Source organism: Pholis gunnellus, assembly GCF_910591455.1.
Source record: "Pholis gunnellus genome assembly, chromosome: 17".
Lineage (NCBI taxonomy): Eukaryota > Metazoa > Chordata > Actinopteri > Perciformes > Pholidae > Pholis > Pholis gunnellus.
In genome coordinates, this window is record NC_136544.1 from 17,267,162 (window position 1) to 17,411,340 (window position 144,179).

Sequence of the window (144,179 nt, forward strand, 5' to 3'; positions counted from 1 at the left end):
CGTGACCGGTGGGATAAACACACCACCTACACTAAAAGCCTTACAAAAGAGACACAGCTATTCCAACAGCTGTGACATGCTGCCTGTGCCCTGTGACTCTGGAATGAACAAGCTTTATTTATGGTCTAGATGGAAGAAAGGCTGAAAATACCTGATGCTGGTACTTTCAGCTCTCCCAGCTGAGCTACTCTGGTTTAGGTTTAAGAACCTCCCTTCAACCAAGGGAACGGAGCTCTATGTCTGTAAATAGTGTCCAGCTCATATTGATACACTTACAAGGAATGCACAGTGGGATTATTTTGCCGGGGATGCAAGACATATATAATTAAAAATGGCTAAGTGCCTGTGTGGCTGCTTTGGTCATTTATTTTAACCTCCTTCTCTATCCATTAGCTTGGAGGCAAGAGGGGAAACATACCTATATTTTACGCACAGCACCGAGGGAAAATGGCACTACATGCATGATTTAGAGGCTTGTTCAGCCCTGTGGGCTCAGTTCATCCACAGCCAACAAGTACAATGACATGACTCGGATTTGAAGTTCTGTGACAGATTTATGCAATTTGAATATTGTAACAATTCGACATTGTAGTCAAAGGAAAGTGCTTTCTTTGCATGATCTTTTCCATCAAGCTGATGACAATAACTTTGCCTGAGCTACTGACTGCTTCATTAAGAGCCCTACAATGGGGAACATTTCCTTAGATTCCTCCCTCGTAATGATTTTATATACAAGATTAGTGACTCATGATGTAGCATAAATGTTACAATACCTCTGTATTTGAATTATTCAAATTTGAGAGTGCTCTGAATGCAGAGCATTCCCTTACTAAGGCCTTTTATTAACAAGCTTGGCTGCACGCCTGTGAAACCATGAGATAGTCTGACTCAATGCCATCGTTGATACAGTCGGCAATCCTCTCACCTGTCTGCACACATACTGGCAGCTGCTTCGTGCCCCAAAGGGGGTAAAATAACTAGTTCATTATTCATCTTGTGGAACTGATGCTGTCTTTCATCATCTAACATGTCTTGAGAAACATCTCAACCAGACAGTACAGATATACGGTGTACCAACAGAGATGCAGGAGAGGGGAAATCCTCGCAGCAGTGAAGGATGGGCTGCCCGTTCAGGAGGCTGAATGCTTGGCTTGTGGTGTTGCTGCTTCCAGCTTTCTTGAGAAGCACTCATACAAACAACTGCGCTTCCTTGGGACCTGCCATGACATTGCCCCCACACACCAGGGGCAACTGTCTGGGGCACCCAACTGAAAGGGCCCCAAACAGCTATAGATTTACTATGATGTTTAGCTATGAAAAATATTGAATTAAGTTACTATTCTAACTCATTGTACCCCCAAAAAACCTTAACAAAAGGTCCTCACAGCACTTAAAAACACGCAACTCGACTGTGTACTACTTACTGTGTACTCATCTACTTCAGATGAAAACATGTAGTACTACATTTACCTGACAGAGCAATGTCACTTACGTTTCAGATTCAGTTTTGACTCACAAAGTGTAACAATTAAAATATAAATTATTATTCAGTAAACTATTCAGCATCATATTGGAATTAAAGGCTCTACCTTGAAGAGTACATTTAAGTACATTGGGCTGATAACGCTTCTCTTTCATGCTTCTCTTAAATAGAAATTCGAATGCAGGACTTTAACTATGCGGTATAGTTTTACTATTAAAAGTTAATAGTTTTACTTCAGAAAAAAAAAGTTTTGAATAGCCTTCCTCTTAATGAGAAACATCTGTGTCCCCATAATGCTTGCGCAGTGGTATGTCTGAACTTTACTTTGATTAGGATGGTGACAAGTGGAGATAATCAAACATCACTTTCTGAAAGAGCTGCTCTCAGAGGAAAACACTTTGAATCAAGTGACTCCATTGCTGAGGGGTCCCTTAAAGAAGACTCTAAAGAAGCCAAAGAAAAAATACACTGCCAACACCAACATTAGTTAGGGAAAGAGTGAAAGGTAAAGCAAGACATTGCTTGCCTGGGGCCTCCAAATCATTAAATCTGCCCCTGAAAAACACACCCAAGACGCGGTTACTCACGATCAGAAACATTGGGGAAATACACTTAGCGGAGGTAATTTCCAAATATGCATATTACTCTAGCTTTAACATAACCACCATCGTCATAAACTAGAGCGTGGATTTAATTAGCTGCTGGTCATTATTTTAAGTGTTATAAGTTAGTATCAAGTCTTACACCGGGGAAATACAGTCTAACTCATGGAGGAAAAACACACCCAAGTCTACGCTTACTCACAGTCACACCGGTGAAATACACTGATTCGATTCTGCTTCCAGTTGGATATCCGCTCCTGTTGACTTCATAGAACTGAAGAAGAGTTCGGATGTAAAATGAACTGCTGGTTCGTTTATTAATATTGAAGATGAAATATGACTTAATTTCACCAACCTCGACAAATCTCTCCTTTGGGTCACCAACAATACTCCAGCCAAGCGTGAAATAGATGAATGTTTCTCAAGATGTGTGAAGGACGGACAGAAAGACGGAGGTTCTTTGATTTATAGTTACATTGTGTGCAATATAAAAAACACCCTGCTATTATTAGATGATACGTTATCAGAGTCATGCCAGCTTTTTTCCCGTCTCCAGTCTTTATGCTAAGCTAGGCTAACCAGCTGCTGTTGGTGGATGCGCAAGTGGAATCAATCCTCTCATCTAACTTTTGGCAAGCAAGCAAATATGCGTATTTCCCAAAATGACTACTACCATTCATTCTTCTACACGTAACTTAATGAAACTTAATCAGTACAGACAAGAAATAAAACCATTATGGCAATAATATATGCAGAAATACAGATGAAACATTCCTCATCCTACACAGTCTTGTTTTTGTTTTTTTCATTCACAATATCTGACTCATGATACAGCATGTAAACAGACTGACGGGTCGGAGGCCAGGGAAGTCGACTCAGGCACATGTGCTGTATATTCACATCACTCTCGCAGTCATTTCAAAGCGAGTGCTGGTACACCGTGGCCGCTGCTTGTGTGTCTGTCTGCAGGCAGTTAGCGATGAGGCGCCCACCAGTCTGCATCTGTCTGACTGCAGTCAGGGAGCCTGGGTCTTCCAGTGCCCTATCCATAAGAGAGCTGAGCCCAGCAGGCAGCCCACACAGATGCTGTACATACCGACAAAAGGACATCCGCCTACACTGTGTTGTCTAAATGATTCCCTAGCTCACGTAACGGTGAAAAACGCAGAGCAGATTGCGAAGTGTATGATCAGTGGAGGTTGGAAAGTGTTTAGAGAAATACTTACCTCAGTTCCTGTAAAACTTTTCATTACTTTACTGCAGAGTTTCTTGAATAAAGAGAGGAGGGTCAAAGGTTGTGAGCTGGCCTTTGATTTCTGGCAGATGGTACATGGAAAGGGATTGTTTTGATAAACTCTGGCTAAAAGTGCTTCTTTCTTTTGAACACCATTGCATCTGTGAAGGTGAGAAGAGGCCAAATGAAGTGCACTCATACGCAGCAGGCACATGTTCAGCTGTTATTGCAGGTGGTGTTGAAGCCACAAAGCAATAAAAGTATGACACTGACACACACAAATAAATAGACATTTTCATTCAGGTTTTGATGCAGCACAAAATCCCTCATAAGCTTATTAGCTTGACATGTTAATTACTGCTCATTAACACAGGAATTTATTCATGGACTCTTACTAGATTGGATATTATTTGTAAATATCTCTCTACAGCAGAACACCGCTTATTAATAGTATTCAAACCCGCATGGTTTCATGAGCGGTAAACCATCGTCATCCATGGCAGTGGTTTTGATTGAATATGCAAAAAGTAAAGAGTAGTTTGCAACACAGCAGCAAGCTTAAGTCATCTGCAGTCAGCCTTATGCCATGCGGATGCGTACCTTTTATATTGGCCAAGTCATCCAAAATATTGGAAACAACCATTTGCTGTGCCTTCTAACTGGATTGCCAAATTTAACACCAGAGGGTTTTAAAAAAAAGGGTTTTCAATAATCTGTGTAGCCCTTTTAAAAAGCTCTTTGCTTTAATTTGAAGGGATCAGATGGCTTCAGGCCAGCAGGGTTGCTTAATTAAACTAGAATATGGAATTCAAGAAACTTGTTTTATAAATCAATGTGTGATATAATGATTGTAGTGAATGTTAACTTTTGCCGCACCCAAACTCCAACTAACTTATCCTCCTTGCCCTTTCAGCGAATATCATACCGTTTACAATCAAGTACAGATATGGATTGAATTGAATTCATGCGCCTTGTGCAGCACAAACTGCTAATTGTCATTTGGCCACTCTGGACTTAGTCAACACAATGTTATACAAATATTGATTTGGCACAGAAATCTCTGCAGGGTTTTTATATAGTTCCAGTTACTGATAGCACTAGTTCCAGTAGCACGAAGGCTGTTTCAGTCACAAAGAATAGTGAATTTATGCATAAGAGGTTTGAGCTGCTGTCACATAATACAAACAGACCACTTTGCCTGTTTGGGTCATGCACTTATGTGAACCTGGTTGAATCTATAAATGTTGGCTGCTCTGTAAGGTTTTCCGAGACATCTTTCCGTGCTGTAGTCATGTATTGACACACAAGATAGTGTGTGCATGTTTGACTGTACAGTAGCTCCACAGTGTTTACATTTTACTGACGGTAACATGAATTATTGATCACTCCTCAGGTCCCTCTTGTTTAACTGAATTATTTTATGAGGTATTTACTGCCTGACAACCGCTGTCGGTAATACTCTGTTGCTATTCCAGAAAGCCTGCATGGAGACACTGAGCCGTGTTAAAACACAGCAGTAGTTGGACCGATACTCCTATGTTGCTACTAAAATTTTAAATAAAATCCCAGAGAAGCACTCTCAGGCCTTGCACTCCACATAAAATCTTAAATGCTCCCTTCACTTCTTGCACATCACGTCGTTTGTTTGTGGCCGAATCGGAGTAACACCTGAATCTTGCCATTAGAAACATCTGTGCGTCCCCCATGATGCTGAACTTAGCTTTAATTAGAATTGTGACAAGGGGAGATAATCAGACACCACTTTCTGAAAGAGCTGCTCTCAGAGGAAAACACTTTGAATCAAGTGACTACATTGCGGGGGGGCTCTCCCTTATAGGAGACTGTAAAGAAGCCAAAGGAAAAAAAAACATCAGAAAGTCTCTTCTGGCTTCTTGAAAGGCTTAATGTCAAGGAATCAAAGAGCAGCTACTGTAAGATTGCAAAAGCAGCGTATTTAATAATTACTGTACATTTTTGAAAATTGCTGTAACTCCGTGGTACTATTGAGTGTGCCAGGAAGAGTTATGAATACTTCCACATGAAGTATTTACAAAGGTGTCGAATACGCTAATCAGCAGCTATAAGGGCAGCAGCTGGTATTGATACAATGATCTAATGAATAATCTGCTGCAGGCAAAAGCTAGTTGCTTGTTACATCACAGGGATATTTTCCCTACACTCTTCTGAAAATGAGAGGTTTTTACTTAAAGTTACAGAAGATAATTAAGACAAATTCATTCACGGTAAAGGCTTTGTTTAGTAGAAAGTAGAGTAAATGTGGGGAGTTTATATGAAACAGAGGAAGGGTTTTAATGCTGAATGAGTTTGGTCTCACACATGCAAACCAAAGAGCCCCAGAGACGGAAGCAGCATGTAGGGAGGACCGCTGAGAACAGCTCCTGCCTCGTTTCCGGCCTCCAGCTCTCATGTGTGAGGCATGCAGCATATGGAGGCGTTCAGCTGTAAAAGCCAATCGACTCCTGCAGCAAATAAAACATAAAGCGCTGTTTTTCTCAGCATGTATGTATGTATTTGTCTACTCTAATCCTGATATTGAGTGAATTAAAAGAAAAGTTTGACATTTTGAGAAATATGCATATTAGCTAAAGTTAGATGAGCAGATTGATACCACCCAGGAGCTGGTTATCAGAGCTTAGCATAAACACTGGAAACAGAGTTGGAGCTGTTCCGATACAGGTATTGGAATGGTCTCTGATAAAGCCCAAAATGTTGAATCGGGTATCAATAACTGGGTGAGTCTAAGCACCAATCCAATATCAAGAGATCATATCATTAATCAGCTGACCTACGCTACACAGGAACAACAACACTGACATGTCACTTGCTACCCGATCCGTACATACTGCCTGATCGCTACTGCGCACGTGTAACTCTCAGAGATCAGAAAGAAGCGAGATGGCTCACTTGTCAGCTACGAAAAAATGTCATGCATCAGAAATAAGTGATGGAGGAAGCTAACGAGTGAGCCATCTCACTTCTGTCTCATCTCTGTTGAGAGTTGTACATGCACAGTTCCAATCGGGCAGGTGCTAGCTGAGAGTGTTGAAAGTCAGCAATTTGACAATATTTTACACTGAAAAATGATTTTCCATGTAGGTTTATTATGCAGGTGTAAAAAAAAAAGAAAACTTAATTAATTAATTAATTATATATATTGTTTGAACACAATGGTATCAGATATGTACTCGGTATTGGCTGATATGCCAGTTCCGGTATCGGAATCAGTATCAGTACAAAAAACTAAATGTAAAAACATAACTTTGTGGTTTTAAGTGTCATGTTAAGTGTCATGTTAAGTGTCCTGTTTTGCCCCTGTTTCCCGTTCTTGTGCTAAGCTATACTTGACGTCTGGATGTAGCTTTATATTTACCGTGCAGATATGAGAGTGGTATCAATCTTATCATCTAAATGACAGCAAGGAAGTAAATAGGGTTATTTCCCAAAATGTCTTACTATTCCTTTCACTTTCATCCGAAAAGTACAGTCTTTTTAGATTCTTTTTTGAAGTACTGCCATTCTGAACTCTTATAAAACCCAATTTTCGATGTTTTAGATCTTTTTTTCCTACATCATCTGTGACCTAAATATGATTAAAGTGAGATATTATCTCAAACCCTCAACAAGAAATTGCTTTTCAACTTGGATTATCAGGGGAGACAAAAAAATCTGTAATTACTTTTCTCTCTCCGGACTACGGTTTTGTTTTGTAGCTTCGTTAAAATCTACGGTGGTTCCTTCAATCACAGACTTACGTGAGCCTGTGATGCCGCCACACAGACAAATATCACTGGAGCGGGACAGATGCAATCACAGTAATCCTTCCTCGTGCATCTGAGGCTCCATGCGATGAAACCATTAAAATGATTCAGGTGTCTCTGCCGCTTGGAGTGGGTTAGAGCAGAACAATGGCGACCCCGACGACTCTGACCGCTGGAGATGAAGATGTCTGCTTGTTGCCCACCTAAAGCTTACTCGTGCTGCATGTGTTCCACCAGATCAGTGTGTGTGTGTGTGTGTGTAGGGGGGCTGCTATTTACTGAATGTTTCATTCAGGTCAAGGGCAAAAATTGCTTGTTCGCCTCAGTGAATATCAGATCTGCTAATGGCTGCCATATGGGCAGGCAAAACATGTTTTTTAATTGATAAATTAGACAATTGGTTTTTAGTCAGCTATTCAACATTTAGGTACATTTTCAATTTATTGTTTCCACTGCTAGGATATCATTTCAGTTGTCCCCTGTGCAGAGAAAACCAACTGAGTATACAAATAAGCCCACTTCATTTCTAAATAAGTGGTGGCTGATGGGTAATGTTAGCCATTGGTGCTCTTTTGCAATAACGACTCGCTCCCACATATTTTACAGCTGCATCACTTGATAACACTCCAGGGGAACAGATGTGTTCACATGAATTTGCAGAGAACTCTGATGTGAGAGAGATGGTCTTTCATTAATTCCCTGTCATTCTGCTCAGTGCAAAGTCATCAGCTGTACAGCGAGAGGTTCAAAGCCCAGGAACAATCCATTTCAAAGTGTAGTCAAACAGCACGTACCGGACTACACAATAACACATGCGTATTCATTATTATGCAAATTAGTGCGGTCTCTTTAGGGGCTCCATGATTCCATTTTCAATTATATAATTTTCTCTGTCACCTTGCAAATTTTCTTTCCTTTTTCATTGTTGTTTTTTTCAACATCAAATCCATAACAGCCTGGGCATTCAATTAAAGTCCAAATAGAAGTTTCAGAGAATGCCTTAGAGTATTTGGTGATGCTATGTCACACCAGATGAAAAAAAATCTCATTAAAGGGATTTATAAAACCTGAGTGCGAATGAACATGCTGCTGGTTGCCTCATATGGGTCTCTGTCCCTTGGATTTTATTTACAGTCTTAAATGTTCTTTAATAACTTAGAGGCACGACCCTTTTCAGATGTCTAGAAGAAAACTTTAGACTATATCACACATTCACACATATATTAAATAGCCACTTCCATCACCAAATATACATAGAACAGCTAACATGCAGCATAAACATTATTATACCCTCACGGCAGTAGATTGGCCCCATGCCTTCAGGGAGGAATTAAGCTGCTGTCATACAACTCAAACCTGTCAGTCACTACTATTGACAGTATCTGTGAATACGGCCTGATATGAGGTGAACACAACTATTTAGTTAGCTGACTATACAAAAAGTGCCAAGATAATTATTCTAAACAGATTGTTGGCTACGTCTCCTGGCAAATGTGTTTGCAGCTTGCATTAATATTTATTGTGTTACTGTTTGTCGAATCACTGAGGCATGTGGGACGGCTTCATTTTAACACAAAAAAAGAAAGAATTGTTAAGTTAAAATAAAAAATAAAAAAGTTAACTTTACTGCTGATTGTGTGAATTATGTGGTTGTAGAAGTTGAGTTATTCTTCATATTCTTCAAGGTTTAAAAGGCAGTTCAGAAATAACAACTGCAGACATCACTCTCATTTCTTGTAATGGACTCTTCAGTCTTGAGGATGTGTGAAATCTTCCATCGCGATGCACGGACAAGGAAGACAAGAATCAGTGCATAAGTGTGCACTGCAAATGCATAACTACTTCAAATTATCACAACAATGAAAGGGCAACTAGAATGAATGAATCACATTCTTGTTCTTCTAGAAAATAACAGAAAAGAAACATTACTGTTTCCATGAGTCAACTCAATTGTATTTGTATTAGTGAAAATAAAGTAATGCTGTGAGGCTGCTTTGGCTCCTACAGCAGAAGAGTAGCTTGTAATATTGTGCGGTCCAGATACAAATACCCCACTTTATCATATAAAAATTAATTAATTTCTATGCATCACAACAATTTTTGGAGATTTATTTTGGAAAACTGATTGTCAGGAACATTTATGTCGAATGTGCTCGGGTGCAGCAATCAATAACAGTATGCAAGGAACAATAATTACAGGTGCCAGTAGGACAATCTTTGATTAATTGAGCAACAATTTATTTAAGTGTTATGCATGGCATGTTCACTGGGTGATTCGTTTTATTAACCTATTGAGTAACTAATGTTAATGATTGGAAATATGAATGTAATTGGAGGAGAAGCGAGGCAGTGACTACATGCAAGGGTATCGTATGTCCATGCAAACAAATAAGGGATGTGTAAAGTACTAAAAATAGGCAACATATGCTGTGACAATTAATCACATGGCTGTGAACCTTACGCGTCAAGTCTCTCCACCTACATCATTGCATGCAAAAACTAGCAATACTTCTGGTGCTGTGGAGGAAAATAACACATGAGTGCTCTAAATTCATTACTAAAATATATCTAATCTTACATGAAAACTCACTGGGGATGACCATAAGGTTTATATGCTGGCGCACAACACCGCAGTTGTCAGAAGTGTTTCACATGTGTTACATTTGAATTTGTATTTTTAGCCACAAGAGAACAAAGCAATGGCGGCCCATTTGGTGCGGCCCACGAAAGTGCATTTAATGCATGCATTATATTTTAATCATCTGCACTCTGTTTCAATACTTTCACTTTCAATGGTCAACAGTTAAGACACTACTCAGCTACTGCGTCAAACTGTGCTGTCTGTCTGCTTAGGAATCAGAACTTGTAGAAACCAGCTGGTTGCACGGCATCTAGCAGCACCTCGGGAGTGTCACGCCACATTGAGACAAATCCCATGACTTCCTGTGTGGCCATGGATTATTTGCTAGCTCCCTAAATTGGCACTCAGTCATCATAACTTTGAGAACCCCTGCACTAGAGACATAACTTTATGGATGTGCCATGTTCTGTCAGCCGGTTGGTCGGTCAGTCTACCGCTTTGGTCCAGACTGTAATTTCTACTATTGGATGGATTGCCAATCAATTTTGGACAGGCAATCATCGTCCAAAGAGGATGAAAGCTACTTACTTTGGTAATCTCCTAGTTTCGAGTGAAACATCTTATGGATTGCCATGAAATGTGGGACACACATTCTTGTACCTCAAAGAATTGTTATAACTTAAATATATTTACAATACTTTTTTTTTATGAGCAACTTCCATTGCCATAGCCTCAGCTGAACTTTTTCTTCAGTGCTCATCAGCATGCTAAACAAAGATGGTGAACATTATGTCTGCTAAAAAATCAGCATGTTAGTTATTGTGAGCGTATTAGTATGCTGACATTAGCATTTGAATCCAATCACCGAGGTGTCTAAGTGCATTCATAGAGCCGTTGAAGACTTTAAGTTGTTTTTCTCATTTCTTAGAAGATGTATAGTGCTCTGTTTCTGTTTGTCAAGTTCTTGACATTTTCATGTAAAACCTGAAGACAATATCAATGTCGTACCAATGACCAGCAAGCTGATATTGATCCGTGATACTTTAAAAATGTTTTTCTCATTAAAATAAAACGAGGACTTAATTGGAACCTGGCTATCTTTACTTTCAAATACAGCACAAGTTGAAGCCATCTCATTTAATCAGCCATGAGCAATTCATTAATGCCACTGAGTGGCTATCATTCAATCTCAAAAGCACAATGCCAGAAGCCTCTTTTATTTAATACCAACAAGAATTGCAAGCTGACCACGTCTGCCTTCTTTGAGACTGAGAAAATAAAATACATTTGAACCGTTTTATATTGCTCAGTGCACGTGTAAGAGTTGGAGTCCCAGAAATCATTAATACGAAGCAGTCAAGTGGCAGATCTAAGATCCTGCGGTTATGCATGTGCACAAAAACAGACTTCTTCAGGTTCCCTCATCTGCATACAATCAAAATGAAGACGAGGTGGAAGTGGTCTATATTGTTTTGACCAACAAAGGCAATCAGTCTTGAGCTTGTCAGGGAGCCGCCTGTTGGTGGTAAAAGCCTCCCTGTGTCTTTTCTGGCGGCTGTCAACGTGAGGCAGGTTCAGACTGGATCTCTATCTGGGAACCTCAGGCTGTAGCAGTGTAATCAGGACACACTGCTTCAATGGACGGCACGAAATACTGAAGCTGAGCTTAAAGAAGATAGATAATATTCTCATAAAAGAAAAACAGACTCATTATTTTGATGAGAAACAGCTGGTGTGCTGCCAATTAGGCGCTGAATTTACATTATTAGTGAAATTTGCTGCTGGCAGTGATTTTCTTTTTCTTTTTTTGTGTGCATGAGCTCAGAAAGAAAACTGTCTCTCGACAGACAGGCTTCCACTCTGTACACAGAAAGGTATTACCTTGGCAAAAGTTTGGAAAATGCAAAACAACATGTATGCAGAAAAAACAAGTCAGTGTATAAAAGCTGGCATATCATGATGGCAGATGGAGTGAAAAATATGGGATGTGATCAAGCTCTTCAAAGGCTCAGGTCTTTTATTCAGTTTTTTTAAATCAATAAATCATGAAAATGTTGTTGCACAGATGGCATTTTCATTCCATTCAAATTAGATCATACATTTCAATGAATACTTTAAGTGACACCCGGAAGTCTGAATGTCATCAAATGCATGCTGAGGCTTCTGCACTGATCTGCTGCTAAACCTTGAAAGTTAGTTTGTGAATAATAACGCGGCAGTCAGTCACAGTCTCAAAGGCTAAAGGAAAAATGAGGCCTTGCGACCTTTCCACAATACGGATCGTCATATTGCTGATTTAAAATTCAGAGGACATTTTCACTCTTCGGGGGAGGTCATGAAGGTGAGAGAAGCACTGAATAGGAAGGCATTTGAAATTATCATTTTATCTGCCGTAACATATTGTTGTCATTTAAATGAATCATCGTGATAAACTTTGCTAAATTAACATTCACCCTTTGTTACAGAGAGATTAGCATGTGTTTGGTGTGTTAAAATGTGCTTTTCATTGCGCATTGAGTTCTAATCAGGTGTTCAGTCACAAACAAACAAACAGTGGAACCGCAGTGGAATACTTTTGTTTGTCTTCAACCTGTTTGAGAAGTCTGTGACCTTTGAGAAGCTGAGCTGGGATACGGCAAGTAAAATGTCAGTTAAAAAGAGTTTAAAGAAATAGATACTGCATCAATTTAACTTTTGCAAACAATGTTTTTTATATTCATGATGGTAAGAAAACCTCCTGTGGTCCTGTGGAATTTGAGTGTATTTTATTATTTAAGTGTTATTCTGCATCTGGTTCATAATTTGCTTTGGCTTCAGGGTATCTTTGTTTGAGATTTCTCTCTCCTGTTCAGCAGAAAAACAATTGATTTTAATTTTTTGTGACTTAAATTTCTATCTCAGCCACTTGTAACTTTGTTTGTCTTCTATTATTATGTTGAGGAGTAGTGTACATTTGGCTTGTCCAAGGTTGTGGGATTTATTTATTTAAGGTTTAACAGAGAGTCCTGATTCTTAATTATACAGTCAGTGTGTGGCTGGAAACCTATATCAATAAGCTACAAAAGTTAGATGTCAAAGGAAATACGAGTTATTGACATTGTTACAGAGAGTTAGAAGAGAAGATTGATACCACTTTAGTTATAGTAAGTATGAAGCTACAGCCAGCAGCTAGTTAGCTTAGCTTAGCACAAATACTGGAAATGGAGAGAAAGCTGTAAAGTGTAAAGTGTAAAAACGATTTCACAGGATTATGTGCCAGACTACTTCTTAGACGGACGCAGTCACTTTCTGGAGTCCAGTCTTTGCTCTGAGGTTGCCAGGCAACCCGTGAATAAAGCGCATTTACTGAAATATCAAACTATTCCTTGAATTCTCTTGGCCAGTTATAATACCAGTCTGTGAAAATAATGAGGTGAAAACCAAAACCATTTTAATTTTTGATGTTGACTAAATGTTGGTACATCAAAACTAAGAATGTTCCTGGTAACAATACATTTTTACTGCGTCATAATATCATATTGTAAAATCATTTCTCCTGCATGTTACCCAGCACACTGTTGTTCCCTCTGCAATAGGACACAATGATTTTAAAATGTGTGCTTCTTTTTTCGTTTTCCTCTCCTCATCTCTATTGGTTGTTAATCACATTACATGTGTCCCTGGCCGCTGCAGTTGTTGAAACTTCATTTAAATTAGATTGCCTTGTGGCCAGCAGTGCCTGCAAAGCACACACTTGCCCAAATATTTGTCCGTTTAACGTCTAATTAGTGACATTAACGATGTCTAATTGTGGGAGAAAAATACCACACGTTTTGCAGCTGGTAAAAGCAGCAAAGTCAACAAAATGAATTAAGGGACATGCCACGGAAATACCTCCATCATCAAAGGTTTGATGCTTTTAAACAATGGGATCCTTTTCTGAGTTGCAATAGAAAGAACGCATTTAATTCTTCTCTTGTGGTTTTAAATTTGTGAATCATAGCTAGCATAATATTAAAGGACTCTCTGCTAGCAATTGTTCAGAATTGGCTCATAGTTGCTTGATTGATTGGGTTTCAATTGATCTGTTGATCAACCGGGGCTGTTAAGCTCCCTCATACCTCTAAAGACCGATTGTTATATATAACTGGCCTCTGGGCTGTCCCTTCTGTAATAATGGTTCCCCTAGTAAGGACAGATGATGTAGTGGACTGTGGAGCTACAGCTTAATTCATAACCTGCAGCCAAATCCGGATCTGAAGTGAAGCGCTTTTCGCGTAGAGATTCCTCCTTTTGCATCACACATTGCCAGCTTACACTTAAAGGAATATAACCCCCTTATCTCAAGATGTCGAACAACATCGATTCTTTTTTGTGAATTAAGGCCACTCCTTTCTTTTTTCTGTAGCTGAGACCCAAGGCATTGCTTTGTAACCTCCAGGCTCTCAGTACATAAATGCAACCATGCTGTTCTCTTTGAAGTATCTGTACACTCTGACACTGTGAACACCTTGCCAACACTCTGTAGCACTAACACTGACTCCTTGTCCAATATGACATAAAGAACAAGATTTTACAGGTCTTCAAATACCTCCCAAGTATTGGACTTCCCAGATTCACTGACCCCATCACATCACTCTTGCCCCACTCTTCTCCCTGTCCTCTGGTAAACTCTGCTCCAGTTTGGTCACAAGGCTTTTAAGGTTGTAGACTCCAAGCTTTTGAATCCTGCTCCAAGACATGCAGGGTCACAACCTTACTTACATTATTGAAAACCCCATTTTAAAGCTCACATTCCACCATTTGCTTTGAGCTGAGACAGCAACTAATGCTCTTTTTTCGGGGACATGTCCATGTCAAGTTTGCATCCTAATTCTGTCTCCAGTATTTGATTTAAGTCTACAGAGTTTGCAGCTTAGTGGGATTTTACACAAATGCATTTTATGACATTACACAAGTTGATCCTAAACTAAATATTTCACAACATTTTTGGTTTTCCTGAATCGATAATTAACTAAATCCTAAATTAAGGGTTTGCTTAACTAAATATTTATTTAAAGCTTAATGTGGAATTTGCCACACTCCATTTTCTCACAAACCGTTGAAAATCTCTCTCTCTCTCTCTCTCTCTCTCTCTCTCTCTCTCTCTCTCCCTTCCAGAGGACAGGTTTCAGATCTCAGCTGAAGCCAGTTAAGTTTTTCCTCACCTAGAAAAGGTTGGTAGAAACAGGTTGTATTAGAAAGGCGTTCTGTAAGGGAAGCCGGTCTGAAAAAGCGCTTAGATAACCGTTAACACGAAAAGAGTTCCTCCACCCAGTACTTGAGACATCAGGCAACTTCTAAGAAATCTGAGAAAAAAAACCCAAATTGAAAACATGAAGAAGCGACACCGTTTCGCAGGTCTTTGATTCTGATGGGAACCAGAGAATTCAATTTTGACCTGAAAATAATATATCCCTATTCTCAACAACATGCTGCTTTGAGATTAGAGGCGGCCTCAGGCATTTCTTAGCAAGAGACTTTAATTAAAAAACACTTATGTTCAGTTTTTCTACTGATGATTATATTCAGTTGCAGTCAAAAGAATTAAGCTTTTGTAACCGCACAAGACCACATTAGAAATATTCAATAAAGAATACGATACATGTACAAATACCCTTTGCATATTCACAACATAGAAGGGCAGAGATGAAACATTGTTTAAAGTTAAAACAGGAAGGAAATTACATTTTAGCGGACATTATGTAACATTAGATAATGTTCATTTGTTGATCCGTGATCATTTGTAGAATAAGACTTGACTCTTGCAAATCTCTGCTCTACATTTCTGCATCATGTAAAACACCTTTTTTTCTTCCTTGTGTTGAATAACGGTGCATTTTTAGAAACGTCATTATGTTGTTGAAGCACAAAAAACATTATGATTCGATAACAAGTAGGTGTGGCATGAAAGCTTTGGTTTTGTGGAATGATAATGGTGTTTCTAATTTGGCAGCACAGATGGAGCCACAGAGCTTGAATATTTATGCTCAGTCAGTGTCCATCAACTCTGGCCAGACTTTCAGAAAGCGGACGAGGTTAGTCTGGGCTCTCCCAGTAAAGAACAAAGACAATACGAACGCCAGCAAATGTAGCACTCCCACATATCGCTTTTAACTGAATCCAAAAATTCTACATGTTACAATGGACCTGAAGGAGAGAGTGAGGACTGGCTCAGCTGTTTTGTCCAATCTGACGGCATTACCTTTTGTAGCAGTTACATAATCTTGAACACAGCAGAGGTGGGGTACATTGACTTGAGAAGAGTGAGGCCATCTCTTCCTAGGCTTTCTGTATAGCTGTAAACTGGCTTGTGTGTCGATCTTTGGCAGGAAATGAGAAACATTTTAGTGGAAGGTTTTAAGCAAGCAAACAGAAGAAGACAGCAACCCACAAGCTTTGAAGAAAACATTTTACACAGTTTTGGGATATTTATTTTGATATTTTTATGTTGAGATAGAAATGATATTAAAATGTAAAGTAATAATTAAGATACAAAATACAAAAAAGGCTATTTAAAAGATGTCTACACTTAAAAGAGTAGGCTACTCCACTGATTTAGCACTCCTAACAGTGTCGAACTCACAATGAACAGTTAAAAAATTGATTGCAGTAGAACGAAAGATATCATCTATTTTATTCCACACCTTCCTCTTCTTTGCAAAAACCTAGTGCCTACATTAGCCACAATGCAAGTTGGCGGCCAAAGTTTGATTGCAGATTGAGTTTTTTTATACTTTTAGCGGCTAAAGTAGCCTCGAGCTGCTAGCCTGAAGCAGTGTTTATTTAGCAGATTTCTCCCTCAGGAGTTTATACAACTTTATATCAGTACAGCCCAAGATCTGTTGTTCCCCATTGAGTATAGGTCATTATGCTAACACCATTCAAATTCAACACGTAAACTACAATACATTTATTTTTCTGCATATTCTTGGGATTTTATACTGAAATGCTACACATTGAACTATATATAGGGTTCGGGTTAGAGGCTAAAGACAGCTAATCACTCGCAGAGGGCTGTATGTATCCTCTGGAAGGGTCCGATCCAACTGTAACTTCAAATTAGTACATGTTCATCAGCTGCCAGAAAAACTCCATATGGATATCGGATGTGTCTCTTTACATGACCTCTGCCTTGGTACGCTGCCAAGAACTGCAATCTAAATATGGAGTTAGAAGCTTTGATGGTGTTAAACCAGTACTACGGCTATCAGTAAAAGTTTGGCACAAATCAAGTCCTGACAACGCCTACAATCTCATGTTGTGTGTATTTTTGGAAGTCTTAACAACATCCAAGTCAGTTTATTGAATTTATTTGAAGTTCTAATATTTGAGGTCTAGTTATTTACACTGACAAGGACTGAAGTGACATAGGTGAAATAGTGATATTTATATTTATCTATTTTCTGCTTTATCGTAACACATTATAAAGCATTTTATAATGACTTATAAGATCAATTACTACTTCATAATAGCTGCTCACTCCCTGACATTGTTTTTTACAAGGTTCATACTTTTTGTAATGCTTTATAATCACTGTTGTAGTGCATTATAATGTGACTATAGGGGACTCAAAGTAGTCATTGTTTGCTTGAAGAAAAGTTTTAAAAATATAATAAAATCCATGCAAGAACAACACACAAAAGTGTCACCAGGTGGGTATATTAGATTGTGTTACACAGTGGGAACTGTAAATACAGACAGAGACTCTGTGTACATTAAAGTTATTGGTGTGTTTTCTGCTCAATACCTGGATACGCAAAAAATACAATTCTACGTATTCTACCTTCTAACTGTTGAAGATTATTGGACTTGAAAGCAGAGAGTATAAAATCAACCAGCCAAACCATAAACCGTTTAAATCACTTAATTCCAATTATAGACATGCTGTACTTAGTAATGTATATTGTGAGCACTTAAGCTATTTCTTTGAACATGTACCCGCCAAAAATATTTCTGAATATAAATGATGGCACATAGTAACCGGCGGAGCCTTGAACTCTAATCTGTTGTGTCATTAGGATGTGTAGTTTTGCTCTAAAAAAGTGATGATGACTGAGAGGCATTTAATTGTCTTAAGTGGATGATTTGTTAAAGGATTTCTTCCAAAGCGAACATCACTTCAAATCATTAATACACTATTTCTTTATAAGATGCTGATGTACCCATATGCCAAAAGGTCTTTGAGTGCTCGCATTGTTGTTTTTTTAGCTTTTCCATGTGATATTACAGATAATGATGATGGCAGTGATGCTGATAAGCCGATGTGCTCTAATATAAATATAATAACCCGAATGAAAATAACACATTCTTCTCACCTCTTCCAAACAAAAATAATTGTGCCCTTTATAAATGTAATCACATCAGAAAGCCGCTGTTAGTATGTCACAGAGAATTTCTGTGCATCTGCCCACACAGTGTATTGTTCACAGTTCACTGTTCAGCTTAAAAGAATGTACACTGTGTCATTTAGCTGCCCTGTTTTAGCCAAAGAGAGGTAATTTAGTATATGCATGCAGCAAATGAACAAAGCCATGCAGAAGAGAAATGCATCCCACACATGTGGGATGCATTTCTCTTCTGCGACACAATATTTCTTTCGGGTTTCATTGATGGAATGGGTATCTTGACAACTTAATGTGCCTTCAGTAATTCTCTTAAGTTGTGCTTTTGGAATACAGCCCAATTCTGAAGCCCAGTAATGCCTAAACTACATTAAAACTGGGCTTTAACCCTTTGGCGCCATTTCAGGTTAGGTAATAGCTAATCATTCTGAGTGCTTAAGAGTTTATTAGGATGCTTCCATACCTCCATACTACGCTGATGTGCACAGCTGGTTTACCAGCAATTCCTGCCTTCTACACTGTTGTTAAAGTTACTACAAGGAATATACATTTTGTGTTGATGTTGGCAGTCCCTGTGGATACAAGTAGTAGTGCTTCAGATTCCCATTCAAAAACAAACACATTTTACTGCAGCAGTTGTCTGACAGTCTGCTAGTCAGTCCTGGTTACCTCCTTTCCCTCCAGCAGGCCAAACAATATGGCCTGGGTCTCAAGAAGCATGGTGTCTGTGTTTGCTACCAGTGGGTACTGGTGGAGCAGCGAGGTGAAGCTCTGCAAGTCGAAAAGCTGCAGCGAAGCCGGGTCTGGGTCTCTCCACGATGGGCTGGTTGCTGCTGGAGTCCCCACTGAAGTCTGAGCTGAAGCAGTCTCTGGTGAACATGCATGATTTTATCTGATTTTGCACAAAGTGAGTGAGGAGATTGACAATCTCAGTGAGGAGATTGACAATCTCCTCACTGATGGTCTAGTTCACTTATGAAGGTTATATAGAGGCATCAGTATTAAATTAAATTAAATTCAAATTCAATTTCATAACCATTTCAGAGTTCCTCACAGTAACTTTAATATTTGATATCTTTTTTTGCATGTGAACTCTTAACATGAAGTCTGGTTAAAAACAGTCATCATGTCAGAACATCTGTACAACAGCTAAATAGTACTTCTATAAATGAAATCCTTGTTACAGGGGTAATATACAGGTAATATGTCACATTCCTTGAAAGCTATATTCAGTTAAGTCAGACTATGTAGTAAGTGAACATTTCACAATGACAGCAGTCTGGTCAATTATCATTTCATACTGACAAGGACTATGAGTAAAATAATGAATCTGGATAGTGGCAGGAGTTCAAAGACAGGTGAATTTTAGTTTTAATTTAAACCATGTCAAGATCAGACTTTGAGGGACAGCAGCAGTGAGAGAGAGAGAGAGAGAGAGAGAGAGAGAGAGAGAGAGAGCATCAGGAACAAGTCCTATCACATCGATATAATGTAGGCAGCAGCAAATCAATTAAAGTGAGAGCATTGTGCTGCACCAGCCACCTTTTATGCAATGCACTTTTGTAATTGCATACATATCCACATGTTCCCTCTTACCAACTGAAGCATTTCTTTCTTTCCTTCTTTCCTTCCTTCCTTCCTTCCTTCCTGCCTTCCTTCTCTTGGTTGAGTCCAGATATCTGGTGGGTCCATCCTCAGGTATATTGGCTCTTAAACGTATTATTTGCAAGCACACCAAGTTTCGAGGCAAACAATTTGTGAACTGAGTTGGTTCACATTTTGCTTTGAAAGTTGTTTGGATGGGACTTTTTTGTACACATGCTGTATACCAGCGAGTATGTTCAACCCACTGGGTTGAACTGCTCATGTGTTTAGGCTGTGTGTGTGTGTGCGTGTGTGCGTGTGTGTGTGTGTGTGTGCGTGCGTGTGTGTGTGTTGTAGCCTTTACTTTTGTTTCTCAGAGCTGAGCTATGGGGGTTGTGTTGTTCTCTTCAGGTGTCTGCAGGAGTCAGAAAGTAATCTGATAACATATTTACTTCAGCAATGATATGCTTCCTGAATTTATAATTTATAATTTTATAATCTGTGCAAAATTATCATCCTGTTTTTGCTAATTGAGATTTTGTTGTTGTTTGTGTTAATTTCCCCCACTCTGATTTGGCTGCTCTTCAGTCTTAAAAAACACGGGTATTTTTATTAGAGGTTGCAACTTTGACAAGAGCTTTGAATTCAAATGTCAGTTTTGCTCATATAAACACAAAGATTTCTGCAAGGGATACATTATGTGGTAAAGTTTGGATTTCATTTGTTTACTTGCAGCTGAGATCTACATAATACGTTAATAATAATGTTCAAAAATATTAGTTCTATTTTACAGTAAAACTGACATTAAGTTTAATAAGACTATTGTTAAAATAGGAGTTATAACAGTAGTAATGTACAAGAAAGTAAATTATAGCTCAAATATTTCTGTAGTGCTATATGTTTTTTAAATTTGCATCAGGAGGAATGCAAACAGCAGCAACAAAAACGATTCTCTGGGCAGATAACCGGCATGTTACGATTACACATTCAACATCAGTAAAACATTGTCCATCAACTATGACTATATTTGAGCACAAATCATCATTGATGTAAACACAGAGTCCACCTCCTCTTGTCCCACCGGAGTCCTGCCCTCAAATGGATGACAACCGCACAGACTTTGCCTACGCAAGTCTGATGTCTTGAAACATAAAGAGTACTTTCAAGTCCAACACCATAGCAACACTTCTGCTTCTGCTTACCTGCTCTACCCACACATGACTCAGCCCCTCTAATCCACGACAGTAATCCTTCCTGTGATGTTAATGTGAAAAAACTCTGTGATGCTATAAAATTGTCAAAGAGCTAATGTAAAAAAGTTACAGTTCAAGGTAGTGATTGTTCTGATTTAATATTTATCTTAAATTACATTGGCAACCATTAATTTGAAAGGCTAGAACCATTGACTTCAGTGTTCTCGTGATTGTTAAGAAATGTGTTTCAGTGTAAACACAGGATAATAGATCACCTATGATGAAAACCATACCTCAGTGATTAACGATTTATTTATGCGTGGCTTGAGACTTGAAATCAGCCTAATGCAAACAGATTTTATCAGAGGGTACATTAGATAGCAAAGGTTAATATGCATGACATGCAAAATAAATAAATAAAATACGAATGATAATAATTACAATAAGCCTGCTTGTTGATCTCCCTCAAGGCTATGCTAACTCCTGCGGTTTGAGACATGGATTATTCATAAATGTGGGTCCATCATTAGAAATCTCGAATTAATTGTTGAAGAGCTCCGTGGCCTGAACTCACTTTTAGCTGGAACAAAGTTAAACATTTTCTACAGTTTCCTGGGGATGAAGTGTTGTAAGTATGAGTTACAGAAATTGTTAGCATCTGCCTTTTGTGATTCTAAAGCCATTTTGTTGGAGGTATTCAGAGACCTTTAGTCGGAAATAGTCATGCTGAGCAATAGCTGTATTATGATGGGAGTTGTCAACCCTCCAGTCAAACAGAACATTGATGATGACAACTAAGCGAAATCTTGATTAATATTCAGTGACAACATTTTTATATTTATCAGTCCTTCAGTATCTGCATGTTTCAACAACATTTTAGTTCAGGTGTGTTTAAGGTGGGCAACTGGCATCTGTCCAGCAAAGTAAAAGTAAAAAAAGGCCAACATGAATGGCTGAAACAGGAAGCAGATCTTGGTCTTCAGTCTCAATCTTGAAGGTGTTACTCAACCATCTGTCTCTGAACCCATCAGCTATCAGTCTGTGGAGGCAAGGGGCTATATTTCTCTGGTTCCGATGTAGCCAGAGGAGATTCAGGCCAAGACTTCCTTTTGCATGCTTGTTGTTTTCAGTCTGAATAACATCTTGAGATGTGAAACTGGGGTTGAGGGAAGATTACTACAACTGGATTGTTCATAAGTAGCTAGTTTAAAAGCTAATTGTATACCAATAAAAAGATTAATTATCGTCAGACAATAGCCGGTGGGTTTTTGAAATTCCAATTTGTCCAAAATGTTCTGCCTCTTTTGTTCTCCACACGGACTGTTTACCTGCATTCAACCAAAGACAGCTTGATCGTGATTGGTCTATACTGCTCGGACTACCAACAGAAATCAGAAAGCTCCCGATGCCAAATCTTGTCCCGTTGCCTACAGATTCCGTTTATAGAGAATACCCAACCATCCATCTTTCACACTCTACGTCATCCAAGCCCCCAGGAGACTGGGGTTAAGTCATTTATTTTTTCACAATTGAATAACTTCAACATGATTGTGTCATTAGTCTGACTGGCTAAAAAAAAAGCTATTTTTGCTCAGCACAGATGCTGCAGTAACCTGTCAAATTGTCTGCTTTGTTGTTGCACTTCTATGTTTTTGGCTCACTGCACAAGCGAACTTCACAGATCCAAATGACAGCAACAGGTAACTGTTCAAACACCTGAGGAGAGGTACCTATGATGTGATCGTCTTTCATGTCATTTTCTACAAAAGGAATGAAATTCACTCAGTCAGCCCAACCGACCTGTTGGTGTCAGGCAACCCAAATGTTCGTCCCGCTAAGGAATGAATGTGTTGGCCTCCAAATAGACATCATATGAGATTCCATTCGAAATGTATTGTTTTGGTATCAAAAACTGACCTCATGTAGGCTTGAAAGATTGCTTCTCAAAGTTCAGTTTGAATTTGTGTCAGTAACAATCTGTATGAAACACATTGGCGTTAAAGAAGAAAAATGTCTTAAAACTGCCATAGAAACTTAAAATCCACTTGTCCGCTGTCCGTTCATATGACCCTGCTGGTTCGTCTGGCAAAAATGTTGCCCCATGGCTCAACTTTTAATGCGACACGACATGGAGTCATCCAACAAAATACTTTGTAAATGTGCATTGTTATGGCATCTGAGAAGCTGGATCACATTCCTTGTTTCACCGGTACCTTAAACAATATACTGTGGCAGTCTGCATTTGAATAATTTAATAACAAAATGCCTTTCAGTGGAAAGCAAATTAGAATGTGAGAAGGATACTACCAAGGGGCAGATAAGAACAGCCAAAGTCAAACACAATGTTCCTGTTCAGTGAGCACATTAAAATGGCATATTTTTGCTCTGTGTACCTGACGAGCCCTGGACACTGGGTACACTCACAGAAAACACAGCTTTGAACATTTGAGGCTTTGCTGGGAGAGATTGAAAACCAAAGCAAACACCACAGAGACTCAGAGAGGTACACACCTCTCTAACCTCATCAGGCACCATCAGGCACCACCCTCCTCACACAAACACACACAGTGCTCCATTGATGCTCTGATGCCTTTCTAAATGATGACAGGTATCGTACTCCCACTCCGAATTGCTCCTGCCATGTTGTTGATTTAGTGGAGCCTTAAAGGAGAATTAGAAATCAGTCTCATGGTAAGCTTGATTTGTTGAGTAAAACGAAATCACAGTATCCTAATGGATACTTTGAATGTAGGTTAGTGCTTATTCAAGGTCATGGATGGAAATGTGCCGTAGTCTTCCTGTGGAAACATGTAACCGCTGCATATAAAACATTGAGCATTTTAAATGAATGTAGCCTACTCGTTGACCTTGGAGCGTTGAAGAGAAGTGTGAAGTATCTTGAGGGATAACTGGCTGAAAAGTGCTTTGTTGAAGCGGAAAATCTCTTTATCTTGTGAAAAAAAATGACTGCGTCATCAGTTATTCAACTAACTCATGAACTTGCCAGTCTGATCTTCATAGAATGTGTTGCCATACAACAAATCTGCATCGTATTTGTTGTATCACAAATACGTTTCTTGTCAAAGCCTGCGGAGGTCCGCGTATGGGAGGAGGTCGGGGGGGTCAAACAATCCAAAAAAACAACATTGACTTATTTTATTGGTGCTTTAAAAGTTTAACGTACATACTTATTTCAAGCCAAACCATGTTCTTTGTCCTAAACATAATTAAGTAGTTTTGTTACCTAAACATAACCAAATGTTTTTTTACCTAAACGTAACAAAGCAGTTTTGTTGCATTTTGTTTCAATTCACAACATTAATTACATGTTCAAAACACTGACCGTAATCGGGGAGAAAATATTGTACATTTCCACTGAGAAGCTCCACTGGAGGAAGAATTTCAAAACAGTCATATTTATTATGTAAGTATTGTTTTGCTTTATAAAGAACGGCATCTTTAATCTGCAGCACAGTTTGTCAGTGTCTTAAATATTAATGAATATAAATGTTAATGTGGGGAGGGCCATGCCAATGTGCCATTCACAGACAAACCTCAGGAATAAATGAGACGACATACTTATCTTTGCAATCTTCTTATCTGCAGGCACAAAACAGATTGAAGGTTTCTTCACTCATATGTGCCACTTTAAATATTAAGAGCGCACAATCATCAATATAGTCAAACCTTAATGTTAGGTAACCACAAAATGAAGAAATAAACAAGTGATAATAAATAATCTCCTTCGATTATTCCTAACTCCCCCAAGGATGCTAAACAAAGAATTGTGTTGACGAATGGAAAACACCCAGACTAGATTAATGTATCACAGTCAAAGTTCTCGTACTAAATCACAGCCCATAGTTCACAGCAGCCCTCCAGTGTGGCAGGCTGGGAAACATATTGTGGTAACAAAGACCAGTAATGGGATGGAGAGGCAATTTGCCGCTGTTCTCCATTTTTCTCTGTGACCTTTTCTCAGGTGTGTGGAATGTATCTGTGTGCCTCCTGCTGCTCTAAATAATGCCAAGGCCGAATCACAGACATGCCACCATGCCTGCGCTCAGTCTTCCCAAAATGCCACCCAGTCATCAAACAGAGAGACCCAGATTGATGAATGAATTTCGGGTGGTCCGCCCACAAAGACATTGCCATGTCACTGCAAAACATTGTGCCCATTACATCTCATGAAAAACAATACCCAAATGGTTTCATGTGTTCATCAAACAACAAACTGAATACCAGCCAAAGATGAGATGAATACTGCTCCTGAAATCTAAGATGGTGAAGGCGTTACAAAGGCTGGTATTTAAAAATGAGTATCTTCATTCCAAATTAGCATAAATGTCACATATTGAAGAAGTAAGCCCATTTCGGTTCATTTTTCTTTGGCATTTTTTCAGTCAAGTCCTGACACCATTCTCAGTGTGTGTGAGCATTCTCCTCGCTGGTGATAAATCATGCAAAATGACACACAACAGCAGCACTGGCACACCCACCACAACTACAAAAATGGAAACTGGCTCTCAAAAGAAAGTCTGTGCTAAAATGAAGAATGCTTGTTGACACTGCTTGTAGATTACAGATTTAATTTCCCTTGCTCAGCCCAAAATCTATTCACAATGTCTTCCACCTTTAGGAATATTAGATGAGGACCTGCAGTGACCCAAATGTTATGAACCCGCTGCCAAGGCTCTCTATTGAGACCACATCTGTGATTAAAAGGTTTCTTTGTCTGTTGACAACCTTCCTCAGTTGCTCTCCCGTCATACACAAAGACAGGCAACAGACAACACAACTGAGGCTGTTCTAGGCAGGACAAATTAAAAGCCCTCGTTCTCACAGTGGCCACAGTGTTGTTTTATTCATTGATTGTTTTGAGGTTCAACTTATGCTGAATGAACCTTCAGGCTGCATCGAGCCAAAAAAGCGAACTCACAAAAGGGAACACTTCGTCACATGAAGTATTCAGATGTGAATTGCCTCTCAACTGTACTGCACGACTGAGAACTTTCAGCTCTCTAAAATATGCATATGTGTGTTTTGATCCAACATAAAATACCCCTCCTTCCCCCGCCTGAATGTGAGAGATCCTGCAAACTACAATATCTTGTATTATGTACTTAATTAACCTGCATAAAGCAGTTTTTTTATTGTTTGTTTGCAGGGTGTTAAGTGAATTAATCACAGTGAATTATTCTTTGTGTCAGAGGAGAAAGTAGAGAGTTTCACACCTCTCCACATTTTAAAGCTCCTTATTACCTCTTTGGAGAGTTGAAAATGTCTCAGCTACCAAGCCATTAAATATGTAGTCACCTTCGTACAGCTCCGTAGTCAGCTGCTTTGGATCTCTTGGTGTTTCTGTACATGAATCAAAGCACATAGCTCTTTAATTGTCCAGATTCTAAAAATAGTTTTTACAAAAACTATGTATGTATAAACTACACATCTGAGTCTAACGTTGAACTCTTAATCCGTCTACACAGCTTCACCATTTTCATTCAAGAAATGTACTGAGGTTTAAAATATGTTTCAGTGTACATTTAATAATTGAATTGGGAATTATATTCCGGTACATCATGCTGCTGAATATCAATATTAGTTTGGAATATGTAATTTCTCAGCTCGACTGCTATGAATGCCTTCTGGTCACACTGATCTAATGAGGTGCTGCATCACAGACCAGGCAGATAATCAGTGGCTCAAATTAACAAAGTTATTTGAATTAATCAGGTGATACATTTTAGTGAAAATTGAAACAACACTAAAGGGCACGCTATATGTTTCATTTACATGCACATGTCAAAAGGCAGTTGAGACTGATTACCGTTAATGAACCCATCAACCAAATATGCTCAACTATTTAGACGGTGTTGGTGAAACCCATCAATATCCCCACACTCTGATGACATTAGTTCCATCTTGTATAACTATTATATTTTCGTAATTGACCAAGTCTGGCTCTCGGTCTGCACAGCATACATGCATAGATAAACTTTAGCACCTAAAGTTAGCACCTAATGAAGGTCGTTAGTAATGATTAATGATTACAAATACAAGATTGAGAACCAAATACGGGCGCTTAATGTGTGAAAACAACGAAAATGTGAAGCACTTAATATCTCAAGTACCGCTGAGGTGAGAACAGTTTGTTTAAAGCAAGTCTTCTCTGCTGCCAATTATTCAAATATTCTTGCTGAAAATACAAACATGAGCAAAATGTTGCAGAGGAAACAACCAAGGATGTAATCTACAAACAAGGACAAGCAAAGTATATCCACTGCTGACCTGAATACTGAGGAATCTGAAGTCGCTGAAGGGTTATCACTTATATAACACCTTGCAACTTTCAACCAAAGGACAAGGTTTCACTTTCAACATGACGCAAATATTAATAGTGTACATTGTTCCCACCTCTACTCTGGTCTCTGGATATATTCTTTCCCCCCCATCAGTGTGGATATTTATATATTATACTGCAGTGAAATGGAAATCTAGTGTTAACATTGATATGATTGAGTATTTGTTGTGTATACATTCTTCTTTAGTATTTTTATATCATTAAGATAAGATACAAATCTTTTCCACACAAAACAATTTACTAAACACAAAAGACAAATAAAAACTAAATTACTATGAATTTCGTCATTTTAAGCTTCAAGCAGTTGTTTTAAACTGCTTCTATAAAGTACACAAGGATATAATTTAATTTTCTGATTCTTTCCTAAAAACTCAAGTTACTGTATCAGAAGTTGAAGTGTTACCAAAATCTGCATGAAATGGGGTCAGTAAGACAAGTTGTCTGTTTATGCAAAATATGAATTTAACAAACATCATTGTACAGTATTTTGGTCACAAGCTGTTGAACGTGTTTGTTAACAGATATTGCTTGTGGGTTAGACATTTTCAGCTGGATGTTATGTTATTATAGCCTTATTGGCTCATAGTTGGATACAAAAATGACCTCGGCATGACCTATGTTTGTTACTTCCAAAGCATTAACTTTATTACACCTTAAGTTATTAATTGCTGCCTCTGCATCAGTTTTTGGCAGAAACTTTTACATACTGGCTACTGGTTTGTGTATTCGTGCAGGGCCACTGTTCACTGCCATAGAACAAGTAGAGCAGAGGACCTTCTTTTTCACTGCAGACATGGAAAGAAAAGTAAAGAAATAAATGTCTGACTCTTGTATGCCACAGATCAACATTGCAAAGACACTTAAATCAGTCACGATACATTTTCTGATGCAGCTGTTTGAACTCTGTTTTTCTATAGTTATATGGAATTCATGTCTTATGTTCTCATGTCTCTGCTTTTGTGTGTTATGATTTGAGGAGCACGGAGCTGCTTAACAAAGCATTCAAATGTTAAACCTTTGAAAGGTGTTGCAGTCATGATTTCATGTGCGCATTTCTGGAGCGCTGTGAAGCGCTGAGATGAGACAGAGTGAGATGTGTCTTTGCTGCTTCTCTGATTTCTGTTTTCGTCTCCAAAATATTTCAATATCCCTTCTGTCAGTCACAACCCAAACCAGCACACAAACAATAGAAACATGATTTGTGAAACATAAGAAATGATTAGCCTCTTTTATGGTGCAATATACTGAAATAAAAGGGCTTTTTGTGCTTGAGAATGTCTTGCTTTTCCCAACACTGGCTTGTTTTAATGTCTGCCACTGTTGAAAAGTTGAAAAAAAATGGAAAGTAGATCAGAGACTGCTCAAGCATGTAATTTCAACAGGCAGATATTTTTTTTGTACGGTTCAAAAGTGCTATTTCAAAATCCGAAACCTCTGTTGTTGAAGTAATCTTTGTTGGTTATTAATTCCTGTCTCCCTAGATTATGGTAATCTTCTGCTATTGGACAATACAAAGTTTACAAATTGTTGCTTAACTTTGTGTTGTTCATACTGATTTAGGTGTTTTTTTTGTCTCAAGCTAAAAAAAAGACCAAACTCAAATAAATCATATTGTCATACTAAAACCACTATTACAATACACTATAGAATAACACTTCTGTAGGTCTGGAGGAAGAAAAGGTAAATCAGTTTGCTTCGTCTTTCTAACAAATGCCCTGAACATGTTGTTTTCTCCCCTTTGGTTTTTTCCTTGCTTGTTTTTCAAAAAACACTTAATGGAAACTAACCCCAGGGGTTAACCTCACGAGGCATGAGCACAACTTGAGCACAACTTTCAAATGTCATGGTTAAGTCGCCATTGAGCTCTATCTGTAATACAGCACAGCACTCTAGTGGCCACAAGGGTAATAATTGTCTATGTGTGTGTATGTATTCGTGAGTGAGTGAGAATTTGTGACTGTGGAATGTACTGAGGCATGAAATGCCTTTTTGTCTCCATCCACCATATGAGCTTGTCTGATTTTACAAAGGTGTGAGGAAAATGTTTCACCGATGACCTAATATTGAGTTAGTTATTATTCAAAAGGGGCAAAGAGACAAAAATGAGTCTGCATGATACGTATTCAGTGCGTACCAAAGAGAGACTTGATGAGATAAACAAGGAGGAGCTGCCTCATCTAGCAAATATTCTCATCTGGGATGACATTTTACTACAGAGTGTCTGTGTGTGAGACAGATAGCGAAAGAGAAAACACTTGACTAGTCACAGATAAGATGTTTGTCAAATTGAGAACCCGTAAGCACCATCAACTCTTTTTCTTCCAAGACAGTTTAAAGGGGCATCTGGTTCCTAAATTTGACTTGGCGAACTGTCATCCACATCCACAGTACATGTTGATGAGTTCACACCATTTTACATAACGACAACTACAATGTAAATCCTGCCCTTCTTTGACGTGTAATTCAAAGATTCGGATTTCAAGGCCCTCCAATGCATTCCCTCTAGCTTCAAGGCTATGATTGCTAACATGGCAGATGAGTTGGAAACGGTTGGAGTAGCAAGCAGAGGAGTGGAAAGAAGGAAGAATAAAAAGCCTTTGTTTTGAAAATCACTCACTAATAATTCACAACCTGTATATCTATGAATCAAATTAAAAGGGATTAGACTACTCCTTTTTCCTGGAAACAGCTCAAGGACCCTCGATACCCTGAAACAGCCACTGTAACCATTAGTCTACTATTCATTATGCAAAACAAGTCCTTACTTATTCACAAAGAAACATTACATGGAATGAGTAATTAGAAACTCATTACACATGTCCTATCATACAAATCTTCTCATGACCCACTGGATAAACCTGCTATGAGTATTTTCTCTAAGTTCCTGAACAGAAACTGACATTTGTGAATTTGGCAACGTTCAACCAAAAGCAATGATATGGAAAACGGTATATCTGTGTTTTCATTCCATAGCTGAGAGTAATAAATAGCAAGGGCCTCGTAGACATTTCATTCAAACTGATTTGAACATAATTCATGAATATGTCATGAAGCTTTTATGACACTGTTATGTGTTTTATATTATGATGTATGACAAGCGTCAAGGGGAACATGTTGCTGTTTGTCTGTTTGTAGCAGGCGGCAACATGATTTTATGGTCTCAATCGCTAGTTTCAAGTCTTCTTCAATACAGCATGATGTTCATTTCGTAAATTATTGTTCCATTTAGAGTAAAATAGACGATAAAGCAGGGTATGCTTTAGGGCGGGGCTACCTTGTAATTGACAGGTTACCATGGCGTTGTCTGGTCTGAGAGTTGTCCGTGTTTTCGTCTTGCAACTTTACCCTTTCACACCCTTTTCAGTTGTTGCGCTAGCTACACCCTCTCAGGTCACTTCTGGTTAAAAAAAAAGACAAAAAGATGGCGACGGCCATAATGACAAACTCAAGGCTTGAAAACAGCAGTCCACAAACCAAGCGGTGATGTCACTGTCACTACCTCTACTTCTTATATACAGTCTATGATTTGTATTTGGAGTTTTCTACTCTCAAGAATAAGTAACTTGCCTTTTGGCATAGTTATGCATATTCATTGCAAGTAATGCATATTCATTCCAAAATGTTTTATTAATGTCATAATTTATTAAACATCTTCATTACCTCACTGTGGTTTTTCATGAACATGTTTGTGCATTGCTAGTACACGTGAATATACTATGACAGATTCGGTGACAGTACATTACACAAATAATGCTAAAATGTTGCGCATTGATCTTTGCATTACAATTTTTTTTTTGTATCAAAATGATCACTGAAGGACACAGATGGTCGGCCAGGGAGTATAGGGAGCGGTCCAACCAATTTCATACCTACTGCTGCCTACTCAGGGTGCATAACAATTCCGCTGAGCCGGCGCTATTTGACATTGTGAGTGTGTCATGTTCATGGGGATGGCTCCTTTTGGATCAGTCAGCCTGATGCAGCACTTGCAGACTTCAGTGGAGCCTCACATCCACCTGAAAAAAAAGGTCATGCAAGCACTTTTTCGAACAGTGAAAATTCCTGCACTGCTTGCCTCTCCTGTAGCTGTAAATGCAGATGTGACTGCTGTAGTTGGCAAATGCAGCCGAAATGTAAAGGTCCTACTAAATTGTCCTTGCAGAGTCTACGTATAACATTTGAATGCAGTTAAAATGTCAGGTCAATACCAAGCTAAAAACACTTTTTCAGTTGGTTTTCATAACGGATGCGCTAAAAATTAAAACAATTCATGGACTATTTATAATTCCATTTCATCTGTATCATAAACGTATTAACCAGATTCAAGCGATCAAAAAACGTCCTCCAGTCCTCTCTATCTACTGCCACTATTTAATTAAAAAATAAGTTAAAAATAAAAAATAATTTAAATGTCTTTATCTGCTCTTAAAAGTAAAGCTCCATTGACAGTTAATTAGAAAACATCTTGCCTCTGTGGTTTCTTGCTTTGGAAGATTTGTTTCTATTACTTAATATTGATTGAAATGTACCAGGGCAGAGGATCGGCTTAATTTTAAACTCTAAGACATTCACTCTTGATAATACTTAATTAAGTTCAGTTGAATCGTCCTTACTTCATCACAGTCATTTCTAGAAAAATTACTATGCAGATTAAGGGAATACTTCACCCACAAAATAACCATTTGTGTATCAATGACTTGCCCTGTATTACCTTGAATTCTTGAAGAAAACTTTGTTTTGCCTGCATGCCTCCACTTTGAACGGAGAATAAAAGTCTTGATGAGTTGAACTACATTTAGTCACATGCAGCCTCGCTAAAGCTATATTACTACTTAAAACACTTCGCACTTGTCCGGACTCACACAGACTAGTTATGCGCCTGCACAACAGTGAGATGGTTTGAAGTATTCCTTTATGTATAGTTGTGAACGATGCTGGAACCTTGAATATGCTTTGTGAGAAAAACAAAGAGAAACACTAATTTATTATTTTTGTACTGTAGTTATGGTTAACCTGTAAGGAAGGTTCATTATGAGGGCAATACCAATGACAGAAAATAATTATGAAAAATACACTGTTTTTTTTAACCCAAACTCAACATGATATCTTTTGTTCTGAGACACTAGTTACCCGCTCGGCTGCAGGTTCCTTGTGGATTTAAACATTTATGGTAACAGTTGTTCTTATGATTATGTATTTGCTTTATTAAAATATACAGACTTCTCTATTCTTAGTTTTTCAGTTGATTTAATTCAATTTAATATTACCTGGGATGTTCTTACAAAATGTACTGTTAGTGGGATTTAATTACAATCACAAAGGTCTTTATTTGAATCGAGAAATTATTGCAAAATCGTTTTCCAAATCTGTAAAATTAATCAAATTCAAAACGAGGCATCTAATCGGAGGCAAATAGTTAATCAGACATGATTTTATTCAGTCTTAACAACTGAAAAGCCTCATGGAAGCTGTAGTTGTTGGATACTAATAATCTGAATCTGAAAGTTATTTGACCAATCATGCCCACACATAAAATATCAAATTTTGTTTCAGTTTGACATGATGAAGGACCTCAGAATTCCTCTAATTTGTTTTAAATTGAACAGAAACTATCCCGGAAGTAAGACGTGACTTCAGGTACGTCATCACGCATAGATATCTCACGCTCAACCCGACGGCGCACGTTTGTTGTTAGTGAACGATAGAGCACCACAGATCGCTGCAGAAGTTGCAGAAAGTGAAGTGTTTAAGTGCAGACGGAGCTTTCCGCTTTCCACAGACGAAGTAACAGAGTGAGCATTTGTATTTTATTTCACACACGCTGAACTGTTCATTGTAATGTCAAGTATGAAGATTACAACCGGAGCTAGCTAACAGTAAGGTTAGCTGTTTGGCTAACGTTAGCCTCTGCATGTCAGTACTTCCTCAAAGCTGAGCATCACCTCTGCGGAGCTTTTCTTTCACTTAGTTGACGTTACTCCGCTGGAAAATATGAATATGGTCTCTGCAAGTGATTGGATGTAGATTTTAGTGAGGACACAACTCTCAAATACCTCTGTACATAGTACTTAGCTGCTGCTTCTGTACTTGGCTGCTCACAATGTCTGGAACCATTTATTTGAATCTCATCGTTGACGATTATTTCCCCGTATTTTGCAAATAAGTGAAAGGTTTTATGCGCAAAAGTAATGTAGAATACAGTAATGCACAATAGCCTAATATGGATGATGTAAGTCCCTTAAATGTTAGAAAAATACATTTCTCACTGGAGAGGTAACTGTATTACCGTTGCACTCATGCAGTAAAGTTATTTGCAGAAGTGACTAAGTCGTTCAACTTTACTTTTGTTCCCTAGGGTAATTGGTTTTTCTGCAATCACATGACAATACATGATAGAAAATAGATGTACAGTACGGTTAGGGGAAGGAGCGACGTCCTGAATACAAGTGAGCCAGCAGACAACTGGTGTCAGACTCACATTTCATGACTGTCATTACTTCCACAGTTCCACAGAAAACAAATGTGTGCGTGTTGTTAACCTAGTACTGAAAGGATTTGTCGATTTTTGATAAGTCGTTTGACATTTATTATTTTGCAACTGCCATTTTACAGGCAAAAATACCAAACATTTGCTGCACCACCTCATCAAATGTGTGATGCTTTTCTTTGTGATATATGGTAGTAAACTGATATGATTGTATATTTCTGGATTTTGGTTGTCACCCTGGGCTCTAGGAACTTGTGATGACCATTTTTCACTATTTTCTGACATCTTATCACTAAAATTGATAAGTTATGAAACAAGCAAATGACTGGCAGAATAATCAGTAGTGAAGATACTCTTTAGCTGCAGCCTTTCAAATAAGTTCCTGTTTCTTTTTCTTCCCCAGGATCGACAAAATGTCTTCTACTGAGCCCGTCATCCGATCGAGACAGACGGAGAAAGAAGTCAATGGAATTTCAACACAGGTCGTCTGTACAGAGTTCAGCAATTACATATTGATAGTTCTCACTCAGTACGGAAAAATGGGGACATTGATATCTGTCACACCTGACTCCAGATCTAATGATATCAGCACCCCAGCGTTCTCCACCAAAGTACTGCTGGGCAAAGACGAGGTACGCTGGATGAAATTGTTCTGATAAATATTGTATCGGTGTGTTATAGACTTGTTCACAGGGCATCAGACAGACTTGTTGCAACACGGGGTAACTCATTTCATGCTGTCAAAGGGCAGATAAGATTGGCTCTCAATTGTTGTGGTGGATGGGAAGGAGGCATGGAGTTTAGTGGGCCGTTAAAGTTTGCACAAGGCAACTTATTTCAGCTCTGCATTAGCATGTCATTTCTAACTGGCGTTCAGTCCTAGACATGGATCATCAAAAGATAAATGGAGTATAATGTTGTTTGCTTGTGGAATTGACAGTGCAGGTTCTTTTTAAAGACAATACTTGCACTCTCGTGGAAGGTGTGGGGGTTTGACTCAGGGGGGAAAGCACAGTGTTGAAGCCCAGTCACACAGACTGTAAGAATGATCATGATTGAATGTTGTTATGTAATGTAATTAAGCTTTAAGTCAACAGCCGAGGCTTCATCTCTGTTATTGGAAAGTTTACTGGATTTCACAGCAGCCAGACAACCTGCGACAGCCACATCAGGGGTTTTATTAAAATGTAATCATATTGTAAGTCATATTTAGAGTCGTGCTAACGCTGCTTATTTTGAGGGAACTTCACAGAAAGAAATTACTTTTCTCATGGTGTGTGTGGAATATAGCCCAATCAATAATGCTGCATGACAGTAAAGGCGAGTTCTAACTATTTACCACGTAGGCGATGGCAGCAGCACAGAATGTAATTGGAAAAGTTTTTATTATTTTTTCATGTCAAACTTGGTACAGTGGGAATGATTTGGGAAAGTGAGCTGATGCCTCTAAAACCTCAGTGTTTGAAGATATGTTCAATAGATGAGAAGATTATTGATGCACATGATATCAAACATAGAGTAAATAGATAAGGTGTCCATGCCAGTGTAGTGCTCCAGGTGTCATTTCCTCATTTTATCAGTAAGTTTCACAGGCCAGGCTTTTGCACGTACAAAGATTGTAGAAGTCATTCATGTTAATCAGTTCATTTTCTTCTGACGTAAACATGTTACATCAAAACATTTATCCGTGTGATAATCTAACCCCTGATTTGTGTTTCACTTTTCAGCCACTGACACATGTTTGTGCCAAAAACCTGGCAACTTTTGTGTGCCAAGAAGCTGGCAACAAGTCTGTCTTAATGGGTCTGGCACTCAAGGATTCCTCCATAGATGCAATAAAACAAATGAAAGAGATCATCAAAAGTTGTCAAGTCTGGTAGGGAGTCAACACAATGGACACAAAGCCTGAAGGCTGGCTGAAATACAAGCCTCTGGATGCACCAAATGTCACATTTTGCTGTGCTTTTCTTTTCATCTGAAAGACTTTACTATTTACTAAATGCCAGTCTGTGATTTGACGAAAGAAGAAAACGGATGCTTGTGCTGCAAGACAGAAATGTAGGATACCAATTTCATTGACTCTGACCTTTTTGATTTGTTGAGCCAGTGAAGTTTTCTTGAATATATATTTGACAGTTTATCTGGTTGTAAAGAATGGTTTTCTGAAAGCCACTGTGCTCTCAGAAAACGGAAGAATGTCCATTGACTGAGTTATAGTTTGCAAAATGATGGCAAATCGCTCCAGTTCATCCCTGTGTGAAATATGTATTGACCTTATTCCTTTTGTTTGTTTGTAATACTTCATACTGTTTGCTTTTTTTTTTAAGGATTCAAATATTCGAAATTGTTTCATTAAGAGAATGTAGAAATAAAGCTAAATAGACCACTTTTAAAACGTGTCGTTTTTCTGTCTTCTCAGCTCCAGTGAAGGATGTTTTAGGCTTTGCACTGGATAAATATTAAATATTTTAAGCATCACAAATGTTCACATCAAACTGGAAGATTGGACCACGCCTTGTCTAGTCTTTGTAATTTTCTTTATTTATCAATCACATCTGTGTTAAGCTGCGTTAAATGCAGTTAAACATCCATTTGGAATGATTTTCAACACATTTCAAATGAATGCATTCTGTAGTTGCAGTGTTTTGATGCAGATCATGCCCAAAAGCACAGACTAATGAGAACTATACTGAGGATCCATCTGCTGGGATGACTATTGATTTAGCATCATTAGGCATGTGTACAATGTAATAGATGAAAGGAATCTGTAATCTGTGAGTGTACAGTATAACCTGCATACATATGCCAATTGTCAATCTTATTTTCTATGTTTAATTGAATCAGAGAGGTGTTTGTTCAACTTTGTGCCTGATTTTCTATTATTTCTAAATTGGTGGTTGATTGTATTGAATTGCAATAGCCCATATATGTAAATGAATGGTAATACAAATATTAGATATGAAATATTAGATATCGAATATTTTAGTCACACTTTACCTTTGGCTACAACATAATCTTTTTTTGTTATTAACACAAATATAACAAAACAACAGTCAAGTTAACAATAGCAACGCATACAGAACAGATTTAAGTACATATTCCATCATTTTCCAAAAGCGTCATACCTTTTCGTTGCGAGGGCTGGCTGATACGTAATGTGTCCCACGTAAAGGCAACGTGATGACGACACACGTGGAGCTGCGGACACGTGACCCATTTACCTGTGCTCAACCTGTTGATCTCTGCTGCGCCTCCGGCTCGCCGCTTAACGAAACAATTAAAATCCTCGTCGTTTACCTTGAAAGTCAGTCTTTTCCACGGGTTTCTCAAGCTACGACACAATTGTCAAGTTTTTTTTGTTGAGAGATTTTATTCGCCGAGTTTGTGGACTTCGTTCTTGGTCAGGCACCTGTTTCAAACAAGGAAGTCCAGTCAGGTTGAACCCGTCGTTGATAAAGTCGGTGGGGCGTCTGTAAATGGATGTGAATTAGGTCGGTTGTCTATTCTGAAAGGCGAGTTTATTCCCCATGTTGATCCTATAATTGCGTTTTGGACGGTAGCCGCCATCTAAACGGGATAAAGCTGCTTCCACCCTCCCCGGGACAAGGTGAGCCTTTTGTTGACTGTAAAGAAGGTGCATATCAAGACAGTGATCATTTATACAGTATTGCAGTCTTTCACCTCCATCTACAGTAGTTTATTTTACTAATTAATTCATTTTTTGAATAACAACAGTACATCTAGGTTTCGTTGTGTTCACAGCAGGCGGTATGACAAAATGCAGCAATATTAAGTCAAACCCACACGGGAGGTATTTCTACATGTTACCTGTAAGTCTTACACTGACTTTCTGCGTGCGTGTTTTCCCCTTCTCTGTTTCAGATGAACATTTCTTTGGATTCCATGGATTCATTAGCCGAAAATAGTTCTATTGTGCACCTGGCTGCGCCAATCCTGCCAGATAAGTCGGACGTCTCCAATATGACCATCATTCAAACAAGCAACGGGACAATCATAGAAGACCACATGTTTTTGAACACAGTGGCCGCTCAGGCCCTCTCGGGGATATTTGTCTGGTCCGCCTTGCTCATGACATGCCACCAGGTGAGTTTATGTAGTTTCACAAAAACCATAGACAAGAATATTTCTAAAGCTTGGAAGAAAATCCCTGCACTACTTAACACTGGTGATTAAATAGCCTACAGCTTCAAAGCATTGCACTCGAAGTGGTGTAAATGTAATCACAGATGGTAACAGACTGACACATTGCACCTCCCCTGCCAGAGGACAAAAACACATTCTTATATCCACAAAGGATTCTTACTTTACAGCATAGCGTTGTGAGTTCCGTGTCTCAGCTCACACCGCTTATTTTCATACTCGCCCTGGCGCTGTGTCTTATCTAGTCATAAAGTATTCCAGGCAGGTTCTTTCTACTTTGTGCTTGCACTCCCTCGCTGCATTGTGTGAATGTTTTTCTTAGTTTATAGTTGACTGAGATTAAAAATGGATGAAAATCCTTGAGCTGATTAAAGGACAATAAATACACAGTGAGCTCTCTGTATGTTGGGGGTGAAATCAGGAAGAATAAATGTCTCTTGTGTGGGTGAGTTACCCGCTGTGCGTGGATGATAGCTTATCATTATGGTTTTATTATTGGTAGAGAGCGGCAGGGTGCACTGTATTATCAGCAGGGAAATCAATTGATATTGAGATAACATTTACAGCGTATAAAGGATGAGGGTCTTGTTTTCTTGTTAGCTGTGGTTTTAATGGTGTGCAGCTGTTATATTTCTCAGTTTTAGTCGATGATTTTATAACCCTTGAATTGAGTATGCATCTATCCAAGTCATACGCCTGCGTCGTATTTATCTTAACACACATACAGTCACAACTGTCTGTGTTTTAGTGTGATTAATAAAAGAGTTGTTCTTTTGGTACTTTTCTAAGCTTTGTAACAGCCTCACAAAGCATCAACATGTTGCTTCCTGTTAGTATGAAAACAATCCGTGTTTAGGGATTTGTGACTCAATATCCAGCAAATTGGTTTCTATCGTTTTTAATATAGTACTTGTTTGGACAAACACTTGCTACAAGACATTTTAATTGAACAAATAAATAACGAGTGCACCGCAGGGAGAATGAAGCTGTTTTACAACAGGCATCTCTTCGGACACTCTCGGAGAATAAAATGATCTGCAGGACTAGTGTTGCAATGCTGGTGGTGTTTCATCTGTCTTGGCTCTAGAGGATTGCTATAGACTCCTAAACTCCCATTCTGAATACTAAACAAGGAAAGACAATGACCTTAGTTCCTCTTAGCTGTAAAGTCGCCAATGCTGTTCGGGCCAGTAATCGCTGGAGTGTGGCTCATTCGTCTTGCTGGCCTTATTGGTCCCCTTGAAACTTGAAGCATTCGGGATTGAGAGCAGCAGACTACTCTTATGGTGTGCTGTATGACTGCGTCATGTCCCTCACATTAAGTTACAATATGTACAATCACTTTAAGCTATATGTGTGTTAAACAACGTGGCTCCTCTAGCTCTACTGTCAGGGCAGCCGATGCAGAAATAAATCTGAGCTTGACTTGAAGCCATTATTCAGCACACAACTGTGCATTACTGTCAGGTCAGCTGTATAAAGTCAGGAAGGACGTAGTTGGCTTTTCTAGCTTTTCAGGCAAATGGAGGACATCAGTCTACAGTCGGCTTCACTTCACACCCCCACCCTCACAGTAATCAGGCTTTAATGTGCTGCCTCTAATGGGCATTTAATCAAGCTGAATGCGCCGAGCAGAGTGAGACTCTGGATGTTGTTTAGTTTGTTTCTACAAATGGAGGTTTTCAGAATTAGAAATCTTCACACCCATCGATGGTAGATTTTAAATCAAAACGGCACAGAATATGTTCAATAAAATATTATTCAGTTAGTGAGTTTAGGTGTGAGCGAAACTACTGTAGAGCTGCAACGGTTAGTCAATTTAATCTATTAATCAATAAGGTCACTATTTTGATAAACTAATATTTGTAGTCATTTTTCAAGCACAAATGCTTTTCATAGGCGATAATTTTCTGCTTTTCTTTGTGATTGTAATCTGAATATTTTGGGTTTTTTGACTGTTGGTCGTATAATTCACATTTAAGCCCACGCTGATGTCTTCATGTTTCTTGTTTTACCCAACAAACAGTCCAAAAGCTAGAAATATTCAGTGTATAATCCTAAAAGAGAGAGAAAAGCAGGAAATCATCAGATTTGAGAAATCGGAGAATGTTGGACATTTTTGTTTAAAAAATAATTTGTATGATCAATCTATTATTAGAATAGCAATTTTTCTGTCAATATACTAAACATTTAAGTGACTAATTGTTTCAGCAATCTGTTGATTTTCTGATGAGGTTACACATGGATGTGGTAATGATGTTTGTTTTCTCTCCCTTTTAGAGAGTTATCAGATTGAGCTTGATGGTATTACTTGGATATCCTCCTCATACTCGATTAGTTAACTAATGGGGCGTAAGCATCTCAGTTTGCTGAGAAACTTTTGGATGGTTAGTGATTTTTTTGAAACATATTTTTAAAAACTTTATGAAGAGTGAGTCATGAGTCATTATTAGAAAATGATTGCCAAGTCTGTGGCATCACAATAATATTCCCTAATGCATTTTGGTCTGTAATAAGGGCTACATTTTAATCTGCAGAGGGACAATGATACTGGAGAAACAATTTAACAAGTTTTCCTATTAAATATGCTAATTGTTTGGTGGAAGAGGTCCTATGAGCATTAGTCAGATATGAATTCAGTTATGCAAGGATAAATTAGATTTACCATATTATAGAGTTTTGATGTATTTCTATTCCATATTGTCGTCGGATCTGAGGTGTTGCCAGGTTATGGCAGTTTCCCTTCAGCTTCATGTTGCAACAGCTTTGTTTTTGATTTGTTAACGTTGGTGAGATTAGCCAACCAGCAGTCATCTGCCAGCATTACCTAAGAGGGGCAGTTTAACTGTACTTGAAGACATACAGATCGTTAAGTGCTGGATTTGCTTGAGATCAGACTGGATAAGCCAACACTTACCTCAGCCTTTAGACATTTCAGTAGGAATATAAAAGGAATTCAGGTGTTTGTTGAGCCATGACTAAAGACTAGCGTAACGGTACACACAGGTCACGGTTCAGTTCTTACCATGATTTAGGATTCACAGTTGACTTGTGAACAGCTGGAAAAAACAAATGCAAAAGGATATGTTTACTTTCATTCATATAGTGTCAAAGATAGAAAAAAACTCTTCTTGATGAGGTAACATTTTGCCCTCTGGCAACTTTGGTAAACTATTTTAAGTATAAACATTATGGAATGTTTCAAACACTTCTGTGAAACTGTACCAACACTGAACAAACACTTTCACGGAAGGCAACACGGCACAATTTCTCAAAACTGTAAAGCATCTCTTATGCTATGAATTTCAAAGTACATAGAAAAATAAATAAAATAAAACTTGTGCATTAGGATGAGTGTTTCAATTATTTCTTATGACGGCATAAGGCTCAAAGCTTTTGGGCGCAACGTTATGTGCATTATTTCACATGCCGTATATATTCTGCGTGCCCCAGACTGCGACGGTTCGGTACGAACACATGAATCGTTACAGCCCCGCTAAAAATGAGGCCTTGTGTATAAAACTAAAGGTCTCTAGAAAGAATGATCAGTCAGATTGTCTGCCATATGCTGTGTGTATTCCCATAAATGTTGTCAGCTGCACCATATCATCTTTATGGAGGCCGTGTGTGTGTGTGTGTGTGTGTGTGTGTGTGTGTGTGTGTGTGTGTGTGTGTGTGTGTGTGTGTGTGTGTGTGTGTGTGTGTGTGTGTGTGTGTGTGTGTGTGTGTGTGTGTGTGTGTGTGTGTGTGTGTGTGTGTATGTGTTTAAAAGGTAAAGGTTAAGACCTTTTTATCAGCTCAGTGAACTTTACTGATCATATTGTCTGCTTCTGTATTTGAAGCTATAGCTGTACAATATAAGGTGTGGTCACTCGGTATGAAGCTGGAATGTTTTGGGTGTCATTAAAATAGGAGTTGGTTGATCTTTTTTTATTCTAGTCCGCCCCGCTGCCGTGTTTCATAGTGACAGATCTTCACACACACAGAGCAGCCAATGCAAGATCAAATGTAGCTATGAATAAAGTCGTCTCGTTAAAGAGCCTATTTCATTGTTTTTCATAAGATCTCTGGTTGTTCACATATCACGTCGTTCACAGCCTAGTGGTGAATATGGCTTTAGAGTCAAGGCTATAGGAAAACATTGTTGGCTACAGTATGTCCTTTTCTATTTTAATCTCATACATCATGTTCAGAATTTAAGTTTCCTAGTTATTTAAATCATAACTATTCTATGAGTCTGATGAGGGAGTTGGCATTCTTCTTGTTTATGCTTTTAATATTCTTTGTTTATGTATTTTCAGATCTATACACACCTTCGGTCCTACACTGTCCCCAACGAGCAGCGCTACATCATCCGCATCCTGTTTATTGTGCCAGTTTATGCCTTTGATTCTTGGCTCAGTCTGCTCTTTATCAGCAATGACCAGTACTATGTCTACTTTGATTCTGTTCGAGACTGCTACGAAGGTAAGGCTCACAAGCACTTCCCTTGACGTTATCTGCCTGATAATGTCCTCATTTTTTACATAGCTGCCAGGAAAGGATAGACAAGGAACTGACCGAACTAGTTTTACTCACCAGTCATTGTTCTCATGTAGATAGACGTCATTATTTGAGGTGTTACGTTTCTGGGAGGAGTCGTTTTAGGACTATCCTTTTTTGTGCACCGGTTTCAGTGCTTGCTAATGAGAAAAAAAACTTCAATGTACCTTTTCTTAAGGTAGGATATTTTCTCAAATGTATTTGTTATTCTGCAATGATTTACAATATTCAGATATTATATAAACACTGTTCTATACGCTGTAGTTCAATTGCCTTTGCACATTGCAACTGTCATTGTGTATTTGTTTTGTATGTTTGAAGACCAATATACTTTACTAATGTCAAAGCTGAATGATATGCAAAATGGATTACAAGTAATTTGAGAAAGGGGAATGTAGGAAATACATTATTCAGGAGATTAGTTTCCAGTTTGCAGGCCAATTTTGTGGCTGATTGATAGGTGCAGCGCATCAGAAAGCAGTAAGTCTGGAATGCCACCAGCGGCTAAAACATAATGAACCTTCTCTTGACTGGACACCATCTGCATTAGCTTCATTTAATCCCTCTTTAAATAGCAACAAAGGATTAGGAAGGGATTTCCAAGACACAGAACCCTTGGAAGCTTCCTAATGTAAGGACTGAAACATTTATTGTTCCAAAATGTAGGACTAATTATTTTTTATCATGTGGCCGTTTTCTCCTCTGAAATGATTTGACCTTTTTCACATGAAGTTATACTTGAAGGTGACGAGACATTCTACAGTTAAAATCATGCCATGGTTCATCATTTAAGAATTAACTCTTTTCTTTCTGTCGCAGCGTTCGTCATTTACAATTTCCTGAGCCTGTCCTTTGAGTATCTGGGAGGAGAGAGTGGGATCATGTCAGAGATCCGAGGGAAGACCATACAGTGAGTGATTTCGTTCCAATTCATACACGTACCGGTTTGGTTTGGTACTGGCTTGAAGATTTTTAAATACTTTTCAAATGATTAGTTGACCGAAGCACAACCTTCACTTAAACTCAACTTGGACAAATTACAATATGGTTTCGTCTTCATGTTTACAATCACAAAAGGTGCAAGGTGCATGTTGCTGCCTTTGAATTAGCATTTGGTGTGAACAACCCAGTGAAAGCGCAATAAAGAAGTACGTTGTTAATCTGTGAATCTTATCCTTTATCTCCGAGCTTTTGACCAGCCTCAGACAGGCTGTTTAATGGCCGACTCAGCCGCAGCGCAGCAGCTCTTTTGCAGGTTCTTAAGACAGTGGAGACACTAATGTTGAGCCCTGATAAATGGTGGCATCGCTCAACGCTGTCCACTGGGGACGAGGCATAAATTCTACATCTTGTTTTAGATTAAAATCACTCCACTGCCTTGCTGTTACGCGCCCTTTAGGATTTCGAGAGACATCAAATATTGTGAAGAATATTGTAGCGTGTTAATGTTCAAGTCAATTATGTTTTAATCAGCAGCATGGCAGATTAATGAGATCACACATTTAATGTATGTACGCCATTACCATTGTGTTAGCATGTTAGAAACATGGTCTCTGCCTTTTAGCTGCACATTAAACCTACTCCTCTTCTAATAAATATTATACATCAATATAAGCTTCAGTTTAATGTGTGATGTTCCCATTAATCAACTTGATTAAGTGTGATATTCCTAAATAATACACTTCAATAGTACACAGGTTCTGTGGGAATTAACACGGAGCAAGAAATACTTTCACTTGGCAGGCAAATCCAAATTTGTTTCTCAAATTCAATTTGACTGAATATACATGCTCTCATTTGCAAGTGATGACGATGCATTTGAGTGTTCGTCAGTAATTTACAATTATGAAAAGGATTAAAATAAGACGTGTAGACATTGGGCTATTCGAATATTTGTTTGTTGGGTAAGTATTCTGTTTTCAAATTTGGTATTCGGATATTTCTTTTTTGAAAATACAAAAAAACAATACTATACAATAAAAGAATCGATATGAAACGAATGCCTTTTAATTAAACTGAAAGACACGTCTTACAGCGCTATGTGGTCCGTCCCAGCTGAAAACAGAGTTGGCTGAGTCCCTCCCAAGACACGTCACGGATACAAGCCCAGCCAGAGCCCTCGTTGTTATAACCTATGCGGGGCTCGGGCCGAAAGGGCTGAGTGGAAGCCTCCGGAAGCTGCATTATCCACAGGCTTGCAGACGGTCACTGCCAGAGAGGTGGTGATTAATGCCCAGAGAGAAGGTAGCCTTAAAAACGCTGCTGTTTATGCTGCATACTAACCGAGAGGTTAAAGTGCTTCTCCGGTCACGGCTGTCCTGCGCACGCCGCAGGTTGAGAATTTCTCTCTTATTACTCCTTATTTCACTCTTTGTCTGTCACTTGCTGAGAAGGATGAGGTGCTTTTGTGTTTTTAATATTTTTGATCCTACATGCTTAAAGTAAATGATGTGGTCAAAATATTTGGAACGTCTCTCAATACATCTCAAATACAACACCACTCAGAAAATCTACCATAGAACTGAGTTAACAGACACCAGATTAAGCAGTAACAATAATTTTCATTATAGATTGATCTGTTGATTATTTTCTTTATAAAACGATTTTTAGTTTTGTCTATAACAAGGTGATGTCTTCAAAGGTCTTGTTTGATCCGACCAACAGTCCAGAACCCGAATAGATTCAGTTCACAGTCACATAGAAGCAAGAAAAACAGGAAAAATGTCTAAAACAATCGATTCTTTTTTTGATTAATTGACTAATCGATGAAACAAAAAATATAAACATTTAAGCAAGCTAGTGTTTATTGTGTGTTATAGCGGTTGTAATACAAAGTAGCTGTGTTTCTATTTTACATCTCACTCAATCCATTCTTTAACTTGCTTCTGTTAATTGATGCTAAATGTTTCAGTGTTGACTTAACCGCTCGTCATGTCCTCTTGTCTTCACAGGTCAAGTTGTCTGTACGGTACCTGCTGCCTCAGCGGAACGAGCTACTCCATCGGCTTCTTAAGATTCTGCAAACAGGTGAGCCTCATCCCCTTATCGCAGCACAAGAGATGCTCCTTTTGACCACTGAAATATATTTACACCCACTGAAAATAGGAATATGTCAAATTCTCTTGGAAAAACAAAAGATACTGTGCTGTAAATTACCATTCTGCCCAGAACTCCATACAAATGACAGCTGTTATAATTGGCTGTGTGCTTTTCAGAGGATAACATCCACTGGTTTAAAAAAAGAGGCCAGGTGAAAGCGACTTGATACTAAACGCAGAGAGATGATGTGAGCTGTCAGCGCAGCGCATCTTGGGATGCTGCACAATCTACCAGCCTAACGCTGATACAAAAATTGGAACTGAGCGTTATGTCTTCAAAACAAAATATATTACATTTATAATATATATTTTTTCTTTAGAAGTGGCAAGTGATAAACAATCGGTGTGCCTCCACAGGAGTCGAAGGTGGAGGGTTTTTAAAAGGAAAACACGACAAGTTCTCTCTGGTGGCATATCTGAAACAAATCATAGTTGAAGGATATTTCTTTGTGAGAGGGTAATTAAAGATCCGAGCATTATTAAAGAGCTTTATACTGCCCATTGTAGCATAAAACCCCCACCAGTTTTGTTGGAGTTTGCTGGGTGGGCAGTGAAAGTGTTAGCCTCAAGCGAGAGCTTAGCACTGATTTATTATGCTTTTTAAAATAGGTCACCAACATTAAAATTCATGAACAGAAAATTTCAGAAATCAATATATTGAACACTTCAGATTATTAATTGCTGTTTTGAAGGTCAACTCCCAGGAAGTGAGTGGATTCAAAGTAGTGATAATCTGCTGTCTGACTTACTTATTTATTATAATTGCAAAACTCAATAATATTGATCACATAGTGTTGGAGAAAACACCAGTGCGTTCGTCTTTAAAAGAAAACCTCAAAGTGAAATACCTGCAACAGCACATCAAAGTCAGAGCACAACATCTGAATGGCCTTGATCCATTTTGTGGGTGGTGGCGTCGGGGTAAAAACATTGAAATTCTTTGCACATTTTGGGGAAGCGTCAGTATTTGATTAGATGAGTGGTTAACAAATGAATCAGTGATATGGAAAAGCAGCCGAGACGAATTGTGGTTCTGAGAGATAAGGTTAGAGGATAAGATGCTGTTTCATCCAAAGCATTTCTTTTTTTTTACTTTTCAGTTTAAGTCCGTTATCACATTTTTAGACACTTTAGTGTCTTATTTTCCTAAAAACTGGGCAAAAGTCAAATCCTGCCTCCCAGGGAAAGCCGTTGTGCTGTTGAGAATGCAAAAGACGAAGGTTCATTGTGACTGCGTTCATGCTACACCTGGCTTTACAACAGCACAAGACCCTTAATACTATATTCTTTCACTACACAAATGTAATCATTTAGTAGCTGTGTTTTTTGCTGATAATTTTGTCTTTTTCCCCTTAAAGTTGAGATAAAATTAAATATGCCTTTTTAACCCTTGTAGATCATGTCTAATATTGTGCACCTATTTAACAATATCTGCAAAAAATCAATTTGTTCGTATTTTTATGTCAAATCTTTTTCTCCTGTAAATCAAAATATGAGGAGTGCTTACGTAAGCTTGTAACAACCAATTTCAACCAATAATATGACATCTGGAGCACCGTGTTGCGCTTCATTTGACGTCCGCGCCACTTTTTTTGCCGTTCAATCAAATGCAAAGGATTTGATTTCAATCCCTCTTGTAGTTGTACACCGTTCAAATATTCAGTTTCATTGTAAAATAGAAACGGTACAGAAGCTAAAGGTGCTCTAATATCCGTTTCACTGGGTCTTTAATTGGAAGAACAGCAGCCAGAATGCACAAGCAGTTGATGTAGAAAATGAAACTAATTTATTGATATCAGACAGAGATTTTAATCAGAGAGTTACATAACATCTGTCCTGCTGTCCACTCTTGCATCTTTAATTCCTGCTGAGTGTGAGGATGACAATAACAACATTGACCTTGTGGTCAGATACATAAATGTGTTAGTTATTCTGTTCAATCAATTTCGAAGAATCAGCTTTGAGTGTCTGCATTGTAATACCCAATCTACAAAGTAGAGCGGTGTTGCTGTTTAATACGACTCAGGAGAAATTTTAAAAGCAGTTCTGTCGATAGTTGCCACCTGTGAACTTTTGCAGTGAACTCTGATGTGGGAGAGAACAGAGAGAAATGGCTTCGGGTCATTTCAATTTTGAATTCTCTGAGAAATTATTTAGTATTGTAATGGAAACCGCTGGCAGGCTGATGACAAAATAAAAGTCAACTGTGGTGAATATAACAGATGTGCATGTCATCCTAAATTCACAAAACCCTTTGATGCACCAGTTTGAAGTAGAGCTATTTTTAAGTATGTAGTCTAAGTATATATAGTTAATGAACATATTCTGTTATCTTACATCTGTATTGTGCGGTTTACACTGACACACATGTAGCTTAGTATTAAAGTATATTACTAGATTTTTATAGTCTGTGTGCAGTTATTAACTAAATTAATTTGAAGCAGAAACGATGGTTGACTTTTAATCTACTAGTATTATGAACATGCATTGTGTTTGGAATATTAAGCACGACAGGAAGTATCGTGCAAAATGATTAGCTTTGAAGCTTTTAGTACTGACAGCTTTTGCTTTCCCTGTGCCTGTTCTAGTGCCAACCTGTCACTTAATATTCTCAAAGCAAATCAGTTATCGAAATGATTATTGATGTCATTTTGTCAAGCCCACGACCGACATAGACTGGCCGTTCAAAAAAGCCTCCCTCTGGCTAATCAAGTCGAACACTCCTGATCTGTTGCTTTCAAGTGCCGCAACGGGGATGGGAGTTTGGAGCAACCTCTTGTCAAATTGGTTGATTCAGGCTTCAACACACAACACAGAGGAAACCTGTCCTCCAGTCTTATATTGTATGCAGATCTACATTCCCCTTCAAAACATCCTCCCTATCCACAAGGAACTAAAAACTGTTTTAAGAATCATGTAAAACATCAGTTAATAAAGCTTTAAAATCTCCAAGGGGAATGCAAGACTTGGTTTAAATGCAGTGTATAGTTCATTAAAAAGTACTGAATACCTGAAACCAGTTCTGCCAACATCAGTGCTGACGTGAGTGATCTCTAAGGTTAACAAGTTACTGGATTTAAATGAGAAAAGAGATGTGAGAAAGTTTGGATGCTTCTACAGTAGAGCATTGTGAATGAATAACATGAGATGGTTATTTCTTCTTGACTGTAAGGAGATCCATCCAACTGCGTGATACAGAGAACAATGAGTCTAAAATGTGGCATTTGTGATAAAACGTAATAAACTATGATCCACAGGCTTTAACAGCTGAAGTTAAGATACGGCGGCATGACAAAACATGTTTGTGCTAAGTTAGCTTTGCAGAAATGACTGGCCTGGAAACGTCCAAAATCCACCTTCAAGCCCCTGTAAAGCTGTGGCTTAGGAGGTAGGGCGGATTGACCTTTTTAATTATAAGGTGGGTAGTGGTAGATCCCTGGCTCCCCCTGTCCACATTGAGTGATCTGTACTAAAATGTAAAGCTTAAAAATAAGACTTTTTATTGGTCAAGAAACAGTCCAACATATAACCGCCCATAAAACAGCAAATAGTTGTTTTTTTTACACTTCATTTTTTTGTACGGATTAAACAAAGATTTAATTTGTGTGCTTGCTTGTTGTCAGTGAGCAGTTACAGATTTTTTTCAGGTTATAAGACGTACAAACCGATTCTGACGTTCTTCTTCATCCTTCATCTTCCTCCTCCTTCATGGTGTCCTTGCTTGTTTGGGTGTCTCTTTCTGAATTGTAATGTGTTCTCCAGGCGACTCTCCAGTTCTGCGTTGTCAAACCCATCATGGCAGTCATCACCATCATCCTGCAGGCCTTTGGCAAATATCATGATGGAGATTTTAAGTGAGCAGCACCTCTCTTTCCATTTCATTCGTTATGTATCTTACATATTCCATGTCGTTGCCAGAAGGCTTGTGTGCTGTTTATGTGCACATGGAAATAATTTGCAAAATGGAGATAATTATATCACCTCTTCACAGTTGGCACGATGAAGATGTTTAGAATTAAAGGGTTTCATTTCAGACAGAAAGTGCTGGGATCAAACTTTCCTGTGGGAGTCTGCAGGTACTTTACTGCAGGTTGTCCCAGTTGTGTCAGCCATAATCACATCCTTCTGACTGTTGTTGGTATTGCAAAGAGTAATTCAAGGGTTTTCGATATGTATTAAAGAAACTATATTTCTTTATAAGTTTTCCCCAGATGTAGTAAGTGTCTTGAAATGAAGACACTTAATTCTTATTGTATGTTGCACTCAGTAAAGCACAATATTATAACGGAAGATGTATTGTTTCATTTCATGCTTTTGCTTTGAATGTCATACAATGACGGAGGCAAATTGCAGACCGACAAACTTAATTTGAGTGTATTTGCAGTTGTACCATATGAGACTATATGGGTCCCAAAAGAATATGGAGAGGGTAATACATCAATAAAATTGTCTAGTGTGTAATCAAAAGCTATAAAATCTGCAGCCCATAAACTGTCTGACTTATTTTCAGGTGCTCTTCTCCGCCTCTCGGCTCAGTGTCTCTCTGAAGATTCAGCTGTGACAACGCTTGTTTCTAAACCACTCAGAAGAAGCACAGAGTTCAACAAGGGCTTGCGACAGACATTTCCAATCAGCTTGATATCATTACTCTCTTACTGTCGAGCTAAAAGATAGAGATGATTAAGTTCTTCCTGCTTATTTCTCCATATACTTCAACAGCAAAATTAGCAGGCATAAGTAACTTGTCTTATTTCATGTCTTTCTTTAAGCCCTCTAGCAAGACCATGATGATTCGCTGATTGTTTACTTTTACGCTTTCAGCCAACCATGCACTCTATGGATAGGAGTAATTAGTGTAGTCACAGCTGAGGCCTCGGAGAAGCTCTCTGGAATGCAAAGAGGGTAGAGAGGCAGTCTGACAATGAAAGTCTGCCTGTTTATCAAATGCATTCTGAAATAAGGACGAGTACAAACAGGCTTTATTAACTGCTTCAAGTAAGAGGCTAAAAGGGCTTCACTTCCAGCTGCTCTAACAATATGGTGGAAAAGGGTCATCAAATGTAAGCTGGCAGTCTTTTTTATTCAGCCCAAAGTAATAAATGGATCAAAAACATGAATAGATTGTGGCTGTCAAAAAAATGTCTGGAAGTGTCAGACCGAAGTATTTCACGGTCATAAATTAACCACATTTGTAATTATATGACTTTCCCTACTTTCTGTGCAGCATAAATGGAGGATACCTATATATCACCATCATCTACAACTTCTCAGTCAGTCTGGCTCTCTACGCTCTCTTCCTCTTCTTCTTCGCAACAAGTGATCTGCTCAGGCCGTACGAACCAGTGCTGAAATTCCTCACAATCAAATCTGTCATCTTCTTATCGTTCTGGCAAGGTAAGTTTGCTCATTCACTCTCTCTGAATCCGCACATAAAAGTATAAATTGCTAATTCAAATGTTGCTGCTTTGTAGGAATGGTCCTCGCCATCCTGGAGCGCAACGGCGTCATACCCAAAGCACTCTTCATCGATGGTCAAATGGTCGGCGCCGGCACCGTGGCAGCAGGCTGGCAGAACTTCATCACCTGCATCGAAATGTTCTTTGCTGCTATTGCCCTCCGATACGCCTTCACCTGCACCGTCTACCAGGAGAAAAAAAATGATGTGCCAGGTAAGCGCCGTAGTCTGTACTGCCCTCCCGTTCTCCCCCACAGAATATGGACGGACCCTGGCTTGAAAGTGTTAGCAACAGTAATTGCATTCCTCTGTGCCTTTGGCAGCCATTTAGTCCAGTCAGACTGACTTTTAAGGTTAGATTTGACATTCAAGCCCTCTATTTTATCTGAAGGAACCAGCTGGTATGTCCACATGGTTACAAATTTGTACTTGAATTAAAAGTAGTGCTGTCGTGATCAGTGTGTCAGGCTGATGAAGCCCCTGCCAACTTCCAACCTAACCAAGGGCACACATTGGGCCTCATGCAGCAATATTCTCTTAAATATCTCTATTTTCTATTAATTGAAAAATAAGTGAAGTCACCAAACGTTCTTAACCATCCAAATCTGCACTTACCCAGGTGTGCTGAATGATGATCCAATGTGATCATAAATTAGGGGCGTGTGGCCGGTGTTTATTATTAGCATAGGTAACGCTCCTTAAACACTATATAAGTGCAGGTGTTGTGTTTTGTGGAAATACTCCTAAAACTACAAGACAAGGCTGGAAGAAGAACTTTAGCATTAGCTTGAGCGTCAGTACTGGTGTTACAGGAGACTCAAAAACCATTGAAGAGCAGTATGTAAGCCATTCAGAAGCTTAATGTCAATTATATATAATATTAATACGTTTTTTGTGTTCATCAAAACTGCTCTCGACCACTCTCCTACTTAAAATAATAGCACAACTAAGAAAACATTGGTGAATCTCAGAAAGCAGTGAGTGCTAACACAATAAAATTGTGGATGCAAACAAAAATATGAAGGCATTTGTTCTTATAGTGCTTCCTGCGTGAGGCCTGTTGTTACTCATGACTCAGAGGACAGTTGCCAGTAAAACAATGAAGAGGAAGATGAAAAGGGATTGGAATGCCACAGTACAGTAACAGAACAGGGAGGGAGCGGCACCCCTTGACGTCAGTGCTGCTTGCACGTAAATGACAAATGGAAGCCATGGGAAAAGCCTTCCGCAGTGATATCAATCATTTTGCATTTTTTTCTCCTGCTATAGGAAACCCTGTGTTCCCTTGAGCTGCTTAACATGCAGAAGTACTTGAGGCGATAATGAAAAGTTTCTGTATCTACTTGACATTACTTTTTTTTTAAATCAAGATACAAATCAGAGCAGGTAATGGGATCAAATAATTGCTAAAGTATAATAATGTGGATGTGGAAGGGTTTGACAGCTGATTATTTCATTTTTTTTGTTTAATTGCGTTGCTTCAGCCATCCAGTCCCTCTTTGCAACTGAACTTTTTGACATTACCATTAGCACTGTAGTTCAGCTGGTGCACACCCACCCTCAGGTGTTGATGTGTGTGACTGCAGATAGTGCCACACCTCTGGTTTACCCTTCCTCTGCGTCCACTCCGGCAGTAAGGAGAAACTCAGCAGACCATACCACCATCCACCCACCCCACCTTGCCCTTCTCTTTGCCACCTCCATAAGCCGATCCAGACAGCACTGCCAGTGACCCTGAAACAGAAGGCTGTGGATGTCCGCCCACCCTTTTTTCGCCTTGAACACCCTTTTAGTTCTGGGCAGAATTCAACCTGGCTCCCCACGGGGGGCTAAGGGACCCATCAGTGAGGACAATGCCTGTGACTGAGTTGTGTTCGGTCCATTTATAAACTGCAGCCAGTGAAGTCATGATGAAGGAAAGACATCGTGCCTAAAGTTTTTTGTCTTTTTTTTTAACCGATCAAATATTGCTGCTATAATGTCGCACAAAGGGTAGTTGATGGTACCAATTAAACAAAAAGACAATTAATCGATAGACAACATTTATTTGACAAGCCATTAAGTCATTTATCCAGCAAAAATGCAAAAACATTTGTTGTTCTTGCTTCTGGAATATTCAGATTTATATGATTTAAGATTCATGATGTACATTTTGAAGCGAGTAATATGAATGTCTACTTGGGCATTTCTTTACATTTTTTGGACAATGAATAAATCAAATGAAAATGATGTTTTGTTGTTAGTTAGTTGTGTACACTTTCACAAGGTGTACGCTGGGCTATTTCTTGGCCGGGAACAGTTCTCAGGCAACCAAAGGAGACTCCAGGATGCAACTGTCTAGCTATTCTTTTTAAAGTTGTAACATTGCAGTCACGGGCATCAATCATCTTCCAACCTCCCTTGTTCCTATGTTGTTCCTACAGAAAACATCCCTTCTATGCACAGCATCTCCAGCGGTCTGAAGGAGACCATAAACCCGGGAGACATGGTACAGGATGCGATTCACAACTTTTCCCCAGCCTACCAGCAGTACACCCAGCAGTCCACACAGGAGGTCGTCCAGCCCGGCACAAACGGAAAAGTGTCCGCAGGCAACAAGAGCTCCCGCAAGTCTGACAAATTCATGCTGATCACCTCTGATGATGAGTTATAGACATTTTTTCCAGCAAGATCCAGGTGTTTGGGTTATCTCTGACCTATGGGGAATCAGCTGTATCGCACAGAGCTGGATTGAATCCAGGTGTTTCATTTTTATTATCCCAGTATTTAAGATGGACTGCTTGCTTCTGTCCTGTTTTTTAATGAATAATTTAAGCAGCAAGAGGAGAATGAATTTAATAGTATTTTTTTTAATTGATAGCTCAATGACTGGAGAACTCGCCTGTCTTCACCTCGGCAGGAGGAAAATAACATGTCACCTTCACGGTATCGGAGACATCTGGAGCTGTGCATTTTCTTTAAATCATGCTGCAGTAGTGTCCCTGATCCTGTTTCATTCATTGTGTCACTGCTCGTTCTCTGGACGTCTGAAGTGCGTTCCCTCTGATTCATGTCAGTTTCAAAGAGGAAATGATTAATATGTGACTCCAGGAGGGAAGCACGGAAGCCAGCGATGGCTGGGAATGACACTTTATGGACCGTCTCTCGCATCTGCTCGTTTGAAGTATTTGCTGAGCATTCCTCTGCATGGTTTCCTGACAAATGGAAAGATTTGTTCAGAGACACGTTCGTTTTGGAGCAGGCACTTCAAACTGCAGACTGTAGCACTTCGCAATCCTTTGTCTTTACCGTAGCATGGACAAATTGTATAAACCTGTCTCCTCCAAAGTGGGAGTTCTATTCTTCTCATTAATTTTCCCAGCATGCTAAAGAGTTTAATTCAGTGCAACTAGACAGCCGTTCAACAGATGCTCGCAATTAGTCTTTTGTAGCTTCTGCACTATTGTGAAAGCGTTTGTTAGAACCTTTTTTTGTTTGACGTGTTCACATCACTGTTCGTGTTAAAACTCTGTGTTCCAGGGATTATGAAATACACAGAATTTGATTGGTGTAAATTGTGGTAATTCATATGTTCTGTTTATGTAAAAATCCAGGGATAACCCTGTTTGGAATATTTTAATGTCATTTTGTGTAATTTGGGTGTATTCAGACCAAACCAAATTCTATGTGGAGGAAAAGTAACGCAACAAATGTGTGTGGGTTGACAGACTTTTTAGTTTCTTCTCCCACTTTGTTTTTTAGAAATGCTATCTGTATTTATGTGACATGGGAGACGTATAGCTTTCCTAGTACATTGTTGGAGACCTCTTCTGTTTATCAAGTCAGAGGTTGTTTGAATTGTCATACCTTCTTGTGCCAATTATAGCTGTCTTTCTGGGAAAGCAGAAATCAATTGAGTTGGGTACAAAGATATAATTGACTTGTGTGTCTTAGCCCTATTTTTGTTTGTGTAACTTGAACTGAGTGAATCTGCACTTCTCATTGAGGAAAAAAAGCTTTATTTGAAGGTACAAAAACAGACACTGCAGACTTATTTATAGGAATAATTTACCATACTTTAAATCAGAGTAGAAACAAATACAGACTTTATTTGTACATGAGGGTAGTTCATTGAGAAAACATGTAAATAAATGAATGTAAAATAAAAATAATTTAGGTGTTTTCTTTTTTTATAAAATTACATAATTCAATGAAATAAATATAAAATATATATGAGCAGAGTAACGACTTTGTTATGGGTACATACTCAGTTCATGCTGCCTTACTACTGTCCTCGTTTGGCCTCAACATGTTTTGAGACTAGAACAAGGAAAACCATTAACATCCGAAACACAAACATAGAAACCGCTAATGTTAAACTAACATTTCATGTTTTTCACCCACAACCCTATTATCCATATAACCTGCTCCAGTTGTGGAGCTTCTTCTGAATTTATAGTAGAAACCTCTTCAATCTCGAGTACTAAAACTGACTTTCTACATGTCTAAAGTTAAATACTGTAGCTTGTTGGACTGGCAAAGCTTGTGTGTGACATCTTATTTAATCAATGTCATGTTTTCAGGACGGATTTTTAAATTAAAAACTCGAATACATAGTCAAGATACACAAGAAACCTAATTTCCTTACATACATTTGCATTGTTATGGTTCATAAATGTGTAAAAATAACCACGGATGTCTTTAAACGGTTCCATTACAGCTCCTTGGTATTGTATAACAAGCTGCAGTTGCTTCAACTGTAGGAAGAAAGACTCATCCATGGTAGGTAATGCTTCTACCTCTTCTCACCCATATACTTTGTCTACATGTATAACGCTCACTAACATTATTTACAGGTCTGCTTTTATTTCAGCAAAAAAGTGGCTTGTAGAAAATGTAATTGAAATAACTGCTTGTGGTAACTAGCCTAAGAGCGACACGTGTTTGAGAGCTTGACCTGTGCTGCGTCACACGGATGAAGGATTAACAACAAAGAACTGAATTCACCTGGAGAGAGGTTTTGTCTTTTTACTATGGCACAGTATGGAAATGTATACTCCTTACAGTTTTTATTTTTAAGATGTGCTGCCTAGTGTGTGCGCGCTTCTGACTCAATTTTGACACACAAAGATCTGGGTGGACAGTTTTTAGCAGCTTTGGAATTATTTTCCGGTAAAGTTTCTTAGAGGTTACAAAAGCGTTACGATCATCATCATTTGAAACGGTCAACTAAATCAATTGGCATTTTGAGAAAAGTGTATTGTCCTTGTGTCCAGAACAACAGACTAGGCTTACATGCAGGTTCCAAAATAATAATAGAATTTCTTTCTTTTTCTGAATAAATGTTGTCATTCATTCTGTAACTAATGGAGCCCATAAGGCCCAACTGAGAATTGAACATTTACTCAATATTGGGTACCAATTTGCTTAAGTAAAACATTTCCAGCTAAATTATCCAGAAATTGTGTAGAATTTGATGCCTTTGGATTAATTTAGCATAGTTTGATTTCAAATCTCAAATGACTACATTTATTTAGTATTGTTTATAACAGATTTACAAGTTATGAAGTAAAATGACATGTTCTTTACTATCTATGAGAATGTGCAGTCAATGTAATTTCTTGTTTTTTAATAGTTAATTCTTAACTTACAGATAATTAGTTGCAGCTTGTACGCAACTCTAGTCACGGTCTGTACTTTGACAACGAGACAGATATCATTAAAGTTACGAAAGTAGTTTTCTCATTGTAAATGTGAACACAACTTACTCAGAAAAAGTTCAGCGTCAACATAGACTGATTAACAATGATTACATAATCACACCACTCCCAGGATAGTCGAAGACATAAATATAGAAAAATCTGTAATATATATATTTATACTGTATATGCATACAAAACTAAGTATCAGAAAAAGAACAGGATGTATCAACGTAGAAACCAAGTGAAAATACAAAAAGTAAGAACACAGCATTGCCCCTGCCTAAAAATCACAGCAGGTTGTACAGCAGCAAAGTTCCCCGAACTGTTCTTTGCAGCTATGGAACAGGGGGAAAACTCATGTCCTCTTGGCCAAGAGAAAATCCTGACATGAACAATCTCTATTGACTTCACTCCAAATTAGGAATGGATCCTCAGTAAGAACGGCTTGATTTCAAGTGAATTTCATATTTAGATACCTCAAAACGTACAACAGGAGGAAGGTATTTACTGCATTTAGTTGTCGTGACATCACCGTTTCTAGAGATGGGTGTCAGGAGTTCTCTTGCAGAAGAGTGTGTCAAAAGCAAGGTTAATGGCTACTGTTTCAGAGTTACCAACACCAGCAGCAGCACTTCTCGTGACCCAGCAGTAGGAATGATTTCTATTTGGACGGAGTTCTCAATGTAAAGTTACAAAGGAGGCAGTGGGAGTTTTATCATTTCGGTAGTCTGTAATATACAGTAAGAAAGTTCAATTGCATTTCACTTGTAAGGACCACTCATTATCACTATATCCAATATGGATTACCTGCCAAAGAGTTGCGAATAAAGGAAAGAGGCAAAACAGAACCCGGTAAGTGCTGTGGTATACGTATCGGAGAGGATACTGTCCTCAGGTACATTAGGCTTGACCTTGCAGTCGGCGATCATACCACGTTTTATCATAGTCATGCAATTAAGCCCAACCAACATCAGAAATACAAGAATGGCTTCTGTCGGCGCTCTCTAACTCTAGGAATCCGCTGCCCTGTGAAATGTTTTCTTTTATACTGCATCCTAACAGTTGCTTTTAAGTGCTTTACAATGATTCCTGAATCCTATCAAATGCTCACTAATCTTTTTCCTACGTCGTACACTTCCCAAATCTGCCTGTTTAATCAAATCGCATTTACAATCTGTGGAAAACAAGTATTCACCTCTTTTGCTTTTCAAAATACTAGAGCAGAAGTTGTGAATTAAAAACGGGCCACAAAGCTACCAACAGAATCACTTACAGCACCAGTCCAACCACCTCCGATGTCTTAAACAACATAGCTAACTGTACACAACACCTTTCAGCCCCTCTGACAAATCCAACAATTTCTAAAACGTTGCATGAATGAGCTCTGACAGCAAATCTAAGGTAAAAAGAAAAATGGTACAAATGGCCATCTTTTATAATATTCCACAAGTCCAGCAAAGGCTTGCGTACACATTTTGGCCGGAACAAAAAACCTAAATTAGGCCGAGAAAGACGACAGAAATATAAACTGTAGCACATCACGAGTAGAGGCCTTTAGTTGAACGTTGGTCAGTCATCAAACTGCATAATGCAGTGCTCTCCATAATGGACCTCAGAGCCATGTGTAGGCAGGTTTCAACTTCAAATCAAACACTACAACAGGTGATTTTACTGCTTGGCATCGTCTAACAGAGAAGAGGAGCTAATCAGTGAAAACATCTGTTGTGTTTGGCTGGCTCTTGAAGGGCAACTGGTTGGAGACCACTGGCAACTGTTGTTGCAAAGTGGTGTCCACCTGACCTCAAAGCTGGAACAATAAATCCTCTTTGTGTTAAACTACATGCAAGTATTCTATGAAAATCTATATGGATCACTTATAGATCCCCTTTTAAGGCAACGGCTTCAAAGGCTCAATTTACATTGAGACCCTTGTACATAGAGAAAATGTAATTTGGCATTGGCTGTACCGTCACATACAGTATGTACTACTAAACTTCTCAAGTGTTTTGCTTAGTAGCAGTCCCAGGCCAACGCTGCCACATTAAGGCATGTCGTATACGTTTTCACACTGGAGTAAAATGCAAATCTGGGCTAACAGTCATGTAGGACGGAGTCACAGAGGCCCAGTACCTTGCTGGGGGGGCCGGGGAGGTGGGAGTTTGCACAGTGCACAGACAATGTAGATTGTGTAAGAGGGACAGAAGGAGAGAGACAGAGTTGTGAATGCAGCATAACGTCACATAAAGCTTGCCACCCCATTCCATCCCTCAGTCTAACTACCGAGCGTCCTCTCAGTACAGGATGAGTAGGTTCAGGCTGGGTCAGAACCAGGAAGGACCAGGCAGGAGAACATGAGCCCAGTCCTGTCACTAGGAGAGAGAGAGAGCTGAGAACGGGGTCGGGCTGGAGTTGTTGTGGTTGGAGGACTTGATGATGGTGATGACGCTGGTGGTGGCCACCTTGCCCGGCGAGAGGGGCCCGCGGGTCACGGACCGGGCAAAACACTGCAGGGCCTCATACTTGGCTCGCAGGGCATCCAGCTCCAACTTCATGCTGGCGTTCTCGCGGGCCAGCTTGTCCACCTCATGCTGCAGATCTATCTTTTGTCTCTCCAGCTCCTCCTTCTGGGTGACACGTTTGATGCGGCAGCTGGCGGCGTATCCCCGGTTCTTCAGGGTTCGTCGCCGCTGCTTCAACTTCGCAACATCATCCTTGGTCAACCCACGCAGGTGCAGGTTGAGCTCCCGAACGGACATGGCCACCAACTCGTCGTCGCTGACCACCGGGGCATTCTCACCCGCCTCCTTCTTTACCTGCAGGACATGAGCAGAGGGTGAAGGACACCACCATGTCTGAATATTAACAACATCCACATTTCTCAAACTTCTCTCACTTACCTTTAAAGCTTTGCTCGTCTTAAAATTAGTCGTCATTCCCTGCATGCAGACAACTGGCCAGAATCTCACAGAAGACACACTGAAAAAATAAAAAATTAAAGTGAAACAACATATAAGGTGATGGAAAAATCACCTAAATACAATTTAGAGACACTGGCATGTTAAGTATTTCCTTTACTTCTTCTACTCCACTACATTTAATAGGGAATTATTGTACTTTTCAATCCACTACATTTATTTGACTATTGATTACAGATTAGGATTTTAGAGACAAAAATATGATCAGTTTTTAAAATATGATGTGCATAATGTAGTTTAAAGGATCTCCCTGTGGGCCAGTTACAACATTACAATTCTGCTCACATCTTTCTATCAGAAATAATAATTAAATAGCATATTATGTAATTTTAGATCACTGACGGGGCATTTTAGTTTTTATATTTTAAAGATTTTTGCTGAGAATACTTCTGTACTTTTACTTGGATTTGAAGTATTTTTAAATTGTAGTATTTGATGATACTCCCACTTGTAACACATGTCGATGCTTTTTCTACTAACGCATATTTCTTTTTTATATTGCAGATACTAACATAAGATTGGCACTCCTCCCCACAAATTCACTTTTAAAGACACCTCAACAACATTCCAGGGTTACGTCATGTGTCAACATTTATGCTTGCATGACAGAGTCACTGACGCCAGCAGAGGGCAGCATGACCACATTAAACACAAGCACTGGAGAGTGCTGGCAAATGTAGTTCACTAGACCAAGCAAGCTCAGAATCAGACAACCTCTCTCTACACAACTTTGCATCAAAGCTCTCTGGGCCGGTGCAGTTTTCAGAAAAGGCTCTCTGTACTCGTTACAGTGAGGCACATGCTTTCCTGACTGCTGCCATGGCCAAAAAAAGCGAGAGCGCTGAGCTGTGATCCTGTGAGAGGCACACATCCCCCCCAAGGCTCCATTTCAGGACCTGCAGACCAGCCTGACTACGAGTGCACTGTTCCATGCTCGACTGCTGCCATGGAAACGCCCTGCAAATGGGCGTGGGAGTGTGAGTCACATGGTCACCAAAAGGGTAAACAAGTCTCATTCATAACCGCACCACAGCCTATTCATAGTACAAATAAGAAGCACTAACTTGTGCTGATAACTGATAAACATCCTGTATCCTCAGTCTGTCCCTTAAATCCAGTTTAGTGTACATTGTTTATTCCCCTAATCGGATGTCTCGGTATCTACCACTCTGCCTCCTCACGGCACATTAAAACAGACCATCGGCACAACATTTACAGTTGTGCTGAACTTTACAGGGCAGTAGATACGCATGTGGAACATTCCTGGAGATAGTGTCACAGAGAAATACTTTCCTTGACAGTCACTGATGTATTTTTGCTGTGAGACAATGTAGTCTGTGGATTTAGGCCCGTGTCTCGCTGGTTGGATCCTCTTACACTGGGCTTTCCTGAGCTGCTCTATGCCCTTATTTAACTCTGGCGGATATATTTAGCCCACAGTGCTGACACAAATTTCTGCCAACTAAACAATTTAAGTGAGCAAGTGATAAGTGATACCTCAGTAAGAGGGCAAACAGTCTCAGCAGGCCTGTTAGCTGCAGCTTTCATGTGAGGACTTACTCAGGGTGTGGCTGCTCTTTTTGGGATGTTTATCACAATTGCACATCCCATGGCTATGTTGCTAATACAGGACTTTGCAACTCTTGATTTACAGTTCCTTATTGCAAGAAATAGTGCAGTCGATACAAAAAACAACGCTGTAGTCTTTAATTTGACCAATGTCAATGATTTATGATACTGTATATTAAATTCAACATTGCTGTCCACAGAATGAGGTTCATCTGCTTGTGACATAAACACTAAAAACAAAAGAAAATAAAACAGATGAGAAATACGTGTACCAGTTAAACCCAGCGCCACATAAATTCATGTTTAGACATTCAGAGAACATCTGCTGCTCTCTCTGGTGTACTTCATTGATTTAGCAAAAATGTAAAAACACATGCAGCAAAGAATTGCATAATTGAGATTTAAGAAGCATTAAATAAAGATGAAGAACTGAAATACGTTCCGCGACAAGTAGTTGGCCCAAACGGCCTAATTTAAGTGGTATTGCGTCAGAGGGGGTCCCTGGGTATATTCCTTGCAAAGATCATGGTGAAAGTGGTTTGGGGCCACCCTCTCTTCATACAAGGGGCCTCCAGCTTATGTTTTTGCAACTTGCAGAGAGACAATGTTTTCCTGATCAAGATGCCAAAGTTTCCTCAGAGGAATAACAGCAATTATATCACACAGCCAAATCCGCTCTTTATGGTTTTGCCCCTCAGACGAGACTTATTTTACAACAAATCATGGCTTCTCACTTTCGTCAAAACACAACTCATATTAGGTTTTTCATAACGGTAAGAAAAGGAGTCTGGGAAAATACCTCAAAGAAAAGCCACAGATGGCGGGCAAAGAACAAAACCACATTCCTGAGTGAACACACATGTGCAAACCCTCACATGCACAACACAGTGTTCACTAAAGAAGGAACATTCTGTCTGTGAATATGTCCCGCGATGCACTCGGCTATATGGGGGTGGAGTTCAGACAACCCCACTTGTAAAACAACGGCTGCAATATTCACAAAATGTCTGGAATTCAAAAGCGTCTCACATCTTTCACTTGCCCAAACAAATCAAAGGCAGCCTGTGTGCACATGCGTGGCAGCCAAGAGTGAGGGTCTATCTTTCATTTTACTTTTTCATACAACAAAGAAATAATGTTCCATTCCTCAAGATGATACTCTGATGGATAATAACCCAAAAAGCACTATATTTCAGCCGCAATGTTAACACAAAATTATGACAAAGTGTTACAAAACAAGCAGATTAGAGCCACGGGGTGACACTCCTTAACCAACTGTCCATTACAAACGCCGTACGTCTTATTTGATGTGGAAAGCAGAATGTTTTCTGGTAAACCTGCTACTTTGTTCTTTGGGTGTACACATTGCTTTGAAGATGAACTGACCCTTTTAAGGCTATTTTTGAGAATGCTGGAGGAAAAAACAGGCAATGACTCATTTTTACATGTGCACAAATCTGCCCCAGCTCTTAATGAGCAAATTCATGAAATAGTGTATGCACGAAGTCTATACTTGAGACAAAGTCAGGTTTATTAAACTATGTATCATCTGTTCACTGTTTATACATGTTTTTAAAGTCAGGCATCTGGTCAACTTCAAGGCTGCACTTCAGTAACAGCAGGTAACTGTGGGGTGCAGCCGCCTCCTAAAATAAACAGCATATCAAAGACTTATGTGTTCATGCTGCAGTGATAAATGCAGAGTTAGCTTGTCTGGACTCTTTGTTTATCTTCTCTTTTTGCTTTAATTTAGGAGTAGGTTAAGCAGAAAGCAGACGTGTTGCTGCCCTTGCCAGCCTGATGCACTCCTCTGAGAAAGCGCTTGCTGTTCTTGCATTTTTCTCAGAGGCGGTGGAGAGATTTGTCTGCAGACCGGTGCGCGCGTCTCTCTGCTCTTTCTCCAGCGCAGCACATTTGGTGGGATATTATGTGAAGGAAATGGAGAGCATAGCTGAGCAGTGAGTCATGCTGTTTACTGGTAAAAGCGACGACCAGCGGCAGGGAATCACACCCTCCCAATCTGACAATTCCCTGGAAAATCCCGTTGTTTCACGGGGAGAAAGGAAAAGTACAGAGAACCTTGGAAATGTCTGGCGTTAACTCCAGAACTTTTGTGCGGAAAGGGAGGAGAACTCACAGAATATCTGATATTGTCCCAACCAGGGACACTGGGATTCAAAGAAATGTCAAGAATGCAAGAAAATACTGTTATTAATTATCCAGGACCGTCCAGATTTTAGTGCTTCTCCTTAAATATAACTAGCTGAGGAACTTGCAAAACAAGATGTGACGGCAAAGCATACATTCTGAATGCTATGAAGTGCTTGTTTGTGTTGCTGACAACATGCAATTTGAGTCACTTGTGAAATCAGGAAGTTGCGAAGGACATTTGACTCAGCCCCAGTGAGAACAGACAAGGCATTCCCAATAACACATCATATCCCACCAAGTAAAACAATATAATAAATGTTGCTCAATAAATAAATGAGTAATCTCAACACGTGCCACACCTCTGCGCATAATGAGGTGAAAGCAACGGGTTGAGACCCGGCCACTGACAGAAAAGCAACAAAAAGGCAGGATGCAAATCACTGTGGGTGGCAGAGTGAGCCGTCTCAGACGCTATATAACTGTCAGGGAGTCACTTTGGACAGATGCACAGCAGGCCTGTTCACACATCCATCTGTTATTGCCTGCATACACTCTGTTTGCCATGTTCAGCTGTGGATAAAATCACTGGCTCCCAAAGTCAATAATCAAGACTTGACATCTTTTTTCCAGTTAGAGGAGCAAAACACATCATGGTGAGCGTGTTCCCTCTGAGTCACAGCGTCGCAAACCGCAGCTATTTCACTTTCACAACACTCGACCACAAAAACGTTGTGCCTTCGCTTTCATCCATCGCTACTGACCAGCAAAAAGAGAAATCCTATATGTCTGATGACAATGACACTATATCCTGTGTTTTCAGGGGGATTTCTCCCGATGTCACTGCCACTGAGTATTATGGTGGTAAAATGAGTCAGCCACAGTTACTTCCCCATCCAAAGAAGACATCATCACTGTGGTGTATGAACCACATGTTAACCTCATGACAGGAGTGCACTCGCTCCCACTGCCTGCCTGAAAGCAGCAGACACTGTGCACCCACCAGAAACAACAGTGAATCACAAAAGCCTCTGAGATAGAAATCTGTGACCATCGAAGTGAAACAAGTTACTCAAAGACAAATATGTTCCATCAATTCATCACAACGGTCACAAGTCCAAGTTATTTTAAATTAAGTCAGCAGTATTATTTCTGAGGTCAAGTTGTGTTATTAACAGGTTTCCTTATGTTTACTTAAAAGGGAGATACGTACTAGATAACAAATACTAGAGTGAGTTGTTTGTGGAAATATGTGCTCCTCCTGCTGTTTGGTGACTGCTTGTTTCTCCTTTTGTAGGTCAGTCAGCCCCGGTGGTCTAACTTCTCATCGTGCCCTTTGTCCCACATGCTTAACATGCTGACCACGTGTTGTTTCCAATGTCAAAGGTAGGCTGGTATTTTGCATCACAGAAGCCTAAATTAAATCCCGAAATGAAATCAGCAAGAGTGGCAGAATTAAAGGGGATGCGAGAATGTTCTCTATGACACAGTTTAAACGGGACAGTCAGGAAGTTTAGTTCACTTCCATTTCCCCCCAAAAAAGCTAATTCGAGTGACATAAAGAAGGCTATAAATAACCAAAACCACGTTTTTTCCCCTTTAAAAAAAAAACCTTGAAACAACTTCTGATACTGGCTCTGTGGCGCTCAGTAATACAGAACTGCGTTTTGTAACAGTAACCGTATTACAATTTAGTAGGCTGTCATTGTAAACATCACACTAACTTGAATCTACTGATTTAGACTTTTTAATTTAATATCATTTTTATAAAATACTTTCCTGAACGCTTTCACTCATTGAGACAATAAATCCACTTAAATTCGTTTTTAACAAAATACCAGGCTGATTCAATTTCCTAAAAATTGGCAAAAATGAAGTAAAAACAAAAGAAGCAGTTATTCAAATACTGTTTTTTAAAATGTTGTGCCCTACTTTTTTCACGCGACTACTCAGAACTTTTTGGGCATTGTGTTATGTTACTCTAACACAACACGTGTCCACGCGACTGAAACATTCTACAAAGTCAACATGCCCGGGACCAACAACGTATCCTACACGAGTGGCGCGTGTGGTCAACATACTCCTATCTGCGTGCGCCAATATGTCACTGTGACAACTTCAGCAATTTAAAAAAGCCATGTCAAAACATCTTCCCAGAAGAAAAAAAAACACGCTCACACACACAAGCTCACCTCTGTGGACGCGGATATTTGTGGACCGTGATGCGTAAAAACTGGCGGAGTAGGTTTCCGACACAGGCGGCGGAGTAACTTGACACAGTCGGTGTGAAGCGTCCAGCAGACGGGCAGCGGTGTATCCTCGTACTGAATTAACTACAAAACAACAACAATGTACCAACATTCCACGCTCTGCTTCCGCAAGCACTCACGTCACCGATTCCTCGTGACCGCCCCCTCCATTCATGAAAATAACTTTCTGCTGACGTCAGTCTGGGAAGGGGGGGGGGGGGGGGGCCCATAAATAGAAGGTAGAGAGCCTGCTGCTGGCGACTGCTTTTGCTTACTTTACAAAACTAATCTGTACAAAGTCTGCTCATGTGGCTAATATTAGCAGAGAATACTGGAGGAAAAACTTTAAGTTTTCAAAAAGAAAGTCTTAAACTCTCTCAGTCTGCCCCCCCCCCCCCCCCCCCCCTATAAGTAGACTCCTCTATGGTACAAGGTATTCCAAAGTGTGCATTGACTGGGAGAAAACAGCGACCTCCTCCCTCTGTCTGACTGGGGAGCAGCAGCAGCAGCATTCCTTTCGTGAGGAAAGTATGTGGCGTAGTAGCTCAGCAGTCACAGGATTTCTCTTCTGCCGGTAACGTCAGAGGTTATTCCGGGTAAATACGTCCTGAATGTAAATATGTTCAGTCAGTAGCCTTTTCAGAGCTGCTGCACTCTCATGTGTTTCATTTATCCGACAGAAAAAGAGCTCAGCTTTGAGGTTGCTTCAGACTATAGAGCCTGTTAAAAACAGATGCCGTGTGTTTACTCTATAAACACTGTGGGCTGCACAGTTCAAACAAGGATAGAAAAAGAGGAGGAAAGTGCACATTCACATGTTTTTCTGCTGACTGCACCAACATGACTGAGAGAAAAATTTCAAAGAATAACATCTTGTGAAATACCCACAAGTGTCTTTCAGGATAAACTGCCTGGTAAATAACTTAACATCATAACTTATATGAATAATAATATTGCCCAGCCGTGGTTTATAAATGTGGAATTTACAGAAACATATTTGACAAACAGTTTAGATCTCAACACATTCATGGGAAAGGTAAACATCTGGAGTGTGTGTGGCAGAAATGATTCAATTATATGGAATCTGGTTAGTTTAGCAGTTAACGGAGCCTTTTTAAGAAGTATAGATTGACACACATGAAGTAGAACTTAGTCTTGTCCTCGAGGTTTAAGACTTTTTCATTTCTCATTTCAGGCCAAAAGTAGCTTCATCATGGAATGATTTTTGTTCCGTGATGGTTTTCTTAATGGTCCTGTGTTCCGCCTCTGGAGACACAAAAGAGCAAACAGAACGACACACAACTCAGATGCATGACGACATTTTGACCTTTAGATAAAATGTGACTAGCAGATGACTCTTAAATAAATGCTAAATGTTGAGTTTGATATGTCTACTGAGACTGCTGAGAAATAAATAACAACATTGGAAAGCTGCTGTACAGAAGCACTGACGGTGGACACAAAAAAACACATTAAATGTTGAGTTTCCTGAGTCACAATACAAATCACACGACCAGTGAAACTGACTACCACCTGACAGATCATCTCTTTTGTGCCAAATACTCCGATCGGTGTGTGTTTGCTGCCGTAGTTTCGCGTCGGTGACTCAGATCGAGCTCTTCCACTGAATCCCATGTGGAATCAATTACTTACTGGAGACGCTGTCGACCTGATTCTTTCATCTGCCTGGAGCTGGTTTCCTGTAAAAAGCTAAACAATGTTTTCAGATGAGGAACCGACTTTGTGTTTTTGTGTCACCTTCTTGTTGACCACAAACAACAACACACCATTTCCTGTGAGCAGCTTTCCTGTCGTGAGTTCTTCTTTGCTTCTGTATTCTCTCCATTAAATAAAACAGCTTTGTAACGCAGCAGGCAGGACTTTGAGATCAGTTACAAGGAGATGTGATTGGATTTCATCAGATTAGAGATGTGATGAGTTCAATTATAGTAGAAGACATGATATGAGATTATATTACATTTAGATTAGAAGTGATGAGATTAATACAGAGATTAATAACATTAAATTCAAAATGATGAAATTAGATTAAAGATGAGAGAGTGAATACATGAGATGAGATAAAATGAGGATAAACTAAATGTGATGAGATGGGATTAAACTGGATTACATGACATTAGGGTACATTTGAGATGAAATCAGACTGTTTACATTTTACAGTACAATAAAGATGAGATAGAATTAAAACGAGATTTGATCATAATTACATTAAATTACATTAAATGTAAGATTACATTTGATGAAATGGGATGAGGTGAGACTGGATTACATTACTTTATATCTCATCTCATTTATATCACAGATGAGATGAGATGAGATTGGATTATATTAAATTAGAGGTGATATTAGATTACATTAAATTAAATAAAGGTTACATTAAAGTAGATTAGAATGACATGAGATTAAATTATATGATGTTGGATTTCATTAGATTAGAGTTGATATTAGATTAGATTACATTGAATTAGAGATTATGTCGAAGTAGATTAGAATGAGATGAGATGGGAGAGAAGAGACATGAAATAGTGCAGAAAGTAAAGAATAGAAACAAATAAACAACATAGAAACAAGACTAACGTTCTGGTTTATTGTCTGTATGTCAGCAGTCGACAGAGAGAAATACAAATTGGTGGATTAAACTCTCTGCGGAGCCTCCACTGATATTCTGGACAGACATCCAGCTGCTCAGTCAACACCGCACCACCCAACCACTGTCCATCTGGCAGCAGCGTACACAGATGACCTGATTTGCACCCATTGTGTCTCACAAAATAAAAACAGCGGACCATGTGCGGCAGACTTGTCAGGTTTCTTATCGTTGGATCAACACGCTGTGGGGTCTGAGTTCTTTCGGGCCGTTTTGTATTACAGGAAGTAACATTGAGTCACTAAACTCGCCTCTTAGTGACTCAGAGTGCTGAAGTCAGAAATGTGATCTGGCACAAAGAGGCCCCGTGTTGTATGGGGATCTTTTTCTCTCTCTTCTAATTACTCTGAATTATCAGTGACTTAAAGGCTGATGTTTAGCATGCAGAATTGTTTGAAGTTTAAAGTTGAAGTAGTGTCATTTTAAATCGCATTGGTTACAGAACATTAGATTATAAATCAGATGTTGTGTGTTCAGGAGAAGCGGACACAAGACGTCTGTCTCTGGCACAGTTTGGACCCAACGTAACTTCAGAAGTAAAAGGGTTGTTTTTGCAGATTTTCAAACTTCCCTCATGACACACGATTTAATTTGGAACATCGACTGGACATTCCACTGACATCACCAAAATGTGTTTCATATGAAAACACTTTACGTAACCGGCTGGCAGGCTGGAGCTGCGTGGAAAGGAACATGGTGAAGTTACTGTAGTAGTGGAGGCAGCAGCTGGATCAGGGCCCTGCTGGACTGTTCAAATCCCAGTTCTGTACGATTCTCTTGAAGCTGAAAACTATTTCATCATCAAAATAAAAGTTTGGGATTGTGAGGAAAGCAGGCAGGAATGGTGCAGCTTGTACACATAGTAGTTAAAAGTGCTCCGTAATGTTTAAGGAATGAACACAGCCCTGCCGCTGACCGTGGCTGGGACTAAATATGGACATTATTATGGGCGGTAAAGCTTTGATGCTCAGACTTTGTTCACCTCGAGGCATTGACATTTAAAAAAAGTGAAAACAGCTGTCGGGATGAAGATTTACATTCTGTAATTTCTCAGGAAATCTTGCATGTGACTCACCATCACACAGCGCTTAAACTTTCTCGATGACTCAAGGCTGAAACAAATTCTTGCTCTTGTTTCTTTTAAGTTTCTTGTTTCTTTTGTGCTAAATTGTGGCTGTTGTGTTGTTGAATGTCATTTGATGTTTTGTGTATTTTTCTTCTCAGGTGTCTGGTCCTTAAATAATTCTTCACAAAATGCTGTGATTTTATCAATGCAGATTATTCAGTTTGGATTTAAGTCTTGTTCTGTTTTAATTGATCTTTATGTATTGACGCACATCGTATGAGTCGATTGTGGTAAGACAGAAACCATGGAAACCATCCACCTTACATTCACTTGACTATTTCAGAGCACTAGAATGGAGAATGCTGCCACCCTGTGTTAAATTAGTGGTATTTAAAGAAAGCTTGAAAATGTCAAGTGGTCAACTTTGCTTTTCTAGACGAGAAAGTGAATCTAGTGTGTTCATTAGAAAAAGAAAGTGAATCTTGTGTATTCATATGTAACACAAGAGAAATACATTTAAAAAAATGTGATATATTTTTCAAAACTTGCCACCATATATAATCTTGTTTCTTTTTTTGTGTTTTTATTTTGTCCAAGAGGAAAACAGCTACTGATTCATCCTTAAGTTTAATTATATGGAGATATGCTATGCTACTAACACTGCGTAATACCTCTGATATGATTATTATCAAAGGGAAGGATAGTAGAGATAAGGTAGACGTCCTATCAAAGTCTTTATATTGATCAGGTAGTGTAAGTGTTCATGCAAAGAATGTAAAAAAAAAGGGATAAAGGGATAATCTTTGTAGGATTTTTTACCAACCTGAATCTGTAGTGATGTGCAGAGATAATGGTGACTATGATGATGATGATTATGAGATATGAGACACCAGCAATTGGGAAAAACTTTCCCAAAACCTGAATAGTTCAAATAGTCAGAGTCTATCATTTAATTTCATTCTGTCATTATTTATTTAAAAAAACTTTTAAAACTGAAGTTATATTCCCGTTTTGTTGGTATATAGTAGTGTACAGTACAATAAAATAAGTAATGAGTCGTTAGTGCCCTCCAGTGGCCACAGTGCGTACCTACATCTTTATATATATATTTTCAAAGTTTTACTTTGAAAGTGTTAACCGGAACGTTACTGTATCATTTTGTCTAACTTGATAATGCAGTTACCCACAGTGACCACCAGAGGGCACTCCATAGCTATGCTTTGGATCTATGGGGAACACACGTATCAATTGGATTAGGTTGCTCCATAGACATTGTACACACTGCCCTCTATTGGCCATTGCACATAATTACAGCTCTCTCTATTATTAACTTATCAAAGCATAGGAATACTTCTGGTAAACGTTTACAGTAGACAGTTTCATGTTGTGACAAAGAGATGAATAAGCCATTACGGCAGTATTGTGTCGGCCTTGATATTTCCTTCGCGCTGACACTATGCGAGACGAGCCTTGATGCTACTGTGGCGAACGTATGTATTTAATGCTGAGCTTTTCTGCCCTCTTGTGGCTTTAGTGAGTAACTACAGTGGTACTCCTCTAGCATCAAGCTAGACATATGTATTGTAAAGCAGTATTTCCGGTAATACATTTCAAAGTAAAACCTAGATACATGCCATGACCAACAGAATAACGACGTAACGCTCAAAATATATGTAGCGAGTACTCTTGATTATGGTGTTTTGATGCAAAGTATCATCTTTCTTCTACTTTAAAGTAGACTGCTTTCGGTGTACCGTTAACAACAACGCCAACTGACACTTCCTGGCGTTAGGTGGCGGCACTTTCCCCTTTGTTAACAAGCAACATTGATTCAGAGAAGAAGAAGAAGAAAAAGAAGAAGAAGCCGTAGAAGAAGCCGTCATGGTATCGACTTTGTGATAGCTTCTGAGTTGGCTCACGCTATTCTCTATAAAGTGCATCGCTCAGGCTAACCACGATCCGTTTTATGAGACCGAATATATATGTGAGCCACTATAAATTCAAATTTACACGTCAATTAACGCCAGTTCACTCTCAGTGCTGCGCTTTACACCTACCAGCTACTAGCTAAAATTGCTAACAGCCACATATTCAACGCTAGCTTTAACCGTATTTGTTGTCTTTAGCCCAACTGTTTGTGTTCAGTATGTAGTATAGATGTAATAAGCAGCGTGCAGGCTGTTAACGAGCTTAAACACAGCCTTATTGATACTTTTGGTCGCTTACGCTACTGTTGTTTTCCTTTGCCAAGTGATTAACGTTAGTTATTGCAAATGTAGGGTCCTTAATAGTTAACGGTAGTTGACTTTGGCTCCAGCCGTTAAGTTATGGCAGTTAACGTTATTAAACTAGTGTGTTCTACGTACGCTAACTTGTGTACCTCCTCGTTTTCTCACACAGACTACTCCAAGACAAGCAATGTCACCTGCTTAACCTACTGTTAATTGGGCTTTGACTTGTGCCTATTAGTGGAGATGAATCGTCCAAAGCCTACAACGCTGAGGCGCCCCACTGCTGCAAAACCATCAGGTATGATTCCCAACTGGTGTAATGTGTGCCCCAGTGTCATCTTAGTGTGGTTTTGGTGATGTTGTAACAACGTAGTGTGACGTCTGCCCCTCCCAGGTCACCCTCCACCAGGAGATTTCATTGCTCTTGGATTAAAGAACCAGGGTGGGGAGCCCAAAGCCCCCGCAGTCCTGCTGAAGCCAGCATCCACAAGTTTACCAGCTGACCGTAAGAGAGAGACCTCCTCCGCTCTGCCCTCTTCATCGGGTCTGTCCGGCCTCACCAAGCGGCCCAAACTCTCCACCACCCCTCCAGTCAGTGCTTTAGGACGACTCGCTGATGTTGCAGCCGTGGACAAGAGGGCAATATCGCCCTCAATAAAGGAGCCATCGGTGGTACCTATTGAAGGTAAATCAATGGCTTCGTATCGTTTTATAAAGTTTAAAAAAGCTAACATAGAAAGTTAAAACGCCTCTTTTTTTAATGTAGTGTCTCCTGGAATTCTTCTCGATGAGATTGAAGCTGCAGAGTCTGAAGGAAATGATGATCGCATTGAGGGACTGCTGTGTGGAGCAGTGAAACAACTCAAGCTGAACCGAGCGAAGCCGGACATCACACTGTACCTCAGTCTCATGTTCCTGGCCAAAATCAAACCTAACGTTTTTGCTACTGAAGGAATTATTGAGGTAAGATTTGTCATTGACATTGTGTCAGCCTTGCACAGAAACCTTCCCCAACGTGAACCCTACAGATGTTGGAATTTGACAGGATTTCTGTAACTCTCCACCTGTCTCGCTTTTGTCACTAGGCCTTGTGCAGCCTCCTGCGTCGGGATGCTGCGATCAACTTTAAAGCCAAGGGGAACAGCCTTGTGTCTGTTCTTGTTTGCAATCTGCTGATGGCAGCCTACGAGGAGGATGAGAACTGGCCAGAGATCTTTGTAAAAGTGAGAATCTCCGAAATGCTCCAAACTGTTTTATAAATTCCCTTATTTTAGCCATGTAAGATGTCTTGCACTATGTTAATCTAAAATGTGTTTTCAGGTGTACATTGAGGACTCTCTGGGGGAAAGAATCTGGGTGGACAGTTCTCACTGTAAGAACTTTGTTGACAACATCCAGACTGCTTTTGGGACAAAGATGCCCCCTAAGAGTATGCTGCTGCAGGCGGATACTGGCCGCTCTGCTGGCGATCTCAGTGCAGGTACGGTTCCATTGAGAAAACACTCTGGTTTGTTTGGTGTTAGGATTGCTGATGCAGGGAACAAGTTCTGAGTGTTTATGCTGCTTTTTGTTTTTTTTACGTTTTGTGTTTAGGTAGCAGCCCTCATCCCTCAATCCCCGAGGAGGACGACAGCCAGACTGAACTGCTGATAGCTGAGGAGAAGCTCAGCCCTGAGGATGAAGGGCAGATTATGCCGAGGTATGGAAAATACCACTTGAAATCGCCTGATTTGCATTTTATTTATTATTATTGCATTTTTGATATTTTATTATACTATCACAAATCCTTTATACTGATTCTGGGGTACTGTAGGTATGAAGAACTGTCAGAGAGCGTGGAGGACTACGTGCTTGACGTCCTCCGGGATCAGTTGAACCGCAGGCAGCCGATGGACAACGTGTCACGAAACCTGCTGCGTCTGCTCACAGCCACATGTGGCTACAAAGAGGCCCGGCTCATGGCCGTTCAGAGGCTGGAGATGTGGCTCCAGAACCCAAAAGTGAGTATGAAATGTCCTGGAATAAACTGCTTGTAATGCTCAGTTTCCACGTATCTCATCCGCCATGTTTTCTGTCCACAACCTGAAGTAAAATGCTGCTTTTGGTGAGTCAATTAGTATCAATATTGTCATGCATTATCTTACAATATTGGTACCAATGTATTGATTCAATGCCAGAGACACAACAATATACTGCTGTATTGCAGTATCTAATGTTTTTCATGTTGTTTATGTGGAATCATGACTTTGGAGATGAATGTTGAGAACTCTAACTAATGAGTATTAACTCTCTTTGTTTGTGTGCACAGCTGACTCGACCGGCTCAAGACCTCCTCATGTCTTTATGTATGAACTCCATCACCCAGGGAGCAGATGACATGGAGGTGATCTCCAACCTGATCAAGATCCGACTCAAACCGAAAGTCCTCCTGAACCACTACATGCTGTGTGTCAGGTCTGTGGAGTCTCTTGTTGTCTCACTCCTAACTCGTTGTTACACGCAGCGACTTCCACTCACGGGTGCTTTGTTCGTGATTTTCCAGGGAGCTGCTCAATGCTAACAGAGACAACCTGGCCACTATGGTGAAGCTGGTGATCTTCAATGAGCTCTCCAATGCCAGGAATCCGAACAACATGCAAGTCCTCCACACGGTGCTGCAACACAGCCCGGACCAGGGCCCAAAGGTGAAACTCTAGACTTTTGAATTGTTTGAACAAATCAGTCATGAGCGTATGTGTTTACATTCTGGTGTTTCCTTAAATTCAACGTTCTCCCGCTCCTCTGTTGTGTCTGTAGTTCTTGGCGATGGTGTTCCAGGACCTGCTGACCAATAAGGATGACTACCTCCGGGCCTCCCGAGCTTTGCTGAGAGAGATCATCAAACAGACCAAGCATGAGATTAACTTCCAGCCCTTCTGCTTCGGTTTAATGCAGGAGAGAAAGGAGACCACCTATGTGGAACTGGAGTTCAAAGTATGTGTTAAGTGAAAATCTCTCAGTAATTTCAGCTTTAATCTTCCTGTATTCACTCTGGACTCTTCTCTTTGACCCATAGGAACGTTTTGTTATCCAGGTGACAGATCTACTGACTGTCTCCATGATGCTGGGCATCACCTCTCAGGTCAAAGAGGCTGGCATTGCGTGGGACAAAGGAGAGAAGAAGAGTCAGTGCTTTGTGTTTGTTCTAATGGTGTATCTGTCAAACATAATATGCTTGATAGGCTTTGTATTAATCATATGTCTGGTTTGTGTCAGATCTGGAGAGCCTGAGGTCGTTTCAGAATCAGATCGCTGCCATCCAGAGAGATGCTGTGTGGTGGCTTCACACCGTGGTTCCAACCATCAGCAAAACTGGAGCAAAAGACTATGTCCACTGGTCGGTGACTGCGTGCATCTGATGTGTTTATTGTTAAAACTGCACAAGCTAACCGTGTGTTGAGCTACTTTATGTGTGAATTATTTCCTTCATGTCTGCAGCCTTCACAAAGTGCTGTTCACAGAGCAACCTGAGACGTATTACAAGTGGGACAACTGGCCTCCAGAGAGTGACAGGAAGTGAGTATTCCTCCATTGTTCAGCAGGAGCCATGTTTTCCTCTGACTGTATACAGCACAGTCACTGTACTAAGCTCTTTTTATATAAATTACTCCTCAGTTTCTTCCTCCGCCTCTGCTCCGAGGTGCCTCTGTTGGAGGACACACTGATGCGCATTCTGGTGATCGGGCTGTCGCGGGATTTGCCCCTGGGCCCAGCCGACGCCATGGAGCTTGCAGATCACCTGGTGAAGAGGGCTGCTGGAGTTCAGTCCGATGGTGTGTGAAGATCCACTTCTGCTGTAACTGTTTATGATCACAGTGAAAGCTGTGTATATTACTCTCTGGCAGAATATTTGGACATTTGGTAAACACACGTGCCTCAGTTAGGAAAGTATGAACAAAGGAAATATGGTTGTAATTGTTTGAATACTTCTCGGCATATCTTCTCGGTTTCTTTCTAAATAGATCTGGAGGTCCTGAAAGTGGAGAGGATCCAGCTCATCGATGCGGTGCTGAATCTATGTACATACCACCACCCAGAGAACATTCAGCTGCCTGCAGGGTACTTCAACCGTCTTTTAAAACAACGTTCACGTCATACAGTTTACAGTCTGAAATAACAAATGAGCCTCAATGTTTAAGGTACCAGGTGCCAAATTTGGCAATATCCGCTCTGTATTGGAAGGCTTGGCTGCTGCTGCTCGTGGTGGCTGCGTTTAATCCTCAGAAAATAGGTACAGCACTCTGTTTTTCATGTTGCATAAATAAGAAGAGCTACTCCTAAGCTATTAAATAACCTTATTAATATATTGTCTGATGATTTGTCCGTTAGGGTTGGCTGCCTGGGATGGCTATCCTACACTGAAAATGCTCATGGAGATGGTGATGACAAAGTAGGTGAAGGTTGTCCTCTAGAATAGAACAGATCCCGGATAATAATGCTGAACCACTAACACGCGTCTCTCTCTGCTTCCATAGTAACGATACCTACCCACCATGCACCGTGGCGGACGAGGACACAAAGACGGAGATGATCAACAGGGAGCTGCAGATCTCCCAGAGAGAGAAGCAAGAAATCCTGGCCTTTGAGAGCCACTTGGCAGCAGCCTCCACCAAACAGACCATCACAGAGAGCAACAGCTTGCTGTTGTCTCAGCTTACCAGTCTGGATCCACAGTAAGAGACCCAGAGGGTGAACCGTATGACCCCTGTAACGAGTTGATTGTGTTCTCAAAGGAAATGCCTCAGTTAAGAAGTCAAATTGGATCTTAACACTTCTCCAACAACCTCCACTTTCTTTAGATTGGAGGGACAGTGAACTGACACCGTTTCACTTTTGTTACAGCAGACAGTTCAATCTAGCTATTACCACAAGAAAATCGTTGTCAGTTTGTAATAAGAACTTTAAACTTGTGACTATAAGATGGATCACAGTTTTTGTTTGTGTTCAGGGGTCCTCCTCGTCGACCTCCTCCTCAGATCCTGGAGCAGGTGAAAACCCTCAACCAGTCTCTGCGTCTGGGACATCTCCTTTGCCGCAGTCGCAACCCAGACTTCCTCCTCAACATCATCCAGAGACAGGTAATGGCCATGGACACGCTGCACAGCCGCCCAAAATCTACTGTAACACCTTTCTACTTCTAATAGAGCAAAGTCTGACTCACTAAACTTAACAGTTGTAGCTATGTTGCCTTCAAAAGGAGGATATTGTGTCTCAACAAGCATATGACGTGTGTTAAATATTTGCTGGGTGCTGTAATGTATTTGTTTTGGATGAGAACCCAGGATCTTTGGTATAGTACACCTCTGATCAAAGCTCAACTTCAAGTGGAGAAAACCTGTTCAAACAGAGTGATTTATTGGCAGCAGAAACATTGATCATGAACAGAAATGAAAGCCGGACTCCAAGAGGGAGAAATAACATTATTCTAAGGCTTTTGTTGTCTGTGTGCATCCTGTAACTGTAGTACATTGTAAACCCTGCACAGGCTTCCTCTCAGTCCATGCCGTGGTTGGCTGATTTGGTCCAGTCCAGTGAGGGGTCCCTGGATGTGCTTCCAGTGCAGTGCCTGTGTGAATTTCTTCTGCACGATGCTGCGGATGACAGTCTGCCAATAGAGGATGACGAAGAGGGAGAGAGCAAAGAGCAAAAAGCCAAGAAGAGACAAGTATGTTGATTATAACACTGAACTGTTTTGTTGTTTTTCATTTTTCATCTTTGGGCTTCATTTTAGTTGCTACATTTCTACCTGTTTGTTTATACTTATGTACATCTTATTACTGACTCTTGAATAATCCTGTATTATTATCCGTCTTCCTGTTAGAGACAGCAAAAGCAAAGGCAGCTACTTGGACGGCTCCAGGATCTTCTGTTGGGGCCTAAGGCTGACGAACAGACCACTTGTGAAGTGCTGGACTACTTTCTGCGTCGGCTCAGCTCTTCTCAGGTGGCATCGAGAGTCCTGGCCATGAAGGTACCGTATTGTAGGCAGAAAGCCATCTCTAGTTGCATTGTGTTTCTGTTTAAACATGATTTTTTTAAATATATTTTACATTTTATGTTTGTGTGCAGGGTTTATCATTGGTGCTGAGTGAAGGAGGCTTGAAAGATGGAGATGAGCGGGACCAGCCCATGGAAGAAGACTCTACGGATGCTGAGCTCTTGCCAGGGTACCAGTGGCTGCTACAAGACCTCCCAAAGCTCCCCTTGTTTGACAGCGTCAGAGGCATGACGTCCACTGCTCTGCAGCAGGTCAGTGTCGACTCAACAGTTATCTGTCAATAACTGGAAATAAACCTTTTAGGATGATTAACGACGAGGAGTTTGTCGGATGTGTCTTGTCTGTTTGCTTTCTTACAGGCCATTCACATGGAGACAGATCCACAGACGATCAGTGCCTATCTCATCTACCTATCCCAGCATGCACCAGTAGAGGAGCAGGCTTCTCATAATGACCTGGCCCTGGTAATCACGGCGAGTTACTTACATTAATTACATTACATGCTTTTCTTTAATCTGTTTTTTGTTTTTTGTCGAGCAGCACTGAAGTGAATCTGATCCTCAATTGCTCTCCACAGGACGTTGCCCGACTAATCGTCGAGCGCTCCACCATCATGAACAGCCTGTTCTCCAGACATTCCGGCAGACCGGAGTCTGATGCTGTGCTCAGTGCTTTCCTCACCATCTTCTCTGCGTACATCAAGAGGATGAGGAAGACCAAAGAGGGCGAGGATCTTTACAGCTGGGTAAGCATTACCAAGAGTTGTGTTACTGAACTACATCGTCGGTTACAATATGGCTAACTGTTTACTGATACTCTCACGAGTTCACAGTAAGACAAATATCTAAGAATAAGATGCAAGGGCACAGTTTTGGGCCTAGTGACCTGACAATATTCCTGTGATTGAATGAACTTGATTGTGATTGCAAAAAAACGAGCAGGTTTGAAAAATATGCTTTGAGGCTGCAACTAAAACCTAATCTGCATTTGAAGATTAATCCCAGTTTGATGTCTGGAAGGTTGTAAAGCACACGTTTAATGCTCTTTTTATGCCTCCAGTCAGAATCTCAGGACCAGGTGTTTCTGCGTTGGACCACCGGAGAGACGGCTACGATGCACATTCTTGTAGTTCATGCCATGGTTATCCTGCTGACTCTAGGGCCACCCAAAGGTAGTCCTGCTAACTCTGCAGTTCAATGTTTGCAATGTTAAGAAGCCATAAGATAACATGTTTACCATTGTGCATCTTTACAGGAGAGAGCGATTTCTACGCTCTTTTGGACATTTGGTTTCCCGACAAGCAACCTCTACCAACTGCCTTCCTGGTTGACACCTCAGAAGAGGCCCTTCTGCTCCCTGATTGGTTGAAACTGAGGATGATCCGATCAGAGGTTTCTCGATTGGTTGATGCAGGTACAACTTGCCATAGTACACATAATTATATGCTGGTCTCCATGTAAATATATATATTTACTTTTTAACGGAGCAATAAATGTTTTCTCTCAGCTTTACAAGACCTGGAGTCTCAGCAGCTGCTGTTGTTTGTGCAGTCCTTTGGCATTCCTGTATCCAGCATGAGTAAACTACTGCAGTACTTGGATCAGGCGGTCTCTCACGACACACAGACGCTGGAACAGAACATCATGGACAAACGTAAGAGTGCTGCAGATATCCTACTATAGAAATTGTTTACAATTTTGAGATAATTGTCTTGAGTTGTTTATTATTTTATCACATTTTGTATTTATCCTGCATTAGACTACATGGCCCACCTGGTTGAAGTGCAGCACGAGCGAGGTGCCACTGGGGGGCACACTTTCCATTCATTACTGAGCTCCTCCCTTCCTCCAGATAGAGGTTGGTGACTTTAGTCTCTATGATTGTGTATGTGCTGTTTTAGCTTATATCATTTCACATTTAAAACATGTTCATGCTTACATTAAAAGTTTTTATTACTCACAATATTGTAAAAAGTTTTTTTTATACTTACACATTATCTTAGATGACATAGGGCTTTCATGTAAAGTCACAAAATGAATTAAAATAATCTAAATTAGTGCATGTCCTGACGACATCTGACAGATTCTGCTGAAACAAGTCAGGCCAACGTTACGGTGGAAGCGCCTCACAGCTCTGTGAAGATGAGAGCAGCCAGTCAGCTCCCTGAAGTTGGGCCTGATGACGACCTCCCCGGCATGTTGCTTCAGGTGGGATTTACTTGCTGTTTTATTCTCTTTCCTTTGTTGTATGATTTTTGAATAACTTGGGGTTAACACACAACTCTGTGTGGGACAAATGTCTCATTATGAAAACAAAGCAATCACCTCTGAAGAAAAGTTTATTCTTTTTATTTATGCCAAGCTGCTGTTGAATCCCTTCTTCGTCAAACTGACCGGTTTCTGTATCCTTTGCTCGCACAGATCTTCCCGTTAAAAGTGGACCCTCGCCGGCACGGCCCCCCTCCCAGCCAGCTCTCTCTGGCCTTGCAGCAGGCCCTTGCTAAGGAGTTGATGCGGGCCAAGCAGGGCCAAATTCAGCAGGGTGGGCTAGCATTTCGGCTCCTGCAGGCCTTTGCAGCCCTGCTCACCTCAGCTCACGCAGGGCCTATTGTCATATCGATGCACCACAGCCATGCCCTGTCCTGTCCTCTCATGCGCCAACTTCACCTCTACCAGGTAAGGCTTGCTGACAATCAGTGCATTATTCCATGCTGAGTCATAGAACATTGTACAGAAGACTTTCTTGTTTCTCCCAGCGTCTCGTGTCCCAGGACATGGCGTTCTCCTCACTGTTCCTTAAGGTCATTGTTGAGATGCTAATCTGGTTAGACAACCCAACTGTGGAGGCAGGACCACTGAAGACTCTGCTCAAATCCTTCGCTGGTCAGAACTCTAACAAACACCGGCACAATGATGGTGAGCACCTCAACTCTTTATCTTCTCAGATGTTGATTCATTTATTGCATACAGCCAGTGAGTGACGAGTGTCTCCGCCTTGCAGTGCGTTCAGGTTTCCTCCACCTGGCTGAGGCTTTGGCATATCGCAGAGAAATTGAAGTGCCACTGATAGCCGTCATTGCAACGCTGAAGTCTGGAGACAGATGTAATGCAGAACCGGAGCTCATTGGGAAAGGTACTAACAGAGTCACTGTGTGATGATGTGAATGTGCATTGGATTTGTTTGAAGTGAGAATCAGATTCAGTGTTTCAAACATTAGTCAAATAATTAGCTGATTGACATCATTTATTTATCAGTCTTTAAACTTGATTTATTGATTTAGCTGGTTACATTTTTTATTTATTTATCAAATAGAAACTGTTCTGCATAATTGCAACGGCTATTTAGAAGTTGGATATTTTCATTATTGTTGTTACACTGTTGGGAGTTTGGTATGTTTTCAGTATAACAAAAGCTCAGAAAGTTCCATTTTTTAATTTAAATAACAGTTGTTTTTAAATAGAAGTATACACGTTGAAGAAAAAAACATTTGTAACACAAGAAAAGAAGAGCTTTCACAACATGAAAGCTGATTTGAGGACCAAACCTCCAGTAAAATATTTTTCCATGTGAACCGAATCAAAAGCCTCGTAGTGAAAGATGTAGTTTTGTCACATAAGAAAACATGGCAGCCCAAACTAAGCATGCTGTTTTTTTTAAATTATATTCCAGTGTTACAAGGTCTGATGGAGGTGAGTTCGCCATATCTGGAGGAGCTTCTCTCTCTGTTGATGACTGTCGGGACACAGACCGGGACAGCTGGCCCTGTGGCGACGGTGATTTCCTTGCTGCTTCAGGAAAGTGAGGAGCGATCTGTGAAAAAGGAAGTGGACTCTAACAAGTGAGAACCGCCTTTCTATTTCCCTCTCAAGTCATGCAGGAAACATTCATATTTGACAGGACTAAATGACAAACACGGCTGCCTGCGACAAAGAAATAGCAAAGCGGTGTTCTGCTGTCTGTAGCGTACTCGGAAACTGCTACTGGATTTGGTTCGGAAATGTTTTACAGCTTTACAGATTGACTTTCTGTGGAAATTGTAGAAGACTTTACAGAATCAGGTACATACTGAGAAGTTGCTCACTGACACATGCAAGGTCTTTTCCAAGGAGTGTAAATATATGGAGTGATTGTATTGTCATAATACTGTTTGTGTGTTAGAATAGAGTGTCTTCATTTAACAGTAGAAACCTTGTTACTACTGTGTGAAACATTTTGTATCACCAAGACAGGCTCCATGTGTTTCCCCCAATATTCATTATGCGATTATAAGATCACAGCTACAATTTCACGTGACCATTAACATCCAGCTGCTCTTGGATTTCACCGAGTCCTCGGCTTATCCAATCCACTCACGCACGGAGCAGAGGAGAGACATGAAGTGAAGATCTCGTCGTCTGTACCGGTTACAAACAGGCTTGAAGTGAAGGACATGCTATTGTGCTGCTGGTGGATTCAGTTTTTTTGTGTTTTTAGCTGAGTTAGACCAGAGAACATTCAGTTAATACTGACCAGCGATGCTGTTTTGCCCTCATTGTTCTCTGTGAAGTTTGCTAGAAGTGATGCAATGTAGACCTGGTGCATTTTATGAGAGTGAGCACTGCGCCGGACTAAAGAATATTATGTTTGTCAGCAACTGGTCATACGATGCTCTGGTTAATTTAGTATGCAATTAACACACCAGTCATAATTTAGTTTATGGCAAAATGTTTGATTGGTTGTTTGTATTGAACCAGCACATTAAGAACATGAACATTGGGCATTAGATCTTTAGCACAGTTGTACTCTGAGGTCTTGAATAGGTGCAGTCAGCTCTCCATAGAGGTAACCTTTCAGTTTCTCCTTTCCCAGCTGCACCGAGGTGACAAAGTCAGGGCTGAGCTCTGGGCTGCTGGTTGATTGGCTGGAGCATCTCGACCCTGAGGTCACTTCAGTGTGTCCGGACCTTCAGCAGAAACTGCTGTTTGCCCTCAACAAGGTGAGAGACGCGTTGCCAGCTGATAATGTACTTCTCTTGACTTTTCACACTGGAGGAAGTGTTTGCTTGGCGTTCCTGATGCATCCTTTCCTACTATTTCTCTATTTCAGTCAAGAGGAACTCCTGCCTACAGACCATATCTTTTGGCTTTGCTTACACATCAGTCAAACTGGTCCACCCTCCGGCAATGTATCAGTGCTCTTTTCAGCAAGCGCAGAGACTACAAGTAAACCCATTTGTTTTTAAACATGTGTTTTGTGTAGCCAGCAATATTTTCTTTTCTGGATGGATGAGTTTTATTGAGCATGTGTCTATAACATTTTTCAGACTTGACCCATCATCAGCCCTTGATTTCCTGTGGGCCTGTAGTCACATCCCGCGTATCTGGCAGGGACGCGATCAGAAGATCCCTCAAGTAAGAGCAAAAAGTCCAAACACAAGGTCCCTAGTGGTCACCTCTCTTTGACGAGACCGAAACCAGAGAGTTCATTCTGCTGAATTCATTGTTCTTTTCGGTCTGTGCAGAAGAAAACGGAGAAGTTCGTGCTCAGACTCAGTTCTGAGGAGCTGATCAGCCTGGTGGACCTGATCCTGTCAGAGTCCGAGCTCCACATTCGCGACTCGCCACACGATGACAAAAGCAGCTTGGACCAGGCCTCCTGCTCTCTCATCCAGTCCAGGCTGCCCCTCCTTCACTCCTACTGCAGTGGAGAGCTAGAAAACATTAAGAAAATCTCAGAGTACCTCATCAACTGCACAAAGAAATGGGAGGACAGGTAAGGTGTATACGCTAATCTTCTTTTCACAAATCTTTCCTCTATCTCACTCGTCTGCTTGCAAAGACTCATCCGCTCATCACCTTTTGTCGTACGAGTCACCAAAGTGTTCATGCAATCCATGTTGACACTTTGTATTGTTGTTTCTAATTAGCCTAATCATGGAAAGTCATTTTTCGTCCCGTTATAGTGCGCTGATAAACTTTGGGTAAATCGCACTAGATTTTCCTTCTCAGTGCAGATGAACTTTCCAGACTTCCTCTGTCAGCCGCAATGCTGTGGACCAGGGAAAACTCGATAATTAGGTCTATTGGTGTGAAATTAAAACCAGCAGAAGTCGTCTGTACTGTGATCTCTTTAAAAGCTCAGTGCATTATAATGAAGCCAAGAGGATTAAGGCTGAAGCTCTAAACTTGCCTGTGTTGTGAATTCCTGCTCTGACTTAGCTGTCAGAGATCAGGGTGCAACTCTTTGTGGAGGCAAACCCTCCTTTCATGAATATGTCTCTGGTTATTAAACCACTTTAATGAGGAAACTTTGGCCAAGGTCAAGCAAAATTAGCTTCCGAATTACAGTATTTTAAGTACAGCTAAGCTGTCTGGTAAAATTGTTGCTCGTGAAACTATGGCGGGATAAAAACATGTTGAAAGTAAAGGGTTTTGGCCTTGTGTGGAATAAACACTTCATTGTATGTTGAGCATTCTTCTTGGGAAACCTCGCTGTCGGATAAGCTGGTGTTTATTCCGATTACACAACAACTATCGAACAACAAGCAGACTCTTTACTCTTGGTCAAGGTCGCTCTGATTTGCTTAATTCATAGCTGTAATAAATCTCTTCACTTAGTAGAGAGTACATCATCTGAGCCTGAAAGGATTTTGTGAAACCACAGTGACTTCAAGGCATAGGCCTCGAATTACATTACACTATTAATGTACCTAGTTTGTATTAGTGTACATTAATGATTGTCTCTGGTAGACAAACAATAGAAAAGTGCTTTATCGTTCTCTATCTGTGATGTCATGTCAGCTCTGTTCTTAATCCGTTGAAAGAGATTGAGAAAGTGAATTTGACAAAACCTGAAGTAATCTTTCTGTCAAACTGGGAACCTTGTTTGCTTTGTAATTTTAGTCCCGCTGTATAGAGTGAAGCTCACTTGCGTTTTAAAAGCGGTGACAAACTTTCTGTGGCTGCACAAAATTGGTCAACCAGTCATTGTCAATTACATAGCTTCAAGCTACACAACTCAATAACATTAGAGATTACAGTCTGTGTTGTTTTGTTCCTAAGCTTTAACATGAACAGCTGAACGGTCTAAGCCAATAACAAAATATATTTCCCCTAAAGGGAATGCATACAGTATACATCCCGTTTTGTTTATTTTGTCTCTCAGTGCGATGAGTAAGCGGTGCCAGAACCTGCTGCTGCAGATCTATTTGCACTTCCCTGAGGTCATCCAGCACGTTACCCTGCCTGAAGGCACATTCAGCAGTGGGGGGGCTGCAGACGGCAGCAGCTGCAAGGTAAAGAGGTCCTGTTTCATAGACAACTAAGTTCCTAGTTCATTCTTTATTCTTCTTGTGCATGTAATAGAGATGTCATACTGTAGTTAGACGAGAGGATCTTTTATATTGAGTAAAATATCTGGTTAAATTTAATAGGAACTTCCTGAATACATTTGGATATTACTGAGTAAAAACAGGACAAGCAAGAGAAACGAATACACTGAAAGAGTCTATAGCTTATCACAAAACCGGTCACAAGTCATACCCTACAGCCTTCACTGAGCTCCATGACCCTATGGAGTCACAGTATGGTTTATACTTATTTTATGCATTTTTTTCCCCAGCTTGACGTCCTGGTGCATCGTCTGGTCACACTGCTTGCTGATATTGGAGACTCAAAGTCTGTTGAGGGCCGTGTGTCTGATGCCAACCTCGCATGCAGGAAGCTGGCTGTGTCGCACCCTGTCCTTTTGCTCAGGTGAAAAACCAGGTGGTGCTCTATGCTGCAGTATTGTAGGATTTAGTCTACAAACGCTGACTGTAACGCTGTTCTTCCTTTCTTTTTTCCCCCAGACACCTGCCTATGATTGCAGGTCTCTTACACGGCCGCATTCACCTAAACATGCAGGAGTTTCGGCAGCAAAACCACATGACGTTCTTTAGCAATGTGCTCGCCATCCTGGAGCTGCTGCAGCCGCTCGTGTTCCACAGCGACCACCAGAGGGCGCTTCAAGACTGCCTCCTGTCATTTATGAAGGTCCTCCGGGTAGGCGGCTCACACACTGAGAAATCCTCACCATAGGATTTGATCTTGGGATCAGACGTTTTACAATGTTCACATGTGTTTGTGCATCTTTCCTCCCGTAGAACTTCCAGAGGACTCGTTCTCCGTTGGTCTTCATCAACAAGTTTTTGCAGTTCACACAGAAGTACATCACCCACGTTGCAGCCGCCGCCATTCCCTATTTACAGAAGCACTCTGACATCTTGCAGTAAGTATATCCTGGCAAACATATATGTTTTAATGATAAAATTGCAAACTATAAATGAGTTTACTGTTATTACAGCAACAGTGGCTTTGTTAGAGACTTTGTTTTGCTCTTTTTCCTACCAGGGGTCTGTGTGCAGAAAACCCAGACCTGGTTCAACTGAAATCTCTGCTGGCTGGACTCACGTTGCCAGTGAGAAGGTCTTCTTCAGAGTTTGCTCCAGAAGAGAGAGATGGTGAGCACAGGATGATCTTTTGAGTTCATGGAGTTGTTACAGATCCCACATATATCTGAAACAAAACATAAAAAATACATCACCTTTTCTTTCAGTCTAGATACCCGGTGACATTGTATGTAATAAGTCTAAAGAGTCTCTGTTCCACTATGCAAAATTGTAGCAACTAATTGTAAGCTACATTTTTGCTAATCAATTGCTTTTGCTCTTTACCAGATGACATGTCCACTGGTTCCCTACCCCTAGTCAACATATCTGCCTCGGTTTCACTGAGTGCGGCTGACATGACAATGTACCTGAAAAAGATGTCGAGAGGAGAAGCTGTCGAGGGTAACAAACATAGTGCTGCAGCAGTTCCACATGTGTAAATCTTGTATGTATCATAATGAGTAATAATACTGTTTTTTCACATCTGCTTTAGATGTGTTGGAAGTGTTGACGGAGGTGGATGACAAGTCTAGGAGGAGCCCAGAAATCATCCAGTACTTCATCGTGAGTCATTAACAACATAAACAGAGAAGAGGTCACGGGTAGTACCTGTCGGCGTGTAATCACCGCTTTGTGTCACTGTTTTTAAGAATGATCTGCAGAGACTCATGATGTCCTCTGAGGAGTTGTGTCGGAACATGGCCTTCAGTCTCGCCCTACGCTGCATACAGAATAATCCCTGGTAAGTTTACAGCAGTCTGGGACAAACCACCTACAGAAAGCATGCAGGAAATGTGTGGAGATAAATAGAGAAGAAAAGCGTGGTGTAGTGATACCCAACCGTCGATCAATCAATCTTCAATCCATCTGTCTGCATACTTTTATTTGTTACTCTTTACTTTTCTCTATGTAACTTTGAATGTTTTCTCTGCTGCAGCCAAGCAACAGACTTCCTGCCAACTTTCATGTACTGTATGGGCAGTGGTAACTACGACGTGGTACAAACGGCTCTTAGGAATCTCCCGGAGTATGTGCTTCTCTGTCAAGGTAAGAAGATACTCTTCAGTCAAATTCCTGTTTACCGTGAGCTTGTAAGAAGCAGCTCCTTCTGTGCCTGTTTTGCCTTATAGTCAGTGTTTTTTTTTAGGAAGACAAAAAGCATGCACCCAAAGTCCTAGTCAGACTGACACATCTATGTGCTTTTTCCCTTCACAGAACACGCAGACATCTTGCTCCACAAGGCATTTTTAGTGGGTATCTACGGACAAATTGACACCAGTTCAATGATCGCAGAGTCTATGAAGGTCCTTCACATGGAAGCAACAACATAACGCAGCACACCGCTCCACATCCAACCGTCTGCATTCCAGAGTTAGATTTGTTTTATTGCCTTTAGTTCAAACATTGCTCTTATTTGATCATCACTGATTAATAAACTCTGTGGCTCTTCAGTGCTACATATTAAAGGATCCACCAGTGCGCTGGTAGCTGCCACTAATGTAATAACTTCTGGATAATTTAGTGACTTCAAAGAATGCATTACAATTCCCTCGAAATGAGTTGAAAATATAATAATTAAAACTGTAAAATTACTGTTATCAATAATGGCACAATTAGTACATTTATTACTTCTAAAGGGATTTAAGTCATTTTTAACTCATGATATAATGATGCATTAACCAATAATTAAAAAGATAAGAAGAATGGGGATATAATTAGGTGTTATTATTATATTATCAGTTAAAGGCAACACAGAATATCAAACTTATTATGAATATTGTAATATAATAATAAATATTATATTATAATTAAAATAATAATAAGTAAATTGAACATCTGTTTTTATTGTATTTTCAGACATTTGTGTGGGAGGTTTTGCACTTCTGCAGTTATTAAATTACTAATATACATTATTACAAAGTGCAATAGCTTGAATATGAAATATCAGTATATATTCCATCATATGTAGTTAATGAACAACTAAAAATTCTTCTCACAGTCCCCAAACCAGTGTATGGCAGCAACTTTGCTATCATTGCCCACATTCCTAAGAAGCTAAGCTGATAAACTGTGTTATTGTTAATTGTGAATTATTTTATCACTCAAAAGAACAGGTCATTTCTTTTTACAACACAACGCTTTACTATTACCTGAACATCTATGAGCCACCTTCATGTGAACTGAATAAAAAAAACTTTTGGAAGATGTCTTTTTCTGTTTTTTCATCACCTAATAGAAAGTGAATATTGTAACATATTTCCGCAGTTAACCACTGAGTTCAGGGATACAATGGAGACATTTTATCACAGTTTAATTGGAAAGCAGTTTAATGTTGAAATTGTAAAAACTCAAATATCACAAAAACCAATTATTACCTTTCAGAATATTATTTTAGTACCTCAAATAAGATGGAAGGGAAAAAATAAATGGTGCAAGGTTTATGGCCTTTCATTTCATTCCAATAATTTCTTGGATGGATTCTGATAAAACTGGAAGCAGCTGTCATAAGTACGCTTGCTCTTCATTGCCGTGTAGCGGACAAATTAACGATGTGATGCACATGCTGCGATGGAAACCATTTTGCCATGAAAGTGTGAGTTGTTTTGCCCAGTGCCACTGACTTCACCATCAAAGGGATAAGTTAAACAATGTATAGGCATGCCGGTAAACTAGGAAAGTGGACGTCCCTATTGATAGTAAATTAACCGTGGCGGTAATTGTTCAATCACTCAAACCAAAGGGTGCCTTGAAGGCGTGATGTGGGTAGACCATTGTATAGCACAGACGCTGGTGTTTTGTCTCACAGGAGGACATGGACATGAAGCCACAGCATGCTTAAGGATCCTCAGTGACGCTGTGACGTTGGTGGGTCAGTCAAATCTGTCATTCAGAATAACAGGCGTTCAATGAGATACCCAGGCTGGCTGGCTGAAAGCAGGTTGTCTCAGACTACATAAATCATTTCTTTTCTTTTCTAATATAACACAGTAACCAAGGCTGAAGGTCAAAGTGCTCTAAATATTGATCAAAACTGTCTACTTGTATTGTTTATAACAAGGACATACTGAAAACCATGTTTCTTTTATCTTTGGTCAACAAAAGAAATACATTGTCTTGGTTGTGAAAACGGTCATGCATGGAATTCAATCCAAGACATTGTGAATACATTATATATGTGCCTTTGTCTCTTCATGATGCCTCTAAATCCCCATTAATGAATATGTATTAACACATCCATTCTCGTAATTAACTTGTTCATATGTAAAGCCACACATGTCCTACCCATCATGCCTCATGCCTGCTGATCTCTCTGCTGACTCTGTCTGATGCGTTAATTGCACCTGTATGGTGTCCTATAACTAGCCAAAAGCTCTGTTTATGGTTATCTATCAACTTACAACACAAGTCTTAGCAGCCTGGGCTCTTGGTCAGGCGCCAGCCTCTTATTGGCTGGGCAGCAGTGAGGCGGAACAGAGATGAATGACAGCTAACGGGGAAGTAGTAGGAGGTGAGGTGGGGGTGGGGGGGTTGCTGAATAGTCTGACGGACCACTGACATGTTAACAACCCTTGCCTTTATTCATCATACCAGGCTGGATGCCCTGAAATGCAGCTGCAAAAAACTAACCGCCCATTTTGCTTCATGGTAATAAAATATTAAGTAAAAGTATTTCTTTCTTTATACTAATTAGTACTTTTTATACTATTCCTATTATTTATTTGAAATCTTTAGTTTGTAGTTGCTTTTCAGATTGAACATTATACATAGAAACAGCAAACGTTGATCTTATATAATATATATTGTTAAGGATTAAACAAAAGGTTCCCAACCACTTTGGCTTGTTACAAAAAGCGTTTTAGTAGGAGTCCCTACTGATAGCATGTCTCAGATATCTACGAGTTTCTAGCAGTTCCAACAAAGATTTGACCTCGTATTTCCACTTCTCATATCGGTTTATTTAGATAGATTGAGAACCAAACATTTCAAAACGGATCTAATATTTCACCAAAAAGCAAAGAATAGTAAAAAGTGTAAAATATGAATATCTTTCCTTACCCATTAATTATCTCATGACCCCCTTAGTTCAGCTTGTGTTTGTGTAACCCCTCAGTTGGGAACCACTGGGCAAAACTACCAAACTGTAAATAAAGTAGTAGTTAAAATTAGCTCCTTCTTTACCTGCTAAAAAAGTTAAATTCTTCTTAAACATTTTTGCATCAGAAAGGACATTTTGTGCTTGGTATTTTTCCCCACTTTTCCATAAAAAGTCAAATGCACGACTTTCACTTGAAATGGGGTATATCTTCAAATAGTTGTATGAGTAGTACATACACTTGAGTAAAGGATCTGAATACTCCTTCCAGCACTGACCACGGGAATGTTAGATTGTGAAATATGGCTGTCAGCGGGTCTTCCTGCCCATGTGAAAGTGGACAGTGAATGAGCAGCGGGCAGGAATGCGACCAGCGGAGGCTTTTTGGTGTCTCTCTCAGCTACAGGAGGGGCCCCGATGTGCCGCTACCTGCCCATGCACATCTGTCTGCTCTCCGTCTTCCTCTCAATGGCACCCTCGCCTTAGATCATCTCCTCTTCCTCCACGCTTGAGCTGCACTTGGCTTGCGTGGAAAAAATGTGGACCGTCTCTCGCCTCTCTTCTCTCTGGCACTTTGATGTCTCAAGTGTGATTGCTCTTGGATTGTGGCCGCTTTCCCTTGAAGGTTTTGACATGAAAAGCAGGCTGGGCTCTCAGGTTTATCCCATGGCCAGTGATCCAGGACTAAAACAATCAGCCCGCTCACTGTGGGATACTATTACCAGGGAGAGTGAGGCACCAAGCATAGGGGCTTCCTCAGCCATGAAATACACTTTTCTTCCAAGTTAAAAACACATTTTAGGTGTGTTGATTGAATTATACCAATCCACACTCCCATTAACAGATTTTAGTTTGAAGTTTGTGCAGGCAGTTGACACTAAAGAACATATGCAAGCAGTCAGAGAATACATTCTCAGTGTGTTTGCACAGAAGTGGACGACTGAAATGATTCAACATTTGTAATGAATTAAAAAGAAATGAGGCCAGTAATTGCAGTTAAGATTGACCCAATCTGATAAGTCTGATAATGTGACATGTCATTAACAGCAGAGGCATAAGTGACAACCCTTAAGCTTCACTTACACTTTCATTAAATATTGATCTTATCTGTGCTCATTGCTGTTTCAGCCTGCAAATTACACCAGATAGATATATTCCCATGACAGTGGAGCTGACGATAATCATCCATCTTCGCATGACATTTGGCAGAACTCTTGCTTTATGAGCTAAAGTGCCATTGTAGTGGATGAGAAAGAATAATAATGTGCAGTGTTCACGATCTCCATTATGTTAGATTGTATCTTATCACACTGAGGGCAGAGTGGGATAGTTAATCCACTTTAGCCATGTCTTTCAAGAAGAAAAGGGAGTAAATAGCCCTCATCATTTAATTCACATTTCAACTCATTGAAAGTGCTTTTCTGCAACAAATTCCAGAAGATAGATTATTCAATGTGAGGCTTCAGGTTTCCACATCGCACTTGTGTTTGTTGGTTATTGGATTGTGATTGGCTTCCAAACTGAGATGTCACGTATCCTAAATTCTGATTTAAGCACAGAGAACCTTGTCCTCTTCAGCAGATGTTAAAACAGCCTTCTATTGTCAAACTGCACATATATCATTCTGCACAGCCAAGGCCAAACATCCAAGTGATGCAACAATAAGCAAAACACACTCTTTATTGGACAGGGACTTAAAAGTATTTAAACATTTCAGAATCATTACGATATCTGAGATCCAAAAACACACATTTGAGGGGGATTTCAGATGTCCCTTTCCCTTTACTTTGTAATGAATGAATGCATGCAAGCTCAAACAAGTCCATTTCAAACTGAAGCCATCTGAAGGACATCCCATTGGTGGCTTGCTAAACCCACAGATAACGCACATTCTGTCCCTGCAGTTGAAGCTCTGCTAATGATACGATGATTGCCATTTTAGCTGTGGATCTCCAGTCTTGCCTTGTCATCCAGGGAGCGAGAGATACCTGAGAGACCAATAAGGCCTGGCATTAGCCATTACTATTGTTGTCTTAATGCCTCCTTTAATTATCCACAAGCAGCTCTTTTGAGTAACAACTGTCAGAACCTCCCCCACGGTTTTCCCCCAATTTTGTCCCTGATTATCTGGATCAATGGGCATTAAAGGACCCAGGCGCAGACAAACACAGTAGTTTGGGGGGTTGGGAGAAGAGGGTCTACTTTCAGACAGAGCAGAAATCCCTGTAACTACCTGTGTGCCAGGGACAAACGGAGATGGCTATTCAGTCGTCAGTCCCGCCACACACAGTGTTTATTTAGCCACAGCTCAAACAAGACACTTTTAATCTATTTTGCTTTTCCCCGCAGAACTCACAAACCCAAGAAATAATTTCTTTTAATCTCTGTCTGTCTGTTCCCTGCGTCACACACACACGCATTCACACAAACTGACTGAAGTGCTAAAAGCTTTTTGTAATCGGCTGGTTATGTTGCCCACCAATGATGATGGTCCTCCCTATATACACCTATATTAAAGAAATGCAGAGCCTGGATTATTTACATTATTAATTCAATACACCTTCTCGGTTATGTGTTTCGAGGTCATTATAAAGACGGGATATGGCTAACTTATAAATTGCTAAAAATGTTTTGTTATTCAAGTTTCACTTTTAAATATCAGGAATCAAATTATGGGTGAAATTGTAAATGTTTGTAATTCTTTTGACGTAAAAACATGTAAATTTAACCACATATCCAAATCGAAGTTGGTCAAACGCTAACACTGACCTCTTTACTGCCTCATCTAAGGCATTAATGTAGTGTTTGAACAGGTGCAGATGAAAGGGCCACAGGTGAGGCAGTCGCAGTCCGCACTGCTTGCAGTCCATGACCATCCCGTGACTCACCTCAGCTCTGACCAGCTGCCTGCTGCAGAGGTCCCGGGCTGATCAAAGCCGCCTCAGCCTGCCAGTTTAGCGGTGACAACACTGACAGCTGAATGTTTTCACCGCCGTCTGAGCTGATGAGCAGTTAGCGAGATGTGTTGTTAGGTGATATGTATCTTCGGATTAATTGACACACCTGTGTTTAATGCACGTAGACGGTGCTGGGCGATCATCTCATCAGAGATCCATCAACACTAAGCTACAGCTGCCTTGCTCATAGAAAAAAAAGTGTTAATAAGCTTCCTGTCTTGGCTGATAATGTGTTGATGTGTACGCTTTGATCTGACATGGAAAAATCCTGTAAGTGTACGGTAACACTTAGACTACAGTAGTGTCTATATATTATCAGTTAACAAACAGGATATAACATATATATATACATACATATATAATACAATACGAAGTACAAACATCCATCAGTAAATGTTTTTATACGTTTTATACACTGAGGCTCCATCTGGCAACCTTGTGCTAGTTAGTATGTTAAAAAGTTTCAGAAATTGGTATGGTTTGATACCAAAATATGCCACAAAACACATATTCAATAATTTTGAGTTGACAGTTTACATTTAACTACATTTAACATCTGTGCTGAATATGCACTTGGGTGGACCAACATTAGTGTCTCTCATGTATTAGCCTTAAAGTCGAGTCTTAGTGTAAAAAATCTACTTCTCTGTAAATTCAAATTCTGAAAAACCAAGAAGGTCGTTTAACAAAGTTCCTGACTCTATCAGACAATGCGGATAAATAAAAAAAAAAAGTTAATTAATTTTCTAATTACTATTATTGTTTTTATTTATTCATTTGTTTCTTTGAGATGTTCCCGGACCTTTTCCAGAAATCCATATGTTAGGCGCTATGTGTTGTTAAAGTTCCAAATTTAAAGACGACATAAATGTGTAATCATAAGTTTATAGTCATAAGGATTAAAAGTATGCCATGCAAAATGCACATTTGTATTACTATAGTAGAAAAGCACAATCATTTAGTTGTTTGTTATTGTTACAGGTGTCACATTTTCACTACACCTGGTTTAGCTTGTTTATTATTTCATTAGTGGATTTCTACTCATGTAAAGAAGGGATTTGCGTGTTGACGCTCCTACTACTCGTTAAGTTGATAGACGTGATCATTTTATACAGCCTATCATGGTTATGTGGAAAATAGACATCACAGCTTTAGAAAAAACAAGAAAATTAAATCAGCAATAGAGTAAACACAAAGTTAGGAGGGATTAAAAAGATTCAGTAAATGAGCTTTCAGGTTTGTCTCATTGTCCGGAGGAATGTGTTTATCCTGGAACCTGCTGTTCAGGTCTGCTGCTTTTGTGCTTGTTTTCATCCCACAGGACTGAACAACTTGTGTTTTCATTATGTATCTTTTGCAGTAATTTGTTCTCATTATACTTGACAACTGTTAAACCGATCAGTTTGCAAGAGTTGTGCAAATCTTTAGGGCGAACATGTCTCAATGAGCATTACTCATCTTCACAAATGAGTTTCCACACACTGAGCTCCTGTCTGTCTCACTGATTCAAATTTCAGAAGCCAAAGATGTTGCAACTTGTCCCAGGTAGGCAGAGAGAGAAACATGCAGGGGACACATACCCTATCACTAAAATGTAAGAAACAGATTGTGGTTGAAAAAGTATGACGAATACAGCAAACACTGATGGAATAATACTGATAATCCACTGAGAGATGAATCACAGGTTGCATTTTCACCTCCGTCCTATAAACCAAGCCCTGCTGTCTGTTTGGAGGTCATGTGACTGGGAGAGGCGGGGGAGAGGATTTGGAGGAAAAGCAGAGAAAGCTAAGGTGAGACCACCTCCACTACTCAAGCGTTACCTTTACTCTTAAGGCAATACCTAATCCCTCTGCTGAGCCACATGCAGCACGTTTAACCAACTGGACAGATACATCTAGTGGACAATCGTAACTGTTTTCTATTCTTTTTACGGACATTGGGATGCATTTCACCATTACATCTGCATCCCTGTAGGAGTCAGACTGGCCCTTTTCAGTGGACTGACGCTTAATATTGGGCTCTTAACAGCATGGACATGTTTGGCCCAGGACAACTGGTATCTACTCTGCTGCCTGCAGTTTTCCATTCACCTGCAGCTCACTTTTTCCCTGCATTCTCAACCAGACTGGGCTCTCAACCTCAGATTCTGATCCCGGGGCCCTTTATCAGCTATGAATCCTTGAGGAATTATCTGCAGCCAGAGCCATGCAAGGAAGCTTTTCTCCTGGCCACACAGGCAGTCAGGATGGGGCCACTCACAGAGGGCATAGGTGAGTTCAAACTATCTGCTGTGGCAGAAAAGACCAATGATACAGGACTGCAGAGCCAAACTGGCACAGTTTGAGTCTGTTTTTAAGACAGTCAGTGAGTACCATCTGATCGTAGTGTAAATGTTTACAAAAGATTGGCTAACAGCTCGTAACTAACAATCAATTATCAAGCAGTGTTAAAGTGGGCCTAATGATTGCTGTGCTAATTATCCAATCTAGAGCCATTAGTTCCTTGTCACCCGTTGGCGATTGTGTAATTGGTGCTTGCGCTGTGCTTTCCAGATGAACAGAGGCCAGTGAAGCAACGTCGTGCACGGGCCAACTACAGCAGCTGGCAGCTGGAGGAGCTGGAAAAGGCCTTCGAGACCACCCACTACCCAGACATCTTCATGAGGGAAGCCCTGGCCCTCAGACTGGACCTCATCGAGGCCAGAGTACAGGTAATTGGCACACTGAGCTCCTTCTGGACATGTTCGTTTCCTGCAGAACATTTATTCATTTTTGAAAGAATGTTTTTTGTACAGTGTGTAAATGAAGCTCTGCTGACTTTTTTGCAGGTCCATTAGTGCCAAGTTGTGTCAAGTGACAAACATTATTTAAATCCACACACATTTCTAATCATATTCAAAATGTCAAAGTATTAAACAATACCAAGGGTTTCACACAGCATTCTAGGGAGATGTCTCATTTTACAGTACATGGTACAGCAAAGAAAAGGTGTCTGGAAAGAAATTATTATTTCTGTCAATATAAATGCAATATCGCTTTAAAGGATAGGTTACATTTTTGTTCAAGTCTGTCCTAAAACAATACTTGCATCCCTTTATCAATATTAAAACAGTCATTGGTTTTTGTACTTATTCCGCTTGTCCACACTGTTTGCGAAGATATTCTTAACACGGCTGCACTGTTAGAAATGGGGCTCAAAATTTCCAGCACTTGATCGGTGCAAAAGCACATTAAACATTTCAGTTGGAACTTCAGCAGTCTGCGTATATTGAATGAAGGCGATATCTTCCAAAGTTTGTTTTTTAAATGCATTGGAATTGCGTCAGACAGGGATTTTTTCATCCATAACAGCTGTTATGGATGAAAGAAATGATTACAGCATAACTCCTTCAATATACATATAGTCATGTCAGTTGACTTAAAATGTGAACATATCATAAATTAAGTGCTAAATAACGTCAAACAGTGTGGAAAAGGTTATTGAACTTTGACCTTAAATTAGAGCCAAATATCGTTTTTGTAATTTTGAAACTGCAACAAACCTTTACAAGTGGTTACACGTGTATTTATCTATTTATACGTCCCTATCATTTATATTTTGTGTTCCCTTATTTCTTTCCAGGTTTGGTTTCAAAACCGCCGTGCCAAGATGAGGCGGCAGCTGAAACTCCAGGGCCAGCTTGGAGTGCCTTATGTAAAAAGAGACAATGATGAAACGCCTGAGAAAGCCAGCAGGAGTTTAAAACAGCATACAGAATGTTCTAACGGCGAGCACTGGGAGAGACGACAGGAAGGAGAAAACTATCCATGGACAAAAACTGTGAGTGCTGCGCTGAGCGTGCGTATGCAGCCTGTGACCCAGAGGTCGGGGAAGTGGGAGAGGCCGGAGGGGCTGAGCTCAGATGAGCTCCGCTCCTGCAGCATTGCAAAGCTGAGGGCCAAAGCCAGGGAGCACGAGGCCGAGATCCACAGCACTGTAAACATGTCAGGAGGCGAAACGCAGTCACAAACACAGGAAGATGATGCCATGCACAACGATTGATTGTTTTCCCTCTTCCTGTTTGTACAGATAATAATAGAGACAGCGTAGGCACTATTAATATGCAGTAACATACTTTTTAAACCATTTTGGGATGAGGAGCTTCATTATTTAGCTTTGTATAAAACATTACATGCTTTCCTATCAAATTATAAAGAAGTGTTTATCTTGCCGCACTATTTTCAATCTCATTTTCATGGTACATTCCAACTTTAATTATAACTTTTTAAGTTAGGGTGGTAAATACATCAATGTTTTATCTTTTGGATACAAATGTAAAACTGTATATACTCTTTATTTTTCATTCCTTGAAGAAGTGATTGATCATCTCACAGGCATTTGCTGTTTACGTCTCTATATTTTCAATGGTGTTTTCAACTGAATGTGACTGAGGTGGTCAACTCTGAATGAATGGCACACACTGTACGAAGGTCAGTCTTGAACAGATAACAGTGACAAATGACAAATTATGCTTTTGGGGCACAGCTGAAATCGATCCGATTTCTGCTGTGCCCCAATAGCATCATTACTAATGGCAGGCTCTTTCATGACCTCTCGGGTTACCTTCACAGACATACAGGATGTCGGCATGCAGCCACACGTCCTCACAGGAAAGAATGGGAATAGCTGAAAAAGGAAATCATGAAGAGTGGGTGGGTATATATGACACATGTATGACACATTTGCATCAAAAACATAGTACACTCATTTTTTAGGTTTTTATTGGGAGTGACAGATTCCATGAAGAGATGTATCTAAAAAGATGTTAGGGCTTGTTTTAAGGGCTGAGATAAACAATCAATGTGCAAAATTAAAATATCAGGATGAAAAAATTATTCATAGCAGATGTGGTAAATAAATGATGAAGTAAAAAAATGTGACATTAATCCTTGATCTGGTTTTGGCCCATAAAACAATGTTGTTTTGCTAAATTCAAATTCAATCCAAATTCAAAAACTGCAGACTTTATTATTACCTGATAATTATTGGTGATTGTCCCATGTTACACTTTTTAAACAAAGACAGCAGTGAGTTTGGAAGCATTTCATAATCCCATGAGTTAGGTCTTCATCTACCTCACACAATATTTTACATCATACTTCCCTGAGTTGAAACTAAATACAGCATGATTTGTGTGCTGGCATAAATCGAGTTGAAGTTCAACATAAAGTTTGCTACATGAAAACAATGCAAGCACTCTCCGTGTTGCATACATTGTTAATTAGACCATGGGATTAGAGTAGTGAGACAGTCCTCTAACAGTGCAGTGTAACGCTGCCCCCTTCTGGGTATGATGATGTCCTTAGACAGGATAGATGTGATTGATAGTTCAGACAGTAAGTGCTTTTAAAATCCAGCTAATGCATACATTTCTTTTTGCTGTGGTCACAAATCTCCTATTTGTTGTGTGGACCATAGTGAAACTTTAAATGGTGGATTACTCTGCTTAATTCTTTGGAGATCCTGTTGTGTCAAATAAACAATGTATGTCGTGCAATGAATGAGGCTAGTGTTGGTCGCCCACATTTCAAAGACTTGAATAAAACGTATTTTGGTCAAATTTTAAACTACTTTTCAATATGGGTCAGAGAAGCACATTGAAATAATAATTATGTTTCCTTTTCAAGCGGAATTACTCTTTAAACCCTCCTTTTTCTAACAAACTTTAACTTAAGAGTTAATGTCTTATAAAGTTGCAGAAAAATCAAGTTACAAGTTTTCCCTAAAATGTTATGGGACACGCTAATATGGGCTAATTAGGGCACAATCCTTGCATGACAATAGTTGGCCTCAATTAGGCCCCAATTGGGCTCCACACAAAGATGACTGGGGAAAAAAATGTATTGTCACAGTTCCGTTGTTCTCATACTGCACACTCACTAAGATAGCAAGCCTGCAGTTTAAGTACTTCAGAGATCCTACAGCATCGTCCTCCTTTACTGGGACCCCAAAAAGAGGAATTTTAGGAAGCTTTCAATTAAAAATGAATATTTATACTAAGATGAGAGTCCACAATACCTTTACATTTTAAATATTAAGCAGAACATCCTTTGTCGCAAAATAATATGGACCAAGTCAAAGAAAAGCCATATTACAGTATGTCTAAAAAGTTTAAGTATTGTATATTGAAAAAAGTCATATAAAGTATGTCCAAAAAGTTTTTGCCAAATCCATGCAGCGTAGCTAAATTACAGCTGGCTAACCTTAGCTTGCTTGCTCGCTAACGTTGTAGCTAGCAAAATATGAATTACTTCACAAGCTAAAAAAGTCAGTTTAGCTTTAGCATGTCGAATAAAGTAATACATAAGTCACAGTATAGCATGTTAAATAAAGTCATAGTAGGCCTATATTATGTCAAAAAAAGTCATAGTAGTAAAATGTAAATTGGGTAATCTTTTCTTCCAATCAGAGCGGTGAAACGTGCCACGCAAACAAAAAATGAATGATAGAAAGATTTATTATTATTATTTGACTTAATAACTATTATCCACCAAATAATTCAGTTCAAAACAGTTTTAAGGTCTTAAATCCATCAACTGACTAATTCCCAAACTCAGGAGCAGGTGAGATTGGGTGTTGCTATAGTTACCATCAAGTACACGGGATGCAATATATTAGCATTTGAATATGAATTTGCAAACATAGACAGCTTAACAATGTTAAAAGGAGAATTTGTTGAGTTACTTGCAGCAGCTTAAACTTTTGTTCTGACTTGTGACTCTGCAAAGCAATAGAAGACATTTTATTTGTAATATACAGTGTTATTTCATTACTGCTAATGGGTCATAATGTGTGGAGTATTGTGAAAACTGTGCCATGGAAAACATAGTGAACGCTGGACTAGCAAATAGTGAATTCATAAAAGAAGACATTATCTGCCCTTGAGAATAGAATAGAATGCTGGATGGAACACGCACTGTTCTCTGACTCGAATAAATTAGAATGTTGACGTGTCATCTTATGTATGTAGCCAGGTGCTTGTGCAAATTAAACTCAGTATCTTCCAAAACTTTACAGAGGACAGCCGGACAACTCTGAGGCTCTGAGGCTCTGAGGCTCTGAGGTAGGCCGTGGGAAAACCACTGCCCATAATTTATAGTACAGTTTTATTTTATTTGACTGTGGTCAGGCTTCCTGGGGGGCTCCCTGTTGACGTGAAGGTCTATCATCCGGCTAGTTGGCTGAGGCTTTTCAACCTATTACAGTCGGGTGTTGCCCTTTCATGTAAGCAGATTCATGCTCACTGTGTTGAGCTGTTTGGAGAGTGTCCTGCAGTATATGTTAACAACTACATTCTGGTTAGTAGCCCATGGCTTCTCGGAACCAAAGGTGACGGTGAGCGTTCGAACTGTGGGGAAGACTCAGTAGCGCTCTGCCAACTGCAGTTGTAGAAATGTTGTATAGTATGGAAAAAAAACAACTCCACAGAGGACAGCTGGACAGCTCTGAGGTAGGCCGCAGCATATTTTCAGAACTGCCCCCAGGTAGTAGCTGGCTTCTCGGAGCCAATGCTGACGGTGAGCGTTTGAACTGTGAGGAAGACTCAGTCGCGCTCTTGAGTCCTGCCAGTGATAGGTCACTGTGTGGCTTAGTTCGCTGTGTGGGGCAAGCCGCAGGCTGCCGTCAGCAGAGTGTAAAGATGGTCGGCCAGTTTTCAGTGCTACCTGGGGGCAGGAAGTCTTTGTGCCAGTCTGCCTCAGAGCTCACTTCAAGCTTCCCGTGGGTCTGATGTAGGATGCTGTGGTAAGATACTTGCACCAAACTCCTGTCGTGTAAACCAGTAGCATATCTGACCTGTAACTTTGGATTCAGAATAGACTTTGACTGCTACCACTTTTTGTAATTTGGCTCAGGATGTTTGGTGCCACCATACTGATTTTAGGATTACCAAATCCCTCCTTGAATATCAAATTGTTCACATTGATTATTTACTTAGTAGAATAAAAAAGAGCTTAGCTTACAGGAGAGAAAGGAAAATGTAGACGTCTTTATTTAAAAAATATAATGAAATTAAATGTATTATAGTTGTCATTATATACATATGAAATTCAAGCTCTGCATTTAACCAATCCCTAGCATATTGGGAGCAGTGGGCTGGGTTTATTGTCTTGCTCAGGTATACTTCGGCACAGGACATGTAGCAGGCAAGGATGAAACCACTGGCCTTGCGGTTACCGGACGACCCTCTCTACCCAATGAGCCACGGTATTTATAATCACACAGTTGTAGAAATGTTGTATAGTATGGAAAAAAAACAACTCCACAGAGGACAGCTGGACAGCTCTGAGGTAGGCCGCAGCATATTTTCAGAACTGCCCCCAGGTAGTAGCTGGCTTCTCGGAGCCAATGCTGACGGTGAGCGTTTGAACTGGGGGGAAGACTCAGTCGCGCTCTTGAGTCCTGCCAGTGATAGGTCACTGTGTGGCTTAGTTCGCTGTGTGGGGCAAGCCGCAGGCTGCCGTCAGCAGAGTGTAAAGATGGTCGGCCAGTTTTCAGTGCTACCTGGGGGCAGGAAGTCTTTGCGCCAGTCTGCCTCAGAGCTTCCGGTGTGTCCGATTTAGGATGCTGTGGTAAGATACTTGCACCAAACTCCTGTCGTGTATACCAGTAGCATATCTGACCTGTAACTTTGGATTCAGAATAGACTTTGACTGCTACCACTTTTTGTAATTTGGCTCAGGATGCCTTGATTTTTGTACAATTACACTTGTTTTAACTTATATTCAGGAGGTTTTCATGTCACATAAACATGAGCAGCCTCCCCTCTCCAACCCAAACACATTAACCAATGTACCTGTAGTGTTACCTCAACAATTATGGATATAATAGAATACAAATAAATACAATGAAATAAATGAAAGGAAATAAAGGAAAAAAGAGAGTTCTGTCATTGCCTGTATTAATAGAGAGCCGGCCAACCAGATTTTAACTTGAGTTTTGTTCAAAAGGCAAATTATTATTTCACTTTTCACAATAAAATGAACGAATGTGAAAAGCAAATTCCTTCTTTAAGCTGAAAAGGACAATTTGTCCGAAGAAGAATGTAATAGATTTCTTTTTTTCTGCATTGTAAAATAAATGTACATTATTTCTGCTCTTCAGAAACATTTTAAGAACTCCAATATGTTGATACTCTTTGAAAAATACCTGCTTTTTGTGTGCTGCCAACCTAAAGTCCTCACGTGAAGTCATTCGATCAGAGGAAACGCTTCGTCAGGCTTCACGTGACGAGTGTGTTGTTTGAAATCCTGCCTCAAGTTAATGTGTGCGTGTGTGTGTGTGTCTATTGTACACGTTTGGTAAAAGTTATCAGATTCAAAACCACAAAGTAGAGCTGATTAATGTCAAAACTTTGGCTCAAACTAAAGGGGTTTGTGATGTTTGTGAAGTTTTGGACATGCTCTCACCTCTGGGTACTTCTTGTGCTTGAGGTACTCGTTGATGGACGGGTGGAAGTACAAGAAAGGTTAGTATGTGGTTTCGGCCTCTGCCGTTAGCTGGGGGTGTTCTGTTCTTTCTGCTCACATTTTAACAGAAGCTGCAGTGTCACTAGGATTCATCCATCACGATGGGGTTCTTATTTCCTGATTGGTCTGGCATTCAAGACTCCGATTGTGCCTTGGTACTCTTCTCCATCCTGACATCACCAGTCCATTCCAATAATCCCACAGCTGTCTCTTCTGAGCTAGGAGGTTGGAAGAGATGTTTGACACTCACAGTCAGGGGGCTGTGATTACCCCTGAGCAGCTCACCACTGTGCTTCTTTATTAAAGTGACTGTAAATAGTTGAGCCTTGTGTATATTTTTAATGATTTACAGACTGTTGACTATAAGAGGTACTGGTGATGTGGTTTTGGGATTGGGCAGGGTCTAGTTTGTTTTCATTGTTTGCAGTTTTTGTATAGCATAGTATAGCATGTATAGCATGTTGAAAAGGTCATAGTATAGTATGTGAAAACAAGTCACACAAAAGTCAGTGTAGTATGTAGAAAAAAAATCGTAGTAGAGTATTTTGAATAAAGTCATAGCATGTCGAAAAAAGACACGGAATAGTATGTCGAAAAATGTCGGTATAATATGATGAAAGAAGTCACAAAAAAGTCATAATATAGTATGTAAAAAAAGTCATAAAAAAGTCATAGTATATAGTATGTAAAAAAAGTCACAGTATAGTATGTCCAACATAGTCATAAAGTCATAGTATAGTATGTCCAACATAGTCATAAAGTCATAGTATAGTATGTCAAATTAAAATTGCAAAGTCATAAAAGACAAGAGTAATAGTATAGTGTGTTAAAAAGTCATAACAATGTCAAATTAATATATTATATCATGTCAAAAATTACTTTAAAATGTCAGTTTAGTACGTTGATAAAAGTCATTTAAAAGCGGTAGTATATTATGTCAAAAAGGTCATAAAAAATGTGCAGTAGTTTGGTTACAAAAAAATAAAAAGGTCTGTAGGATACAAAAACTAATGAAGACGTCATAGTGTATATATATATATATATATATATATATATATATATATATATATATATATATATATAGTATAGTATAGTATTCAAAAAAAAAAATCTGTATTGTATGTCAAAAACATTAAAGGTAAAGTATGTCGAAGAAAGTCACAAAGTCATTGTATAGTATGCTGAAAAATTATCAAAGTATAGTGTCGAAAAGGTCGTAAAACGTCACAGTATAGTTTGACGGATATAGTCACACTGCCATTGTATATTGTATGTCAAGAATAATGGAATAATATGTCATAGTTTAGTATACCATAAAGAAATCGCACCAAAAATATCACAGTACAGCATATCATTAAAAGTTTGATCAAAATGTCATGGTTTAGTGTGCCATGAAAATGTTGTCGTATAATATGCCAAAAAAAAGGGACGCCACATGAAGATATTAGCATTTATTCAGTTTGCAAGATTGCAACAAAAAAAAAGCATGAATTATGCACACCAGATAAACTATTTGCCTTTCAGTCGAGTTGTATTCAACTGCTGTTAATGACGATTCAGCAGTCGGTGTCAATTAGTGTAATGAGCGGAGAAACGCACACCACCAGCTCGTCCCGCAGTCCCGGCTGTCATTCAGGTAAAAGAAGGAAACAGGACACAGCTGCAGCGCCGCAGTTCACGGCCAAACCCTGAACAGACGCACTTTGTTTTTACCTCTCTTTCCTCCGACTCCTCCACGTTGAAACCTCCGCCTGTTGCACACGTCGTCTGTACCGACGGAACAGTGTCTCTGTCTGTCGCGCAGGGAGCATGGCTGCCATCAAGGCTTTGGAGCAGTGGTGTAAAATGCAGTGTGATGGCTACCGAGATGTGGCCATCACCAACATGACGACCTCATTCAAGAACGGATTGGCTTTCTGTGCGCTTATACACAAGTACAGACCGGACCTGATGTAAGTTTTAACCTTTGAAAAATGTGATTAAGGAGCTGATATTCTGCCGGAGTTTGGTTGCCTGCCGTTTTTGAGTCCTGCGGCAACCTGGATAAACTGCAATACATTATTTTACAAGGGAGTAAAGTAACAGTATCGCCCCCCAGTTACCCCCCCCCCCCCCCCCTATCATGTGTAAGATTTGTAGATGATGCCTTGATCGTGTAACTTTCCTTATTAGTTTTTAATATATCTTTAATATTTACTTTGAAATCCTCAAAGGCTTCTTTAGATGATGTTCTCACCACTATGACTAACCTCTCTCTCTCTCTCTCTCTCTCTCTCTCTCTCTCTCTCTCTCTCTCTCTCTCTCTCTCTCTCTCTCTCCATTCATTGTATTTCTGTTTTCCCAGAGACTATGACTCACTCAAAGAGGAGGATGTGTTTGAGAACAACAGACTGGTAAGATGTCAAGTTGTTGAACTTTTTGCCACATTGTGTAGAACAGAGATCATAGTGGAGCTTCAAAATCTGATGTAACATAAAACATCACTTCATTAACCCCTTACATATGACGGCACCGCCAAAGATACACACTGTGTTTGTTCTCCACTTGGCATTTACTGTTTGCAGCATATTGTTATATTTAGCTGTTTCAACATTTTACCAGCAGAGCAATTTCAGCAGAAGCTGCTTGGTAGAAAGTACATTTCTCTAGTACTTTAAGACTCCTATCAAACTTAATACTTCTGAATCTTTACTCTGCTTCTGTCCACTTGACCTCATTTATTTTGTTAACCCCACCTTGACCTGAGCAGCACAACTGGGACCTCTCCATTATTTAGTCTTCTTCCATTTTACCAGCTTCCTGCGGAGGGTTACAGGCCCTGCACTCCGTATGACGTCCTTGTTGTCTTGGATGATCCTGGCAGTGTCAGCAACAAACCTGAGCTCAGGGGAGAGGCTCTCCAGGCTATTCATTTTGAATGAGGCTTGCTATCGTCTGGCAATTGATCCTGATGATGACAGTTCACTCAAAGCCACTGTTGTTTAATTCTTGAATGTTACAAAGAGGAACTTTAAACAAGATTATTTGTGGCCACAGAATAATGTTTTATCAGGTTTTAGTTTTGATCAACTGTTGACGATGCTCCCTGTACCGAAACATGAGAATGTGAATGTTACAGTAATTCACACCCTTCTATATTTCATGAAAAGTGTCATGTTTCTTACAGGTGTTTATTTTACGAGTTGTTAAATAAGAGATTGTCTGCGTGTATTTGTAGGAAAACCAGCAAAACAGATCCTCACATTCTTTGTCTTTTGTGCTCTTCTTTTTATATAAACAGACTTGGTATTCAGTAGGGCTTTGCTTTAAATTTAATGAGCATGTCCAGGCTGATCCTAAACAATGCCCCGATATCCTGCTCCCTCCATTCCCTTTCTTATCCCTACAAGCTCACAGGAAGTGTGCCATTCATTATACAGCCCTTTCCAGACCTCTCTGTTCCGAGCCACAGAATACTTCTAGTCTGTTTAAAGTAGATTGTATTGTCTGACATTTTTACACATGCTGTAATTGTAGGAGCTGACATTACAGATCCCAGTAAAAAACATGTTTTTTATACGGCGTTGCGATGTGTTTACTTAGTGCATCATACACTAACAGTAAATGAGCCAAGACCTGTTTATTAAACTGTTTAATTTTGTTCTTAAGGCTTTTCAGGTCGCAGAGGAGAATTTGGGGATTCCAGCTTTGTTAGATGCAGAAGATATGGTGGCTTTAAGGATCCCAGACAGGCTGAGCATTCTTACCTACGTCTCCCAGTACTACAACTACTTCAAAAGACGGCCTCCCAGTGAGAATATGGCTGGTTCAAATATCCTTAGCAACTGTGTAGATATGTTTGAGTTGCCAGTTCTTCCTTGTGCTATAGTGTGATGATTGACACTGATGGTGTTTTACTTTTCCTCAGTGGGAGGTGTAAAAAGGCCAGCAGAGGGCTCCAAGGAGGAGCCATCGGAGAAGAAAAATCTCCCAGTGGTTGCCAAAAGCTTTGTGTCTAAAAACGCCATTGAGAATCGTTTACCTTCCACTCTCACTGCCCAGACCTCACCCAAGCTGGCCAGAGCTGCTGTTCCGGTCAGTGCTCATGTCAGAACGCATCCTCAAACATTTAAAATTGTGGTTGTGTTTACAGTACATCTTTGTCTTACACCATTACTGTTTTAAATTATTTATATATATATATATATATCTCTCAGAACAAGGAGGATTTTGTTTATTTTCAGTGGGTTAGTTAATGTTAATAAGTTAAATGAAATACCTTTTTGGATAGAGCATTAGCTCAGTTTTAGTTTTCTTTCACAGAAAGCAGTTCGTCCAGAAAACACCAACAAAAATGGGACTCTCAATAGCAAATGTGTTGCATGCAAGAGTCATGTTCATCTGGTTCAGAGGCACTTTGTGGAAGGCAAGCTCTATCACAGAAGCTGTTTCAAGTAAGAATGGAATCAATATTCATTGATACTTTCCTGTCGTGTACTGTTTATTTCATGCTAATAAACTTCCACCAGATGCAGTGAATGCTCCAGCGTCCTTCATGCAGGAGGCTACAAACCTGGGAAGAATCCAGATACTTTTATCTGCAACGCCCACCAGAACAGTTGCAAACCATCCTCCTCCGAAGCAGGGATCAAGAACGGACCCGCCAGTTCAGCTGGGCGACTAAATAGTGCCAGCCGGACCCAGCCTGCACCACGCCCATCTTCTGTGCTTTCAGCCCCTCTGAATATTGTCCTGAAGCCAGTCAGTCCTACTCCACCTTCCCAGTCCTGGACGGCCTCAGCCCATAAGACGCAGACGGCCCGGCAGAGGTTTTTTCAGGCTGCAGCGCCAGTCATGGAGACCTCGATAAGTAACAAGAAGCCTACAGAGCCCTCAAGTGTTTTAGGAAGGTCAAAGGTCCCGCTGGGTCCTGATGATGAGAAGAGCAGAGCCAGGACAACCATTGGAAAGAAATTGGCAGAGGAAAACTGCAACAATAACAACAAACGCCCGTTCACCATCCGATCAGCAGAGAGACGGTGAGTATTGTACTGTATACTTTCTGTGGCCATGAATGGATTCTCCTTTGCAATATTTGGATATTTCTAGTCTGTCCCACTGTCTGTATAGTTCTGTAATGACTTCTGTTATATAGGCTGATGGTGAGGGTTTCCCCTCTCTGCAGGTTTGGAGATGAGCCAAGTTCAGCTGACAGCCCTGGTTTGAGAAAAGACAAATGCAGCCAAGTCCCAGCAGGAAACTGGGCAGGACAGCTCTCCACCAGCCAGACAAACAATAAGGAACAGCCATGTCTGAAGGCCATCAACAAAGACAACACAAGGCCAACAACTGTACACACTACTGCCAAAGGCAAGCGCTACTAAATTCATTTCAGTTGTTCTTGATCCATTATTTGACATCCAGCCAACATCCATCCCCACCCTCATTCTTCCTGTCTGTCTCACAACGCATTCATTGAAAACAAAGCCCTTTTGTCATCTTTGCCCTATTTATACAGCCACGATGTGGCCACAATGCTGGATACTGACATTTAAATTTCTGTCTCACACTTTTAATGAACTTTCATAGTTGAACTGTCACAGTTGAACTGTCACTCCTCAGATGGATGTGTACGCATGGGTGCAGCATCCTGACAGTCGGGTACTTTTCAGACAAAAACACAATTACTGTTGGTTTTTAATAGAAATGGTCATCACATTTTTTTTACAGAAGTTTTCCTATCATGTAAAGTAATTATGTTGCCTGTTAATATGGATCACATACTGACCGTTACTCCAACTCTTTTGGAAATAGAGATCACCTCAAATTGAACAGTTTGTGAATTTATCTGCTTGTCTCATGCACAGATTAGAGCCTAATTTGGGTCTTTAATACAGATATGCAGGTGAGAATCAGTTACGTTAGGGCATTATTGTGAGAGACTAGATAATGAAACCAGTAGCTGCACTTATTATGAGCTGTTCATGTTCATGTGACAAGGAGACGAGTATAGGGAGTCTTTTGTTTACTGTGTTCAAGAAGTTGAATTATTTTGAGTGCACACGTAATTGCTAAATCAGATGTCAAATAAAAGTAAATGTGACAATGTCCCACTAGTTTTGAAATTTGGAATGATCTCAAATTCAAATGACAGATGAAGTAGTGATAAGCTCTGCTTTTAATTCATTCCCTCAACTTCTTCTGTCTAAATCATTTGTCTGCAGATCCAGTCTGGGGGCAATTGAAGCTCAAACCTGTGAAACTCGAGCTAGGTTTAAAGTAAGTATCCTCAATCTTCTTAATTTTCACTATTGCCTCATAACTCACTAGGTGGACGTGGGAAATGTCACACAGGTGGACAAGATTTGTCTTCAAATAACGCTGACCATTCAGCTTATTCACTCTCCAGAATGCAGAATCGCCGAGCTTCTTCCGTCTCGGTTAATGTTGACTGGCTGAGAGTGCAGCAGCTAGCTCTGTCCCCCATCCTAACAAGCCCAAGGGAGTGCCGGGCCTGAACCTTTCCCACTCTTAACACTAGATTCTCTCATTTCTAATCCCTGCTGATGATTCCTCCAATCCCTACCTTTTATCATTACAAAGTAAAAGGTGAGGCCTGTTGTTATATTTTCATTCTTTAAGCTCAGTCTACACAGTAGGTGTATTAAATGTGTTAGATAAATGCTACTTTTATGCTGTTTTTAAAATGGTAACACACTTGAAGGATCATTTCATTGTGTCTTTCTCACAGAGATGCTGAAGCCTTTACTGAGCAACATAAATCTGGATTCAAGTCCACGACGTCCTCTTATGTCCCCAATAGAACAACGAGGTCTCCCTCAGCGCCAACACCTGCAGTACCTCCAGTTAGTTTTGCTCTGTTCGATCATGAACACTTCAGGGAAATCTCTCTGCAGAAACCACAGCTTTGTTCTGGAAACCTTGGTGAGTACCTTTTTTGTACTGTAATCATTTTCTGCTAGAATTTACACTCATTGTCGTCAGTGTTATTTTTCAATAAGGTGCATTGTGGCATAGAATATAGTACATGTAACTTTTTTTAAACTTGTCTAGGCAGACTGTCTATAATATGTTATGTAGTATGTGTTAAATATACTATTTGCAAATGTCCAATATCCCCACTGTCTTTTAGCAAGCTTTCTGGTCTTTGCCAATTCCTGAGGGAAATATTTGGCTTCTTATGTCATAATAATTTTCCACTATGTTCACCAGCTAGTCGCTAACTGTGTCAGCTTTTTCGCTAAAACCAGTTGCCTGCTGTTGCTGGCGCCATGAGAACGGGGATAGTGAACCAAAACAGCAAAGTTTTGTCCGAACAGCTAAACATTGGGCATTGTTCATCAAGTTGTTCCTAAGAAAAGTCTGCCAGATTCATGACGTCCTCTTAAACCGCAGAAATGTTCGTACCTGTTTTCTTGTAATGATGACTCCAATTGACAGTTGATCCTAATTAGCATTGGTTAACAGCCTGCCATCCACACAGAAAGGCATGATACTGCAGGGTTGTGTTGGAAATTGAAATGAAAAGTTGAGAAATTAGTCAAGAATGTCTAAAGAAAGTGGAGCGCCGGACTCCACACATTTAAAATAACTTCAAAGTGGAGTTACTTGCAGCAAGTGAACGGCAAACTGTCATATTAAGCGTCAGTAGTGGATATAAAACGGCACCAAAAAAAGGATGCATGGGATACTATTACCTGTTCAGTGTTAAAAGAGTTAGTGTGGCATTTATTTATTTTTCAAGACCATAATGCTTTGTGAAAAAAATATTATTTAAAAATGCTATATCAAGCAACTGTAAAATAATGGTGTGCTCTGTGTGAGTGTGTGTGTGTGTGTACACTATAGATTCTGTTGTTACTACACAATTCCCAAATATGACTGATTGACAGCCCAACTTTGTGATCCCAACATTAGCAGATTGAGCTCTCTGCAGATCTACAGCATGTGAACCTTCTTGTCCTTATTTTAGGTTTCAAACATGGGAGTTACTCGCCTGTGAAATCCCCAAACAGACGGCCAGCTGTGGAATCTATTAGCTCATCGACTGCTTCAGCCAATCACAGAAATCCGTCAGGTTGGTTCTCAGCTTTTTAATAATGTCATAATCAAAACCACACATACATGGCCGAAGCCATCTTGTTGATTTCATATAAGCAGTCATTTCTTTACTGAAAATAAATCAGGTGAAGTCATATGTGACAATGCTTTTCTGAAAAGCTGCCATGAAAGGACTATCTAATCCTATTTTATCTACCTCTTAGGTGCTAAAAAGGGAAAGTATTTGTCACCCACCAACGCCTCCAGGACTGAAATGAGGTCACCCTCTGTAAGTTCCCTCCATTAAGTCTCTTAAGAGATTAATTAACAGCTCTACAAATATGCTTTCATTATATTCCCAGTAAAAAATGGACGACCTTCTTTACGTTTAAGTGTCCAAAGTCGGAATTTTCAAATTAAAGTTATCTATACTTATACTTTGACTCTTAAGTTCTTTTGTTTTGTATCAGGTGAAGTCTTATCACATTCCAGCGGAGCAGATTGAGAGGGACCTGAATGATATTGAGACAAACTTGGCTCATTTGGAGCAGGAGGGTGTGGAGCTGGAAAAGAAACTCCGCAGCTGTGAGGAAGGTACTTTATTCCTATCACTCTTCCTCTGCAACAATTTTGTTTGCCTCCGCGCCGGCAACTGACGTGGCCAGAGGCATTATGTTTTCAGTTCGTCTGTCCATACGTACGTCCGCTTCAATCTCATGAACACAATATCTCATGAATGCTTTGAGTGAATTCTTTTTCAAATTTGGCAAAAAATGTCCACCTGGATTTAAAGATGAACTGATTAGAATTTGGTGATTTAAGGTCAAGGTCATTCTGACCTCACTAGACACACTTTTGGCCATAACTCAAGAATTCATATGCTAATTTCACACAAATGTCTTAAAAGATACAATTATATGTTGTGATGATGTTTCTGACACATGGATGTGAACTGCAACTTGACTGGGTGAGGCATACACAACCACAAGGCAGGAATTCTAGTTTCCATTTTCTTCCTTTTCCTTGTTTAGACATGCCCACAAAATTGAATGTTGACATGTCGGAAACAAGCTGTGCAATTTTTTAAAATACACACTCCCTCAATCTCACTTATTCTGAGGCAGAAGTTGTATATTCAATGGTCAATTTTGCTCTCTTGCAGTGAATAAACCTGACACAAACTTTGATATTTTATTGTATTTGTGCAAACTGCTGAATCCCACTGCTGCTTCAGTGAGAGCGTCTCTGATGCAGAGTTGTGTCCCGGTTGCCTCACACGGGACACACACACACATTAACTTGCCATCAGCTGGAGCTGTGTGTGTGTGTGTGTGTGTGTGTGTGTGTGTGTGTGTGTGTGTGTGTGTGTGTGTGTGTGTGTGTGTGTGTGTGTGTGTGTGTGTGTGTGTGTGTGTGTGTGTGTGTGTGTGTGTGTGTGTGTGTGTGTGTGTGTGTGTGTGTGTGTGAGTGATTTATCTGCGTGATTTATCTGCCATTTCTATTACTGTTTTTGCAGCCAAATGAGGTGAGAGGAACAGACAGCCCACAGGGATGTTGCTTCTCTTTTGAGGTAGTGGGAGTAGGGGGCCTGATTGCTTTGCTCAAGGTCAACATGACTTGGGTATAGTAATATATATTCTGGTCGATTGCGTCGTTTTTTTTCTTCTTCTCCTATTCGCCAACCAGGAAGCCTGAGCATGCAATCGCTTGGCCAGGATTTGACATCAATTGCACACTAAATAGGAGATCGTCTATACCTCTCAACTTATCGTCTTAAAAACTCAACCCTGGCACTCAAGTTTAATTCAGAATAAAATCACGTTTGTTCTGGTGATGGCAGAATATAGACTGTTTTGTCATTGGTCCCAGTCATGATCTGTCCTTATTGTAAATGTGACTTTGGTGTGTGTTTTAATGGATTAGTCACTAATTGGGTTTGGCAAATATTCATTCTAAAAATCTATTGATCCACCTACTCAAGTATTCCAGAAAATGCAAGCTGTGTTGCAGTGCATATCATAATACAGTGGTGGACTGAAGGAATGCCTAAACCATGAATACTGCTTTAGGAAAATACTGAAACGGCCGATAACGTTTTAGATTCATGTTTTGGGTTTAAATAAATTAAAGCTAATCCCTACTGGATTTTTGCTAAATCATTATTAAATAAGTGATGAAGACAAATCTGTGCTTCAGCATGTATTCCCTCTGTGTTGCTCTACATCCCCTGCATGTTAAATTGCATATTTAGATCATGTTTGGAGGTTTGGATGAGGAATTATACTATAGGTGGGAATGCAGGGGCCTGTGTATTTACTGTAGGGCTGCAACTAATCATTATTTTATTTAAGATTAATCAATTTATGTTTTTTTTTTACATAAAATGTCAGAAAATTGAGAAATGTTCATTATAATTTCCTAAGGTGACATTTAAAATGCTTGTTTTGTGTGACCAGCAGTCTAAAACACAGAGATATTTATCTTTATCTTCATATGTGACAAAGCAAAAAGCAACACATTCTCACATTTGAGAAACTGCAAACGGAGAATGTTTGGTGTTTATGTAAGCGATGAATCAATTATTGAAATAGTTAGTTGTCTTATTGACTTATCATTTTGGTGTTTTAGAAAATAAATTGAACCCGGGGTCAAATAAAATAATTGCCCAAGCTTTTAGTGAGAAAAAGGAAAGTTATGTTCTATGCTGGGGGGGATGACTGATAATGTTAACTATACAGTAAATTAATTAAATTCTTAACCGATGTACATATCTTCTACAGCACATGGCGGTAATGTTTACATTAAGATAAAAGTATCAGATTTCGGGTTACCTACACCTAAGGTGCAGCGCTGTGTATTATTGACTGCTACAGTCCTGTAAGTGAAGTGTTGAAATGGGAGGGGAGTCACCCTCCATCTCAACAATCCTGCAGCCAGATAAACCCAAAACCTCACTTATTATTGCACTCAATTATATTTGTGTTTAGTACAGTCATATGAAAACTAGGAGTTGATCTAGTTAACATAAAATGTGCTATGATTCTGGATGAGGGGAGGCTTCTTATATTAAATAAAATGATTAAAATACATTTAAACAACCACAATATTAAATAGGAATGAAAACAATTATTCTTCAGCTTGCTCTATAACCTCAGTCACTGTATTATTTGATATCAGGAGCGCACTGAGCACAAATTATATTTAAATATTGCCATCTGAACACTGAAATCGCTGAGCTTAATTTGTCCCTGGAGAATTTCCTTCGCTCACAAGTAAGAAACATTTAGTTGAACTCCATTAAACTGGAAAGTAAATGCACATTTTCCAGAAATTTCTGCAAGGTCGACAGGTGTTATACTTTTTTTATTTGTACGTGTATATATGTACCCACACATTAGTGCCTAGATAATAGAACTTCATAAAAGATTGTCACGAATTGTATCTTAACATTAATAAATGTTGCAATGTGTTCCAGAGGGGGAGGGAGATATATTAATGGACCCACTGATGGTCGACTGGTTCAACTTGATTCGAAAGAAGCAGATGTACATTCGGAAGGAGTCGGAGCTTGTATACATGTGAGTTGTAGCTTTAATCATCTCATAGTATTGGTTTAATTGATTCTATTAGGGAGCTTTTTACTGCAGTCTGTTTAACTTTGTGCCAAAGTTATTTTCTTTTTTTAATTACACAAAATAACGTATTGCCCTGAAATATTTTCCAATGGTATTTATTGTTCCTATGCACTTTTTCTATAACGCTAGAAATAATTCCAATTTATTAACTGTCAAACCAAATGTATTTTTCAAAATATTTCAGCTGCATGTGTTGTTCATAATTAATGAGGTTTAGTTTTTTTTATATATGTGATAACTCGATGCATATCTCAGAGCCAGGATTCAGGAGCTGGAGCAGCAGCAGCCAGGTGTGGAGGGGGAACTTCGCAGGCTGCTGGAGAAGCCAGGTAGAGATCAGACTCTCTTCTGAACATCCCCTCTGTTAGATTTATTTTTCCAGCTCTAAAAACTGTAAATGTGATGTTACAGATCATTTAAAGTCTAGAGAGGAGCAACAGCGGGAGAAGAAGTTGATGCAGAGACTGATGGAGATAGTGGACGGCAGAAATGCAATAGTGGAGGGTCTGGATGAAGACAGGCTGAGGTAACACGATCCATCTTAAAAAACATTTTTACATTACATGAGTGATCTGTAATGCAGAGCGATACTCGTAATATTACACATTGATATGCAAATAAGACTAAATGCTAAACTAGAGTTTTATTTTTTTAAAATCAAATTCAGGGAAGTGGAGGAGGATCAGCAGTTGAATGAAATGATGCAAAATCTTGGTAAGTATTGCATGAAAGCCTTTTTCTTTTAGACATGATATTCCAATTTGAATGCATCATTCTAATATGCACTATCTTTTTGGTAAATAGGAGTAAAGAAAGCCAAAAATAAGAGGAAATCCTCCATCTCAAAACTGTTCAGGCGAAGAAGTAAAAGACGAGTGGAATGAAGGTATTTCTTTACTAAATTTACATTATTATCCCACCTTTTAAAATGGTTCAAGGTTTTTACATTCAAGTACTGCAGTACATAGTGTGCTAATGAGAAGGCAAATGAAGAGATGTCAAATAGGGAAGCGTAATGGATAAAATCATGTGTTTCTAGTTGTTTCAGAATATTTCAAGCTAAAAGTTAAGTTTAAATTGTATTTATGTTCAACATTCACTTTCAGTTCTTTGCTGTTATTCAAGTGAAGTTAGATTTTCTAAATGATTCAAGCGTTGCTTTCACAATGGGTGTCATGTTTTTTCAGAATAGTTTTTCCACTTTTCTTTTCTCCAAAATGCTGTTTAATTACGTGAAATGCAGATGTGTGTATTTTCCTTTATATTAATTTGAATGCACTAGAGGACTGTCACAAAAAATGTCTTTAGTCATGGATATATTTGTTATGTAAAGATTCTGTATATTTATTGAATGATTGGATTGTAATATTTAATTTTTAGCAAATCAACTTGCACTGGGTCAAACTAATTGGATGTCGGGAGTTAAAAACATAAGCTATCAGGGTTTTCAAATTACAGAGGGAGCACTGGCGGTTCCACATGCAAATATGAGTTAGAATAAATGTGTAATCCTTCAACAGTCTTGATCCAAAATGAAATTATTTCAGTATTTATTTAATAATGGATTTTAACAAATTTTCTGTAAGGATATTAGCAGGAGGAAAAAGCCTTGACAATTTAGTTTGAATGGCTGTGGAGTGTAAAATGGAGAGCCACACATGTTGAACTGCCTTGTTGCGGACTGTAGTTCCTCTCTCACGCTGTACTGTAGGTGGCAGCCTGGGTATGCTGTATCACAAGGCAAGAACTTGGAAATCCAATTTGCCACAGTACGGACAGTTAATTTCTTTGCTAATTTTATAAATGCTGCAAAAATGTTCAGCTGTGCTGATGCAATAATGTTATGTGAAAGAGGATTAGGTAGAGCAGTAGCTTATGGCCGGGGAAGGCTTATAAACTATATGTTGTATTGAGCTCTTTATCTTCAAACCGGGTTTAATTAAACATTACTCTTTACTAATATCTGCATCAGAAATGCTCCGTACCTGAGCTATTAAAATGTTCAAAGGTTGGTTGGAGTCATTCATGTGTGAAAATGGCATTCGCAGTGTTTGAGGAATGTACTGTAATGTTGCATTTTAAGTGTTTCTGAATATACTTGTACTCCATTTATAGTATTTTTAAACTTGAAATCTGTAGTCCAATAAATCCTTTGAAGATTACTATGTATGAGAGGTTGATTTATTTACTTAACAGCTTCCTTTGGCACACATCTTTCTATTTAAACACATCCTTGAACTTTTTATCACACCACTTCCCATATTTCAAGCTTCACCAAGGATTCAACGACTGCCAAGCTCAGGCATTGCTTTCGGTAAGAAACCAACAATGCTGCGATTCCTTTGCATTAATGCTGTGCGGTAATCACAGAGCTGCATCAATGCATGCTTTTAATAAGTTTATTTTTTAGAACGACATCAAGATAATTTACTGGCGTCAATATATTACAGCTACTTATAAACTACATATCCTTCATTTTGAGATGCATGAAATTGTGATCATGAACTTGGAACACAATCTTTCTAGCTGAGCAGAGTTGGGGATGATATTGGTACAAAATGACATGCATGATGTGGGTGACAGTCGAGACTGAATGTGTGATATTAGAGTTAATTAAAGCTTTGCGCCCCATCTACTGCAAATGCTTGCACTACTGCAATTAAGAATCAAAGGCGAGGGCTTAGTGTCAGGGGGGTGTCTAATACATGGTTTTAACAGGAATGGGACCTGATTTGCCAAGCTCCTAGCGACAAGCATTAACAACAGCCTCAAATTAGAGGGACATTAATATTCATAAGTAAAACAATTCATCCTGTGAATGTGTGATGAAATGGAATCCTCTGAGGTGAGCTCTTGTGTCCAGGCTGCCATCGTTCATTAAAATATGCCATTACCCATGAAGTGCTTAGTCTTTATGAAACGGTGGTAAAATCTGTTTGAACTGACATAAAGGTGGATATTCTAATATTGTTCAGCACCTTACATTATGTTAATCCAGTACATTTAAAATATAAATGTGGTGATGTCAAACAACACTGGTTTCTATATGTTTCATTAGCTAAATTGTTTAGGCTCCCTGAATGAAAATGTACAATGTATAATCTTTGCTTGTGCACATTGATATTAGTCTGTTGTTCTATTAATAAGACGTGAGTGCTTTGTGATGCTTTAGGTTAACTGTTGTAGCTGCCACTTCCAACACAATCTAAATTCTGCGTGTGTATGTGTGTGTGTCGTCTTATTCTAGTCCCTGCCAGAGTCTCTGCCACTAGCCTGTAATTATGATCCTCGAGGTAATTTTATCAGGCTCATTAGCTCTGATGAGTAAACGAGAAGCGTGCCTCTAATTTATTGGCCATCCAGGCTGCAGACTTAATTCTCATCAGAGAGATCATAATATTTGTATAGAGAGACAGATATACAGTATATATATATATACTCAGTAGCAAGGAGCAACACTGAGGCCGAGACTTTTATGACTTAAAACCAGTAATTACACTCAAAACATGAAGTCTTTTTTTTTTTTATAGATAACTGGGCATGTGCTAAAATTATTTCCATCTATGTCATTCTGATGAGCAGGGCTACCAAACATTGTCTCTTTTTGATTCCGGCATGATTTCAAATGAAAGCCATTGTTTGTATTCTACAGAGTCTTGTGACTTTATCTTCCTGCACAAAATTAGATCCTCACACCTCTGCAAACAAAATTGCATTGTTTTGGTCCCTGTTCAATAGAGATGATCCATTTTCTGTGTCAGAGAATGTGTTAAGGCAGCGGGGTAAATATGCTCACAATTTTCAGTGTGTAGAAATTTGCATTGAGGGGAAATTATGCATGCTGGCTAGTGGAAATGAAATGTATAAAGTGCATGACTGGTAGACTTGACAAGTGCAGCTTTCATCCATCTCAAATGAATAATTTTCACTTCCCTTAAACATCCTTAATCCAACCATGTTATCAGCAGGCATGCAGGATTCTGCTAGACTTTCTCCTTAACGGCACAGCAACTTTCAACTTGCTTGAGATTCTGCACTGCAGTTGCTTACCACATGGTCTTAGGGACTCACTCTTATCCTTTCCTGCTGGTTTTGTGGATCAGTAAAATTCCTTCAAAACACAATATATACATAACGCAAGTCTTAATAGATAGCAGAATGTCTCACTCTACCCTCCTCTGTGCTGCCTCAGAGGTCGACTTAATGCACTGTATTTTACCTCCGATTCACATTGGCAGAGAACTCGGAGGATGGTGTCTAAAAAAAACCTATTTGCTCGGTGGCCCTTTGTCCTCTATTTCAAATTTCAGTGACAGACTCTTCCATGCTAGTAGCCTATAACGTGGTTTGGAAATTCATATAGCCGTAAAGGGATAGAGAAGGATATTCATGGTAAATTACTCATTTACAGCCTAGCATTCAGCAGTTTGACTTGTTATTTGGGGAATATTTGCTTGTCTTCTCCACTGAAATACATACTTATGATACCATATTGTGGCAAATTCCCCCCGCTCTATATCCCAATCCTTTTAATTTATGCACTGTGGCAGGCTTTCTAAATACAACTGACAATAAACAATTAAATGTGTAATTGGTGTTTATACTGCTAATCCTCGTGATAGCCTCTAATATGAAGGGTTACCTGGCTATTTTCAATATCCACTCTCACGGAAGCCTCGGTTTGCGATAAGAATATTAACCTCATCAATTTCAGGTAACTTTCAACGCTTTAACATCTTGTCTTAAAGACCTACGTGTTAGCAGGAGTCTCAGCCTTGGCATTTAGTGACATTTTAAGCCTTTTAACAGAATCCAGACAGGGATTTAGAGTTTCCACCAAAGGAAAATAATTTATATCCTCCTTTCTGAGAAACTGTGGGTAGAGGGATTAAATGCACCAGAGAGATTTGTATGTGGTGCAAGTAAAACAATATTGTGACTCAGTTAATACATTTTCTACCATCTACTTTCATGCTTTGAGGAAGTCGGGAGTTGTTACTCATCGGGCTGAAGTTGGCTTTGATGCTTTTCTTGTTTAATTTTCTCATTTTCGAGGTTTTAAGTAGTGATGACAGCGCATTGGTACCTGACCTCCTGTGCTATGAGACACCATAAATAAGTGTCTGCAGGGTCTAAGGTAATGAAGAGTCTGACCCAGACCAGTCAAACGCCCTTAAAACCTTTGAAACAAGCAAATGTTTTCACCCTACTTAGAATTAAATTTAAAACATAATGATGTCTTGCACACACACACACACAAAAAACCCAGTTCTGAATGACAGTTTGGAACACAAAAGGTTTTCTGCACGTTGGATGGTTTGTGGACTGTGTATCTGCCAGTGTGTGTGATGGCTGCTGTGTAGTGGAGCCATGCAGGGCTCTGTTCTCTCTGTGGGCAGGCAGCTTTGATGCACTGCCTCTCTTATCTCATGCCTGGCAAGGTTAATGAAGTGGTGGCACTTTTGGAGGAAGTAGAAATGGGATGAGTAGCAAAGACCAGAGGAAGCTTGGAGATGAAACATCCTGCTCTTAGCGGCTGTAAGTGGCAATTTTGGTGAATTACATAGACAAAAAGAAAGGGGGTTGTCATCCTCTTAAACACAACAGTGGTATGAATCAGGAATGGGTTGATTACATCTCTTTCAGCCTGGTTCATATGAAATTACATTAGCATTTAGGCATCACTTGTAACTTGATCCGTCAAACGTCTCCTCATAGGGCCATGCTAATGTTTCTAGGCAACATTTAAGTCAGGTATTGTGCTATGTAATGTTATAAATTGTATTCTGATGCACACAACATTATACTGTAGCTCCTTGAAACCTGGAAATCGACTTGTGAAATGCTAAACAGTCTAAGTAGTTTTCCCTCTCTGAGGGTCAGATCATTCCTCATTTGAATCAGGAGAGCTCCTATGGTTTTCAGTATAGTGTAATCTGCTCTAGTCCTTTTTAAGGACTTCTGAAAACCCACTGTGCCTTTGTCAGGGGCAACAAGTCTCAGTTAAGTGAAAGACTTGGCTTATTTTATTTGTAATAAGTGTCTTGGAAGTTGTTGTTTCAGCTTAAACAAAGGGCAGCAATGCCACCCTAATATAAATATAATAACAGGTGATGTACTGCTAATGCTCTGTATTCCTTAGCTTTCTGGTTTTAATATGCCAATTCCCTTTGCATCTATAAGAGCTAATAGGTAAACAGTCCTGAATGGAAGGAATGAAGCAGGTCTACATGCCAATGAATTAGCATATAGATGAGTTCATCTCATACAAATAGTGCTCTTTTGCCCAGAACTCCCTGTGCTGAGCAAAGATCATGTATGTAAAGTATGCATGCTGAAAATGTAAATTAATCCATTTCAATCATCATTCAATCTAATAAGATTTTTTTTCTCCCTTCACTCATTTGTCCCTCGTTGCTCAAATGTCCAGAAATATTGAGAGGGCGGTCAAACTATTCCCCCAAAGCAGCTTAATTGTTTAACAGACAAAAAGAAAAACATACACACAAAAGCATAGAAGGACAGCAGACGCAAACTAATGTCAATGACAAATAAGCAGCAGGATCTTCTGCATGTGCATAATACAAAGGCTGAATTGAGTTTTACATAAACAAAAAGCGCCTCAGTGTTGCTGAAATCAAATAATAAATAGATTTTCTAAAGCAGAGATTCCATAAAAGGAGTGCCATTGACCGTATGTTTTGTATTTGATCCTCATAATTGTAATTCCATAAACAAACACCACCTCTGTGAAACACAACTGTTTGTTACATAGCTCTTGTTAATATGCTAAAAGAAGCTTAAAGAATTGGGTCAACTAATTAAGCAATTAGCTTATTTCAGCTCTGTGGTCAGGCTGTTGCTAATCTATGGCGTTGTGAGCCCAGATCTGCCAAAAAGCGAGAGGCTTGTGTTTCTGTGTCTCCCATCCCGTCTGACAAAGGATCATGTTTGAAGCTTTCCCTCAGCAGAAAGGCAGAAGACTTGTCTCTGTTCAGTGTCACTAATGCTCACGTTTCTCATGCAAATCCTTGGAATTGAATAGGTTGTTTATTGTCTAGTAAATATATTGAGACATTTGTGTAGTGCTGTTGAAGTGTTTGATCTCTGCATTTGTAGCTGTGTTAACACACATGAAATCCCAGACAGATTAGAGTTTGATAGCATTAAAGCTATGATGAATGTTGGTGGCTTTTAGCAGAGCCCACCACGTGGCTTCTTGCAGGCGTCTGACGAGGGAAGAGTTAGGCAGCGCGACTGTGAAACGCTTAATACATCAGACAGTGGTAGAACTTGATGAAACTTTGTTTTTACATAGCCAGCAAGTTAGATATCCTAAAATGTGTCTTTCCAGCGGAAACTGCTGTTACTATAGGCTCACACTTTCTGGTACATTATGCTGCCTGCATAACTTAAATTAAAAGAGATTGATAGGCAAATACAAATTGCAGATTCATTGCTGATGGTTTTATAGTTTGTACCACATGGATGTCTTTTAACAATTGTTACCGCTGTGGGCTGATGTGGGTTGGATGTTTCTTTTACAGTGGACACAACTTTAGAATTTAATGTTCCCGAGACGCAAGCAAAGATATGAGTTTGTTCTAAATACCAAACTATCCTATAATAATGATTGTGATAAAACAACAAACCATGCTCATTTAGAGATGCTCTAATAAAACACTGTTAAGAAATTGTGATCATTTGTATGTTTGCATCTGTTTGCAGAATGTCATCCCTGCAGTAGCTATATAAACAATTATCAATTTGCATTTATGGTACTTGGTAAGTTCATAAGATGTTGCCTGCAGATAAACAGCAGTGAGGAGAAACACCTTAATGTTACATGAGATGCTCCAACATCTTTGATGTAAAATAAGTTAAAGATTACTGCTTCAATATAAAATTTACATCCACAGTTAAAAGGGAGTCATTGTGAATTTATTTCCAAGCGTGTACTTAAACCTGCAACAACAGATTCTGTGACAACAAGGCGTGGCTTTTAAGTTGATAGCCTAGTGTTAACAAGCTCGCCATATTTACACATCCAGCAGGAGTTGTTTTGTAAGATAGATATTCATTCTTTTAGCTCTGTTTTGGGTCTCCACCAACACCTGAAATATCTGATTTTTAAGCTGCTGAATGCTACCTTATCAGAGCTTTTTTTCTGTGCCTGAAAACAACACTGTTGATAGTTGTGAGAGTGAACCAAGGAACTCTTGAGAACAACATATTAACTAGGAAGGCAATACTCTGCTCCTCCTGATTTTCATCTGCACTGTTGAACAAATGATAATTTTGTCATTTACAATAGTTAAAAGGCTGTGATGCTATAGGAGTCTAGTATATCTTTATACTATAGTCTGCTAATGCTATTTTGATGAGCGAAATCTGAGTGAGAAGTGTACCTAATTGAAGGAAAAGGCTTGAAATGCATTGTTAACGGGTCAGAGAGACACCACTTATGGGCATGATGATGATATGCAAGGTGTGGAAATGCATTTCCAATCTCCCTGGCTTGAGCCCATCAGTTTCCATTCAGAAGTGTGTGCACTTGTTCATTAAGCTTATGCATATCATCAACTGGTGCACTCATTCTATCAGGCAGATATGGCAGGGATAAAACGATGTGAAGGATGGAAATTCAAACAACCATTCTCATTTGCAAAGGTCATTAAAGCCTGGCATACATTAGAAAATCTGCTAATTATGAAATGGCTTAACTCCACATTCAGTGGGATTATGTCTACTCATTTAGAATATGTTGATCCCTTCCCTTACTCGCCACAAGACAGTTGATGTATGGGACTTGTGGCACAGAACTAATGTTCCCAGTGCTTGTCGGTCATCTTAACTGACTGTAAGAAGTCCATAAAAGTGTCCGTCTTGTTCTGAGTGAATATCTGCATCAACACCACGGGACAGAAACAAGTTTTAGTGCTGCTGGGAAAATCTGTTGTACGGATGATATTTGGCTTAGCCACTTCATCTTCTTTATTTTATTTTAGACTCATTAAGTAAATACACTGTGTACCAACAAATAATATTCACAGTTAAACTGAAAACTGCATCTGGGATCAAGTTTTCTGCCTGCAACAGAACCTGCGCACTGAGCTGTTCAAGGGTCTGAATGTAGAATAGCATTATTGTCTACTCTGACATTACATTTTTCACATGCAGTTATAACATGCCTTTTATATATAATATAATACCGATCAAATGACAACATATGAGACTTTAAGAATGTATCTCATCAAATATCAGTGAAGCTTATCTTTAGTTCCTGATTTGACAGCCCATTTGTTAAGGTGTTAAACATGCATGTTTCAATTCTGAAACCTTTTGGCTTCCTTTTTTAAGGACGAGGAGATAATACCACTGAAACATCATCCCTTCCTTATAATGAAATACTTACTATTGTTAAAATATGTACAATACATACAATACAATACCATTTAAAAAAAGAGGTAAACTAAGTTCTCAACAATAAGATTTGAGAAGGTATTATATAATAAGAAGGTTTGATAGAACTCTGTTGTATATGAAAATAAAATCTGATGCACTGATGCAATGATGCCTCAGTATACAGTATACAATATCAAACATTGGCTCCACAGTCACACAAACATATCAGTGCTATTGTCAAGTTGAAGTTTCCATTCTAGATGAATTCAGAATTATTCCGAAAACCAAGTTGGAAATACATGAATACAAATGAGAAAATGACTTTGAAAAACACAACTCATTAATTGTGACACTTATTGTCACACTTATTTTCAGCATTAAGAATATTAATTAAGCAAAATATTTGTTTTCAGTTTCATACATGGGAAATATATTTAAAAGCCATAGTATACTTAGTGGTAGGAGCATCACTGTTATGGTTACATCACTTTTGCAATTCACTTAATTTAGATTTGAATGAGTTGAATTAGTACAACATATGTATAAACAATTTGGAATCTATTGATAAAAAGAAGGCAGTGTAATTAGAGCAACATTTTCGTCCATTATATTATCAAGCTGACTTGATTACGTTACTGTAATTGCTCTTAAATCTGGAAAAGATTGAACAATAAACAAGAGTGATGAATTAATTGTTGTTGCACTGCACTACAGATCCAATTGTAAGTGGTCAACACAATTTCCATCATGACATAGATTTTTGCTCTGACTTATATTTCCTAGGAGCTGATTCAAGCTCTTTACTATTGACAGTGTAATTCACAGTTAACCTAATGACTTACCTCAAATAATGCTTGTAGCAGTCCTATAATTGACTGAAAATTCTCGCAGAGAATTTGCTTTAGAAGATTGAACCTCTTCCATGGATCGGATGCACACATTGTCACAGAACGGACCTTTCAAAATAGCCTCCACATTGTAGACCTTGTTGGATCAAATCACTCTGAATTTGGTCAATTTAATAATCCAATTGCCAATTAATACAGGCGGCAGTGCTTAGATCTATAAAAGGTTAATAAGCCTCAGCTGCAGTGTGTTTCTCTTGGGTAAATGTCACTTAGACGTGGGCCACCATGGGTCAAGATCTCCCTCCAGATCTAAATTTAATCACATAGCATCGCCTGGCCCCGTCTTCACCCTCATTAGTCCTTGGCTTGTGCAGGAGTATGATCTGCCTTGTTTTAGCCCAGGCACTCTCCTTCTACCTCCTGACTGCGACCCAGATGTGCCATCAGCCAGCAGCATCCAAAAACTCAAAGCTGAAATCAAGTCCAACAACTCTATAAACTACAGTAGATTTGCATGACATGTGTGTCTGCAGGAGTGTCTTGCACCAGGGGATGCTTTGAAATTTGGCCATACCATCATATGGTGCGATCTGTTGGCTGAGCTGTCACCTGATGCAGGCCTGTGCCACCTGTCGGCCTGCCCCAGATAATGGCAGAATGACCGGAGTGATTCAAGCAGCCGTCTCATCTTAATTATCTCCTCAGAGTTTAATTAACTAGCTCATCTATTGGCCCAAAAAAAAAGGAGGAAAAAAAGCCTCGACTCACATCAAATCACAGCCACCGAGACAGAATGGATCATCATAACATTATTGTTTTGTTTAAAGCTGTTCAAACGCATGAGGTGCATCATGATGAATAAATCCTGAGAGGCTGTGTACGATTAGAATGGATACATTTCCATATTGTTTGTGGGAGTACCAGAGGGAAAGCGCTGTCTTATGAATGTGTCACTTTCTTTACTACTGTATGCTGAAAAGATGTCATGGTCTATGGAGTCCATATGGAACAGAATGCAGAATCATTTAGTTCTGAATGTTAATACGAATTACGTACAAAATGGGTAATAATTCTTCTGCCCTAAAGAAATGATTAACATAATTCTGATAAATAGGCAGATGGCAGAATGTGTGAATTGAGTTAGATTTATCTTAATTAATATCTTGAACCTACTTGGAGAAAGGTAAATGGCTCCACCGGGGCCAGAAATGTTCCTCTGTCTTGTGTGTGTATCTTTCTCATGGCCTGACATGTAGTAGTGGCCTGAGGATATTAAGTTGCTCTCCAGGTATGCATCAAACCCAGGCAGCCAGCTGATAATGAACATATACCCAGGCAAGCGAGCAAGCAAGCAAGCAAAGACACACACACACAAGCACACGCACACACACACACAAGCACACGCACACACACACACAAGCACACGCACACACACACACACACACACACGCACACACAATCACTTCCCCCACCTTTACTCCAAAAAAAATAAATCATTTTAGCAGTTTTTCCTTCTCCCGGCTGCAATGAGTTGTATGTGGCTAACATTCATCATCATTTTCCTGCGAAGAAATTCCTGTGAGCTCAAATTTCGTGCTTTATTGCTGGTGTCGAATTAAGAGTGAATTTCTTTTACTCATCACAAATTAAGGCAATTAAAATGTTAATTATTACAAGTAGAAAAGGGACAAAGGAATTCAAATAAATTGATGTATTGACGTTTTTTTAATTAATTCATTCGGGTTCCTACTGTGTTGGATAATTATGCTTAAGTGTTTAATTACATATTTTGATGGGATCCTCAATTACTCTGGCTTAATAAAATATCATTAGCCTGTCTCCCAGGTTCTAAGCTGCGGAGACATACAGCATTAGTCGATGTATTTAAATAAAATATTAGATCACAGGCTGGTTGGGATATGTGGCAGGTCTGCAGCCCTCAATCTCCACTAAATCTCTGTTAACCTGGAAGCCGCTCCTCACATCAAAGTTTGACACAGCAGCAAACAAACAATGTTCAATTTACATATTAATTAGTGGCAGGCTATCAGCACGGGTGATGAATTCAAATGTGTGGCCCTTTGCTAGGGGCTTTGCAGCGATCCACAGCCACAGTGCCGCCTTGCGGGAGGCTCAGCACTCAACCCAGCAGAACAATGAGAAATTACCTAGACCCAAAGGCCAACGAGTCCCTCCCCATCACAGACACGATAGGTTTTATTACATGGCGAGTGTAAATATTCAATATCCTTCTACTGACTGGGTGTCTTACAAATCAATTTGCAGTGTCATGACATCAACTGCAAAATATGCAAAGCACAGATAAGTACCTAGTTGTCACCCATCCGGTGTTGCTCAGTCAACCTCCTCTGTCAAAATGCACATAAGGAGCGATAGCTGCCATCTGGTTGCTGTATGAAATTATCTTGTTTAAATCCTCTAAAGGTTATTGCAGCTATGCAAGTGATCCGTCAGTTTTTCAGCTCTGTGTTAGAGAACATGTTTCCACTCTGAATTCTGTAGGCTTTACCACTTCAACATGTATTTTTTTTTAATGTGTTTTACATCTTCTTGCTTGGAATAAGGATCCTTGGCAATGGCTCAGAGGCAGGATCCTATAATTAGAACACAGTTCAGTTGGTTAGCAGGTAATTTACCTTTAGGGGAAGAAGTCTAATTATTGTCTCTGAAAAGCTAATTTAGCGTCAAACACTTCAGGTGTCTTTTCTCCTCTCTTCAGCAAAGGGAAAGGTATCCTGGAGCACTGTGGGATCTGAGCCATCTCTTGTGGCTGGTGCTTATACTGTTTTATGTTTACATGGCTGATTCCTAAAAAATAAATTAGCTATAAAAGAAGTGCAAAGCACCTTCTCCCTTTGTTTTCTGCAGCAGGTGTGTGGGCTCTTTTGAGAGGAAGGCACCACTCCTTGACCCGCTGATAAATGCTCTAAACAGGCAGATCTGTTTTCAGGCAGATGGTGTTTGTGATCGACACCGGTTCCCAGCAGAAGCAGGCCCAGGGAAACGATCACAGTGGAGTCTCTGTAGAGCAAACCAGCCTGGTTACCTGACGGCATATGCTCTGCTGTGGCCTACACCTGCTGAAGGATGGCGTTTACACCACAGTCCCTGGACTCCACCTCCGAGATGACTGTTAATCACAGCTCACCACTTATTCAGGCACTTTTTAAAAACCATAAAATAACTGAGTAGCAGGGTGGTTCCTTACTTGAACTTAACATAGTGCCTTTTGTTTGTCAGAAATGCGATTTTGTTTTCTGTTGGTGCAGTTATTGCAACCTTTAGGAGGTTACTACCTATTTCTGACAACATCCATGGAAAACTACTGTTCCAGTGCTGAACCAAACATGAGCTGTGTCCCAATTCCATACAAACAAATTGGAAGCAGGTTTTGTAGTATGTTCACACAGACAAAGTGACAAAATAAAGATTACACAAAAAAAGTCAGTATTCATTATGAAAATTGCGAAATAGTTGATTTGATGGATGCCATTGTCCCACAATGCAATGCACAAAGGAAATTTAAGGCGGTGGGTCTGAAGAGTGAAGTCAAACAAACATTCTCTCTAATCGCCATCAGGGGGCAACTTGCTAAACGAAGTCTGATTGTATAGACGTCTTAAAGGATCCTACTTATTACCTCAGTAAACATTGTAAACATGAGTTTATGGTCTCAATCCCAAGTTTCAAGTCTTCTTCAATAAAGCATGGTGCTCATTTAGTAAAATATTTAGGGCGTGGCTACATTGTGCTTGACAGGTCGCCACCTCGGCGTTCTCTGGTCTGGGAGTTGTCCGTTTTTCGTCTTACAACCTTAAACCTTTCAGGAGTGTATTTTAAGTTCAAAAAAGTTAATTGTAACATTTTGGTCCCCTAAAAATGTCTTATTCAGCATTCGGTTGTACTTAGCTCCACTTTCGTGTCACTGCTGGTTCCAAAACAATACTACATTATTTGTATGTGATAGATGAATGAAATTTATAGATATCTTAACTAAATGCAAATATAAAGCTACAGACACTTTCTCCTTTGGCTCTGAGACTGTTTATCCCCCAGTGCTGGTAAATTCCAGCCACACCAGCAGGGACTGAAGGACAACAGTGTCCACAGCCACAGGGATCAGTAACAGGTCCACTGCTGAAATATGTGCAACGTGTCAATAGTCTGGAGCTCCTCTGTCCAACTGGAAGCCGTTGAGCTGATAAAACAGAGCTGGTGATTAGGACACAGTCACCCCAGTCAGTGCCAATTCAGATGTCTTAGCAACCCTGGGCACGGCAGTTTGATCTGCCTTGCTGTCATTGATTCACAAGGCTTCCAGCTGGAGCAAAGATCCTCATTGAAGCGTAAGATAGAAACCTCTCCATCCTGGCACGTCTTGGCTGGCTCAATCCCCTGCAGGCCATTAGGGATAGAAAATGTTGTTTTCTATTTTTTTCCTCCAGAAGAAAAATACAGTCTGTCTTCATGCTATAACAGCCATTACTTAATTGTGCCGGATTTTCCCGAGCAGAGTGTTGCTTTAATTAAGCAGCTAATTGCAATGTAGCTCTTGATTAGCTTTGGGGGATGGGAATGTTCAGACAGGCTGATATGTTGTGCACACTTCAGAATCATTTACAGAAATTGAAGCTAATTTCGCTCTCTGTCTAGTGCTGTATTAATTTAATTTGGGTTGCTTTTAGCTCATTAACACTTCTAATTAATACGTTGACATCACTATTAAGATGTCTCTTTGAAATTGGTGTCTCCTGATAATCAGGATGGAAGAGGCTGACGGATGGAGTGAGAAGCTGACTGGGGAAAACGCAGAAACTCCTTCAGACTGAAGGGGAGGACGGCACCGTCCTCATTTATAAACCGCTAATATTGTATCACAGTGGACACTAATAGGAGCCTGTGGCAGGTGACTAAATTGGAAATGAAAGCAATGCTGATTGTTTTAAAATTTGATTGGGGTTACTCTGTGTGTGTGTGTGTGTGTGTGCGTGTGTGTGTGTGTGCATGCATGCATGTGCGTGTGTGTATTTGTGTGTGATGCTCTAGGGAGTTGGGGGCGGAGGTGCGTCAGGGCCAGATGCCATACACAGCTGAAGATCACGCCTGAGTAACTTTGTGTTTGGGTTTGTCATTTTAATGAGCAGAATTTAGTGACTATGGGCTGGTAACGCTGCGTGAGAAGCCCCATTACATTACCATCACTTTAACCAACCTCCACTCACTAGTGCACATTATGTGGTGTCATTTTTTTTCTTGTGTCATTTTAGAAAATAAAAAAGTTGAATTAGATTAATATTTGAATTGTGGTATGATCTACTGTATATGCTTTAGATTTTGTCTGTGTAGCCCAATGTATTCCCTTTATTGTGAATTTTTAAGATTTTACCTCTTACCATATATACCATTTTAAAATAATATTTTTTAAGCCATTTTTAAAATCCAAAATAATATGCAGCCTCTATATGATTTACCCATTAAGTTGTAACTGAATTATTGGGACCATTACCATCAAGAGGTTAAAAACTGCTTTCTCCACATGACAACCACATGTGCCCTAAGCAACATAACACCTCTCTGATTGACTTTCTCTCACGTTGTCTTCCATTAGGTTCCATAAGTTGAGAAATAAGAATTGATTTGGAAAGGATTCAGTAATTTGGCATGACAATCAATAGGGGACCTTGTTTTCCTGTGAAGTGCTTTCTTTGCTGAGTATTCCTGAGGACAGGCCACACTGTAGGAAAGCCTTCTGTTTAGCACTTCATTAAAACTGCCTCTAATAGGAGCCACCGGGGAGATGCTCCCTGCATCGTGTGTAAAAGCGATCAACATCTGCATCAATTAACCCCTTCGTCCCCACGGGGCCCATTAGAAAAGGAACACCCTTTCAAGCTGCATATGGTTCTGGCTCACAATGGAGAGTGAACAAATATAATTGCTTGTTTACTTTAACAATTTTTTTGTTGTTTTTGTGTATTTTAAGAATATGTCCATCTAAGGTTTCTCCAAATTAGACAAAGGCTATATAGATTTGGAGCACAATGAAGAGTCACAGGAGATACGGCTCACTGTTTCAAGTGATGAACTAAATAAAGAACAATGGAAATGAGTTGAGTAAATAGAAATACAAAACTTAAAGTAAAGCTCATTATTGTTGTAGACAGATATATTTAGTTAAACTAATTATTCTTTATTATAATAAATCAGTCACACACATTAACTATCGGCCAGACTTACAGCTGTACTATAAGAGGCATGCTGTGTTTAGATCCTCTTTTCTTTCCTCGATCAACCGACAGGTCCAATTAGAGAGACTACATGAGCAGCAACAACAGTGTGGACACCTGAAATCACTATTGGCAAGATGTAAGAGGAGCATTTACTGGTAAGAGTTTTACAGACAAAACAATTGCAGAGTTGCTGTAATCTTAAATAACAATAAAGAAACAGCTCTATATCGCTTGATAAATTATCTTTTAATTCATGTTATGCGAGATTATTGCATTTTTGTAGTTACATAGTAATCATTTTTAGATATCTGAAGAATAAAATTAATAATAATATTTATTTATAACCATTTATGGCTTGAATTGCAGAAACTCATTCACATTTTGAGCCATGATTATCTATGCAACAGATATTAAAAAAAACATTTTTCCCTCACAGGATAGGATGTTATAACAGCGCAACATTTCAATGAGGACTTCATTTGGCACTGGATAATTTGAGCGAGAACATTTGCTTAATTAGACACAACTTGTTTAATTTTGAGCGCAATGCAATATTATGTTTAAATTGGGAGTGATACTTTGCAGTAGGATAAGTGTCACTATGCTGGAGTCAGCCTTGCAGTGTATCCGTGTGATTAAACTAAATGAAAATATTTTTTTAATAGAATGAATATTGGTAACTGCATCACAAGTGAGTGCTACGAAGAGCAAGAAGTTAATATTCTGAATTGTAATTTTCATGATTAATATGTAGATAATAATATATATAATATCATATTTTTTTAATAATTAATCTGAGAAAATAAGAACCAGGAAGCTTCTTTCATCAACTGTCCACAAGAGTTTATCCCTCAGTAAACAACGACAGCTGAGCCCTGATACGTTTAACAAACCCCAAACCAAATCAAGAGTAATAAAATCACTCATTTTGGTTAATGAGCATATTAACAGCAGAGGTAGTGTTTAAGCACAAACAAGAACAACAACATTAATAATTGCAACTCTCTAGTGCCTGGCTGATGTAAGCTTTAATAATTAACAAGTCTTTGTCTTATCCCCTTGAGGCGGTACTCCTATTATCCAACTAAGTTACAAACGAGTAATTACGCTGTCACTGAATGGTCACAACTGTTTACCTCAGAATATCCCCTGGTCCACGTTTAATACCTATTTTCAATCTACACAGATCCAGCTTACCTGACAGATGCCTCAGTTAAAAGGCAAGGCATGGCATTTCAACTTATTTATTCACTTTTTCCTCCTCTCATTAGAGGATTACTCCTCTTACCTCCTGTGTTTACATATTAGTGCTAATCCAATTGAGTCAACAAGGGCACTTAGTGCAGGCTATGAACTGAGTCTGAGGGACTTAAAACGGGATGGGAGGGGATATTAATTTACTTCTTCAAATTTTAGGCTTCCAGGGAAAATAGTTTTGAACATCTGCTATGACAAATGAAGCATTGCGAGAGCGCATGTTGTCAGTAAGAGACTGAGCTGCCTGCTGTTGGAGTTAACAGTCGGCCTGTAGAGGGAGCCCCTGTTTATGCGTCTATGTTGTTCACAGGCAGACTCATAACCAGGAATAACCTGGCAATACTGTATAATGCAAACTGCAAAGTGTATAATTTTTTGCATTTAATTTTTAATAGCCCTTGGGGAAACATACGGTAAATTTATGGAATCTGATCTCTTTCTATTTTCTACCAAAACACACACCAAGGGACAAGCTGCTAGCACAATGTTCCGATTTTTATACAAGTGATTAGAATAGGAAATGTGTTCAGTTTAAGTTTAGTCTGGGATTTGATGTAAGAGTAACAATTTCTGGTTAATGAGGATTCAGATCCCTGGGCTCTCCCCTGCTTCTCCCTCTCTCCACCATCATCTCCATAACATCAGTCATGATCTTTGACCTGAGGGCCATCCCCGTGTCAGCTGAAACTAATTAGCCTTTGATCGCTGGTGACTACACACAACACGAGGCACACCAGAGAGGTGTTTTTATTTTTTTTATTTTTTTACCATGGGATCTGGTTGCTACACTGCAGTGTAAAGCACACAAAACACTGGTATGGATATAAGACGTATTTTTAACTGTAAACTAAATACATAGATAAATGATTTTATCTTCCAGTTTTGTTCCAGCTTCAGGTATCTATCAGTCACATTAGTGCTTGTTGAACGCAAGGTCTAATATAGAAAAATAGCCTCTTATTATGCAGAAGTCAATTAATATATCTTGCACTGTATCGGCTCATTATGGAGCCTGTATTTGTTTAGTTGAACCATTTATCTTCCCCTAATTAGTTATAGATCAATAAAGCTATTGATTTTGCAGTATGCTCAGAGATTCAGTAGAGGAATTAAAGCATGAAAAATGCAATACCTGACCATTACATACAGACAGAAACATGACTCTTCAGATTTCCCTGTAGACTTTGCACAGTCAGCCATTATGTGTGTCAAAAATACCTTATCAGTTACTGATTGCGGGGGAATAGAGGAAATTAAAAATGCAAACAGTGTCCTAAAATTCCATCTGTGTTTGGAAAAGCAGAAACAAATCTGAGCTTAATCAGGTTTGTGAGCATTAATAATCTCTGTTGGCTTCAAGGAGCACAGCAGTAGTTTACGTCCGTAGAGGACACAGGATGACATGTTGTGTTTTGTCAAAGGTTTTTTTTCCAGGCATTTTTATCATTAATCATTAGGCTGTCCCTCTTTCTCCGGGGCTCAGAGATGATGGCAGCTAATTAAGTAGTGGCTGGTGTCAAGTATGCTAAGAGACCATGTCAGGCAGTGGTTAGCTCTCTCAAACCACTGACTTAAAAGGCAGTAAACTTCTCCTTTTTTCACCTATTTCTTTGAAATGTAGCAATCTACATTTCCTCTTTCCAAATTCTCCTGCTGCAAAATAAAGAGCGTTAAATTATACAGCATGAAGGGGTTCAAACACGCAGGCATGCAAAATGGTTTGGCTTTGTTCGCAGTAAGCTGGTGGAAGACAAAATTTGGCAGTATGAGTTGAGGCATTTCAAGTGTGGAGAGAAAAGAGTCAGAACATAGTGTCATAACCAAATGAATAGGCTTTTTTTTTTCTTTAGAAGTTGAGCTGCTAATGTTTGTATTTTATTTTGGCATTATAGGCTACTGAAATGGCTGCAAAGTGTAATTGCTTTTTTATTTTTATTTTTTCAAAATGTGCAGGAACATTGAGTGAGAGGGCTTTATGTGCGGTAGAACCAAGCTAGTAAAGTAACACCCATTAAAACCTAATTTGCACCTTTAGGCAGTTCATTAATATAGTGAATGGTAGAATCACACCAATATAGTCTGTCCTCACCTTAGGGCACCATCTCTATTCATCAAAACACACACACACATTTCTCATTTTCACTAACATTAGTCACCATTGCTGAGCTAAGGAGCAGCACTTGTGAGACAATGGACACATGTGTGTAATGTCCTAGAGTCGCCGTCAGCCACCCTGAAGGCCTGTCCGATGTCATTATTTATAATTTGGATGCTAAACAAGGTTTGATGTGATCTGCGTCCTAAACAGCGACACGTTCAACACTTTTTATAACATGAATTCCTGCCAGTGTTCACTCGCCCTGCCAAGAGATGACATAAAGAAAATAGAAAAATGTCAGTTGCAGCCTCACCATTATTGTCATTTTATCAACATGCTTCAGGCATATCATAATTTTTTGAATGGTTGACATTATCATTTGACTTAAATATCTATTTCAGGGTGGTTATCACTTGAGTAATTGCCAGAGGCTGCAGTGATCCAATCAATCAGCGTGACTGAACTTCATACACTTCAGTGTTCTTAACTCTCAAACACAGGCTTTCTCCACAATGAAGGCCTCACATAAACAAAGACGACTTGTACACACACACACACACGCATACACACACGCACACACCCTGAGGCCAGACTACAATGGTTGCAGTTCTGCTCCCGACCAGCAGATGACCAATTCTCTGTCTTTTCCCCAGTGGACCGTTCTGTCTGGGTTCTCCATGAATTTCCCTTTCTTTTCATCACTCTCTGATGTCCAGCTGCTCCTGTCAACACCTTCTTACACCAAGCAATTCATTGCAACATACTGGCAGCTGAGACCCCTGTGATGAACTTCAATCTGCCGTTTGCAGAGGGGGCTTCACCCTGAGTTGGGCTAATCAAGGGAAACACCCCCTTCCAAGAGGGAGGGTGTCTACAGACAGATTGAGCCCAAGTTACCCCGTAATTACCCTGCCACTGCCCCTCTGCTGCAAGCTGCTGCATCTGAACCCAGTCAGCAGAGGAACAGACACTTTGGTGATTACTTTCCAATCTGTTTAACAGTGAACAACAACCAGTGTGCTTCCATTACGCTCATAAACCACAACTTTTTTTTTCTCCCTGAAAACATTTTTTAAGGGTTCAGAGCACCAGGCATTTTGTTATGCTTCCTACGGTAACACAGCGCAAATGTCTCTTGCCGCGGGTTTCGATTATTTCCAACTTGGTAGAGTCCCTGGGGGGAAGTTCTCGGGGCTTTCTGAATTTTATTAAAGCCTCTACAGCTGATTACTTGGAGTGAGGGGCACAGGTTGGTGCATTTTAGGAGTGGAGTGGAGGCCTGACAGGGTCATGTTTAACATGTCCACAGGCAATCAATTCACCTTAACCCCTCCTGGTACTCCAGCCCTCTCCACCTAAGCTGTCCTTAATAACCAGGCAATGGCGAATTACTGATAAGGCACTAGGGTCTCTGACCTATATATCCCTCCCTGTATGTATTGGAAAAATCCCCCCTGAAAGAAATGTACATTTATAATGCATAGAAATGGTGAAATTAAACAATCCCATTAAATGGCTGTGAAATTCACTTTATTCTTCAGTTTGCTGTACATGGAGGATTTGTTTAGTGTTAACTGGGCGAGGCATTGGGCCAAATTGTCTAGATGGAAATATGTCAGGCACATGCAGCACATGAAAGGTTGAGTGAAAAAATCCTAACACAGAATGAAACATGATATGGAAACAGCAGTGTCCAGATTCTGTTATGCTGCAGGTAGTTTATGCTAAGTGTTTTGTAAATAATCTAAAATGCCTTATTATGAAGTAAACAAAGCTACATAATATTTCCATGCAGATAGTGATACAAAAAAGAAAAACATTTCATTGTAGTGTTTGTCTTGTGTTTTGGCCAGCAGCATTAAATGTGTCAGATATGAATAAAGGTAGTCAGTACCAGTGAGAGAACCAAAAGCCCATTTGTCTTGCAGTAGATTTACCAACTGTGCTTGTGGTCAATAAGACGTAGCTAGAATATATTTAAAATAACACAGATTTATTGTAATGGTGGAGTTTTGTCTGGCTCATTTTACTCTGGAAATCTTCTATAGCTCAGTGGTTACACTGCATTTCTCTCACATGTCAGTGACCTCTGTGTAAGTTTTTACTTAACAAGCATGCAAAGGGTTCTACATTTGCCCTCATATGACAGTGACTAATTGCCCTGAGGATGCGAGCTGCTTGTTAGGCAAAGGGAAGATTCTCTTGCTCTTCACCCGGCTAAATTAATTATTTCTCCTTTTCAATTCATCTTATAAAGGTTAGAAACCATATGTGAAGACTTTCTTTCTCTAATTGTATGTTGCTAATTTTCCATGTGGGTTTGTTCCCTGTTATGTTGTTCAGCACGGATACCTCACATACTGTGACTGTTAGAGACCAATTTAAGGCATAGTTGCAATTTGATAAACCATTCGTTTGCGTTTAACAGTTTGACAGTATGAGAATGTTTTATTCTTCTTATTTACGAGTTGAATAATTTCTGCTGATACAAGCCACAGGTAATATTTTTATGTTACACATAGACTAAATTTATTTAATTTATTTAATTTGAATTAATTTAGTCTCCTATAGACACTTTTGTGTTTTATATCTGACTTTTTGCTCAAAATCTTAGAAACATCCGATGTGTAAAGTCTCATTTCAACTGTCTTACTGCTCTACTTGATGTTTTGTTGCCAGCTGTCTTGCCTCTTCCCTTCTCTCCAGTCTGAGGTTTGTCTTTCTGTTCTTTCAGTGAGGTACCTGTGCAGCTGTCAGGGTCGCGGCTGTTTAGGCAATTAAGAATGTTTGACGGAGGGGGTTAGTGAATCTCTAAGAACATCAATCTGGCTGGACATTGTGCTCTCACATTACCACCCTGCTGTTTTGGTATTTATGCCCACTGTTTACACAGAGCACACAGAGGGGGTCCTCCAATCAATGCCATTATCTTTGCTAATACTACTGGTGCAGGTCTACCAGACTCTCATCCCTTAATGGTCTAAATTAAGGTGTGCAGCATCACAGGATCGTTGCACAGGTACAGCAGTTAGCATTGATCTACACAGCACCCCTTTACTTTCAGTTGTGTTACATAACAGTTGGTTTTCTGTATTTTATGCTTCTTCTTCTTGATCTCCTCCACTGTCTCAACCACCTTCCCTTGTGTTCAGCACCATTTCACCCCACCTTCCCCCAACCTTTACCGCCCCGTGCCTGTCCCTGGACAGGTTTCAGCATATAAATTTGAAAATGATTTGTCCTGCCCTCTTAATAATAGATGAGAGAGCAGAGTCAGGGTCCCTTCAATAAACTCCATCCTCGCTTTAATTAGAGAACAAAAAACACCAGGCCTGTTGAGGACTCTGGCTTTGGCTCTGTGTTAGTAATTAAAACTGAAACCACCAAAAGGAGAGGAGAGGAGAAGGCTCTATTTTTAACGGGCAGGCTGTTTGGTGCCGAGTGCCCGTATAAGGTTCTGCAATAAAGAGTGATAATGAAGGTGTGAGACCTCTGGGGGCTGACTGGGCGCTCGCTACAATGGCTGCTCTCACACCAGACTGAAATACAGGGAGCAATTAGAGGAGGCAGTGCATAGACTGGCCACCAGAGATTAGTTAACACCTCAGGAGCTCCGCTTCAGGACAGGCACATGCTTGTTTTCTTTCTCTCTCCTTTGCTTTCAAGATAACGCACTACAGCCTTAATGATGAGATTTATTTGATTCAATTGTCAACTCCGTCAGGTAATGTTTCAAGCGGTCTCATTGCAGGTTGTGTCGGTATAGAAAGGGTCATTGATCTTTTAACGATTTGTAGTTTTCCTTTTAAATTATTCACACACATATAAAATCTCTTACTGTCACCAGCTTTTTCTCCACATATGGGTTTAAACACTATGACAAGCACTGCCTGAGTTGGAGGAGACCTTAAGCCCAAGAACCAATCAAGAGGACATTGTTAATGGAGGCCACATATAAGCCGTTAAGCCAGTATATGCATAATGTTATTTAATTGGAGTCATAAAAAGCCAATTAACCCACCCTCCCTCTTTTCACTCTCTCATTCTGTCTTTTTCTCTCTGTCAAATCACTGTGCATGTGCATGCATGGGAAAACAGAATGTGATGCTGTTGTACAAAATGTCTTTATTACATAAAACACTGACTAATACTCTACTATCTTTAAAGCATTTTTAAAAGCTAATTCTTGAGATGTGAAATCATTCCCGCAACATTCAAATGTGTATCAGTTTCTATAAATAGGCAGATAAAGAATGGGGTTTGGTCCTTTTGAAATATTTGTAAAAGGGGGGAAACCACAATGGCGAGGGGCTCCGTGTGATCACTCTTTTTTTGCCTTCTCATTCTCCGAATATACGGATTTTGACAATATATTTGCTCCCAGGAAAATAGCAACAGTGGGCCGCAATATTGGATCTGTCAGGCTCAGGCCATTTAAATTTCAATGGCAGTAAAGTGGGGGAAGCAGACACTGTTAAATATGATGCTTGAATGGAAATCTAAACCCTCCAATACCTCTAAGCAATGTAACTCAATGAGATGAATTAACTGTAAATGCCTCATTCTCTGTGTGAGTGTCTTCCAATTTAAAATCTCATTATTCATATAAGATCCTGAACAAGGTGACTCTTAGGATAGATCGAATAAGTGAAGATAATCTTACTGGACAGTTTTATGCAAATAGGAAATGTATTGAATCAACTATGAGGAGAATGGGGAATGAAATAAGCTAATAAAGTGGAGTTAGGATGAAAAACACCATGAATAATGTTTCCTTCCTATCTCAGCTCAGTGCTTATGCCACTGCCTGTGAAGTTACAAAGTGTATTAATTCAAAGGATGCTGTCATTTAATGTGCATTCTCTTTAGTATTTTGTGAAAAGCATTAACGGTTCCCTTCAGTGATCCTTTCAAAGTCGCTAAATCAGAGAACGACGTAATCTCTGTTGCCACAATCTTTAAATCACCACAATATCTTAATATTTATTCTCAAATTACTCGCAATGAATCTTCTGTGAATAGAAGTGTAATTTATACCTTGACTGCAGGTAATTATAGCTCATATTATTGCACTGTAGCAGTTAGTATAGTTATGATTGAGACAGAGTAACCACTAATAACTGTTTGTTGGAGAGGTCCATCAGACAAGGATTGATTACAAGCCATCCAATTCAGGGCTGCTCAGGTCTGCACAAGTTCATCCATAATTCATAGTATAAATAATGTAACATTCATTACACAGAAAATATGAACTTTTGTTATGGTTTGTGTTGCAGACATTCTGCTTATAAAGCTAACATACTCAGTGCTTTAATTTGTTCTTCACCCCAAGGGTGAACGCAAATGACAAATGCAATGATATAATTATATAACAGCCTCACAGACAAAGCTTGTAGATAAAGGAACTCTGACAAGGCCATGCATGCTATTAAGAGGGGAATGCATTGTATTTATTAACCTGCTGGATTAACCTTGTCCAGTAACTATACGTTAGAAGTCACATTTCTTTATTTATTTACATTTTGGTCACACACATAATCTAAAAGAATTGCTCCGTGTTATTAGAACCGCAGTTGTAGATCTGACTGCGTTTCTCCCTTGGATTTAAATGATTTGCTCAATATTGGTGTACACAGGAAGATTCTTGCTACACTTACTTTCAGAGCAGAAGCAATTTACCACTCTTTCTTTGAGTGGATTTGCAAGATTTATAGCAAAGACAGCTGTGTGTCAACGGTTCTGAGGCTACTGTAGGCCCACCCATCACTCCACATTAGGACTCCTTTGAACATAAGTATATTTCACTCTGAGTTGGTGACATGCCATGTGAATCTGTGGATGTGAAATTATACACAACAGTGGTTAGAGTAAGATAAGGGTGGAGGAGGAAGCTGGGAATTATAAAGGGGATCACAAAAAAAATATGTGAAATGTATTTTATGGACTTGAACTAATTTCCTAGACAAAAAATGCACATGATTTTCCTCTGCTTTTACAGCTAATACGAGCACTTTGTCTGAGAAATAAGGCCTCTCCAAATGCGTTTGTGAACATGGTACATTGTTCCGTAGCCTACAATACTTCCTCAGCAGCCACTCAGAAAAAACCCCATCATTCATTCAACCGCAAAAGTCAGGCTGCAAAAGTAAACAATTTCACTCTTGCTCAAAGCGATGTGGCAAAGTTAGGGAATGGGGATGTGAAAGGAAGTGAAGAGAAACACTGTAAACTCAGGCAGTGTGCAGGGCAGAACATGCTGTAAAGGTAGAAAAAAATGATATAACAGATTGAGCGAGGCTGTAAATATGTCAAAATAAAGGGAAACCTGTGGTGAGAACAAGAAACCTCTCCTTCCGCTTCCCTAATCTGTCTCCACTACACTGACCAGGTCCATCTGGTCTGAAGCAGCTCATGCAGGTTCATCATCTGCAAATCCCTCCACACACATTAGCCCAACGTCAGGCATCACTCCCAACAGAACATCTACAACAAATCTTCCCTGGCATAAATCTGCCACAATGCTTGGCATGATTTACTAACATGAATTCACAGAAACTTCGGCATCAGGAGTCCAATCATCACAGTATAGGCTTTAAACTAGATGCAGTTTGAATAGAGCACACTTTCTCTGCACAGAAGCACTTCCTGGCTCACCATCCTGTTTGATTTGATGGGTTATTAAACACTTCTGTCAATAAAAAGCGTGGTGAATGCTAATTTCAGAACCGCCCATCGATAGATGACCATGAAACTAGCGCAAATTAACCTCCAAATGTCAGGGGAGAAGCCGCTGCCACAGCCATTACTGTGTGCTTCAGGTAGGAAACGCTTGGGGACTACACTGAACATATACTGTATATAACACTGGCATTAAAGCATTATAGTAACTCTACAGAGCTTTGATATATGTGAAATTGCGTCGCATGATTAAGATACAGTGTTATCGGAAGACAGCAAAGGCTTTGGAGGCAGAAGAGATGTGCGATCCATCCACAACTGCTGGTACAGACCTCGCTGCTACAATCACAAACACATCAATTAGTCTCTGTTCGTTGGTCTGGTGCACTTTATGGAAGGCTTAGTGGGCTGTTGAAGGCCAAAAGTGACGTTGGTGTTACTGGAAGCGTATTGCACATTAAAGAGTCTGGTATTATTCAATATTTTTCTTATTGCTGCTAACAAAAGACAAGAAAAGACAAAAGACAACAATGAATTGATCTGGACCTCCATTGCTGTCCAAAAACTATATAAAAAAACATCAGTGAGCCACGTTGTTTCACTGGTTGACATGTTCCTTTAACAACGAACACTCCCACATGCACAGTCCTGCTGCTGTAAATATTCACAAGCACAACAAATCTGAAGCTGAAAATAGCTCCCAACTGTTGAACTATTTACTCCTCTGTGAGTAAACCAAAATGTCCAGCTATTCTGAGCATTTTTGCCAGACTTATCCTTTCATTGTAAACCTTAATGTACGATATTACTGGTAGGTGCAGGAGTCCTCTGGAGATGTGAGGGGGTTACAATAACACTAATATTAATGTTTTATGAAGGGAGTCTTGAACAGCATTGACCAACAGTATATTTGACATATGTCACAAATAAAATGCTTTTCTTTTTTTTTGTGAATGTTTATTTACAATTTTCAACTTGTCCCTTTCTTTTACTGTGTTGACATGTCCTACACAACTAGAGATTCGTTTCAGAGTATAACAAAATACAGTAGATCGTCTATGACACACAAGAGTGAAACTCTTCATAATTGTGCATTTTTCATGTTAAGTTAGAAAATTATTAATTCATAGTCTCCTAAATTGTGCTTTTAATATTGCTTTGTATTCATGGAAAATAGATTTGCTTTCACACAGAATTATGTATGCTTTCAGAGAATATTCAGTCAAATAAAATCCATTAAGCCAAAAAAAAGTACAAAACCTGCGGTTTTAATGCAACAAATCATTTGCCATTAACCTCACCTGTTATTTTATGGTAAGTAGGGTCTGTGTTATTCTAATAATAACTTTTAACAGAAACCAATCAGGTTAGGATCACACTGCAACATAAAAAAACAGTGACACTGTGACCTGCTATCCATTACACATACTACTTTTTGACATGCTGCTCTACAATGGGGCTTTTACATTTTGCATTTGTGATGTTTCAGCTGTTCCAGGTGTCAGGCCTGACCGCACGACTGTGATGACAGAGAGAAAACAGCGCTGATGTATGATCCTGGTCTGTCACGTCAGGTCAGTACCACAGCTCATTCAACTGCAGATGATACGCTACAACACAGGCTGACAAAGAGGGAAATACAACTGTGTAAGTCCTGTAAGCGTTGTAAGTCTCTGCCGCTGCTGTCCTTTTCACTGCCAATATCAACAGAAATGTCAACAGTGAGCGTCTGTCAGCATCTCGTGTCAGATAATCACAGGAAGTGGGGCTTGTTACGGCTGAGTTCATAATGCTCACCTTAATCCGTCACTGGGCATCGAGTAGGGAAGTAATATTCAGTGATAGGCAGATATACTGTCTTCCCATAATACGATTATCAGTTATAATTTATTCCAACAACAAACATGACTTCAAGATGATCAAAGGCTCACATATACTGAGTGAAGCTCATGCTTGAGATGCACACATAAAAAAAGATTCAGTTGTTTATTAGGCTTTGACATTTGAAAAACAACCAAGTGTATCTTTTCTAATGTTAACGCCCGCGATTCAGGAATATGAATTGGCCCAATGTGGATCATCTATGATGCGCTCTTTAGAGTCATAACCGAGTGCAGAAGTAGCCATTTATTTGCAGAGCAGATGAGAGGCAGCAATATTAAATTTCTTTTGCTTAAAATGCACATTAGAATGTATTCAATAGATCCAAAGTTTGTTTTCTCACTGTTTCTTATGAACTCTGAATTGATGCAGGTGCAGCACAGCCTGAGATCTTTCAGTGGGGAAGTTATTAATTTGATCGATATTGATATTGTCCCATTGGTATCACTATAATTGTTAGTTAAGTCTGAGGGAAAATCAATCCAAAGGTGCATGCTGATTCTTTTGTTATGTTCTCTCAAGCCATACTGTTCTGTTGTGGCAAGGAAATTCTATATGGATATAAAGGCTTCTTATACTTTTGATCAAAGAACCCAAGGTTGTTCTTCAGTAGATTGCGCAATGCAATATAGTGCTGACATTTGGCAGCGCTGTTTGAAATGAAAAGGTTATTTTTCAGCCGTCGACATGTGTTTATTTTCTATCTGGTTATCTTGGTATTTTTGTTTCATTGTTGTCACCCAGTTATGCAAGTTTGTTGAGACTTTGGAGAGAGCGATGATCAGGGTTATGAGTGCAGAACACCTCAGTGATGACTCCCAACAAGTTTGTTCATGGTTGTTGCAGCATCTATGACGTACCAAGGCGTGTCGCTGCATGTTTGGTTTAAACATCCAAAGAGATGCTGCAATAAGAACTGTCTAGTGTCACAACTGCAGAGCTCCAGTACGTTCATACAGAAAAAATGAGAAAATGAAGTGTACATATAAATGCAAGTATGCATGATATTGCTCTACAATGCAAAGTTTCACTGAACTGCAGAAAAGCTATGTAAAGCAGTTTTGAAATTTAGTGTGTCGTTTGGTATCGTTTCTGATGGAAAATTGACAAAGTACTTGAATATGCCAGCACACATAATAATGATATTTGATAAAGTAGAGTATAGAGAAGCTATGCAAAGTTAAATAAAAGCTCTTTTAAAAAGAAAAAAAAATTAACTTTGTATGACTACTTTCGTGACTATTCAATAACAAAGAAACAAACCAATGAATGCTTATTTGTTTTTTCTTAAATTTGCTAAATTCAAAATTCAGAATATATATATATATATATCTATGATTGAGGGATTGCCTCCACACAGCTCTCAACATGGTGAGGGTTGAGCCGGCGTCTAGCTGCTAACAGTCGTATAATAAGTGCAGAGCAGAGGAGTGGCGATTATGAGGCACACAAACAGAGGCTCACATGCAAAAGAAAAAGTTTCTTTGGTGCACTGATATAAGAAATGAATTAAGTCTTTTATATGAATATCAGTATATTGGTATGTGCTGTATAGTACTATGGATGTGGGACAGAA

General features: G+C 39.6%; 6 protein-coding genes across 7 annotated transcripts; 5 read left to right on the forward strand and 1 right to left on the reverse strand.

Annotated features, from left to right (window-relative positions):
• The first annotated feature begins 32,863 nt into the window (after window positions 1-32,863).
• psmg3 (proteasome (prosome, macropain) assembly chaperone 3) lies at window positions 32,864-36,056 on the forward strand. The gene is made up of 3 exons (XM_079178229.1): window positions 32,864-32,972; window positions 34,071-34,299; window positions 35,395-36,056. The coding sequence occupies exons 2-3, from the start codon at window positions 34,081-34,083 to the stop codon at window positions 35,545-35,547; spliced, it is 372 nt and encodes a 123-aa protein (XP_079034355.1). The 5' UTR covers window positions 32,864-32,972; window positions 34,071-34,080; the 3' UTR covers window positions 35,548-36,056.
• An 839-nt stretch (window positions 36,057-36,895) lies between these two features.
• On the forward strand, window positions 36,896-55,138 carry tmem184a (transmembrane protein 184a). The gene is made up of 9 exons (XM_079177708.1): window positions 36,896-37,274; window positions 37,550-37,771; window positions 42,130-42,295; window positions 43,190-43,280; window positions 45,322-45,397; window positions 49,231-49,322; window positions 50,693-50,862; window positions 50,940-51,137; window positions 53,347-55,138. Exons 2-9 carry the CDS (start codon window positions 37,550-37,552, stop codon window positions 53,574-53,576), a joined length of 1,245 nt encoding a protein of 414 aa, XP_079033834.1. The 5' UTR covers window positions 36,896-37,274; the 3' UTR covers window positions 53,577-55,138.
• Window positions 55,139-55,284: 146 nt separating this feature from the next.
• On the reverse strand, window positions 55,285-65,611 carry mafk (v-maf avian musculoaponeurotic fibrosarcoma oncogene homolog K). The gene is made up of 3 exons (XM_079177709.1): window positions 65,489-65,611; window positions 59,502-59,580; window positions 55,285-59,417 (listed from the first exon to the last, which is right to left on the reverse strand). The coding sequence occupies exons 2-3, from the start codon at window positions 59,544-59,546 to the stop codon at window positions 58,974-58,976; spliced, it is 489 nt and encodes a 162-aa protein (XP_079033835.1). The 5' UTR covers window positions 59,547-59,580; window positions 65,489-65,611; the 3' UTR covers window positions 55,285-58,973.
• Window positions 65,612-71,130: 5,519 nt separating this feature from the next.
• ints1 (integrator complex subunit 1) lies at window positions 71,131-88,130 on the forward strand. Of its 2 annotated transcripts, none has more exons than XM_079177935.1 (48): window positions 71,131-71,260; window positions 71,677-71,805; window positions 71,902-72,192; window positions 72,274-72,470; window positions 72,593-72,730; window positions 72,828-72,987; window positions 73,101-73,206; window positions 73,321-73,507; window positions 73,816-73,961; window positions 74,050-74,191; window positions 74,304-74,480; window positions 74,563-74,671; window positions 74,763-74,883; window positions 74,985-75,062; window positions 75,162-75,319; window positions 75,509-75,605; window positions 75,686-75,777; window positions 75,876-75,936; window positions 76,022-76,219; window positions 76,495-76,624; window positions 77,032-77,211; window positions 77,368-77,517; window positions 77,616-77,795; window positions 77,904-78,017; window positions 78,122-78,289; window positions 78,604-78,715; window positions 78,799-78,957; window positions 79,051-79,197; window positions 79,303-79,401; window positions 79,627-79,751; window positions 79,965-80,219; window positions 80,300-80,459; window positions 80,545-80,676; window positions 81,214-81,382; window positions 82,393-82,519; window positions 82,630-82,745; window positions 82,847-82,934; window positions 83,045-83,295; window positions 84,688-84,817; window positions 85,144-85,277; window positions 85,373-85,565; window positions 85,667-85,791; window positions 85,914-86,023; window positions 86,240-86,353; window positions 86,445-86,515; window positions 86,602-86,693; window positions 86,889-86,998; window positions 87,167-88,130. In XM_079177935.1, the coding sequence occupies exons 2-48, from the start codon at window positions 71,751-71,753 to the stop codon at window positions 87,280-87,282; spliced, it is 6,570 nt and encodes a 2,189-aa protein (XP_079034061.1). In that variant the 5' UTR covers window positions 71,131-71,260; window positions 71,677-71,750; the 3' UTR covers window positions 87,283-88,130. The 2 variants fall into 2 exon arrangements, with proteins under 2 accessions (XP_079034061.1, XP_079034062.1); XM_079177936.1 differs by having other exon boundaries at window positions 77,904-78,008.
• Window positions 88,131-95,039: 6,909 nt separating this feature from the next.
• On the forward strand, window positions 95,040-97,045 carry LOC306709258 (visual system homeobox 2; the record flags this gene model as incomplete). The annotated part of the gene is made up of 3 exons (XM_079177325.1): window positions 95,040-95,274; window positions 95,557-95,714; window positions 96,626-97,045. 3 exons carry the CDS (start codon window positions 95,040-95,042, stop codon window positions 97,043-97,045), a joined length of 813 nt encoding a protein of 270 aa, XP_079033451.1.
• Window positions 97,046-104,319: 7,274 nt separating this feature from the next.
• On the forward strand, window positions 104,320-115,069 carry micall2a (mical-like 2a; the record flags this gene model as incomplete). The annotated part of the gene is made up of 17 exons (XM_079178081.1): window positions 104,320-104,462; window positions 104,855-104,903; window positions 106,159-106,300; window positions 106,418-106,584; window positions 106,813-106,943; window positions 107,019-107,528; window positions 107,675-107,859; window positions 108,714-108,768; window positions 109,241-109,434; window positions 110,483-110,587; window positions 110,775-110,839; window positions 111,021-111,144; window positions 114,026-114,128; window positions 114,441-114,514; window positions 114,597-114,711; window positions 114,853-114,899; window positions 114,990-115,069. The coding sequence occupies 17 exons, from the start codon at window positions 104,320-104,322 to the stop codon at window positions 115,067-115,069; spliced, it is 2,289 nt and encodes a 762-aa protein (XP_079034207.1).
• Between the last annotated feature and the right edge of the window lie 29,110 nt (window positions 115,070-144,179).

Bases quoted from the DNA above. Each gene is read 5' to 3' on its own strand.
- tmem184a (XM_079177708.1), top strand. From the start codon at position 37,550: ATGAACATTTCTTTGGATTCCATGGATTCATTAGCCGAAAATAGTTCT. The intron at 42,296-43,189 runs GTAAGGCTCACA...TTTCTGTCGCAG, and splicing joins TGTTCGAGACTGCTACGAAG to CGTTCGTCATTTACAATTTC. The intron at 43,281-45,321 runs GTGAGTGATTTC...TTGTCTTCACAG, and splicing joins ATCCGAGGGAAGACCATACA to GTCAAGTTGTCTGTACGGTA.
- mafk (XM_079177709.1), bottom strand. From the start codon at position 59,546: ATGCAGGGAATGACGACTAATTTTAAGACGAGCAAAGCTTTAAAG. The intron at 59,418-59,501 runs GTAAGTGAGAGA...CATGTCCTGCAG, and splicing joins AGACGAGCAAAGCTTTAAAG to GTAAAGAAGGAGGCGGGTGA.
- ints1 (XM_079177935.1), top strand. From the start codon at position 71,751: ATGAATCGTCCAAAGCCTACAACGCTGAGGCGCCCCACTGCTGCAAAA. The intron at 75,606-75,685 runs GTACTTCAACCG...TCAATGTTTAAG, and splicing joins AACATTCAGCTGCCTGCAGG to GTACCAGGTGCCAAATTTGG. The intron at 78,018-78,121 runs GCGAGTTACTTA...TGCTCTCCACAG, and splicing joins ACCTGGCCCTGGTAATCACG to GACGTTGCCCGACTAATCGT.
- psmg3 (XM_079178229.1), top strand. From the start codon at position 34,081: ATGTCTTCTACTGAGCCCGTCATCCGATCGAGACAGACGGAGAAAGAA. The intron at 34,300-35,394 runs GTACGCTGGATG...TTCACTTTTCAG, and splicing joins TACTGCTGGGCAAAGACGAG to CCACTGACACATGTTTGTGC.